General features: G+C 43.2%; 5 protein-coding genes, 1 long non-coding RNA gene and 1 pseudogene across 10 annotated transcripts in view; 3 read left to right on the top strand and 4 right to left on the bottom strand.

The window, feature by feature from the left end:
* LOC112260842 (spindlin-W) overlaps positions 1 to 5,450 on the top strand; it is a 5,516-nt gene extending 66 nt beyond the window's left edge. Inside the window, exons 1-5 of the mRNA XM_024436206.2 lie at positions 1 to 80; positions 1,624 to 1,665; positions 1,773 to 2,038; positions 2,931 to 3,164; positions 3,920 to 5,450. The exon at positions 1 to 80 is cut by the window's left edge and continues 66 nt beyond it. Coding sequence (XP_024291974.1) covers positions 1,646 to 1,665; positions 1,773 to 2,038; positions 2,931 to 3,164; positions 3,920 to 4,125 — 726 coding nt within the window. The 5' untranslated portion in view covers positions 1 to 80; positions 1,624 to 1,645 and the 3' untranslated portion in view covers positions 4,126 to 5,450. The remainder of the gene's footprint in view (positions 81 to 1,623; positions 1,666 to 1,772; positions 2,039 to 2,930; positions 3,165 to 3,919) is intronic.
* Positions 5,451 to 13,161: 7,711 nt separating this feature from the next.
* On the top strand, positions 13,162 to 17,387 carry LOC121847652 (annotated as a pseudogene).
* A 25,028-nt stretch (positions 17,388 to 42,415) lies between these two features.
* LOC112260833 (fizzy-related protein homolog) lies at positions 42,416 to 50,676 on the bottom strand. Its single transcript, XM_042328985.1, has 13 exons — positions 50,513 to 50,676; positions 49,084 to 49,154; positions 48,062 to 48,190; positions 47,624 to 47,687; positions 47,380 to 47,510; positions 47,145 to 47,227; positions 46,816 to 46,999; positions 46,612 to 46,677; positions 46,328 to 46,430; positions 45,928 to 46,112; positions 44,613 to 44,846; positions 44,257 to 44,454; positions 42,416 to 44,073 (listed from the first exon to the last, which is right to left on the bottom strand). The coding sequence occupies exons 2-13, from the start codon at positions 49,150 to 49,152 to the stop codon at positions 44,032 to 44,034; spliced, it is 1,488 nt and encodes a 495-aa protein (XP_042184919.1). The 5' UTR covers positions 49,153 to 49,154; positions 50,513 to 50,676; the 3' UTR covers positions 42,416 to 44,031.
* On the bottom strand, positions 45,043 to 45,882 carry LOC112260846. Of its 2 annotated transcripts, none has more exons than XR_006084367.1 (2): positions 45,498 to 45,882; positions 45,043 to 45,333 (listed from the first exon to the last, which is right to left on the bottom strand). It is a non-coding gene; the product is annotated as an uncharacterized LOC112260846 (long non-coding RNA). The 2 variants fall into 2 exon arrangements; XR_006084368.1 differs by lacking the exon at positions 45,498 to 45,882 and adding an exon at positions 45,387 to 45,400.
* A 14,895-nt stretch (positions 50,677 to 65,571) lies between the features above and the next one.
* Positions 65,572 to 68,071, bottom strand: plekhj1 (pleckstrin homology domain containing, family J member 1). The gene is made up of 6 exons (XM_024436208.2): positions 67,936 to 68,071; positions 67,672 to 67,739; positions 67,508 to 67,574; positions 67,203 to 67,293; positions 67,003 to 67,066; positions 65,572 to 66,902 (listed from the first exon to the last, which is right to left on the bottom strand). The coding sequence occupies exons 1-6, from the start codon at positions 68,027 to 68,029 to the stop codon at positions 66,819 to 66,821; spliced, it is 468 nt and encodes a 155-aa protein (XP_024291976.1). The 5' UTR covers positions 68,030 to 68,071; the 3' UTR covers positions 65,572 to 66,818.
* sf3a2 (splicing factor 3a, subunit 2) lies at positions 67,979 to 76,627 on the top strand. Of its 2 annotated transcripts, none has more exons than XM_024436201.2 (8): positions 67,979 to 68,085; positions 69,359 to 69,642; positions 74,101 to 74,147; positions 74,241 to 74,350; positions 74,669 to 74,718; positions 75,441 to 75,581; positions 75,686 to 75,754; positions 75,873 to 76,627. In XM_024436201.2, the coding sequence occupies exons 2-8, from the start codon at positions 69,445 to 69,447 to the stop codon at positions 76,182 to 76,184; spliced, it is 927 nt and encodes a 308-aa protein (XP_024291969.1). In that variant the 5' UTR covers positions 67,979 to 68,085; positions 69,359 to 69,444; the 3' UTR covers positions 76,185 to 76,627. The 2 variants fall into 2 exon arrangements, with proteins under 2 accessions (XP_024291969.1, XP_024291968.1); XM_024436200.2 differs by lacking the exon at positions 67,979 to 68,085 and adding an exon at positions 68,474 to 68,737.
* Positions 76,628 to 77,068: 441 nt separating this feature from the next.
* On the bottom strand, positions 77,069 to 81,362 carry LOC112260839. Of its 3 annotated transcripts, none has more exons than XM_024436203.2 (6): positions 81,220 to 81,362; positions 79,677 to 79,749; positions 78,677 to 78,802; positions 78,413 to 78,547; positions 78,072 to 78,235; positions 77,069 to 77,507 (listed from the first exon to the last, which is right to left on the bottom strand). In XM_024436203.2, the coding sequence occupies exons 1-6, from the start codon at positions 81,250 to 81,252 to the stop codon at positions 77,151 to 77,153; spliced, it is 888 nt and encodes a 295-aa protein (XP_024291971.1). In that variant the 5' UTR covers positions 81,253 to 81,362; the 3' UTR covers positions 77,069 to 77,150. The 3 variants fall into 3 exon arrangements, with proteins under 3 accessions (XP_024291971.1, XP_024291970.1, XP_024291972.1); XM_024436202.2 differs by having other exon boundaries at positions 79,671 to 79,749; positions 81,220 to 81,361; XM_024436204.2 differs by having other exon boundaries at positions 78,138 to 78,235; positions 79,671 to 79,749; positions 81,220 to 81,359.
* Between the last annotated feature and the right edge of the window lie 36,138 nt (positions 81,363 to 117,500).

Raw genomic sequence — 117,500 nt, 5'->3', positions numbered from 1 at the left:
GTAGTCAGACTGTTTCCTTGTAGCCTTCATGAGGCGGATTCTGCTCAGCAGAGGGAAGTAGAAATGAAAATAGGGGCCAGGTAACTCTCTTTGTCTAAATATGCTTTCTACTTTGATAATCGTGTTACTGCACTACATTATAATGCATTTCAAGCCCTCCAGTGTGTCAATTTTGTCTACGCTATTTATGGTAATGCAAATGCCAACACAGTTGGTCGTTTTACTGTATACCAGTGGTCAGTGTTACCGCACAAAATTACCGCACATGATTACATGACGTTTGAATGTTCTATTATTGGTTTCGCTTTGAGCAAATAGGCACGCGCGTCTTTGAAAAGCAATTGCCAACATCTGAACGTAATCGTGCATGTGAAAGGCTAGGCCTACATCAATGCTTACAGGCATGCTTACACCTTGATGTTGTAGTCAGGAATATCTCTGGCTTGTCCAAAAATATCAAATTGCTGCAATCTTACGAAACGTGGTCCGCAGCGAAATTACATTAGAAACATGACATGATTTCACAGACAATTGCACATTCAGCAGTTGAAGGAGAGGGCGATGTTGTTTGTTGACATCCGGTAGGGCTACTTAATCTGCGTTTACACAGGCAGCCCAATTATGATATTTTTTTTGCCACTAATTGGTCTTTTGGCCAATCACATCAGATGCTTTTAGAGCTGATTTAATTGGTCATAACACCAATTAGTTCGAAAAATATCCGAATTTGTCTGCCCGTGTAAATGCAACCATCGTAGCAACCATTGTAACAACGCCTGTGGTATACTCGCGGGAAACTAGGGCTACCTGGGTAAAATAACCCATCCTCACCGGTACTTGTACACTGGTGGGTCTAGGTTTATTGCTTTGCGTAGCCATAATTCATTATATGATAACACTGTAACAGGTTATCTTGTTATGATTTGCAGATTGCATGTCTCCAGATCAATGTGCCATCTAACATTTGTCATTTGATTATAGGTATTTCTACCCCGTGACACAGTCCATGTGTTATCAATATAGCCTAGTGAAATGCTAATTCATAATTAGCCTACACTCAATACAATTGTATTAAATGAATCTCAATCTGGAGAAACTATGGTAGAGATCCTTGGTATTGGACTTGTAACCAGAAGGTTGCAAGTTCAAACCCCTGAGCTGACAAGGTACAGATCTGTCGTTCTGCCCCTGAACAGGCAGTTAACCCACTGTTCCTAGGCCGTCATTGAAAATAAGAATTTGTTCTTAACTGACTTGCCTGGTTAAATAAAGGTAAAAATACAAAATAAATATGAGCCGCATTACTATTTCCACTAAGTGGGTGAACTCTATTGGCACGATTCGCAGGGTGTATGCCTTTCACGCCAGTGACCCGGGCTCGCTTCCCTGCCCTGCTGTTCGCTACACTGGTGTCAGAAGTGGGATGGTGTTTGTGAACTTACGACCCAGAAGTGTGAGGGGCTGAGTTGTCGAGGGCGTAGGGACGTGCCTTTCCGTTCTGATGGTGCAACATAGCGATCCTCACTTTGTGAGCCAGCGACCTGGGTTCGCTTCCCTGCCATTTGCTACATTATTTAAGGTATTGCATTGAAATAATACACTCTCTTTGCTCTCTGCCCACAGGATTGTGTGAATTTCTGGAAATATGTCCAAGAAAAGGGGCAGGTAGGTTGAAACACCTGTTCTTCTTCACTGATATTTGAGTACTGTTTTGGGTATTTCCTGTTATGCTTTAACCTACACCTATATCTACACCTATATTCTTCTCTCAGAAAGCGTAGCAGCGGCGAGCTGAGTGAGAGTTCGGGTTTGTCTCTGTCGTCGACCCTAGACCCTAACAACCTGCTGGGCCTGCGGATTGAGCACAATTGGAGGGAGAAGGGCAACCTCACCAAGTGGAAAGGCACAGTGCTGGAGCGCCTCACCGTCAACACCTCCCTGTACATGGTCAAATACGACGGCTTCGACTGCGTCTATGGCATCGAGCTGTTCAAAGACGAGCGGGTGTCCAACCTGCAGGTTTTAACAGAGAAAGTCGGTGGGTTCACCTACTATTTGAGTATGTTAAAGCTTTGATTTAAGCATGTTGGTAATGAGAGAAGAAATTCTCGACCTGGAATGACCACCAAGCGAATATGTACAAAACACAAAAGAACAGTGTGTGCTGGTCTTTGTTCCAGGTCAGTATGTACACAACAGATTAATCTTAGAAAGGCCTAATTGTAAATAAAAGCCTGCATACCATTATCCCCATTGCTCTCCTTATCCGTAGGTTAATGACCTACCGTTTCGTTATCATGTGACCTTTCTGCGCATTGCTAATTGTAATCTCCTGTACAGCAAACCACAAGATAAAGGTGTTGTCAACTCGATGCAAGATCATTTTGTTCAATCCCATCACCCCAGCACCTAGCTTGTACTGTATATGTGTCAATGTAGAAGAATTGAATAGGATTGGACCTATCCATTACATTCAGATCGAAAGGGCCTAGGGCTGTTTTTTTTTAATGGAGTATTTGTTTCCCCATGTTACCTCTCGCCCTCAAAGTACACAAAAAGAGCAATTCTCTCAGTCTAAGTTATTTAACTATTTTAGTAGCCTGGTGGAACCAGCACACGTTCTATTTTGGGGCTCTCGAGTGGCGCAGCGGTCTAAGGCACTGCATCTCAGTGCAAGAGACGTCACTACAGTCCCTGGTTCGAATCCAGTCTGTATTACATCTGGCTGTGATTGGGAGTCCCATAGGGTGGTGCACAATTGACCCTGTGTTGGCCGGGGTTGGCCCTCATTGTAAATAAGAATTTGTTCTTAACTGACTTGCCTAGTTAAATGAAATAATCTGAAACCAAAAGGGAGTGTTCCGTATTCTTGACCAGGCTGCTATTTTAGTGTTTTTCAAAACTATAAATCCTTCTCTTTACCTCCATAGTAAACAACAAGATCAAGGTGCCCCACGATGCGCCAGAGTTGGTGGGCAAGGCTGTGGAGCACCTGTTTGAGAAGGAGGACGGTGAGAAGAATGAGTGGAGGGGCATGGTGCTATCTCGCGCCCCCATCATGACCAACTGGTACTACATCACCTATGAGAAGGACCCTGTGCTCTACATGTACCAGCTCTGGGACGACTATAAGGACGGAGACCTCCGCATCCTCCCTGAAGCTGGTGCGAAACACTTTTATTTACTCCATATAATTATCTTAACCTTTAGAAGAAGACTTTTATTTACTCCATATGTTTATCTTAACCTTTAGAAGAGGACTTTTATTTACTCCATATGTTTATCTTAACCTTTAGAAGATGACGTGACAGAGGGTCTGATACAAATCACAGGTCTGTTGCAATGGTTAGTGCTGACACAAGGGAAACCTTAACATTAGTAAAGGAGTTTGTAAACCTAGTTTAACATTAATTAAGGTCTTTGTAAAGACTTTAACCCACACATATCTTATCTCCCTAAGAAGAAATAGAAATGGTCTTCACTGCATAGGGCAGTTGAAATAGGGACATACAGCACAGTATGTGGATGGCCTGGGAGGGAGCCATGTCCACAGTACTATCAGAACCTGAGGATGAAGGAATTGTTGTAAAGCTGAATGAAAGGCAGGTTTGACATGTAAAAGCTAAGGAAAAGATATATAGAAGAGATATACACACACGTCTGATTATGCTGGGCAGATGCTGCTGGGGATCAAAGTATACATCCAGAAAGACAACTCAAAATCAGGTCATGACTGGCTTATGAGGCTACTGGGTGAAATGGTTGTAGTCTGTTGAGAGCATGAGAACTGGTCTTACGTGGCTAGCTGCTGAGTAGAGGACCTGAAAGAGGAGGAAGTATTTGTTCTGGTATGTGAAGTAAAACGGCAGACACCATATGCATATCTCTTTTTTTCCTCTATTTTTCCCTCGTTTCCCAGAGAACAAACACCTGCTGCCTGCGGACAGGAAGCCAGGCGAGGAGACAGAGAGCCTTGTGGGTAAGCAGGTGGAGTACGTCACTGATAAGGGCGTGAAGAGGACTGGGCTGGTTATCTACCAGGTTCCCGCCAAACCCTCCGTCTACTACATCAAATACGACGACGACTTCCACATCCACGTTTATGACCTGGTCAAAACCACCTAGAATACAACTTGACCTGGTCAAAAACACCTAGAATACAACTAGACCTTGTCAAAACCACCTAGAATACAACTTGACCTTGTCAAAACCACCTAGAATACAACTTGACCTTGTCAAAACCACCTAGAATACAACTTGACCTTGTCAAAACCACCTAGAATACAACTTGACCTTGTCAAAACCACCTAGAATACAACTAGACCTTGTCAAAACCACCTAGAATACAACTAGACCTTGTCGAAACCAGCTAGAATACAACTTGACCTTGTCAAAACCACTTAGAATACAACTCGACCTTGTCAAAACCACTTAGAATACAACTCGACCTGGTCAAAACCACTTAGAATACAACTCGACCTGGTCAAAACCACTTAGAATACAACTAGACCTTGTCAAAACCACCTAGAATACAACTAGACCTTGTCAAAACCACCTAGAATACAACTAGACCTTGTCAAAACCACCTAAAATACAAATTAGACCCGGTCAAAACCACCTAGAATACAAATTAGACCCGGTCAAAACCACCTAGAATACAAATTAGACCCGGTCAAAACCACCTAGAATACAAATTAGACCCGGTCAAAACCACCTAGAATACAAATTAGACCCGGTCAAAACCACCTAGAATACAAATTAGACCCGGTCAAAACCACCTAGAATACAAATTAGACCCGGTCAAAACCACCTAGAATACAAATTAGACCCGGTCAAAACCACCTAGAATACAAATTAGACCCGGTCAAAACCACCTAGAATACAAATTAGACCCGGTCAAAACCACCTAGAATACAAATTAGACCCGGTCAAAACCACCTAGAATACAAATTAGACCCGGTCAAAACCACCTAGAATACAAATTAGACCCGGTCAAAACCACCTAGAATACAAATTAGACCCGGTCAAAACCACCTAGAATACAAATTAGACCCGGTCAAAACCACCTAGAATACAAATTAGACCCGGTCAAAACCACCTAGAATACAAATTAGACCCGGTCAAAACCACCTAGAATACAAATTAGACCCGGTCAAAACCACCTAGAATACAAATTAGACCCGGTCAAAACCACCTAGAATACAAATTAGACCCGGTCAAAACCACCTAGAATACAAATTAGACCCGGTCAAAACCACCTAGAATACAAATTAGACCCGGTCAAAACCACCTAGAATACAAATTAGACCCGGTCAAAACCACCTAGAATACAAATTAGACCCGGTCAAAACCACCTAGAATACAAATTAGACCCGGTCAAAACCACCTAGAATACAAATTAGACCCGGTCAAAACCACCTAGAATACAAATTAGACCCGGTCAAAACCACCTAGAATACAAATTAGACCCGGTCAAAACCACCTAGAATACAAATTAGACCCGGTCAAAACCACCTAGAATACAAATTCGACCCGGTCAAAACCACCTAGAATACAAATTCGACCTGGTCAAAACCACCTAGAATACAATCCGACCTGGTCAAACCTACCTAGAATACAATCCGACCTGGTCAAACCTACCTAGGAAGGACTTTCTAGTCCCCCCGCCTCAGACCCTCACACCTGTACACCCACCTTGAGGTCGACTCCCATTTGAACTCAGTCAATTCAGGAAGTGAGTTCAAAATTCAGTATTTACCAAATCGAAATATTGAGAGGCTTAATTCATCAATGGAATTTGAATACCTCCCCTGAGTTGACTGGATTGAAATGAATCTCTGCAAACCTGACACTTACTGTCATTATTGTGGACATGTTCCCTGCCTTGTCTCATCTAATGGGAGAAGGACTACCAAGGTCAGAAGTTTGCTAAAAGTGTGAAATCTGTGACTTAGATCGACTAGGCTTTTGTAAACAGCTCAAAGCTTACATCTATTTATTTTTCATTTAAAGTAACTGTCAAACTTTTCCAGATTTCTATGAAATATGACAATTAATTACTTACAATATGAGAAAAATAGTTTTCCTCCCCCAAAAAAGTAATTAAGTATGTTAAAAGCAGCTTTTCTGTATTTGAATGGTGTGTATGTACCCCAACAACATAATGGTGTGGGCGTATACTGGTCTTCACAAATTTGAATGCGAGTTGGCCGCTGATTGGCCAGCTCATCCTCCTCAGGAGTATGACATCATACTCTATTTAAACTGTCTGTTTTAGATACAAGTTTGAGGTGGGGTTTTTGAGGTGTTTATTTTTCTCCAATTTATGCTTTGGCCACATGAGTATAGGACGAGTCAACATTATTTGGCTTAACAGAATATTAACTTTCTTTAAAGTTACATTTTCACTCGACAGTTACTTTAAGAAACAAGAGATGAAGCAGCAATGTTTTATTTTTCTTATCTCTATGTGCAACTTATTTTAAAACATATTTAGCTATAATTTTTATTTATATATTCTGAAATAAAACATGGATACGAAGTTTATACCAGGGCAAAAGCTTTGATACAATGTATACCCAACTGATGGTTGATGACTTGGTTACTATGGACAATAGAATTAGTGTTTTGTTTGGCTAAGGAAGTAGATATTATCAGTGAAAATGACCTATGTTAATGTTCAAATGTGTTGCTTGAATAGTGCAAGAAAATAATGTTATTTAATAGAAATTATAAACAATTGCCAAGATTTGCCTGCTCATGTTTCAGAAACACCCACACCAGCTAAGCTCACATTTTAATTTGAGAGGAATTGTTTGACTTAGCTACTAGTTTCATAAGTTCAGAGAGTCATGTTTAAGACATTTTGGATTACAATCAATCCGTAGTCATGGTTGAATAATGTAATATTTCTGTCATGTTGTTAGACCGTCATGCCCGTAACTGTACTTACCTTTTGTAAATACCTGTAATGTGTGTCGCATTTTAAAAAATACTGCAAAGATGCTTTGGTATTATTTGCTCTTCCTGTTTGATGTTGAATAATGCTTTATTTTGCGATTGCAGCCATTGTTGGTTCATTAGTTTTCCCCACTAGTAGTCAGGTTTACTTAGCATTTAAACCTTTTTTTAAGTAAGGAATTAAACATAAAAGGTCATAAAACCATTTCATGTTTCTAGCTTAGTTTTTGTTCTTTGTTCACCTCAGAAATTAAGGTGTAAAAATGTCCCTTATGTGAATGCTTTTGTAAAGCTGCACATATATTTTAATGGGGCTATTTATCCACACTAAAAAGGTTGATGTTGAAATTGACTTTTGAAACTAGCAATTGTTGAGAGAAGTTGAACAAAGATAAAGACCTTTTATCTATAACTGTGTGACCGGTGACGATTCCTTTCCAGTAGTGGCATTTTGCCAGAGAGATGACATTTTACCATGCCTAGAAGGCCCGAAATAATTCAATTTAGTTTAAAAGTAATGTTACCTCAAAATGCCACTTAATTTAGATCTTAAATTCTACATACATTTGGAAACTTGTTGTCCTCCTCTCTTGTGTTCTGCTCTGTCATTCTCACAGTGTTTGCTAGCTATTAAAACCATTAATTATTTCATCATGCCCATCAGACAGTCAGTGGTATTCAAAAGCTCTGTTTGGGAAAATATCTGAATTTTCTGTCCTCCGTTGTTACGGTGCTTTATTGTGTAGTTTGCAAGTTTACAGGACTGTCGAGAGATTCAGAGGAAATATATTTACCATGTTATTTTGCTGCTTTCTACAAAAGTTGATTATTTAGTAAGCTTACAAGTGTTCAATTTTCCGTTTTGTCTGTTTGTGTAACAACACTATCATGGATAATAAAAGAGATATTTTTTGCACAAGGTGTGTGTTCCCAGCTCCTGGTACATAGCATATCTCCCATATTTCTGTGCATGAGAATATGGCGAGAGGGAGAAGTAGAATGAGTATAAGGAAGCAGGCATACAATTACATTGTGTAGTTGCCTATCTGACATTAAAAAATAATTATACATGCAGTACCAGTCAGAAGTTTGGACACACCTACTCATTCAAGTTTTTAAAATATTTTTAAAACTATTTTCTACATTGTAGAATAATAGTGGAGACCTCAAACTGAAATAACACGTATGGAACTATGTAGTAAACAAAGTTAAACAAATCAAAATATATTTTATATTCTTCAAAGTAGGCACCCTTTGCCTTGATGACAACTTTGCACACTCTTGGCATTCTCTCAACCAGCTTCACCTGGAATGCTTTTCCAACAGTCTTGAAGGAGTTCCAACATATGCTGAGGACTTGTTGGATGCTTTTCCTTCACTCTGCGGTCCAACTCATCCTAAACCACCTCAATTGGGTTGAGGTCGGGTGACTGTGGAGGCCAGGTCATCTGATGCAGCATTCCATCACTCTCCTTCTTGGTGAAATAGCCCTTACACAGCCTAGAGGTGTGTTGGGTCATTGTCCTTTTGAAAAACAAATGATAGTCCCCCAAAGCGCAAACCAAATGGGATGGTGTATCGCTACAGAATGCTATGGTAGCCATGCTGGTTAAGTGTGCCTTGAATTCTAAATAAATCACAGACAGTGTCTGTCACACCTCCTCTTCTATGCTTCACAATGGGAATGGAGATCATCCGTTCACCTACTCTGCGTCTCACAAAGACACTGGTTGGATTCAAAAATCTAAAATTTGTACTTATCAGACCAAAGGACAGATTTCCACCAGTCTAAAGTTCATTGCTTATGTTTCTTGGCCCAAGTAAGTCTCTTATTATTATTGGTGTCCTTTAGTAGTGCTTTCTTTGTAGCAATTTGACCATGAAGGCCTGATTCACGCAGTCTCCTCTGAGCAGTTGATGTTGAAATGAGTCTGTTACTTGAACTCTGTGAAGCATTTATTTGGACTACAATTTCTGAGGCTGGTAACTCTAATGAACATATCCTCTGCAGCAGAGGTAACTCTGGGTCTTCCTTTCCTGTAACGGTCCTCATGAGAGCCAGTTTCATCATAGAGCTTGATAGTTTTTGTGACTGCACTTGAAGAAAGTTTGAAAGTTCTTGAAAGTTTTCTGAAATGACTGACATTCGTGTCTTAAAATAATGGTGGACTGCCATTTCTATTTGCTTATTTGAGCTGTTCTTGCCATAATATGGATTTGGTCTTTTACCAAATAGGGTTATCTTCTGTATACCACCCCTACCTTGTCACAACACAAATGATTGACTCAAACGCATTAAGAGGGAAAGAAATTCCACAAGGCACACCTGTTAATTGAAATGCATTCCATGTGACTACCTCGTGAAGCTGGTTGAGAGAATGCCAAGAGTGTGCAAAGTTGTCATCAAGGCATATATTGTGATTTGTTTAACACGTTTTTGGTTACTACATGATTCCATATGTGTTATTTCATAGTGCTGATTTCTTCACTATTATTCTACAATGTAGAAAATAGTAAAAATAAAGAAAAACTCTTCAATGAGTAGGTGTGTCCAAAGTTTTGACTGGTACTGTATACAGTTGAATTCGGAAGTTTACATACACTTAGGTTGGAGTGATTAAAACTTGTTTTTCAACCACTCCACAAATTTCTTGTTAACAAACTATAGTTTTGGCAAGTCGGTTAGGACATCTTTTTCCAACAATTGTTTTACAGACAGATTATTTCACTTATAATTCACAGTATCACAATTCAAGTGGGTCAGAAGTTTACATACACTAAGTTGACTGTGCCTTTAAACAGCTTGGAAAGTTCCAGAAAATGATGTCATGGCTTTAGAAGCTTCTGATAGGCTAATTGACATAATTTGAGTCAATTGGAGGTGTACCTGTGGATGTATTTCAAGGCCTACCTTCAAACTCAGTGCCTCTTTCCTTAACATCATGGGAAAATCAAAAGAAATCAGCCAAGACCTCAGAAAAAAAATTGTAGACCTCCACAAGTCTGGTTCATCCTTGGGAGCAATTTCCAAACGCCTGAAGGTACCACGTTCATCTGTACAAACAACAGTACGCAAGTATGAACACCATGGGACCACGCAGCCGTCATACCGCTCAGGAAGGAGATGTGTTCTGTCTCCTAGAGATAAATGTACTTTGGTGCAAAAAGTGCAAATCAATCCCAGAACAACAGCAAAGGACCTTGTGAAGATGCTGGAGGAAACCGGTACAAAAGTATCTATATCCACAGTAAAACGAGTCCTATATCGACATAACCTGAAATGCCACTCACCATAAACACGCCAGACTACGGTTTGCAACTGCACATGGGGACAAAGATCGTACTTTTTCTAAACCAGAGGAATAAGGGGGACGCTTGCAAGCCGAAGAATTCCATCCCAATCGTGAAGCACGGGGGTGGCAGCATCCTGTTGTGGGAGTGCTCTGCTGCAGGAGGGACTGGGGCACTTCACAAAATAGATGGCATCACGAGGGAGGGAAATTATGTGGATATATTGAAGCAGCATCTCAAGTCAAAATTGGAAATTGATTAACAGAATTATAGAACATTATGTAATTATGCAGTTAAATTGAATCGAAAGAAAATAAGTTATTTTCCAACAATGCGTTTATTGATTGTAAAAATGATTCTAAAAAAGGTATGGAACATAGTTAAGGGCTTACTTGGTACATCTATCTCATCATGCCCATCTAGTGTGGAGGTTGACAGGAGAATAATAACAAAACCAGTTGATATTGCCAATCATTTTGCAGATTTTTTTTACAAAGAAAATGTCATTACTGAGCAACAATGTAGACATACATTCTTCCAAACAAGCTGTTGCCCAATGGAATGATGATCATATTATGAGCAACAAGATCTGCTATTTTAGTCTAAAAATGGTGTAGGTGGAGGTGTTAAACCTATTGAAGTCATTACCTGATGGTAAATCAGGTTATGGTCTTATGGACAATTTTTTTGCTTCACTGTGCTGCTCCCCAGATTGCAGTTCCACTGAGACACATATTTAATTGGTCACTTGAAAAGGGGATGTTTGCATGCGAAACTTTGTCCTATTCCGAAAGACTGCAAAGAACCCATTACTCCTGCCAATAGTCGACCAATTAGTCTACTCCCTACACTCAATAAGATATTGGAGGGTATTGTGAGTAGAGAAATGTGGGAGTACATGGAAAAGAATGATCTGACTACAGCCAATCAGCATGCTTATTACAAAAACCATTCCACTACCACTGCATTGGTTGACATGACTGACCAGTGGCTCAATGCTATGGATAATGGCAAGTTTGTGGGTGTACTATTTTTAGATTTCAGTGCAGCATTTGATTTAGTGGATCATGAAATCATTTTGACAAAATCAATGCATTATGGTTTTAAGGAGGTAGCATTGAATTGGGTACAGTCATATCTAACTGACAGGAAACAGTCCACCTATATCAATGGTTAATTTTCTTCCCTTCGTGTGTTAAACTGTGGAATACCGCAGGGCAGCTGCCTTGGGCCACTTCTTTATTTAATATATACCAACGATCTTCCCTATGCCTTAGCTGAAACTCAAGCTACTATATTTGCAGATGATACTACAATTTATGCAGCAAGACAATCGGTTCAACAGGTACAGCAAGCTTTACAAGGAGATTTGGAGAATATCAGAGAGTGGGTTTGCCAAAACAAACTTGTTTTAAACACCAAGAAAACCAAAGTTCTGTTGGTCTGTTCAACTAGGAAAAGGACAAAACAGCATGGGATACAATTAAGAGGAGGAGTACAAATTGAAGAAGTGGCAGAAACAAACGTATTGGGAGTGCAGCTAGACAACTGCTTATCATGGTCGTCTCAAATAACTAATCTATGTAAAAAATAAATAAAAAATAATATATATATATATATATATATAACAGCATGCATAATCAGAAGGATAGCTAAATATTTACCAGAAAAAATTATTCAGCAGATAACACAAGCATTAATTGAGTCAGGTGAACTACTGTTCTGTGGTCTGGGGAAATGCATCATCAAGTGAAGTTAGGAGGCTGCAGAATGAACAGAACAAAGCAGCAAGGATTGTTTTAAGGTGGAGATATGGTTCTTCTGTTGCAGTCATACGCAGTGTTTTTGGTTGGTCATCAATCTATAAGATTGAAAGGACCATGCTTATTTTATTTCATAATATACATAATTTAAAATGGCCAAGTTCTATTCACAACGGTATTCAGTTGGTAAGAGACAGACATTCCGTAAATACTAGGAATACATTGTCCACCATCTATGCGTTATCCAGACAGAAAAGAGAAATGGGCAAAATAACATTTAGATTTAGAACAATAAAGAAATGGAATAAATTAACTGAGCACACTAGAAACCTTTCAATATATAAATGTAAACGTTATTTTAAAACTATTTAAATATAATACATAGAAATGTTGTGGGACTATAGTAGATGAAGAATCAATATTTTTTAGATTGAGTATTTATTGAGTCATTATGCTCGTATATTATTTATGTTTGTAAGAGTGAAAATGTGTTTGTATTATAAATTGTATTTGAATGTTTAAGGACTCTTGGAAGATTAGTCCAAATGGGGACTAAAAAGAGATCCAAATCAAATCAAGACATCAGTCAGGAAGTTAAAGCTTGGTCGGAAATGGGTCTTCCAAATGGACAATGAGCATACTTCCAAAGTTGTGGCAAAATGGCTTAAGGACAACAAAGTCAAGGTATTGGAGTGGCCATCACAAAGCCCTGACCTCAATCTTATAGAAAATTTGTGGGCAGAACTGAAAAAGTGTGTGCGAGCAAGGAGGCCAACAAACGTGACTTAGTTACACCAGCTCTGTTTGGAGGAATGGGCTAAAATTCACCCAACTTATTGTGGAAGGCTACCCGAAATGTTTGACCCAAGTTAAACAATTTAAAGGCAATGCTACCAAATACTAATTTAGTGTATGTCAACTTCTGACCCACTGGGTATGTGATGAAAGAAATAAAAGCTGAAATAAATAATTATCTCTACTATTATTCTGACATTTCACATTCTTAAAATAAAGTGGTGATCCTAACTGACCTAAGACAGGGAATTTTTACTTGGATTAAATGTCAGGAATTGTGAAAAACTGAGTTGAAATGTATTTGGCTAAGGTGTATGTAAACTTCTGACTTCAACTGTATGTGCCAACTTACATGGCTGGTGTCCAGGTGTCGCTGCCCCTTCAAGGCAAGACAAGCGGTAGGCTAGGGCTACAATATATATGAGGTGGAAGGCAAGAACCACTTTGTCCGTACCTTGCAGCAGTGTGATCAAGCATGCTTTACAGAACTTGATGGAGTTTTTAGAATAACCTTACGGTACTGTTTTGTTTTTACAGTTCGATGAAGTAGGATATTGGCACAGGCATGAAATTGTTTTACCAATTAAAGTCACGTGTCTTACATGAGCATCACCTGCACTGAATAGAAGTCAACATTGTTATGCAGGTCTCGCTGAAGACAATGTTTTTAATGTTTGTCGCAGTCCTCTGGAGAGACAAGTTTGATCCAGGTGAGTCCTCAAACAGTGTTCCATAGGACAGGCAGACAACAGTGCTCCATAGGACAGGCAGACAACAGTGCTCCATAGGACAGGCAGACAACAGTGCTCCATAGGACAGACAGACAACAGTGCTCCATAGGACAGACAGACAACAGTGCTCCATAGGACAAACAGACAACAGTGCTCCATAGGACAGGCAGACAACAGTGCTCCATAGGACAGGCAGACAACAGTGATAGGACAGGCAGACAACAGTGCTCCATAGGACAGGCAGACAACAGTGCTCCATAGGACAGGCAGACACACAGTGCTCCATAGGACAGGCAGACAACAGTGCTCCATAGGACAGGCAGACAACAGTGTTCCATAGGACAGACAGACAACAGTGCTCCATAGGACAAACAGACAACAGTGCTCCATAGGACAAACAGACAACAGTGCTCCATAGGACAAACAGACAACAGTGCTCTATAGGACAAACAGACAACAGTGCTCCATAGGACAAACGGACAACAGTGCTCTATAGGACAGACAGACAACAGTGCTCTATAGGACAGACAGACAACAGTGCTCTATAGGACAGACAGACAACACACCTTTTTAGCTCATTTAAGGTTCTTGTTCATTTAGATTCCCCCCATCCAGGAAATTGCTGTAGTTTTCATTTCCCAGTGTACTATTAGCTTTTTCCATTACAAGTTTTTAAACTAAATTAAGATTTAATGCACTAGATTTAACTATTGTCATCATTTACAATATAATCAGAAAACAACTTTGATGACATCAAATGGGACACCACTCACTTTGTCAATTCAATTTAACCTGAGTTCTTGAACAGTTTCAATCCACAATGGACATTAGTCACTTAATGACTGCAGACACCCATTATAATATCTAGACTGGATTGGACTGTGGAGACTTGGTAGATTTGAAGGGTTTGCAGATGTGGCCATCGGGCAGATCTGTCTATTTTAGGGCAGACATAACTGAGTGTGAAATAAGGTCAGGATCTACAACTTATGGATCATATTTAAACTTAATGTGTTACAGTATAACACTTAATTTCTTATCTTAATTTGTCATTGAGAATTTGGGACTAGAAAGTTCTAATTGCAATTGAGTTATTGACATAGCCTTGTTCTGTACTATATTCTCTACCTATATACAACTCTAAATACCCCAATTCATGTTAAGTTAAAAAGAATACAATATAACATTCCTGACACCATTTAAACCAATGAGGGTTTGGAACTTTAAAGCCAATGAACTCCTAATCATCTTTTTGTAGATAACCTTTATAGTCCCAACTTCTTGATATGACAAATCTTATCTTAATTGTTCATATCTTACCCTGATATCAACATAAGTTACTTTGACCGTCCCCGGTGCAGCTATGTATTTATTGCCTTTTATGTAATCAGTCCATACATAGTCTCTCCAGACGGCTTGCCTCCCACAATGTTACCAGCATACACAGTGTGCTGTGCTATGATAGTAGTGCAACCTAGACTCAGGGGTAGACGTAACATAGTAAATAAATATCCGGGACACTCAAATTAGTATGATATGCTACCTTATTCCTGCCCTCACCATAACTCCACCGCCACCATGGGGCACTGTGTTCACAATGTTGACATCAACAAACCACTCGCCCACACAACACCATACACGTGGTCTGCGGTTGTGAGGCTGGTTGGACGTACTTCCAAACTCTCTAAAACATTGTTTGAGGCGGCTTGTGGTAGAGAAATTAACATTCAATTCTCTGGCAACAGCTTTGGTGGACATTCCTGTAGTCAGCATGCCAATTGCACTCACCCTCAAAACTTGAGACATCTGTGGCATTGTGTTGTGTGACAAAACTGCACATTTTAGAGTGGCCTTTTATTGTCCCCAGCACAAGTTACACCTGTGTAATGATCATGCTGTTTAATACGCTTCTTGATATTCCACACCTATCAGGTGGATAGATTATCGTGGCAAAGGAAAAATGCTTACTATTAGGGATGTAAACAAATTTGTCCACAACATTTGATTTAAATAAGCTTTTTGTGTGTATGAAACATTTCTGGGATCTTTTATTTCAGCTCATGAAACATGGGACCAACAATATACATGTATTTCATCTCATGAAACAGGGGACCAACAATATACATGTATTTCATCTCATGAAACAGGGGACCAACAATATACATGTATTTCATCTCATGAAACAGGGGACCAACAATATACATGTATTTCATCTCATGAAACAGGGGACCAACAATATACATGTATTTCATCTCATGAAACAGGGGACCAACAATATACATGTATTTCATCTCATGAAACAGGGGACCAACAATATACATGTATTTCATCTCATGAAACATGGGAACAACACTTTACATGTATTTCAGCTCATGAAACATAGGACCAACACTTTACATGTATTTCAGCTCATGAAACAGGACCAACGCTTTACATGTTGCATTTATATTTTTATTCAGTATTTAATAGTATGTGATCATCATGATGACAATTAAGTATTTTACGCAAATTTGTGTTTAACCTTAAAACACCTCTATTTTATTTTAGTCTCAGTGATCATGTGATCTTCCTTCTCCGTCAGTAGTCTTTCTCACCCCACACAGCCTGACTGCCTGACTGCCTGTCTGTCCGTCTGTCCGTCTGTCCGTCTGTCCGTCTGTCCTTCCCCTCAGAGTCTGTTCGTTGTGCCAGGGTGCTGGTGACTGGGGCCAGCACAGGCATCGGAGAACAGGTGGCATACCACTATGCCAAGATGGGCGCCCAGGTCGTCATCACGGCCAGGAGGGAGTACGCCTTACAGAAGGTTTGAGGTTCTGTCTGTGTCGGTCTTTCTGTCTGTCTGTGTCAGTTTCTGTCTGTCTGTGTCAGTTTCTGTCTGTCTGTCTGTCTGTCTGTCTGTCTGTCTGTCTGTCTGTCTGTCTGTCTGTCTGTGTCTGTCTGTGTCAGTTTCTGTGTCTGTCTGTCTGTCTGTGTGTTTCTGTGTCTGTCTGTCTGTCGGTGTCTGTCTGTCTGTGTCAGTTTCTGTGTCTGTCTGTCTGTCTGTCTGTCTGTCTGTCTGTCTGTCTGTCTGTCTGTCTGTCTGTCTGTCTGTCTGTCTGTCTGTCTGTCTGTGTGTGTCAGTTTCTGTGTCTGTCTGTCTGTCTGTCTGTCTGTCTGTCTGTGTCAGTTTCTGTGTCTGTTTGTCTCTGTCTGTCTGTCTGTCTGTCTGTCTGTCTGTCTGTCTGTCTCTGTCTGTCTGTCTGTCTGTCTGTCTGTCTGTCTGTCTGTCTGTCTGTCTGTCTGTCTGTCTGTCTGTCTGTCTGTCTGCCTGTCTGACTATGAACTTCTATCCTTTCTACTGTCTCATGATGACCAGATAGATATTGACAGCCTCTGTACCAGTGTGTCATTGCTCCCTCTGTCCTGTAGGTGGCAGCGAACTGCACAAGCCTGGGGGCTCAGAAGGCTCTTTATGTGACAGGGGAAATGTCCCAGTCCTCAGACCCAGAGAGAGTGGTGAGGATGTTCTAAATCACATTGGATCCACCCCATTCGCCATGTGGAAAGGAGATGGGGATCACATCAGGGAACTGATGCAGGTACACTTTTGTTTTCTTCTTCTTCATATTAGGCTATACTTCAAGTCTTGTGTCTGGCCATGCGAGACAAGGTCATTCTTTGAGTGTAGTTTTGAATGTGTTGTCTTCCAAAGTTGAATTTCCTCAGCTATGTGAACATGGCTTCAGCAGCTTTACCAGTACTGGAGCAGAGTGCAGGGTCTATGATCGTAGTGTCATCTCTGTTGGGTGAGTACACATCACACAGCCTTATACAATACACATTTACACAGATAGTATTATACCAATAGTCATATAGATAGTCGTATATAGATTGTCTTATACAGATATAGTCTTATACAGATACAGTATTATACATATAGTCTTATACAGATATAGTATTATACAGATACAGTCTTATACAGATACAGTCTTATACAGATATAGTATTATACATATAGTCTTATACAGATACAGTCTTATACAGATATAGTATTATACATATAGTCTTATACAGACAGTCTTATACAGATACAGTCTTATACAGATATAGTATTATACTTATAGTCTTATACAGATACAGTCTTATACAGATACAGTCTTATACAGATATAGTATTATACAGATACAGTCTTATACAGATACAGTCTTATACAGATATAGTATTATACATATAGTCTTATACAGATATAGTCTTATACATATAGTCTTATACAGATATAGTCTTATACAGATACAGTCTTATACAGATATAGTATTATACATATAGTCTTATACAGTCTTATACAGATATAGTATTATACAAATACAGTATTATACAGATACAGTCTTATACAGATAATATTATACAAATACAGTCTTATACAGTTGCAGTCGTATACATATAGTCTTATACAGATACAGTCTTCTACAGATAGTCTTACACATATAGTCTTATACAGATGCAACTGCACTAGTAATCCTAGAGAATAAGAGAATAAAATGTAAAATCCTGTTCTTCTCAGTCTGAAGTACTCAGACAAGCACTGTGGATACTGTGTGAACTCACCACCTTTCTCTCACCTCTCTCCTCTACAGGTAAGATAGGAGATTTGTATTCTACAACTCTCCTCTCTTCTGAATAGATTCATGACATCAAGACTGGTTGTGCTTGTGATGTTGAATGACTGGTCACTTAAGAGAAACAACATGAATGAGTTGTATTGAGTGATTATGTAATGGTATATATTTCAGTAACTGCTGCATTTATAGTAGGTCTTAGTTAGTGTGTAATGGGGTGTTAATGTGTAATGGGGTGTTAAGGTAAAACATTACAGTAGGTATCATGTAGGTCTTAGTTAAAGTGTAATGGGGAGTTAAGGTAAAACATTACAGTAGGTATCATGTAGGTCTTAGTTAATGTGTAATGGGGAGTTAAGGTAAAACATTACAGTAGGTATCATGTAGGTCTTAGTTAAAGTGTAATGGGGAGTTAAGGTAAAACATTACAGTAGGTATCATGTAGGTCTTAGTTTGCAATGGGGAGTTGCAATAGGTATCATGGGAGTTGTTTAAGGTAAAACATTACAGTAGGTATCATGTAGGTCTTAGTTAATGTGTAATGGGGAGTTAAGGTAAAACATTACAGTAGGTATCATGTAGATCTTAGTTAAAGTGTAATGGGGAGTTAAGGTAAAACATTACAGTAGGTATCATGTAGGTCTTAGTTAAAGTGCAATGGGGAGTTAAGGTAAAACATTACAGTAGGTATCATGTAGGTCTTAGTTGTTTAAGGTAAAACATTACAGTAGGTATCATGTAGATCTTAGTTAATGTGTAATGGGGAGTTAAGGTAAAACATTACAGTAGGTATCATGTAGGTCTTAGTTAATGTGTAATGGGGAGTTAAGGTAAAACATTACAGTAGGTATCATGTAGGTCTTAGTTGTTTAAAGTAGGTATCATGGGGTCTTAGTTGTTTAAAACATTACAGTAGGTATCATGTAGGTCTTAGTTGTTTAAGGTAAAACATTACAGTAGGTATCATGTAGATCTTAGTTAAAGTGTAATGGGGAGTTAAGGTAAAACATTACAGTAGGTATCATGTAGGTCTTAGTTGTTTAAGGTAAAACATTACAGTAGGTATCATGTAGGTCTTAGTTGTTTAAGGTAAAACATTACAGTAGGTATCATGTAGGTCTTAGTTAAAGTGTAATGGGGAGTTAAGGTAAAACATTACAGTAGGTATCATGTAGGTCTTAGTTAAAGTGTAATGGGGGGGAGTTAGGTCTTAGGTAAAACATTACAGTAGGTATCATGTAGGTCTTAGTTGTTTAAGGTAAAACATTACAGTAGGTATCATGTAGGTCTTAGTTAAAGTGTAATGGGGAGTTAAGGTAAAACATTACAGTAGGTATCATGTAGATCTTAGTTAAAGTGTAATGGGGAGTTAAGGTAAAACATTACAGTAGGTATCATGTACAGTGCCTTGCAAAAGTATTCGGCCCCCTTGAACTTTGCGACCTTTTGCCACATTTCAGGCTTCAAACATAAAGATATAAAACTGTATTTTTTGTGAAGAATCAACAACAAGTGGGACACAATCATGAAGTGGAACGACATTTATTGGATATTTCAAACTTTTTTAACAAATCAAAAACTGAAAAATTGGGCGTGCAAAATTATTCAGCCCCTTTACTTTCAGTGCAGCAAACTCTCTCCAGAAGTTCAGTGAGGATCTCCGAATGATCCAATGTTGACCTAAATGACTAATGATGATAAATACAATCCACCTGTGTGTAATCAAGTCTCCATATAAATGCACCTGCACTGTGATAGTCTCAGAGGTCCGTTAAAAGCGCAGAGAGCATCATGAAGAACAAGGAACACACCAGGCATGTCCGAGATACTGTTGTGAAGAAGTTTAAAGCCGGATTTGGATACAAAAAGATTTCCCAAGCTTTAAACATCCCAAGGAGCACTGTGCAAGCGATAATATTGAAATGGAAGGAGTATCAGACCACTGCAAATCTACCAAGACCTGGCCGTCCCTCTAAACTTTCAGCTCATACAAGGAGAAGACTGATCAGAGATGCAGCCAAGAGGCCCATGATCACTCTGGATGAACTGCAGAGATCTACAGCTGAGGTGGGAGACTCTGTCCATAGGACAACAATGAGTCGTATATTGCACAAATATGGCCTTTATGGAAGAGTGGCAAGAAGAAAGCCATTTCTTAAAGATATCCATAAAAAGTGTCGTTTAAAGTTTGCCACAAGCCACCTGGGAGACACACCAAACATGTGGAAGGAGGTGCTCTGGTCAGATCAAACCAAAATTGAACTTTTTGGCAACAATGCAAAACGTTATGTTTGGCGTAAAAGCAACACAGCTCATCACCCTGAACACACCATCCCCACTGTCAAACATGGTGGTGGCAGCATCATGGTTTGGGCCTGCTTTTCTTCAGCAGGGACAGGGAAGATGGTTAAAATTGATGGGAAGATGGATGGAGCCAAATACAGGACCATTCTGGAAGAAAACCTGATGGAGTCTGCAAAAGACCTGAGACTGGGACGGAGATTTGTCTTCCAACAAGACAATGATCCAAAACATAAAGCAAAATCTACAATGGAATGGTTCAAAAATAAACATATCTAGGTGTTAGAATGGCCAATTCAAAGTCCAGACCTGAATCCAATCGAGAATCTGTGGAAAGAACTGAAAACTGCTGTTCACAAATGCTCTCCATCCAACCTCACTGAGCTCGAGCTGTTTTGCAAGGAGGAATGGGAAAAAATGTCAGTCTCTCGATGTGCAAAACTGATAGAGACATACCCCAAGCGACTTACAGCTGTAATCGCAGCAAAAGGTGGCGCTACAAAGTATTAACTTAAGGGGGCTGAATAATTTTGCACGCCCAATTTTTCAGTTTTTGATTTGTTAAAAAAGTTTGAAATATCCAATAAATGTCGTTCCACTTCATGATTGTGTCCCACTTGTTGTTGATTCTTCACAAAAAAATACCGTTTTATATCTTTATGTTTGAAGCCTGAAATGTGGCAAAAGGTCGCAAAGTTCAAGGGGGCCGAATACTTTCGCAAGGCACTGTAGGTCTTAGTTAATGTGTAATGGGGAGTTAAGGTAAAACATTACAGTAGGTATCATGTAGGTCTTAGTTAAAGTATAATGGGGAGTTAAGGTAAAACATTACAGTAGGTATCATGTAGGTCTTAGTTAATGTGTAATGGGGAGTTAAGGTAAAACATTACAGTAGGTATCATGTAGGTCTTAGTTAAAGTGTAATGGGGAGTTAAGGTAAAACATTACAGTAGGTATCATGTAGGTCTTAGTTGTTTAAGGTAAAACATTACAGTAGGTATCATGTAGATCTTAGTTAAAGTGTAATGGGGAGTTAAGGTAAAGGTGAGGACCAAGGTGCAGCGTGGTATGTGTCCCTATTTATTAAAATTAACACGGAAATAACAAAAATACCAAAGAGAAACGACCGAAAACAGTACTGGCTGGTGCAGACACACAACAGAAAACAGAAAATAATCACCCACAAAACACAATAGAAAACAGGCTCCCTAAATATGGTTCTCAATCAGGGACAACAATTGACAGCTGCCTCTGATTGAGAACCATACCAGGCCAAACACAGAAATAGAAAATCATAGAAAAACTAACATAGACAACCCCCCCAACTCACGCCCTGACCATACTAAAACAAAAACATAACAAAAGAACTAAGGTCAGAATGTGACAAACAACAAAAAAATCCAGAAAAACGCATGTGAAAAATGTTATAAATTGATTTGCATTTTAATAAGGGAAATAAGTATTTGACCCCTCTGCAAAACATGACTTAGTGCTTGGTGGCAAAATCATTGTTGGCAATCACAGAGGTCTTTACATTGTTCTATGCCAGCTCCAGAGGATATACCAACATGGCCTACCCAGCCAACGATGCTGCCCTCCACATCATCAAGGCCGGGGCCACACACCAGAAGGAGTCATTTTACCCTGGATACATCTACTTCGCCTGCTTGTGCAGAGACTGGTTCCCCTTCTTCAGAGACATCATCACCCAGAACTCCTACACATACTGAAGGAGCCACCATACCCCTAGTTAAGGAAGCACCTAAGCCTACAGGAACATGTGTGTCCTCAGGCCAAGAATAGCAAAGCACCCTTTACTGGCTCAGCTGCCTTACCAACCTTTGAGTAAACAAATGAACAACAGATTTTCAACACGGTTATAGGGAAGGGCATTCAACATGTACGGACGGCACTTACACAAATTACTGATGATTGGATGAGATATATTTAAAATAAAAAGATTGTGGGAGCTGTTTTGTTAGACTTCAGTGCAGCTTTTGACATTATTGATCATAATCTACTGCTTTACATCACCTGCTATATTGTGGATGGAAAGTTACCCGTCTAACAGAACACAGAGGGTGTTCTTCAATGGAAGCCTCTCCAACATAATCAAGGTAGAGTCAGGCATTTCCCAGGGCAGCTGTCTAGACCCCTTTACTGTTTTCAATCTTTACTAATGACCTGCCACTGGCTCTGAGTAAAGCCAGGGTGTCTATGTTTGCTGATGACTCCACACATCAGCTTCCACAGCAAGTGAAATCACTGCAACACTTAACTAAGCTGCAGTCAGGTTCAGAATGGGTGTCAAGAAAGAAGTTAGTCCCAAATATTAAAAGCATTGTATTTGGGACAAATCATTCACTAAACCTTAATCCTCAACTAAATATTGTAATGAATAATGTGAAAATTGAGGAAGTTGAGGACATAACCCTGGATTGTAAACGGTCCTGGTCAAAACATACTGATGCAACAGTAGCTACGATGGGGAGAGGTGTGTCCATATTAAAGTGCTGCTCTTCCTTCTTAACAATGCTATCAACATTTGATTTGATTTGATTTGAACAAGGCAGGTCCTACAGGCCCTAGTTTTGTGGCACCTAGACTACTCTCCAGTCGTGTGGTCAGGTACCACAAAGAACGACTTAGGAAAATTACAATTGGCTCAGAACAGGGCAGCATGGCTGGCCCTTAAATGTACACGGGGAGCTATGTGGTATATGTGGTAGTATAGTAGTGGCCTGAGGGCACACACTTCATGTATTGTGAAATGTCATGTTTTTTCAATTGTATATAACTGCCTTCATTTTGCTGGACTCCAGCAAGAGTAGCTGCTGCAGTATCTAATGGGGATCCATAATAAATACAAATATATAGTACACAGAGTAGGCGGGGTTAGGTTAGGGAACAGTTGTTCAGGATAAGATAGTAGGGTGTTACCCCTACTATCTGTTCACTGTATAGTAGGGTGTTCACCCACTCCGGCACAGATTGGGTGAACACGCGCTTGGTGTTGATGACATTTCACTTCCTTATTGTATAAAATACATTTTACCAAGACAAATGTTATTCTGTTCTGTGTCTCTAAAAAATGCTAATTTAACCATTCTCCTATTTGTTTAAAATGTAGTGGTATATTTGATATACAGTGGTAAATATGAAAATAAAAGCTTCCAAATTAAACGAACACCCCTACAAGTCATTGTTTAAACGATTATTATATATGTGGCAGTGCTGTCCACTCAGTAGCCCTGAATTTCCAAATGGAAACACATTTTTTTGTTGTATTTTGTTTTATGCTTTCCACAAACCAAAGCTCTAACCGTAACCCTTTGCGTTGTTTCTGTTCAAACCCTGTAACTACACAGACTGAACCCTGTAACTACACGGACTGAACCCTGTAACTACACGGACTGAACCCTGTAACAATGCGTAATTAATGGGTCAAAATTTGACGTTCATCCACATTACGTCAAATCCTGACTTGAAACTATGAGATCAAGTTGCGGCTTTGGCCTCAGTTGATCTCCTTGCGTAGATTTTCCTTTGCCATTTGTTCAAGTATGAGTAGCTGCAGCTCAATATGGCAACCAAAGGATGCGCAAGGAGTTGTGTTGAAAGGAAAGTAGTGGGAGTGTGGAAAGGAGTGGGTGTGTCGAAATGAAAATATTGAGAGTGTGGAAAGGAGTGGGTGTGTCGAAAGGAAAATATTGAGAGTGTGGAAAGGAGTGGGAGTGTGGAAAGGAGTGGGTGTGTTGATAGCGCTCCGCTATAGACCCCTTTCTGTGTTTGCAAACATTGCTGCACGAGGGCTATGGGCTCAAGTTTGTAAGCAGAACAGAACACAAAAAAAGCTTATATTTACACTTTTCTTATGAGTGCATTTCACTCTACTTTTAGATAATAATTGGATTTTAAGGCTCATACGAATGTTCTCCTTAATATAATGTTTGTGTCATTATTGCAAATCAACTGCAGTGTACTTGTTGCATTGTACCAGTAAAATGGCTCTTCGGCTAGCTTTTGCTACAGCCTATGCTAATGAGCGTTAGCATTTTAGCTAACAACTGCTGCATCCAAAATAGTTATTTTGCAAAGATCACAACCAAATATAATGTTAACGACTGTTCAAGCAAGAATCAAAACATCATTGTAAGAACCCCAAAAATCATGTATAAGAACCCCAAAAAGTGATTTTGTTTAGATGTAATAAAAATGTACATCTAGGCTCCATTGAATGGGCGAAGATGGCGATGGCTTTCTTACTGCAGCCAAGAGAAGTGACATCTGTATGTTACGTCAGTGTGTTGTGTACTAGAAAGGGGTCTATAGGTTAGACCGTTTTTGATTTAGCTGTTTATCTTTCTTTGTTTCTTCAGTTTTTATATTCTATCAGGATAAGTCATATTTCTATCAGGATAAGGTAAGACCCAGATGCAGACCGTATCGAAGTAACAATATTTATTACAGCAACAGGGGCAAAGGTACAGGACGGCAGGTAGCCTAAGGGTCAGGTCATGGAAAAGGTTGGTAATCCAGAGACAGGGCAAAGGTACTGGACGGCAAGCAGGCTCAGGGTCAGGGGCAGGCAGAGTGGTCAGGCAGGCGGGCTTAGGGTCAGGACAGGCAAAGTGGTCAGGCGGGCGGGCTCAGGGTCAGGACAAGCAAGGGTCAAAACCAGGAGGACGAATAAAGAGAGACTGGGGAAAAGCAGGAGCTGATACAAAAAACTGCTTGACTTGACAAACAGGAGACAAAGGGCTGTGAGACATGGGTTTAACAAGGGACACATGAAAGGTGGGGTGTATACGAAGGGCATGGGGCAACAGAAGACGAACAGCAGAGGGACCGGGGGGAGAGTTGGCGGGATTCCACCCGGAGGGGCAGATCCCGGGTGGATAGCCCGGGGAGCCGGGGTCTGATGGTGATCCACTTGTTGTCGATACCTGGAGGTGGTCTTGAGGAGGGCCGATCAGGCTCTCCTCCAGGTACGACGACAGTGGTGGACAAACATCTGGGCAGAAGGTACGCCGACCTCTTCCTCCTGCTCAGGGAAGAGAGGGGGCTGATAACCCAGGGAACATTCAAATGGCGATAGGCCCATGGCAGAGCAAGGAAGGGAGTTGTGTGTGAATTCCACCCACACAAGCTGCTGGCTCCAGGTGGTGGGGTTGGTGGAGACCAGGCAGCACAGATTTGTCTCAAGGTCCTGGTTGGCTTGCTCCGAATGGCCATTGGACTGGGGGTGGAACCCAGAGGACAGGCTGGCCGACGACCCAATGAGGGTGCAGAACGCCTTCCAAAACTGGAACGAGAACTGAGGACCCCGGTCGGAGACCATGTCCATGCGCAGTCCATGATCCGGAAGACGTGCTGATGAGCTGGGCCATCACCATGGGCGAGGCTAGTTTGGGGAGAGGAATGAAGTGGGCAGCCTTGGAAAACCGGTCGACCACAGTCAGGATGGCAGTGTTGCCCTCAGACTGGGGGAGACCCGTGATGAAATCCAGGGATGTGTGGGACCAGGGACAGTGAGGGACAGGCAGAGTTTGCAGAAGGCCAGCCGGAGCTTTGTCCGAGGAGTCTTGTTCTGAGCATACTCTGTGCAAGCGGCGATGAATGCGTAGACGTCAGGGACCATAGTGGGCCACCAAAAGTGTCATCACACAAATGCCAGGGTCCGGCGGGACCCCGGGTGGCAGGCTAGTCTGGAGGAGTGGGCCCACTCCAGGACCGCGTCAAGCACAAACATCCGGTTATTGGGACCCTACCCTGGGAATGCTGTGCCTCCCGGACCTGTTTCCCTATACCCCAGCTGAGTGCCGTTGCCAGGGACGAGGTGGGAAGGATGGTTTTGGGCTCCAGGGTAATAGCCGTGGGGCTATAATGGCTTGACATTCTTGGATCCTGGCCGATATGAGAGGGAGAAGTTGAACTGTGTGAACAGCAGGGCTCATCTAGCTTGCCTGGAGTTGAGGCGATTGGCAGTGCGGAGATACTCCAGATGTTAGTGGTCGGTCCATACGATGAACGGATGTTCTGCCCCTTCCAGCCAGTGCCTCCATTCCTCCAACGCCATCTTCACTGCGAGAAGCTCACGAATTCCCACATCGTAGTTTTTCTCCGTGGCGTTCCACCACGAACTGACGGGAAGGGTCAGGATGAACTAGGATGGGAGTAGTGGTGAAGCGATGTATAAGAAGTATGCTTGGGGTCATTGACCATTTGCGACCAAGCTTTAAGACTGATGTCTTGAGATGTTGCTTCAATATATCCACATAGGCCATCTATTTTGTGAAGTGCCCCAGTCCCTTCTGCAGCAAAGCACCCCCACAACATGATGCTGCCACCCCTGTGCTTCACGGTTGGAATGGTGTGCTTCTGCACTACCAAGTTTCAAACTGCCTCTGGAAGCAATGTCAGCACAAGAACTGTTAGTCGGGAGCTTCATGAAATGGGTTTCCAAGGCTGAGCAAGCATTGGCTGGAGTGGTGTAAAGCTCGCCGCTGTTTGACTCTGAAGCAGTGGAATGATGAATCATGCTTCACCATCTGGCAGTCCAACGGACGAATCTTGGTTTGGTGGATGCCAGAACGTTACTTGCCACTATGCATAGTGCCAACTGTAAATTTTGTGGGAGAAGGAATAATGATCTGGGGCTGTTTTTCATAGTTCGGGCTAGGCCCTTTAATTCCAGTGAAGGAAAATCTTAACTCTACAGTATACAATGACACTCTAGACTATTCTGTGCTTCACTACACTCACAATAACATCTGCTAACCATGTGTATGTGACCAATAATTGGTACGCCGACTGAGAGCCAGGCCTAATCACTCAACATCAGTCCCTGATCTCACTAATGCTCTTGTGGCTGAATGGAAGCAAGTCCCCGCAGCAATGTTCCAACATCTAGTGGAAAGCCTTCCCAGAAGAGTGGAGGCTCTTATAGCAGCAAATGGGGGACCAACTCCATATTAATAATTCCAATGATTTTGGAATGAAATGTTCGACAAGCAGGCGTCCACATACTATTTGTCATGTAGTTTATCATGGATGGTCAGTCCTTGCATCCATAGCTCTATCTATGTATTTGAGAGTGATTACATTTCTCCAGCCCCATCCATCAGCTTGTTACCGAAACAGTGGTGGGGACAACACTTTGTTTATATTTCAACTGCGGATTGGCCCTTTAAGTGAACCCCCGTAGGTCTATGGCATTAACCACTTACCACTGTTCCCACACAGGAAGCCGAACTCCACCTATGGTTGGATGTTGTATCTTTGTGGTGCTTATCCTGTGATCAAAATGCTTTCCATTGTAATGGTGGTGAGGATGGTGAATGCTTTCCATTGTAATGGCGGTGGGGATGGTTAATGCTTTCCATTGTAATGAGGTGGGGATGGTTAATGCTTTCCATTTTAATGGCGGTGGGGATGGTTAATGCTTTCCATTGTAATGGCGGTGGGGATGGTTAATGCTTTCCATTGTAATGAGGTGGGGATGGTTAATGCTTTCCATTGTAATGGCGGTGGGGATGGTTAATGCTTTCCATTGTAATGAGGTGGGGATGGTTAATGCTTTCCATTGTAATGGCGGTGGGGATGGTTAATGCTTTCCATTGTAATGAGGTGGGGATGGTTAATGCTTTCCATTGTAATGGAGTGGGAGTGGTGAATGCTTTCCATTGTAATGAGGTGGGGATGGTTAATGCTTTCCATTGTAATGAGGTGGGGATGGTTAATGCTTTCCATTGTAATGAGGTGGGGATGGTTAATGCTTTCCATTGTAATGGCGGTGGGGATGGTTAATGCTTTCCATTGTACTGAGGTGGGGATGGTTAATGCTTTCCATTGTAATGAGGTGGGGATGGTTAATGCTTTCCATTGTGGTGGCGGTGGGGATGGTGAATGCTTTCCATTGTAATGAGGTGGGGATGGTTAATGCTTTCCATTGTAATGAGGTGGGGATGGTGAATGCTTTCCATTGTAATGAGGTGGGGATGGTGAATGCTTTCCATTGTAATGAGGTGGGGATGGTTAATGCTTTCCATTGTGGTGGCGGTGGGGATGGTGAATGCTTTCCATTGTAATGAGGTGGGGATGGTTAATGCTTTCCATTGTAGTGAGGTGGGGATGGTTAATGCTTTCCATTGTAATGAGGTTGGGATGGTTAATGCTTTCCATTGTCGTGGCGGTGGGGATGGTGAATGCTTTCCATTGTAATGAGGTGGGGATGGTTAATGCTTTCCATTGTAATGAGGTGGGGATGGTTAATGCTTTCCATTGTAATGGAGTGGGAGGGGTTGAATGCTCCTTATCCACTAGCAATGTGCAGCACCCATTTTGACTAATCAGACTTACCTGGTCAGAGGATGTGGGTGGTTATATGGGAAGCATTCGTTCTCAGGCTGTATTGATTGACAATATTGGCTATATCTCATTATGGGTGGTCACAAGTGTGCAATTGATGGCTGCTTTAATGGTACATTTTGAGAAAATGGGCATTGATTTCAGATTGGCCCACCTTAATTTAAGCCCCCTCCAGGTTGTATGCGCAGGGGCATGAAAGGCTTTGTGTTCTAGCCACGGGTTCTTCTAACCCACCGGTCCTTTTGATACTCAAACACATATTTGAACCCAGGCCTGGTGTTACGACATGCTGGAAAGCATGTCATTTGAATTATTCCAGTTCAGCAATGGACCATTTTCAAAATGTCCTCTTTTACGTCCACATTTGACATCCTTTGATGTCAGATAAAGCAATTCTAGAAGTGTTTTTATCTGAGGTGTAGTCATAGAGCCATACACTGTGGGCTTTCTGTACTTTGAACTGTAAGTTTGCCCTAGTTCAAATATATCAGGTTAAAACGCTAATCTCAAAAGATTACCAGGGGGAAATGGCTGCCTCTCCCTTTGAGCAGCATGCCTGGACAACTGATCAAAGCATGTGTATTCACGAGATTCCACATGTCTGATGTATTTCCTGATTGTTTGGATGTGACCATTTCTACCCGTTTTGTATTTTTATCAATGTTCCAGTGTTTAATTAACTTCCATTACACCACAAAGCCACACACTCACACAGTGTTTGTATACTCACCTACACACACCTACACATAGGCTCAAACACACACACACACACACACACCTTCCCACTCACACGACTGATGTTACTGGACTCTATTATCGTTGCACAATCTATTGCACAATTCCCGCCACATATTGTAAATATCAGTCTTAATTTAATTTGCATTATATTTTATAACATATTCTTTCTAAATTACTACTCTATTTTATCCCATTGAGTTTTCATTTCGTTGTTTTATTACCTGTTTCTTTTGTTGTTGCACTGTCAAGAGGTGAACCTACAAGTCAGCATTTCATTTCACTGAGTACTCTGTGTATATCATGTGCATATGACCAATAAAAAAAACTGGGACTTGAACTTGTAGTATGCGGCAGACTGTAGGCCAGTGCCCTGTGCTGAGGGGCAGACTGGGACTTGTTGTTATTCTCATTGCTCAGCATCACAACAAAATCACTAGTCTTCCACACAGCACTAGGATCAGTTGTCTCTCTCTCTCTCCATCCATCCGTCTGGTGTTCTGGATCCCTTGCTTCAGCTGAAATAAAATATTAAGAAAGACATGATAGCACAGAGCTATCCCATTCCACTTGACATTTCACATATGCACCCACCTAACATTTTTATTCCCGCTCTGCACATCTATACAGTATGCACTCAACATGTAAATACCACACTCTACTACTCATACTTATTGGGAGCTGTAGTTGGAACTCTAGTGGAAGATATGAAAAGTGACACAGGGTGTAGAGGTGAGAGGTTTATTTGGCACTGTCCTTTTCTCATCCCTGGGGGTCTCTCTCTCTCAAGCCTGTTGACATTCCGTTCTGCCTTTGTTCTAATGCCAACCTTTCAGCCCTTCTCAAAGAGGCAGACGAGATGATAGGAGGAGAGGGGGAAGAGGAGGAGGACAGCAGTATGAGGGGAGATGGGGGAGGGGAACATAGCACTCATAGTAAACCCTAGTTGCTAAAGCACTGCTACTGCATGGAGTGCCTTCTTTTCTCGTCAAATTCCAATATTAAAGAAATAGAGCTGGACTTAATAATGGGGTTTGCCTGAGCTACATACTGTAGATAGTTGTGAAAACGGTTCTACATTGTCATAGTGTTCATATTGTAAACAGTAAATGTTGGCAACCATGGTTTGTAGAGTGGCTGGCTGATCACAGGCAGAGAAAGCTCGCTCTCAGGGAAACAGATCATTTAGAGGAAATGTGTCATTATATGTGGAAAAGTCAATTCCTCTTTTGAGTAGGCCTTTCTTTCCAAGTCATGCCTTTCCTTCATTTTCTGTTGACAGTAACATTTTTTTTTTTAAATGACACTCAAATGTAAAATTATATATGAACATCTCAATGGCTCTTTTTGACATGGATTTCATGAAGCTTTCCCCTTGAAAGTAACTGGGGATTTCAATGAAGAAAACCAGGCCAGATGAATGAAAGGTGTTGTGGAGGAACTAGCAGTCTACTAATGACGTCATTACATGGTCTGATCTTGTTGCTAACAGGACCAACAAACAAATTGAAAATCTAGTAGCGAATATTTTTATTTTTATAAACGATATTTGTTGTTGATTGTCGAATAGACACTGTGGACGTGGGAGCTGTCCAGTGGCTCAGTGCTGAATGACGCCCTATCCCCAGCATCAGACTCGCCTTCCCTTACACCGGCCCCGGAAACCACATGTTACACGAAAGTTTTCCATCTAATGCTGATTAAAAAACCCTAGATATTCGACGTAAATGAAGACAAACTACGTAAATAGGCTACTGAAAGTTAACCGATACACAACATTTTGATATTTGTTCGACAAAAAAAAACAGCAACGGGATGGGAATATTTTTCTCGGGGCTCAAGCTATATGCTGGCAGACGAGCGAGAGAATGACATTGCATTTCAGAATAATTGCTGTAAATATGGAGTCCACTCTTAATTTGTCAATGATACGAACAAATATACTTCTCACACTGACCGTTTTCTTCTTTCGGGCACGTCCTGGATCCCTTCAACCATAATTGTGTGAACAACACAATATATTGTCTGTACAATTCTCTCTACAATGGCAACGTCTTTTCAACAAGTTAACATATACATTTTTTTACCTGTCTAACGTGTGAAAGTGAAATAGAGGACGTCTGACTTACCATCATAAAGCCTACGGATCAACAGGTGACTCCTTGGTACCGTTTCTATTGGGCTGTGTGCTCGTCTTGTCGCCCCGCTTTCTCTCTTTCCGGCTGCCGTTGAACACACGTCAATCTCAGCTGTAAACCCTCCCCATCTGCGTTTCACGTAATGGTTATTAGGATGTTACTAGGTAGCTCAGCGAGAGATGAAATTATGTCCGTTTATACATTGTCCAAACACCAGAAAGGGGGCTGGATCGATGTAGATCACGTCTACAGGAAAAAAACAATTGAGATTCGATGTTTTTTTTATATATATATATATATATATTTGAAAATCAGGGGTGCGGCCCCAACAAATTATGACCTGAAATTACAAATAAAAACCAATGGAGTGAAATATAAATAATCTAAAAGGCAAATAGGCTTACACACACATTATATCATGTATAACATTTATTATAGATGAAAAAGGGCTTTATGAAATAGATTTGATTGATTGATTGATTGATTGATTGATCATATAAGGCTGTTCTTGTAAGCATTAAATCCTCTATCTTGAGAAAAAGTGAAATTCATGAGCCAATGTTCTGCAAATTGCCCCAGAAAATGGCCACAGTGTATGGTCACTTTACAGACAGTTAAGAGGCAGTACACCAACAGGATGAATGATCATATGAATGTGTGCATACTGTACTTTTCTACCTGGAATTACCTGAACAAATAAAGAAAATAGGAAATAATATGCAAATAGATCGCAAGGGTGCACTCTTCAAATAGATTGGCAAACGTTCAATAACCACCGAAGGTTATGTGTGACTCATTATTGTGGATGCTGCTCATCTCACTCATCTCTCAGATAAACATATTTGGAAAACCCAAGTGCTTCTATTTTCCATTTCAATGCTCATTTTAACCCCCCCCCACCCCTTATACCACACAAATAACTAATTACTAAAAAGGTTGAAGCCATCTCATAGCCAGTGTGTTGTAGACTAAAATCTAAAATGTGAGTATGTTCCCATCTGAGGACCTCGAAGGATGTTTTTGGTGCACCACTGCCCTTCCTATGAATAAACTCCATTACGCAGGAGCATTGTGTGTAAAGGTCGCTGTTAATTGTGAAGAGTCCCGCTCGCGCCTCAATAGCCATGCAAACTCAAAAACATGTACAAATACAAATGTGAGGTACAAAATGGGTGCAGTTTAAAATCACATATCTCTGACTGTATCACTTGAACACCCTGTTTCTCAATATAGCATATTGGGCGTGAGTCTGTAAGGACTAAGGATGCTATGTAGTGTCAAATCAAATCAAACTTTATTTGTCACATGCGCCGAATACAACAGGTGTAGACCTTACCGTGAAATGCTTATTCAAGCCCTTAACCAACAGTGCAGTTCAAGAAAGAGTTAAGAAAATATTTACAGAGTCAATGCGCGGGGGTACAGGTTAGTAGAGGTAATTTGTACATGTAGGTTGGGGTGAAGTGACTATGCATAGATAATAAATAGTGAGTAGCAGCAGTGTAAAAAACAAATGGAGGGGGGGATCAATGTAAATAGTCCGGTGACCATTTGATTAATTGTTCAGAAGTCTTATGGCTTGGGGGTAGCAGCTGTTAAGGAGCCTTTTGGTCCTAGACTTGGCGCTCCGGTACTGCTTGCCGTGCGGTAGCATAGAGAACAGTCTATTTCTTGGGTGACTGGAGTCTGACATTTTTTGTGGCTTTCCTCTGACACCACCTATTATATAGGTCCTGGATGGCAGGAAGCTTGTCCCCAGTGATGTACTGGGCCATACGCACTACCCTCTGTAGCGCCTTATGGTCAGATGCCGAGCAGTTGCCGTACCAGGCGGTGATGCAACCGGTCAGGATGCTCTCGATTGTGCAGCTGTAGAACTTTTTGAGGATCTGAGGACCCATGCGAAATCTTTTCAGTCTCCTGAGGGGGAAAAGGCATTGTCGTGCCCTCTTCACGACTGTCTTGGCGTGTTTGGGCCATGATAGTTAGTTGGTGATGTGGTCACCAAGGAACTTGAAACTCTCGATCCGCTACAGCCCTGTCGATGTTAATGGGAGCCTGTTCGGTCTACCTTTTCCTGTAGTCCATGATCAAATCAAATCAAATCAAATCAAATTTTATTTGTCACATACACATGGTTAGCAGATGTTAATGCGAGTGTAGCGAAATGCTTGTGCTTCTAGTTCCGACAATGCAGTAATAACGAACAAGTAATCTAACTAACAATTCAAAAAAAAAAACTACTGTCTTATACACAGTGTAAGGGGATAAAGAATATGTACATAAGGATATATGAATGAGTGATGGTACAGAGCAGCATAGGCAAGATACGGTAGATGATATCGAGTACAGTATATACATATGAGATGAGTATGTAAACCAAGTGGCATAGTTAAAGTGGCTAGTGATACATGTATTACATAAGGATGCAGTCGATGATATAGAGTACAGTATCTACGTATGCATATGAGATGAATAATGTAGGGTAAGTAACATTATATAAGGTAGCATTGTTTAAAGTGGCTAGTGATATATTTACATCATTTCCCATCAATTCCCATTATTAAAGTGGCTGGAGTAGAGTCAGTGTCATTGACAGTGTGTTGGCAGTAGCCACTCAATGTTAGTGGTGGCTGTTTAACAGTCTGATGGCCTTGAGATAGAAGCTGTTTTTCAGTCTCTCGGTCCCAGCTTTGATGCACCTGTACTGACCTCGCCTTCTGGATGACAGCGGGGTGAACAGGCAGTGGCTCGGGTGGTTGATGTCCTTGATGATCTTTATGGCCTTCCTGTAGCATCGGGTGGTGTAGGTGTCCTGGAGGGCAGGTAGTTTGCCCCCGGTGATGCGTTGTGCAGACCTCACTACCCTCTGGAGAGCCTTACGGTTGAGGGCGGTGCAGTTGCCATACCAGGCGGTGATACAGCCCGCCAGGATGCTCTCGATCAGCTGGTTAGAGAGGCATACAATCCTATAAGGACACAGCCTATTGAATGACCAAACTAATGTTTAACAGCAAATAGGGTATGCAAAGTATTATGGCCTAGAAATAGGATAAAGCATCAAGTCACGTATCCTTACAATGTTTTATTGAAAACCAACACAAGATATAGCCTATGTCTTTCTGGGTAGCCAACACAAAGCCACACTCCTTTAGCCATGTTTATACCTGGTTCTAAAATGTAGCCTTTGTCCTGATCTTGTCCAAATTCTGATTGTGCCCGCATGTTTAGATAATTGTAGATGATTAAAAGACGCATTGTGATCTGATTGTGATCAGATCTGTTAATTGTAAACAGACAAGATCGAGACAAGATCAGGAAGAAGGACGCATGTGAACAGCAGGTATAACAGAGTCTTTGATAGCCCAGCAGTATGGTGGTGATTAGCACTACAGCTGGGTTCAATATGGATCCTAAAGACCTCTCTCTCTCTGGGCTGTCTCCTGATAGACTCATCGGGAGGAAGGATTATGCATATGAAGACATCTCCCTTTATTCTCCAGCCTGCTCTCATTGCTTAATTTAATGGTAAAGCAACTAAGCTGCAGTGGGTGCAGTAACGCTTTGCATACCCTGTTGTATGCCTACATCACAATACATCTGTGTAATTTGCATTGGATTATGATTGGGTTCTACAGTAGGCAGCAGACACAATCCATTATCTGTCTGACAAACACACCGCTTTGATCCTTCATTGTTTTTCTGTTTGTGTCTGTGGTCCAAGAGTCTCCAGTAGCTTCCAATTGTCTATCTGGTCCAAAAAACAACAACCTGTCTGCTAATCTCTCTGTGTTTGCAGATCTGAATGGACTGGATAGGTGTAAGCAATGGTGGACCAGTCACTGTATTGCTTAAACCAGTTGTGTTCCTTCAGATTAGTAAGCAAGCAACCAGGTTAGATAAAGGGATAGAGCTTGGTAAAGGTTGTTTTCAGAATGAGCCTCCATCCCCTCTACCTCACCATGAACAGTGAAGGGTAAAGAGGCACCTTATTGGCCTCACCTTTCAGTTCAATGGTCATGAAGAAAAGGAGACAAGTAAAGGAAGCAATTCAATACTATTAGGATGCAGCTGTCCTATGGGCCCAAATGGAACATTACCCGTTCCTGACCCTATGTTGTGTTGGCAGGTCTCTAAGGACAATATTGTGGGACATTTTTGTAGCCATTTGTGGTACTAAATGAAGCAGAAGCACCATATTTCTCCCACTTCCCCAGTCGTTTCACACCTGTGAACACTGAAGGGGTGGGAGCTAGCGAACTAGCTCTGAAGGGCTCTGGACAGCCACAGTGTTTGCAGGCTTTTGTCATTGCACACTTACCCAATCAGAATATTCCACAACCTGGACTCCGGCGTAGACGTAACATAGTAAAAGTACATCCCAGACACTCCAAGTAGTATCATATGTTTTGTTTTGTTAGGTATGTATTTATTTCTGGATGTTCATCATCCATTTTGTATGATATGTTGCAAATCACAATTCCTACAATATTTTACGAATTGGATTTCATAATATATGTTCCCGAATTTGCAAAACATGATATGTTACATATTACAATTTGTTGTGGCTAACATTAGCTAGGTGGCTAACGTTAGCTAAGCTTTGATTTTATTTTGTTAAGTTCTCCAGTAGCCAGCGCCAATGGTAACAGCTAGTCTTACTGGGGTCCGACACATAACGAAAAGACATTAGAGACAAAAGACTTTACAATTGACATACATTTTAAAACGTGTGTGTGTGTGTGTGTGTGTGTGCCAATACATAGACACAAAAGGTAGGTCACATGGGGAGAGGCATTGTGCCTGGAGGTGTTGCTTTCTTTTTAGTTTTTTTTATCCAGGTTTGCTGTTCACTTGCCTTATATGAGATGGAAGGGAATTCCATGCGATCATGGCCCTCTACAGTGCTTTACGTCTCCTTGAATTTGTTCTGGACCTGAGGACTGTGAAAAAACCACCAGTAGCATGCCTGGCGGGGTAAGTGTGTGTCAGTGTTGTGTGTAAGTTGGCTATGCAAACAATTTGGAGTTTCCAACACATTCATGTTTCTTATAAAAAGAAGTGATGCAGTCAGTATTTCCTCAACTCTTAGCCAAGAGACACTGGCATGCATAGTACTGATATTTGTCCTCTGATTACAATGAAAAGCAAAATATGCTGCTCTGTTCTGGGCCAGCTGCACCTTAAACAGGTCCTTCTTTGCAGCACTTGACCATATGACTGGACAATAATCAAGATAAGATAAAAACTAGAGCCTGCAGGATGTGGAGTGGAGTGTGGTGTCAAAAAAGCAGAGCATCTCTTTATAATAGACAAACCTCTCCCCATCTTTAGTACCATTGAATCAATATGTTTTGACTATGACAGTTTACAATCTAAGGTAACATCAAGTAATTTAGCCTCCTCAACTTGCTCAACAGCCACACCATTCATTACCAGATTCAGCTGAGGTCTAGAACTTGGGGAATGATTTGTACAAAATATAATTTTAGTTTTAGAGATGTTCAAGACCAGTATATTAATGGCCACCCATTCTAGAACTGACTGCAACTATTTGTTTAGGGTTGTAGTTATTTCACTATATGTGGTTGCTGACTTCCTGGTAAAAATAGAAGAGTAGAGGGCCAAGACAGCTGCCCTGCGGTACACCACACTTGACATGTTAACATTATAGAAGCTTCCATTAAAGAAAACCAACCCTCTGTGTTCTATTAGATAGATAGCTCTGAATTCACAATATATCAGAGGTTGAAAATACCACAACACAGGTTATGGTCAATAAAATCCAAGGCTGCACTGAAATCTAACTGTACAGCTCCCACAATCTTCCTATGGTGAATAAAATATCAAGCATAGACTGTATAATACGGAATATGCATTTTACATTATGAAAAAATTAGATGTGAAAACGTGTCACTGTCTCTTTAACAACCTGTCGTTTGTGTCAGTGCTGAAAGTCTGTTGTTAATTTTTTTTGCTAGGAAATAGCATTGTATTTGGTCAAACACCATTTTGTCCTACAGTTTGCTAAGAGCTGGCAGCAAGGTGATAGGTTGGCTGTTAGAATCAGTAAAGGTCGCTTTACCATTCTTTGGTAGCTGAATGACTTTGGCCTCCCTCCAGGCCTGAGGACAAATACCTTCCTCGAGGCTCAGATTAAATATATTACAGATAGGACTGGCTATAGAGTCAGCTACCATCCTCAGTAACTTTCCACCTAAGTTGTCAGTGCCAGAAGGTTTGTCATTATTGTTCGATAACAATCATTTTCCACCTCTCCCACACTGACTTTACAAAATTAAAACTTACATTGCTTTTCTTTCATTATTTGTTTTTGTATGCATGAATAGGACTGCTCACTGTTCATTGTTGGCATTTCCTGCCTAAATTTTCCCACTTTGCCAATTAAGTAATTATGAAAATAATTGGCAACATCAAATGGTTTTGTAATGAATAAGACATCTGATTTGCTGAAAGATGGAGTTGTCTTTCTGCCTATAATTTTATTTAAAATATTCCAATGTGTTTTTATATCATTGATCTTGGCTTCATAATATAGTTTTTTGTTCTTTCTGTTTCAACCATACAGTTGTTCAATTCCTTGTCAATTCATGGAGCCTTAACAGTTCTAACAGTCAGTTTCTTAACAGGTCAATGTTTATAATTTTAAGAAGAAATTTCATAAATTTATCAAGTGTAGATTCTGGATGATCCTCATTAATCACACCAGACCAAAAAATATTTTAAACATCCACATAAATCACAGCAAAATCTTTTGTATAATCTCACTATTTTAGGCCCAGCTTTTGGAACCTTGGCTTTGCTGGATATAGCAGCGCATCACTGCATCCAACGGATACAGCTTTAGAACAAAGTTCGACAGTATTAGTAAAAATGTTATCAATACAGATGGACGATATAGTTCCTGTAGTGTTTGTAAACACCATGGCTGTTGATTGTGGCCTGTGGAATATTGTCCCACTCCTTTTCAATGGCTGTGCGAAGTTGCTGGACACGCTGTCGTACACGTCAATCCAGAGAATCCCAAAGATGCTTAATGGGTAACATGTCTGGTGAGTATGCATGCCATGGAAGAACAGAGATTTTCAGATTCCATTAATTGTGTACCGATCCTTGTGCATTATAATGCTGAAACTTGAGGTAATGGCGGCAGTTGAATGGCACAACAATGGGCCTCAGGATTTCATCACAGTATTTCTGTGCATTCAAATTGCCATCGATTAAATGAAATTGTGTTGTTGTTTGTAACTTATGCCTCCCCATACCATAACCCCACCGCCACCATGGGGCATTCTGTTCACAACGTTGACATCAGCAAGCCACTCGCCAACGCAATGCCATACACGTGGCCTGTGGTGTTGAGGCCGGTTGGACGTACTGCCAAATTCTCTAAAATGAGGTTGGAGGCGGCTCATGGTAGAGAAATTAACATTACATTCTCTGGCAACAGCTCTGGTGGACATTCCTGCAGTCATTATGCAAATTGCATGCTCCCTTAAACTTGAGACATCTGTGGCATTGTGTTGCGACAAAACTGCACATTTTAGAGTGGCCTTTTATTGTCCCCAGAACAAGGTGCACATGTGTAATGATCATGCTGTTTAATCAGCTTCTTGATATGCCACACCTGTCAGGTGGATGGATTATTTTGGCAATGGAAGAATGCTTACTAACAGGGATGTAAACAAATTTGTGCAAAAATTTGAGAGATTTGGAACATTTCTGGGATGTTTTATTTCAGCTCATGAAACATGGGACCAATACTTTACATGTTGCGTTTATATTTTTGTTCAGTGTAGATACTGACTGTTAGCACTTGGTGGCCTATAGCAACACCCTAAAATAATAGGCTTTTGATGATGCAGGTGAACCTGCAACCACAACACTTCAGCTAGCGGTTAGGGTTAAGAGTCAGGGTAGCCTAGTGGTTAGAGTGTTGGACTAGTAACTGGAAGGTTGCAAGTTCAAATCCCCGAGCTGACAAGGTACAAATCTGTCATTCTGCCCCTGAACAGGCAGTTAACCCACTGTTCCTAGGCTGTCATTGAAAATAAGAAATTGTTCTTAACTGACTTGCCTAGTTAAATAAATAAAAGGTTAAAGCTTGAAGGTTAGCTATCATGCTAAGTAGTTGCACATTTTCTAATTAGCTAAAATTGTCCATGATGAGATTCAAACCCACAACCTTTGGGTTGCTAGACATTCGCATTATACGACCACCCTACTTTCATTTTTGACCTAAGTGACCTTCTGTCTTACGTAACATAGGCCTACTACTGTCCTAGATTTACTAGTCTATAAGACCAGGCTGTACATTCAAATGATTATTTTGAATCAAATAGCAGCAAAAACCTGCACGAACTACAGCCTGATCTTGGTGCGGAAATGGAACAGGGGTGTGGATGAGGCTGCTGCTGTAGGAGACAACGTCCTCTGGTCATTCCTTTGCACTGGGACAGCTACAAGAGCCATCTAACAGAGGGCTTCAGTTCATAGTACGATATTCTTCATCACACACAGCAATCAAAACTCTTTAGCAATAGTGATGTATGTCTTGAGGGATTATTCCACACGTTCTGCCGATTACACATGCTCCACATTCCCATTCATAGACAGTTGATCATACAAACGATTACACATGCTCCACATTCCCATTCATAGACAGTTGATCATACAAACGATTACACATGCTCCACATTCCATTCAGACAGTTGATACAAACGATTACACATGCTCCACATTCCCATTCAGACACAGTTGATGATACAAACGATTACACATGCTCCACATTCCCATTCAGACACAGTTGATCACACAAACGATTACACATGCTCCACATTCCCATTCATAGACAGTTGATCATACAAACGATTACACATGCTCCACATTCCATTCAGACAGTTGATACAAACGATTACACATGCTCCACATTCCCATTCAGACAGTTGATGATACAAACGATTACACATGCTCCACATTCCCATTCAGACAGTTGATGATACAAACAATTACACATGCTCCACATTCCCATTCAGACACAGTTGATACAAACGATTACACATGCTCCACATTCCCATTCAGACGCAGTTGATACAAACAATTACACATGCTCCAATTCAGACGCAGTTGATGACACAAACGATTACACATGCTCCACATTCAGACGCAGTTGATGATACAAATGATTACACATGCTCCACATTCCCATTCAGACAGTTGATGATACAAACGATTACACATGCTCCACATTCCCATTCAGACAGTTGATGATACAAACAATTACACATGCTCCACATTCCCATTCAGACAGTTGATGATACAAACGATTACACATGCTCCACATTCCCATTCATAGACAGTTGATGATACAAATGATTACACATGCTCCACATTCCCATTCAGACAGTTGATGATACAAATGATTACACATGCTCCACATTCCCATTCATAGACAGTTGATGATACAAACAATTACAAATGCTCCACATTCCCATTCAGACGCAGTTGATGATACAAATGATTACACATGCTCCACATTCCCATTCAGACAGTTGATGATACAAACAATTACACATGCTCCACATTCCCATTCATAGACAGTTGATGATACAAATGATTACACATGCTCCACATTCCCATTCAGACAGTTGATGATGATTACAACATTCAGATTACAGTTGATGATACAAATGATTACACATGCTCCACATTCCCATTCAGACAGTTGATGATACAAATGATTACACATGCTCCACATTCCCATTCAGACAGTTGATGATACAAATGATTACACATGCTCCACATTCCCATTCATAGACAGTTGATGATACAAACAATTACAAATGCTCCACATTCCCATTCAGACGCAGTTGATGATACAAATGATTACACATGCTCCACATTCCCATTCAGACAGTTGATGATACAAACGATTACACATGCTCCATTCCCATTCCCAAATGATTTCATTCCCTTTCAGACAGTTGATGATACAAATGATTACACATGCTCCACATTCCCATTCAGACAGTTGATGATACAAATGATTACACATGCTCCACATTCCCATTCAGACAGTTGATGATACAAACGATTACACATGCTCCACATTCAGACGCAGTTGATGATACAAATGATTACACATGCTCCACATTCCCATTCATAGACAGTTGATGATACAAATGATTACACATGCTCCACATTCCCATTCATAGACAGTTGATGATACAAATGATTACACATGCTCCACATTCCCATTCATAGACAGTTGATGATACAAATGATTACACATGCTCCACATTCCCATTCAGACAGTTGATGATACAAATGATTACACATGCTCCACATTCCCATTCAGACAGTTGATGATACAAATGATTACACATGCTCCACATTCCCATTCATAGACAGTTGATGATACAAACAATTACACATGCTCCACATTCCCATTCAGACAGTTGATGATACAAACGATTACACATGCTCCACATTCCCATTCATAGACAGTTGATGATAGAAACGATTACACATGCTCCACATTCCCACTGAGACAGTTGATGATAGAAACGATTACACATGCTCCACATTCCCATTCAGACAGTTGATGATAAAAACGTACTCGAAAACCTTATATACAATCACTTTTTTCTCTCTTAAAAAAAATAAAAACATTCAGTTTCTCTCAGTACAGAAATCTTCATAACATTCTTTAGGCATTTCAAGTTGGCAGCATTCTTTGTTTTTATTTGTTTCTAAGTGGCATAAATGGAGTACAAATGCTTATTTAGGACTGGAGCTAGTATATACACCGAACAGATCAGCGTTCCACCTTTCTCAGATAATATTCAACTCTCAGAACAAGCTATAGGTGTACTACTGGACACTTTTACACAGCTCAAATAAATACCACTCATTCAAAGATGGCACACCAGGTCACTCCAACACCACATCCAAACTGAGAAAATGAAAAATAATCACTAGAAAAATCGGCCTAAACAGTTCTTTTAAATGAATTAAAACAAAATGAGATATTTTCACATCTGCTTAGAGTCAAGAGCAAAACATAAGCTGAGGAAAAAGATAAGTGCCATGGACTAAATATATATATTTTCCCATTTTTTTTTTTTTACCAGACACACACAGCACAATGCACTAGTAATGCCTTTAAGAGGCCATCAACAGCTTTCCTTTTTTCTTTACAGTGACTTTCAGTTCCTGCTACACCCAGGAAAAAAAGTTACCCTGATTAAGATTAAAAATGGTACTTTTGATATCAGTTTTTTCTTTCTTGTATAAGTCTCAATGCAAAGGTTATGCCTCGTTATTTACATCTGTTTTGAATGCTACTAGCCCATTATCAGACTGAGTGAAATTCTAACTCAAGACAGCAATAATGTGAAATGTGTCTAGGTAAATGTAGGTTAAGATAGAAACGGGTTAAAAATGAAAAAAGACAACTGCCAAAACTATACGATTTACAGATAACTGTAAGTGAGTATATGTAGTTTGTTTGCGGCCACTGCTCAAATTACAATTGCAGATTTTTTTCTAATTAAAAAAACATAAGATTTCCACCATTATTATTATCACGCATCATCACACTTCAAATGAACTTAAAAAGGTGTTTTTACAGGGTGAATAAATTACAATGGTCTACAACATGCAAAAAACCTGTGAGCTCCCACCTCTCAAGCCCTAGGGTTAACCATCACTAGTTTACAAGCAGGTACAGGACAGCTCACCCTGAAGTCAAAGCATGTCATACATTTCCATACCTTCAATGGTGAAAACACGAGTTTGATTTTAGACGTGAACTATCCCTTTAAGGCAGGCACAAACACAAAAGCATCAGGCTCTTCATAAAGTCTGACACAGAAAACATTAACACACAGAAAACAAAAACCAAACATAGGCTGCAGAAGCAGACGACACGTGATAACGATGTTTAAAAAAAAAAGAAAAACAATAAATAAACATTCAATAAAAGGACAAACGTCGTATTTGGCAGGTATGCACACAGTGTCTGTCAAAAAACAGAATCACTTGGGGGAAAGTTCCAGAGTCCTCTTCTTCCTCTTCCGGGGAAAGCACCAATATGGGTATGGGGGTGTGACCTTGTGATGTCACACTGGTTATGATGGGCGGTGAGGCAGTGGAAGAAGACTTCTCTATCGGCTTGACGACCTGGCCTTGGGTATGTGAAAGGACCCTAGCCTACCAGAGGCCTAGGAAGAGAAAAGGGGTCGGACTTGTTGTGTGCAGTACATTATTCCCTATGGGCTTGTTCCCCCACCCCGCTTGTTCCCCCTGCCGGACAGCTGCGCCCCTCTGGCTACCGGATCCTGGTGAACAGGTTCAGAACAGATACAGACTCCTGCAGAGGAAGAGAGCAGGGGTCAGATCTCTAAAAAACTACAATCCTCTATATCAGCTGAGACAGTGGTTTTGCTTATTGGGTTGTTATTTATAACAAAATCATTTGAAAGGTAGACTTCATATAGGGCACAACGCAGCACAAAGATCTATGTTCGCCAATCAATATGAGGTGTCTGGCTACCTTGGTGGACCTCATCTTGCTGAAGACGTTCCAGAAGCGCAGTGTCTCGTCTCCGGCTCCTGTGACGATGGCCTCTCCGTCTGGGGACATGGCCAGGTAAAGCACTCTGTAGGAGTGGCCTGTGAGTTTGGCCACCTGCGTGAGGGAGGGGTACTTCCACACTAAGATCTGGTTCTGGGAGTAGCCGTGTGTGCTTACCTGGAGGTAAAAAGGACTTTAGTCACAAATGTTTAGGAGTCAAAATGATTTCCTTTAAAAGGGCCTGTCTTTGTGTCAAATATATGGAAAATATCAAATTTCATACAAATTTTTGTTTCCCACAGAATGACCCTAAAAAGCCGCCCCTACCTACGTACCAGTTCGTTGGTGTGCTTGGACCAGGCCAGGTTGCAGACCTGGGAGCCCGTGTCGGTGCACTGCAGGGGCTGGCCTGTCAGGGTGTTCCAGAAGCGGATGCAGCGGTCGGCCGTGCCCCCTCCAGACGCCAGCAGGCCATGCTGATGGGGGGACCAGGCGATGGCCTTCACTGCTGCCAGGTGCTCCGTGTACTGCTGCACCGGGAGAACGCTGGAGTGGTTCCATACCAGCAGCTAGAGGAGGGATTGTTATTTTTCTGGGAAGTTAATGCCATAGGATAAGGACAAAAGCAGGAGTGTACAATAGTTATTCAAGAGGTTTGTGTTTGTCCTGTAATCCCCCTAGGCCAGTAGTTGGTGGTCTGTGCTGTGTGTACCTTGATGTCATTTCTCCATGAAGCCAGTGGTCGGTGCTGTGTGTACCTTGTCATTTCCCCTAGGCCAGTAGCTGGTGGTCTGTGCTGTGTGTACCTTGTCATTTCCCCCTGAGGCCAGTAGCTGGTGGTCTGTGCTGTGTGTACCTTGTCATTTCCCCCTGAGGCCAGTAGCTGGTGGTCTGTGCTGTGTGTACCTTGTCATTTCCCCCTGAGGCCAGTAGCTGGTGGTCTGTGCTGTGTGTACCTTGTCATTTCCCCCCGAGGCCAGTAGCTGGTGGTCTGTGCTGTGTGTACCTTGTCATTTCCCCCTGAGGCCAGTAGCTGGTGGTCTGTGCTGTGTGTACCTTGTTGTCATTTCCCCCTGAGGCCAGTAGCTGGTGGTCTATGCTGTGTGTACCTTGCCATTTCCCCTGAGGCCAGTAGCTGGTGGTCTATGCTGTGTGTACCATGTTGTCATGGTCTGTGCTGTCCCCTGAGGCCAGTAGCTGGTGGTCTATGCTGTGTGTACCATGTTGTCATTTCCCCCTGAGGCCAGTAGCTGGTGGTCTATGCTGTGTGTACCATGTTGTCATTTCCCCCTGAGGCCAGTAGCTGGTGGTCTATGCTGTGTGTACCATGTTGTCATTTCCCCCTGAGGCCAGTAGCTGGTGGTCTATGCTGTGTGTACCATGTTGTCATTTCCCCCTGAGGCCAGTAGCTGGTGGTCTATGCTGTGTGTACCATGTTGTCATTTCCCCTGAGGCCAGTAGCTGGTGGTCTATGCTGTGTGTACCATGTTGTCATTTCCCCCTGAGGCCAGTAGCTGGTGGTCTATGCTGTGTGTACCATGTTGTCATTTCCCCCTGAGGCCAGTAGCTGGTGGTCTATGCTGTGTGTACCATGTTGTCATTTCCCGAGGCCCCCTGAGGCCAGTAGCTGGTGGTCGGTGCTGTGTGTACCTTGTTGTCATTTCCCCCTGAGGCCAGTAGCTGGTGGTCGGTGCTCCACTTGAGGCCGCAAACTTCCTGTCGGTGTCCCTGGAGACGACGTTCTGACTGGAGGGGTGGGGCTCGGATGTCCCTCTGCAGGATAACCCTGTCACGACTGCCAGATGACAACTGGTCGGCATTCCACGCCAACGCACCTAGAGAGAAAGATTTAGCAAAAAATATAAAAACAGCTGAAATGCACTCAGTTTTCATAGTTTTCTTTTGACTTAAGGATGAATAATTCATGATGAAGCCATAGCAATAGAATTACTAGATATTATATTCCATTGTTGCAGCACTACCGTTCCTCGGAGTCAGAGGAGTAGCTCTCCTATTCTCTCTGTAGGACAGCCAGCCTCCTCCTACTCACCCACTCTGGCTGTGTGTCCCTCCAGGACTGACAGTTTCTTCCCTGCTGCTGCGTCCCAGATCTGTACATAGCCCTTATGAGTCCCCACCGCTACTAAGTTCCCCTTGAGAAACCACACACACACACAAAAGAGTACAATAACCAGACACACATGGTATCAGGGCAAATCCATCACACCCCCTGAAGCATATAGAGCCAGGACTACAGAGCCCTGGAGGTATAGGGTAAACTGTAAATAAGGGGTGTACATGACAACACATAGGAGTTAAAGCAGACAGACTCACCCTCTCTGACCAACCCACTGACGTGACAGAGTCCCCTTCCACTGACAAGTCACACAGACGCGTCACCTGAAGACCAAAAGACACAATCCATAGATTGTCAATTTCCAACTCACATCATATGAAAGAGTTTACGAGAGAGAGGCATTTGCGATAAGTGGAGACAGTGTCACTGATTTCAGTGTGATAACACACAAACACACACACCTGGCTAGTGCAGGCGCTCCAGAGGTAGACGCAGGTTCCCAGGCCGACACTGAGGACGTTGAGGGAGGACCAGTCCACCAGGTTGAGATAGAAGTCATCCTGCAGCTCTGGAGCATCAAGCACCTTGAAGGGGATCTTAGAGATCTTACGCGTGGGTTTCCTAGGCGACCGTAACAGCTTCTGACTACAAGGAGGGAGACAAGACGGATGACTCATTCAATGTGACACAGAAAATACTCATTATAATGAAATGAGAGGGAGAGGAGAACTAGAATACCACTGTTAGCCATATAATATAAAACCAATGCATAGGTGAAAGTGGTGAATACCTGTTGCTGCTAACAGGAGACAAGGAGTATGGAGACACTGTGTTGCCATCCTCGGGTAGAGATCGCTTGGCACTGACAGAATACTGTAAACACAAACAACTGGCATATTTAGTATCAAAGGTAAACATGTTGTACGACTAACAAATGAAAACTGCAGCACACACAATACACTAGCCCTGGTAGCTTTGAAAAAGACGCTATTCCAACAGAATGTGTAAGGGCCTATGTTAAGTACACTGAAGAGGCTCCTCTTGGCGGGGGTGGAGGGCTGGAGGCGACGGTCCTCTGACTGGGGATCCTGGACCTTCTCTATGCCTGCCCCCAGCAGCTCGTTCTTCAGTAGGGCAGAGTACGCCAGGCCGTCCGCTAGGAGGGGGGGGTATGTTAATCTCCATTTTAATGGGAATGAATGAATGAGTAAAACAGAATCAATGCACACTACAGAAACACAATAAATTCAACAGAGTCAAGAGGCTCACCTTTGCTAGTGTCTGTAGTGCCATCCTTTGTCTTCCTGTTCTGATTGTGAGACTTCTCATTCTCCTACACAACAACATTAACAGTGACTAATATGTAGAGACAGGAGAGGAGTGCTTCATTGGTTTATAGTTAATCCATGAGGTGCTCTTTGATCATGGGGTGAAATACTGTAGATGATTTGATGCTGGATAGTAAACAATGCCGGAAAAGCCTTTGCAACCAAACTTCCGGAAGTAATCAAGGCACTCATGTAGTGGAACAATTTTAAAAGCCTTTTTAATGCATAGCAAAAAAATGTTAAATCCACCGACATGTTGCGGCTACAACACCCTTCATTAGGGTGACAGAAAACAGAAACCCAGCAAGTGACACGATCAACACAGATATAAAACTTGGGGCACAAAAAAAATCCCGAAGTTCATTGCGGGGGGACTCACGTTGATGCGGTGGAAGTTGACGCTCCAGTTGGCGCCGGCGCGGGAGGGGATGAAGCGGTCGCCATGTTTGCTTGGTGACGACAGGGGGGAGTTGGTGGGTGTCAGGGCTCGTACTGTATCTATGGCCTTCTTCATGGGGAGAGAGAAGGGGATACATGGTCAGAGAGGGACTCGTTCACAGAGAGGACAATTGAACCACGAAAGATGAGAAAACGACAACCATTGCACATTAATAGCTCATGAGATCTGCAGAGCCCAGGCGAGATAAACAATTAACCAAGGGGGTTTCGTGATTCGTGGATGAGGTGTTCAATAGAGATACAATTAAAAGGAATGCTCTAAGATGTAGCCTATGCCTATTTTCTAATGGGTTTCCACAGGGAGAGAGGAGGGGTGAAACTCGACCTAAAGTAAACAGGAGGGGTCAATCAGAGAGGTGGTTTTAATGCAGACAAAACATCAGGGGATCTGACAGAGCAACTAATTGAATAAAACCGCAGCTCTTAGACTTCACACACTGTTGGACAGCAAAGCTCTCGTGTCACACAGACATCCTCTTTAGTCTTCACAAAGCAGTTTTGTTATTAAACATGTAAGGGAGGAGCCAGTATCAGACTATTGTCAAGCTAATCTGAAAAAATCTATAGTCTTTGTTCAGTAGCTGTCAACTTCAAACACTGACAGTGTGTTCTGCTTAGGCTAAATGTATGACCGATATAGTTTAGCAAGAAAATAATACACAAACTGGTTCTCTAGTACAGCCTACTGGTACACCTGACCTAATTTCAGGGGATTTGTATCTTTGGATAGATGACCATATGCTACGTCCCATCAACTGAACTAGAACTTACTCTTGAAATCCCTGAACATTATGCTGTCAGCCGAGTGTGCCAACCAATTCAGACAAATACATCTAGATGTTGGCATCTGTAACATCATATGCCACCTCAATACAGAATGATATTGTGCAACACAAGTCAATCCAGAATAATACACAACTTTTATTGAGTCTATACACTTACTAAAGGGCTGGCATTCTCGTTCTGGATGTTGATCTGCCTGAGCAGCCGACACTCATAGTCCTGGTCCATGTCTGTAAAGGAGCACATTTACATTGTCATTTAGCGAACACTCTTATCCAGAGCAACTACGGTTAAGTACCTTGCTCAAGGGCACAACAGATTTTTCACCTAGTCGGCTCGCAGATTTGAACCAGCAACCTTCTGGTTACCGGCACAATGCTCTTAACTGCTAGGCTACCTGCCACCCTACAACAGGGACGTAGCAGACCAACTCATTATTTGGACACTGTAGCAAAAGCAACAAAAATTTGAGCTTCAATTGGACAAATGCAGGTAGGTCCCTCCTCGTTTTGTTCCATTTCGCTCTACAAATTCACCCCAGAAAAGATACAGCATGGATATAACTTTAAACATTGTCATCTGCACAGATCCCCAAAAAAGTATATATTTTTATTTAACTAGGCAAGTCAGTTAAGAACAAATTCTTATTTACAATGACAGCCTTGTTAACTGCCTTGTTCAGGGGCAGAACGACAAATATTTACCATGCCAACTCAGGGATTCGATCCAGCAACCTTTCGGTTACTGGCCCAACGCTCTAACCACTAGGCTACCTGCTGCCTCTATGACAGTGGTTCCCAACCAGGGGTACTTGGCCTACTGGTAAAATTGACATGACTTCGGCAATACTCCTGGCAGAGAAAAATTTACTTGGTGGTACAGTAACCCCAAAAGGTTGGGAATCACTACTATATTATACTGTGAGGTGTATATAAACAACACCTCAGATTCATGGCACTGCTTTTACTTCTGGAAATTGTACCTAACTATTGGGGTCGTTTTGTGTGGAGACTTGACCAGCTGGTTCACTAATCTCGATTTATCTTCTGTCGTGCTTGTTGTATAGTATCATCAGAAACCTGTTGGCATTGCTTATTGATGTCGTGACCTGTAAACTTAGCCCATTGACAGAAGGCCTCAGAACGGGTGAACATCACTTCCATCCCATAACTAACATTACGCTTGTCACTTTCATGCATCTCGATGAAGGAGTGGAAATATGCGGATTTCTTGGAATTTCGTATTAAAGTTCTACCGGTCTGCTCAACAAATACTAATCGATGCTGTAGACAGCTAACGTTAGCTAATTAGTCGACAAACCTGAGTGCTCGTTGCACTAGCTAGCTACAAAGCTAACGATATCTAGTTAGGCATTAATAGCTAGCTAACGTAGTTCAAGACAAGATAGCCAACATGGGCGCCACTTTTAAACACCATTAGATAAGGCCACTGATAGTAGCTAGACTACCATTAGCACGCTGAATAGGCTAAAAGTTAGCACTATCTAGCTACCGTTAGCTATTGTGATTGTTTATCTCCAAACGTTCGAACTTGTTTCTCACACAATTCTTTTTTCCGATTGACCTACCGTGCAGCGTCAAAGACTCTCAGTTATGCACCAAGTTTGAGACGGTTTGTTTGGCTAGATTTCTTGTAAAATAAATCAATTTTATTTATTCTCCAGCCCAGACAGAGACAAATGTTTAGACCAACAAATCGAACAAACGCTCGACTGGGATTCGCAAAGCAACATGGGAATGGCGCGGTGACGTCACTGTTTTTGAATCACACATTTTACGTCGTCAAGGGAACAGAGGGTTTCCACTAGTTAGCACAGCCACAAAGTCAACGCTAAGCTTTTCGGTCATAATTTAAGGTTAAGGTTAGGGTTAAGCATAAGGTTAGCAGTATGGTTAAGGTTGGGGTTAGGTGTACAATCAGATTTTATGAAGATTTTTTTACATTGTGTTTATGGTAACGAAGGACTACCAGGCAGAGGGGGCCGGCAGGGAGGTAAAACCAGTGACCATAGTTTCTAAACCATCTTTGATGAAACATCTTTAAGAGGACATTACTGTGCTAAAGATATTTACCATTGATAACCCAATCATAAAAAATGCAATTACTTTGAAGTGAAACTAAGAAGAAAGAAGAAGCACCAAAATGGGATAGTCTCTTTGTTACAGTTGAGACATTCCATTGAAAGCTAATAATGGGCTCGTTTGACTAGTAAGGCTAAAGCAACCGACTGTAGCCGAAAGTCGAGGAGTGAAGTCGACGGGAGGTGATCTGCAACATAAAACGTTTTCTTTATAATGTCGAAATAAACATGTCCCCAACCCCCATATCACACACTCATGAACTGAAATCATATGTGTGTTCAATATACAATCAATTGAGAGAGAGCCTCAAATATCACACCAATTTGTATATATCCCAGGTAAATTAGATTCTGTTAGTGATAGGTCGTTTGCGAACGAGTTGGCTCACATATCAGAAGAGCCAAATATATTTATTTAAAAAATTAAGATATAAATAATCAAAATATTTAAATGAATAGAATTAACTAATTCAAAGAACGAAAAAAATAAAATAATATAGGCCTAAATGCTCAAGCGCACACACATTCGTTCTGACCGTCTGCTCAGACTAATTAATAGCCTCACCTGCTGTTCCTGTCAATCAGACACGCTGTGTCAACCAATGAACCAAAGATGCGCGAGGGAGGGCCGAGCCAACTCGCTCACAGTCACACACGTTGCAGACGAAGAGAGAGAGGTAGGACATCTGTGAAAACAACAGCTGGAAAATGAGACTAAAGCACAGTAGCATTTGGATGCATTTTAATAAACAAGACAATGTTAGAGCACAGTGTAGAATTTGCCAAAACAAAATCTCATATAAAGCCGTTTCTACGCACAAGCTACACCGGTTTATGCGGACTGTGCACCCATCTGTGAAGCTAGCTGTAGCGGAGCTTCGAGAAACTAGCGGGCCTGCTAGTGATAGTGGTGGAGCCAGTATCCACTCAGTCAAGTAGGCCTACTCCGCGACCCTATGGACCAGTTTATACCAAAGTCTATGTCTGTAGCAAAACAAGGCCAAATTGATATTGCATTGGCTAAAATGATTGCCACCGATTTCCAGCCATTTTCGATCGTGGAGGACAGAGGTTTTAGAAATTATAGCAATAGTCTAAATCCAATGTACACAATTCCAAGCAGGAAAACCCTTTCAAAATCACTTATTCCACAACTGTATGGGAGCACACAGGCTTCAGTGCTGGAAAGAGTCCAAAAAGCTACTGCAGTTTTAACACTGTAACATAAGCAAAGCCATGAAAATCTTAAAATGGACCCATCATCCATGTCTTGCCCACACAATCAACCTGATTGTAAGAGATGCTCTGAAGGAGCACAGTAGGTGCTGAAAAACTAAAGTCTACACAACGCCAGATGGGGATGCCTGAGCTGAGGCCTAAACAAGACTGCACTACAAGGTGGAATTCAACATTTTATATGTTGAAGCGGTTTCTTGAGTCAAAGGATGCCATCATCTCTACCCTGGACATTGTCAAATGCAGCTGTTGATGCTCTGACCCAAGAGGAATGGGAGGTGGTGGTGGAGGAGGTGTGCAGAGTCCTGGAACCCTTTGAGCAGGTCACTGTGGAGATCAGTGGAGAGAGGTACAGCAAGCAGTTATTACTACACCATTATTTAATCCAGTATTATATATATTTATGAGCAGTAGATGAGAATGTATAATCAGTAGACAAAACATGAACCTGAACTAATAAGTTACTGTTCTCTCTATTCAGCTATGTGACATCCTCAAAAATGATACTCCTGTGTAAGGGTCTGCAGCGAATCACCGCCAGCTGCCAGAGAGAAGCAAATGTAACCACAGGACATGCGACAGAGTTGATGGACACCCTATGTTCATCAATGGACAGAAAGTTCCACAGAATGGAATATAATCACGTGCTATCAGAAACCGCTGCACTTGACCCCATGTTTAAGAAGTTAGCCTTCAGTGATGCCAGAGTGATTGATGAGGCTCTTCAAAGAATAACCTCAGCAGCAGGGAGGGACAGCCCCAGCAGTCAGCTGGCTCATGCACCAGGGCAACAGGATGAAGAGGGAGCAGAAGCACCAGCAGTAGTGCCACAAACATCTGCTGTTTGGATACAGTTTGACGAGAGAGCAACTGGGGATGCAGCACGAAGAAATCCTTCAGCAGATGCCATAATGGAGGTAATTTGTTTACATTTTTGGCATGTTGCAGTTTTGCAAATTGTTATTTATTTTTCTTTGATATGGTGCAATATTCTATTATGCTGCTTATATTGTATTCGTTTTGAATGGTTAGATTTATATGCACTTTTAATATACATTAAAAAGTTATACTTTAAATGCAAATGTTTAATAGCATTCCTTTTCATAACAAACCATTGCATTTTTAAATACTTTGTGGTTAAGGTAGAGAATGATTTCATTTAATAATTTAATTAGAATTGTTTTAACACCAATCATAGTGAAACTATCGCAAACTGTTTGATTTGAAAAAATACAAAACATACATTTTTTTAAAGAGCTGTTTGGGAGTCAAAAGAGCCGTCTCTTTTTGGTGAGCTGAGCCAAACGAGCCGGCTCACAGAGCTGGAATGCCCATCACTAGTTTCTGTTTCAGTCATGTCTTTGGTCATGTTTGAGTGGGTCAAACAAAAACACCCTAATGTTTGGTTGACTGCTCCTACAGTTTTGCTTTGGTACTACAATTTAACTTTTGCCCGGCCCATAAAGACAATTTCCATACACGGCCAAAAAGAGATGTCAGTTACCTCAGAAGTTAGTTCATAGCTAGCTAGCTAAGTTAGCCACACAATGCTACCGTAGCTAGTTAGCTTGTTGTACCTGTTGTTGGCACTTGTTGACTCGTGGTGTCGTGCCAGTCCCCGCTTCACTGCCATACCAGCCTGTTGATCCAGCATTACTATTCCCTAACAGTATAACTTTCGACCGTCCCCTCGCCCATACCCGGGCGCGAACCAGGGACCCTCTGCACACATCAACAACAGTCACCCACGAAGCATCGTTACCCATCGCTCCACAAAAGCCGCGGCCCTTGCAGAGCAAGGGGAACTACTACTTCAAGGTCTCAGAGCAAGTGACGTCACCGATTGAAACGCTATTTAGCGCGCACCACTGCTAACTAAGCTAGCTGTTTCACATCCGTTACACTTGGAGTGATCAGAGAGCTCAGCGGTCCTGTAGGCTACCGGTCCTCACTTAACCGAGTCCACCAACACCGAGACAGACAGTCCACACTTGACAATGCCAGTAAGATACAGAGGCAATTGAAGCATACACAGAAACACGCCAAAACAAAAAGCATTTAAAAAATTTTTTTTTCTTGGAACACACTTCTTTTATGTGAAAATCCATTCTTTGCACATGTCACGACTTCCACCGAGGTCGGTCCCTCTCCTTGTACGGGCGGCGTTCGGTGGTCGACATCACCGGTCTTCTAGCCATTGCTGATCCATCTTTCATTTTCCATTGGTTTTGTCTTTATTTTCTACACACCTGGTTTTCATTATCCAATTACTTGTTCATGTATTTAACCCTCTGTTTCCCCCATGTTTGTTGTGCGTGATTATTTGTATGTTAAGTTCGGTTTATGATGGCTGTTTTTTTCAACGGGTACTGTGTTCACCCATGCCTTATATTTACTGTTGGTATTTTGGTCAGGTGTATTTGTTTACCTTGTGCCTTTTATTTTTGAGTAAAGTACATTGCTCACTCATTTTGCTCTCCTGCGCCTGACTTCATGCACCAGCTACACTCACCTTCTGTCAGAATCACGCACCCAAACCATATGGAGTCAGCAGGAGCAGACGACCCCTAATCCGGGGTTGTCTGCTCCTGCTGACTCCATATGGTTTGGGTGCGTGATTCTGACAGAAGGTGAGTGTAGCGCGTCCAGCAGCATGCAGCCCTATCACAACATCTCGGCATCGCCATGGATGGCGTCCTGCAGAATCTGGACCGCTGGGAGAGAAGAGGAGTTCCTCCAGTGCCTTCACCATCACCACCAAGGACACCACTACTCACCCCTCCTTCACCTGGTCCCAGTGGGATTCAGCTCGATCTTCCGAAGGAGTATGATGGGACGGCTGTGGGATGTCAAGGGTTCCTACTCCAGCTGGAGCTCTACCTAGCAACCGTCCACCCGGCTCCTTCGGGTCGTGAGAGCATGTCTGCCCTCGTCTCCTGTCTCTCAGGCAAAGCCCTGGAGTGGGCCAACGCCGTATGGGAGGAAGGAGAAACGGTGTTGGACCAATTTGAAGATTTCCCCCGTTTTAGACCACCCGCCTGAGGGGCGGGTGAACGGCTCGTCCAACTTAGGCAGGGGACGAGGAGCGCACAGGAGTTCTCTCTGGACTTTCGGACCCTGGCCTCCAGCGCGGGATGGAACGACAGGGCCCTGATCGATCACTACCATTGTAGTTTGAGCGAGGACGTCTGTCGGGAGTTGGGCTGCAGGGACACCACTCTCACCTTTGACCAGCTGGTGGACCTGTCCATCCGGTTGGATAACCTGCTGGCTATCTGCGGATGTCCAAATCAGGGTCTGTTGATTCCATCCCCCAGCACCACAGCTCCTACACCCATGGAGCTGGGAGGTGCTGCACTTAGGGTGATCGGAGGAGGGGCCTGTCCATGCACCATCTGTGGCTGCAGAGGGCACACTGCCGGTCAGTGCTGGAGAGGTTCCTCTGGGAGTCGAGGCAGCAGGCAGGGCACTTTTGTGTCACCCCAGTTGAGTCAGCACCAGGCTCACCCAGAGCCCTCTGTTGCACATATGTTTGTGTATATTAATTTTCCTGCGTTTTCCCCGCATTCCCAGCATAAGGCGCTCATAGATTCAGGCGCAGCTGGGAACTTAATTGACAGATCACTTGCCCATAGTTTAGGGATCCCTATTGTTCCAGTGGATATGCCCTTCCCAGTTCACGCCCTAGATAGTTGACCATTGGGGTCAGGGCTAATTAGGGAGGCCACCGCTCCACTGGGCATGGTTACGCGGGAGGATCACAAGGATAATTTTTTTATCTTCCCTTATTGATTCTCCTGCATTTCCCGTGGTGCTGTGTATACCCTCGTTGGCCTGTCATGACCCCACTATTTTGTGGCAACAGAGGGCTCTCACGGGATAGTCACGAGAGTGCTCGGGGAGGTGTTTAGGGGTTTCCGTCAGTGCGACTACGATGGAAAGTCCAGACCAGGTCTCCACCGTGCGCATCCCCTCTGAATATGCCGATTTGGCTCTCGTCTTCTGTAAGAAGAAGGCGACTCAAATACCACCCCATCGACGGGGGGGATTGTGCGATAAATCTTCTGGTAGACGCAGCACTTCCCAGGAGTCACTTGTATCCCCTGTCACAAGAGGAGACGGCGGCTCTGGAAACATATGTCTCCGAATCCCTGGGGCAGGGGTAAATTCGGCCCTCCACTTCACCTGCCTCCCCGAGTTTCTTTTTTGTGAAGAAGGATGAAGGTCTGCGCCCGTGTATTGACTATTGAGGCATCAACCAGATCTAGGTGTGGTACAGTTAGGTGTGGTACGAGATCTAGGTGTGGTACGAGTGGAGGACGGCATTTAGTACCACCTCAGGGCACTATGAGTACCTCGTCACACAGAGCGGCCCATGGATCCCACTCCCATACTCCCGGCCTCTTGTCTGGTGGCACCGGTAGTGTGGGAGCTGGACACGGACATCGAGCGGGCGTTATGTACAGAACCCACTCCTACCCAATGTCCAGCTGGGCGTCTGTATGGTCCGTCTGTTGTCCGCGACCGTTTGATCTATTGGGCCCATACGTCACCCTCCTCTGGGCATCCGGGCATCGGTCGGACAATGCGCTATCTTAGTGAGAAGTACTGGTGGTCGACGTTAGCTAAGGACGTGAGGGTTTATGTTTCGGTGTGCGCCCAGTGCAAGGCCCCTAGGCACTTGCCCAGAGGGAAGTTACAACCCTTACCCGTTCCACGGGACTGCGGAGGCCCTGTTTACACACGTCTTCCAGCACGACGGGGTGCCTGAGGAAATAGTATCTGATCGAGGTCCCCAGTTCACATCAAGGGTCTGGAGGGCGTTCATGGAACGTCTGGGAGTCTCGGTCAGCCTTACCTCATGTTTTCACCCTGAGAGTAACAGGCAGGTGGAGAGAGTGAACTAGGATGTGGGTAGGTGTCTGCGGTCCTATTGCCAGGACCGGCCGGGGGAGTGGAAAACGTTTGTGCCCTGGGCAGAGATGACCCAGAACTCGCTCCGCCACTCCTCTACTAACCTCTCCCACTTCCAGTGCGTACTGGGGTACCAGCCGGTCCTGGCGCCTTGGCATCAGAGCCAGATCGAGGCTCCTGCAGTGGATGACTGGTTTAGATGCGCTGAGGAGACCTGGGACGCCACTCATGTGCACCTTCGGGCCGTGAGGTGCCAGAAAACCTGCGTAGATCATCACCACAGTGAGGCCCCGGTGTTTGCACCGGGGGACCGCGTCTCGCTCTTTACCCGAAACCTGCCCTGCCGGAAGCTGGGCCCGCAGTTTGTGGGGCCATTCAAAGTCCTGAGGAGACTGAACAAGGTATGTTTGAAATGCTTCTTACGAAGCCACTCCTTCGTTGCCCGGGCGGTGTGTTTGGGATCATTGTCATGCTGAAAGACCCAGCCACGTTTCATCTTCAATGCCCTTGCTGATGGAAGGAGGTTTTCACTCAAAATCTCACGACACATGGCCCCATTCATTCTTTCCTTTACACGGATCAGTCGTCCTGGTCCCTTTGCAGAAAAACAGCCCCAAAGCATGATGTTTCCACCCCCATGCTTCACAGTAGGTATGGTGTTCTTTGGATGCAACTCAGCATTCTTTGTCCTCCAAACACGACGAGTTGAGTTTTTACCAAAAAGTTTTAGTTTTAGTTCACTCCAGTCTTCCCAGCCTGGTGCAGGTCTACAATTTTGTTTCGGGTGTCCTTTGACAGCTCTTTGGTCTTGGCCATAGTGAAGTTTGGAGTGTGACTGTTTGAGGTTGTGGACAGGTGTCTTTTATACTGATAACAAGTTCAAACAGGTGCCATTAATACAGGTAACGAGTGGAGGACAGAGGAGCCTCTTAAAGAAGAAGTTACAGGTCTGTGAGAGCCAGAAATCTTGCTTGTTTGTAGGTGACCAAATACTTATTTTCCACCATAATTTGCAAATAAATTCATTAAAAATCCTACAATGTGATTTTCTGGATTTTTTTTTCTCATTTTGTCTGTCATAGTTGAAGTGTACCTATGAAAATTACAGGCCTCTCATCTTTTTAAGTGGGAGAACTTGCACAATTGGTGGCTGACTAAATACGTTTTTGCCCCACTGTATGTGTGTGTTAACTATTTAACTGTACTAGAATGCTTAAAAGGCTGCAAAAAATGTTAAATATCGGTTAGCGGTATTGTTTTTGGGGGAAAGGAAAATATCAGATATCGGTATCGGCCAAAAATGTCATATTGCTGCATCCCTTAATATAAATAATTTCACTGCACCAGGTAGAAAGTGAGTTACTGCTTTGGGCAAGCAGACACCTTACATCCCTCAGAGCAATACACCCACCTGGGTTGGAAAATCAGGCAGCAGACCTTCTCTCCAGAGGAGGCCCTCTTCCTTCAGACTGGAGGACACATCCCACAGTAATGGAGATGATCTAGGCTCGATTCGGAAGGGCCATCGCCGTCTGCTCGCATCGCAAGACTCAACCCATTGTCCTATGTGGTTTTCAATAAAGAGTCCAGCAGGCCCACTCAGTGTCGATGCCCTATTACACAGAAGGCTGCTGTATGCACTTCCACCAATTCCCTTGCTCCCTCAAGTATTGTTAGTGAGCATTTTTCATTTTCCCAAGATAATCCATCAACCTGACAGGTGTGGCATATCAAGAAGCTGATTAAACAGCATGATCAACACACAGGTGCATCTTGTGCTGGGGACAATAAAAGGCCACTCTACAATGTGTAGTTTTGTCACACAACACAATGCCACAGATGTCTCAAGTTTTGAGGGAGCGTGCAATTGGCATGCTGACTCCAGGAATGTCCACCAAAGCTGTTGCCAGATAATTTAATGTTAATTTCTCTACCACGAGCCACCTCCAAAGTCATTTTAGAGAATTTGGCAGTACGTCCAACCGGCCTCACAACAGCAGACCACGTGTAACCACACCAGCCCAGGAACTCCACATCTGGCATCTTTACCTGCAGGATCATCTGAGACCAGCCACCTGGACAGATGATGAAACTGAGTATTTCTGTCTGTAATAAATCCCTTTTGTGGGGAAAAACTAATTCTTATTGGGTGGGCCTGGCTCCCCAATGGGTGTGCCTATGCCCACCCATGGCAGCGCCCCTGCTCAGTCATGTGAAATACATAGATTAGGACCCAATTTATTTATTTCAATTGACTGATTTCCTTATATGAACTGTAACTCAGTAAAATCATTGAAATATATTTTTGTTCAGTATATACAAAGGAAAGCAAGGTTTGAAACAATTCTGTTTTAGTCACATATCTGTTTGGGATTCTTGCGGTCAATTTGCAGTCTACACATGATTTGTAATTATGTTTCCGCCCCTTGACCATCCACTCATGAAAGAAACGGCCAGCGGCTAAATCTAGATGATGCCTGCTGTCTGCGATCCCTGTATTCCTGCAAGTGAAATGTGTTCAGGAAGTGTTGTGACGACCATGCAGAAATGTCACCTTCCTGTCCAATTTGTCATTTTCACTTTCCTCCAGGAGCTCATGGCTACAGGAAAGGCCCCATCTACATTGAATGTGTATATGGCAGCCATCTCTATGGGTCATAACCAGATTGCAGGTGCAACATCAGGGCACACCCTCTAGTATCGTAGTTAGTTAAAAGGTGCACCCCAAGGCTCCTTCAGTACCCCTCATGGGAGTTCATTACAATCACTTATGAGCCCTGTCTTCACCTGAGCTACAGTGCCTTCACAAAGTATTCATACCCCTTGTCTTATTCCACATTTTGTTGTTTAAAAGCCTGAATTCAAAATGGATCAAATTTGAGTGTTCTTTCTCACACATCCACACACAATACCCCATAATGACAAAGGGAAAACATGTTTGTATACATTTTAGGATAATTTAGTGAAAAGGAAATACAGAAATCTCTCATTTACATACAATGCATTCGAAAAGTATTCCCCTTGACATTTTCCACATTTTGTTAAGCTACAGCCTTATTCTAAAATTGTTTTCTAATGAAAAAAAGCAAAAACAGGTTTAGATATTCTTGCAAATGTTTGAAAAATAAAAAACTGAAATACCACATTTACATAAGTATTCAGACCCTTTACTCAGTACTGTGTTGAAGTACCTTTGGCAGCGATTACAGCCTCGAGTCTCCTTCGGTATGATGCTACAAGCTTGGCACACCTGTATTTGGGGAGTTTCTCCCATTGTTCTGTGCAGATCCTCTCAAGCTGTCAGGTTGGATGGGGAACGTCGCTGCACAGCTATTTTCAGGCCCCTCCAGAGATGTTTTATCGTGTTCAAGTCCGGGCTCTGGCTGGGCCACTCAAGGACATTCAGAGACTTGTCCCGAAGCCACTCCTGCATAGACCCTAAGCACACAGCCAAGACATTGTCCTGTTGGAAGGTGAACCTTGACCCAGTCTGAGGTCCTGAGCGCTCTCTGGAGCAGGTTTTCATCAAGGATCTCTACTTTGCTCCGTTCATCTTTCCCTCGATCCTGACTAGTCTCCCAATCCCTGCCGCTGAAAAACATCCCCAAAGCATGATGCTGCCACCACCGTGCTTCACCATAGGGATGGTGCCAGGTTTTCTCCAGATGTGACTCTTGGCATTCAGGCCAACGAGTTCAATCTTGGTTTCATCAGACCAGAGAATCTTGTTTCTCATGGTCTGAGAGCCTTTTGGCAAACTCCAAGCGAGCCGTAATGTGCCTTTTACTGAGCAGCGGTTTCCGTCTGGCCACAGATCTGTGCCCAACACAATCCTGTCTCGGAGCTCTACGGACAATTCCTTCAACCTTATAGCTTGGTTTTTGCTCTGACATGCACTGTCAACTGTGACCTTATATAGACAGGTGTGTGTGCCTTTCCAAATCATGTCCAATCAATTGAATTTACCACAGGTGGGTCTCATAGCAAAGAGTCTGAATACAAAAATTTATACAAACCTGCTTTTGCTTTGTCATTATAGGGTATTGTGTGTAGATTGATAAAATAAAATATTTCATCAAATTTAGAATAAGGCTGTAACGTAACAAAATGTGGAAAAGGGGATTTTTTGTAGTACGTTAGCACAAACCCTCCATCAGTGCTCAGACTGTCCGAAATAGGCTGAGAGAGGCTGGACTGAGGGCTTGTAGGCCTGTTGTAAGGCAGGTCCTCACCAGACATCACCGGCAACAACGTCGCCTATGGGCACAAACCCACCATCGCTGGACCAGACAGAACTGGCAAAAAGTGCTTTTCACTGACGAGTCACGGTTTTGTCTCACCAGGGGTGATGGTCGGATTCGCGTTTATCGTCGACTAATGAGCGTTACACTGAGGCCTGTACTCTGGAGAGGGATCGATTTGGAGGTGGAGGTTCCGTCATGGTCTGAGGCGGTGTGTCGCAGCATCAATCTCAACGCTGTGCGTTACAGGGAAGACATCCTCCTCCCTCATGTGGTACCCTTCCTGCAGGCTCATCCTGACATGACCCTCCAGCATGACAATGCCATCAGCCATACTGCTTGTTCTGTGCGTGATTTCCTGCAAGACAGGAATGTCAGTGTTCTGCCATGGCCAGTGAAGAGCCCGGATCTCAATCCCATTGAGCACGTCTGGGACATGTTGGATCAGAGGGTGAGGGCTAGGGCCATTCCCCCCAGAAATGTCCGGGAACTTGCAGGTGCCTTACATCTGACAGTAACAACTGCCAAATCTGGTGCAGTCCATGAGGAGGAGATGCACTGCAGTACTTAATGCAGCTGGTGGCCACACCAAATACTGACTGTTACTTTTGATTTTGACCCCCTTTGTTCAGGGACACATTATTCCATTTCTGTTAGTCACATGTCTGTGGAACTTGTTCAGTTTATGTCTCAGTTGTTGAATCTTATGTTCATACAAATATTTACACATGTTAAGTTTGCTGAAAATAAATGCAGTTGCCAGTGAGAGGACGTTTCTTGTTTTGATGAGTTTAGTTAGCTGTTAGCCAATTGGTGTTCTCAACTAGTTCAAACCTAGTGAATGCTCCCAAGTCGTTCTTCCAATAACTCCCATAGAATATAAAATGTGGAATAACAACATGTCTTATTTCAGTCTGTGCTGGCCATGATGACGTTGAATCAAAGTGCAAGAAGTGATTGGATTTTCAAAAAGTCATCAATGTAAAGGAATTTCAGGAATATTTTTTATTATTTTCACCAAATTGTTTACCTAAATCCAATGACGTGGTTAATATTTCCATTGATTTCACCTTGAAATCACGTTAGTTGACAACTAAATCGAACGTAAATCAAAACTAGACGTTGAACTGACATCTGTGCCCATTGGGATACCTTCAAAGAAGGAATTCAACAACTGTCCTCTGGGAAAGTCCCTTCCTGAATGGTAACAAGACAGAGAGACCAACCACAGAGTCTAAACCTCAACTGTAGGGCACAGTGTCTTAACAGGGTTATTTCTGGTCGCACCCTGGCCTACGATTCAATGCCCTGGCTGACGCTGTTGTTATCATGAGGTGTCTCATCTTCTAGGACCAGCCTGCGAACTTTGAACATCAACTGTTTGCCAATTGTGTGGGCAGTAGCCTAGCTGGTACTGTCTCTGTTTGTATTCATACTACATGTACCGCCCTGTCAAATTCTCTCTATTTCACACAAAGATAGACACACAGACAACTGCAAGTCTGCAACAACAACAAAAAACACAGTGGCACACATCAGGACAGGGAAAAAACGACATGTTCTCTCTCTGTCAATATCCCTCTCTCTGGTGCTCTGATGAGTCCACTCTATTAAACCTAATGAGATTGCTTGTGTCAATAATTGAGTAGGGTGTGGGTTACAGAGCACGGTGGAGGAACAGCAGAAAGAAGCAGTTACTCTGTCCACAATGTGTCACTGGAACCTGTTTGTTTGGTGGGAAAATACCTCTGATAGAAGACACATACAAAAGGCACAATTATTTTTCGGGCAAGATTTAACTGGCAGTAGGCTAAATGGAAAGAGAGTCTCTTTCAGTTTCACATTCTGCAATGTTGCCAGCCCTGATGTCACAAAGTGAGAGAAAAAGACAAATTCACATTTTTCATTATATCCATTACATGTTGTACAGGGAAAATGGAGTCCGAATTTGTGAACAGGTGAGTGAATTCACCAAAAAACGGGCTTTGTCGCTAGTGAAAGCTTTGTCGCTAGTGGTCATTCTGGTAGCTGCTTTATTGTAATACAGTAACGAATGAGCCCTGTCTCATAGTGCTGAAATGTAGGACCCAATGATACAGTGCCTTCAGAAAGTATTCATACCCCTTTACTTTTTTCACATTTTGTTGAGTTACTGCCGGAATTTCTAATGTATTGAATGTAGATTTTGTGTCACTGGCCTGCACACAATACCCCATAATGTCAAAGTGAAATTGTTTTTTATCACTGAATACAAATTAATTAAAATTGAAAAGCTGAAATGTCTGGAGTCAATGTGTTGTATTGGATTTGCCCCAAACATCACACTTTGTATTCAGAACAAAAATGGAATTGCTTTGCCACACTTTTTGCATTATTACTTTAGTGCCTTGTTGCTAACAGGATGCATGTTTTTGAATATTTTTATTCTGTACAGGCTTCCTTCTTTTCACTCTGTCAATTAGGTTAGTATTATGGAGTAACTACAATGTTGGTGATCCATCTTCAGTGTTCTCCTATCAGAGCCATTCAACTATGTGACTGTTTTAAAGACACCATTGGCCTCATTGTGAAATCCCTGAGCAGTTTCTTTCCTCTCCAGCAACTGCGTTTATTGATACACCATCTGAAGGTGAATTCATAACTTAACCATGCTGAAAGGGATATTCAAAGCCTGCTTTTGGTGGTTGAATCTGTGTTTGAAATTCACTGCTCGACTGAGGGACTTTACAGATAATTGTGGGTGTGGGGTACAGAGGGGAGGTAGTCATTCAAAAAACACGTTAAACATTATTATTGACACAAAGTGAGTCTATGCAACTTATGCTAATTTTTACTCCTGAACTTTAGGCTTGGGGTTGAATACTTATTGACTCAAGACATTTCAGCTTTTCATTTTTAAATATTTAGTCAAAACTCCAAAAAACATAATTCCACTTTGACATTATTGGTTATTGTGTGTAGGCCAGTGACAAAAAAAATCTAAATTTAAACCATTTAAAATTCAGGCTGTGAGAATATTTTTTGGGGAAGAAAGGGTGTGAATACTTTCATTTGGTTGCTTTACAGCCTTATTCTAAAATGGATTGAATTGTTTTCTCCCTCATCTACACACAATACCCCATAATGACAAAGCAAAAACAGGTTTGTAGAAATGTTTGCAAATGTATTAAAACAAATACCCCGAAGGATCACATTTAGAGAAGTGTTCAGACACTTTACTCAGTACTTTGTTGAAGCACCTCTGGCAGCATTTACAGCCTAGAGTCTTCTTGGGTGATGCTACAAGATTGACACACCTGTATTTGCTGAGTTTCTCCCATTCTTCTCTGCAGATCCTCTCAAGCTCTGTCAGGTTGGATGGGGAGCATAGCTGCACAGCTATTTTCAGGTCTCTCCAGATATGTTCAATCTGGTTCAAGTCCGGGCTCTGGATGGGAACCTCAAGGACGTTCAGAGACTTGTCCTGAAGCCACTCCTGTGTTGACTTGGCTTTGTGCGGTTGTCCTGTTGGAAGGTGAACCTCTGCCCCAGTCTGAGGTCCTGAGCAAGTTGTCATCAAGGATCTCTGTACTTTGCACATCTTTCCCTCGATCCTGACTAGTCTCCCAGTCACTGGAAAACATCCCTGTGGGATGGTGCCAGGTTTCCTCCAGACATGACACTTGGCATTCAGGCCAAAGAGTTCAAGCTTGGTTTCAGCAGACCAGAGAATCTTGTTTCTCATGGTCAGAGTCCTTTAGCAAACTCCAAGCGGGCCATCGGTGGCCTTTTACTGAGGAGTGGCGTCCTTCTGGCCACTCTACCATAATGGCCTGAATGGTGGAGTGCTGCATTCCATTTATCCCTTTCCAGCCAGTCCTCCAATTAAAGTGTCACCAGCAATATAGCATTTGATTGAAATATCAGCCTAAATCTTTGCTTTTTTATTTGAAGAATAAATCAGGAACATTTGAGACAGCTCTAGTCAGGGACAGGACACAAGACTCAGGGACTGTCGTTGGAAATCAGGGGCATCCGGTCTCTATGCACTAGACAGAAGTTGTTTGACACAGCGTGAGCAATAGAGCAACTGGTGACAGGGAGACCATTTTTACACTACATTTGGACTTATACATTGATTAAGCTTGGAATAAAACAAGTTCACTCACAAAAAGGTGAGGTCTTTAAAAGCTGACTTTATTTAAAATTATAGAACTCATACTTGGTGGTATTGAAGTATGACAGTGAAATTTAAATTGGATTACTTGAAGTAAATGCATAAACAGGCTTTAGGTTTAACCACACGGCACACACTCAACGTGCCAAAGTAACACAACAGAAACATTCAACATACAAAGCATTGTCATTATTGGAAGGACATTCTGCAAATCCATTGATAGTGTCCCAGAACAGTGCTGCAGTGTTGAGGAAATTGTAGTCTGGAGAAAAGTAACATGCATTGTCACCATTGTAGGATCACTGCTGCTCTATTCCAAGTCAGACTTTGATTGTTTGAGGACGACATTGTCAGTTTCACATTTAAATAACAGTAGTCCTCAATTTGAATTAAAGTGTTAGACAAACAGATTAACTGATGTAAAATAGCTTTAAAAGTAGGCAGGTAAGAAGGTAGAGGAGTGCAATTCTTAAACTAGTCATGACAAGTATGTTACAGAGAGAGACTGTACACAAGTCAAATCCATTCTCTAGACAAACATGTGCAAAAGTATCATGAAAACTAAAAACATTGGTCTAAAGTACAAATAAGATTAGTAATCATAACGAACACCAATAAGATCAACTGTCGTGGAATATTGGTCAAGCTCAAAAGGTATTGCCAATCTGGCGAAACACATGACAGACAAGGACATGAAGTGAAAAAATAAGTGGGTTGGATAAAAGTGCAGCCTGTACATAATTTCAGTCTCAGTCACTGGGGGGGTTCAAGAAGTCAAAAACCTCTGCACATTCAATGGCTGACAGCTTTACAGTCATCACATTGTACTAAGAATACAACTTCTTACACTAGAAAACCATAGTAAAAAAACATATTTACACATATAGGAAATGAGAATCACACAGTCAGCCAACTCAATGAGTGAAATTACTAAATGTACAGCAGGTGACAGAAGGGTTAAAGTTAATATTGTAAAAAAAAAAAAGTCCCCAGAAATTCTGCCGGGAATAAAATTGAGTAAAAACTTTGAATATCACTGCAGTAGCCCGTGAAACAGTTGTACAGTACGTGGATATAGGAGGCCATATCATTACAACCAACAATTAATCTAAAATATAAGAGGCTTCCCCCTTTTACCTAGGTTGGACTCTTGAGCAAGAAAATACCACTATAATATTGAGATGCTAAGGGATGTGGTTGGTGTGATGAGAAGTCCATCATAGGTAGGTGGGGGCTACAGTACATCTTAAATGTCTTTAGGCATGAGCTGTAGGCCACTAGTGACCTGGAAGCGCGTCTCATCTTCAATACCATACTGCTCCAGAGGGTCCTAGGAGAAGGTAATCAGTGTGTATTCAGGTTGTGTAGATTTACTTTGTTAAGTCTATAATTAGAAGAGACCATCCAGATAACAGGTCCGTCTGTCTTACCTTGCCGGTCAGCCGGTGGATCTCTGTGCGATAGAAGATCAAGTTCTTCCTCATGAACTCATAACTGTAGGACAGATGAGGAACAGAGTGGCAACTAGGATGAGTCATGCAAAAATAGGCACCCACCCTGGTCCTGAAGAGCTTCTGTAGCTGTACCCTCTGCACTAATAGACAAGTGAAATGGGGCAGTCCTATATTACCTGGCCTTGATGATGGAGTCAATCCACTCCTGACACTGCTCCTGGGAGTCACACTCAAACAGGTACTTCCTCTCTGCCTCATCTAGGAAAGCTGAGAGAAGATTGGTTCCTTAGGACAGCAGTTCCCACTGTTTTTGTACAGTGACTAAGGCTTAAAAAGGACTTTGTTTTTTCCTTTTCTTGTTGGGCACTCTAGCAATGTTTATTCTGGATAAGAGCATCTGCTAAATTACAAAAAAAGTCAAACAAAAGTGGGTCACAGCCAACCAAACAATGAATGCAGAGGAGATCAGTTTTGGACTCACTAATAGAGAAGGCAAGGCTGTCCTCTCTTTCTACCCGACACTGCTCTAGCAACAAGGCACCCTGAGGCTGTCAAGGAGAGAAAAAAAAAACACACCCACTGTCACTTGCCCAGTCCCCATACAGTCAGAGACAGACATACGATGGTGGTGGTGACTCTTCCTACCTCCTCCTCATCAGTTCGGAAGTAGAACAGGAAATTAACCACCAGCTTCACCAACCTCCTCTTCACAACTGGCATAACAGACGAGAACAAATGAATGAGCAAACGTCTTCCTGATCATGCCATCAATTTGACATTACAGTAGCCTTCCAATGAATGAGTAACAATTGCTAACCGGCAAGTTAGAGTAGCTAAGATCTAGACTAACGTTTGGAGTTATGGACATCAGTGATAATGATATAGTGATCCCACTCGGATTAGTCATACCATCTCCTTTCTTCGGTCCTCGCATGCCAAGTTCCGCCGCCCTCTCAGATGGTTGGCGACTCAACGAAATTAGTTCCTTCTCATTGAAACGCATCCTGAGGCGGTTCACAAATGCAGCACAGGGTTGACCGTTAATTATACAAATCTTTGGTAAGCAACACTCTCAGCTAAAAAGAGCCATGTCCTTATGGCTGAGGGCAACCTAGCCTAGCTTGCTATTCTGTCAAAATGTCAGTGTTGGTAATATACATCGTTACACGCCTCACTGCGGTAGTTTCATGCGGGTAAACTCGTTTCAGCTAGTTCCTCAAGCCGCCTCCTGCTACTGCTGTCAGAAGTGCACTTACTTTCAACTACTCGCTGCCTAACTAACAAAGCGTCATGAAATGTGTTGATTTGTGGTTGGTTAAACACACTGCGGTCGAAGTGTCCGATACTAGCCTAGCTACGTCCCTTGAAAAAAAAAAACTTGGGACACTCCTTTATATGTGACACTTGCTTTCGTAGTATGGTGACTGTGTGAGGACATTTTGTGGTTGGACTGATACGCATTTGAACATTATAGGCTATAAATTATGGCCAAAGGGATGTCTCAAATTTTAGGCAGGGAAGTAATTAAGATATTGATGTTTTTGTTAATCTAGTTCGTACAGTAAAGCTAAAGAAAGACCGCATTTGACATCGTCAAATTGTGTTTTCTGTACGTTTGTCAATAAAGATATACAAACGTACAAAACTGATGTTCACGCGTGCGCATGAATGTTTAACTTGTGAACAGCGTGATCGAAACGTAAATTAATTGGTGAGTTTTAAAACTAGTAATTATCTGGTAAATCTGATATTAGCTAGGGTATTGTATTTATTTTACGGAATATACGGCAACCAGATATGAAAAGGTGCCCCGTTTTGTTCGTTTAAAGTTCAAGTCGTCATTATGTTGAGCTACCTTGCCGGTTAGCTCAACAAAGCTACTTTAGCTAACATGCGCTCCAAAACACAGTAACGTAGATTAGATGTAACTAATTTGATTTAGTTAATACATGCAGTGCTTTTGATGTAGTAACGTTAAATTAGCCAATGATGTAGTTATGTTTGCAAATGGATAATGTAACTAGTTAGTATTGGTTAAATAGCTAGCTAGTTAATTAGTCGCACGCTAATCTATTGGCTAGGTAACGTTACGTTGTTTCAGTTGTTCTGCAAATGCATCATATGAATAGATTTTACGTGTTCTCCAATGGTGGAGGTTCGATTGGCAATTGCCAATCACAGCCACAGGGATGGCTAGCTATTTAAGTACTTTCCACCTTCTATGCCACAGTGCAGATTAGTTGTGGAATTGATCTAATCAATCTTATTTATTTTGCTAGCGTTTGTTACAAACATAACATTGACAATATTCTTCCTGTATGTTTCTCCACAGTCTGAAGACTTATTTTCAGAGTATTTGACCAGCTGCCTAGCAGCAGGGGGAGGTTTGAAGGTGAGTGAATCCATCGCCCCGCAAAGATGGATTTCCAACACAGAGCTGGGGGCAAGACGGGGAGCGGTGGCGTGGCGTCGTCCTCGGAGAGCAACCGGGATAGGCGAGAGCGGCTCCGCCAGCTGGCCCTGGAGACCATCGACATCAACAAGGACCCCTATTTCATGAAGAACCATCTGGGCTCTTATGAGTGTAAGCTGTGTTTGACACTACACAACAATGAGGTAAGAAAGTGCTAATTTTAACACACCATAACTCCTCTTTATATGATGATACATTTAGGGCGCCCCCCCCCCCAAAAAAATAAAATAATAATCCTTGGTTAACCTAGAGTCGTCTGTTCAATCGATTGGTCAACATTAAAACATGTATTTTTTCCTACACCCTACAGTGAGGGAAAAAGGTATTTGATCCCCTGCTGATTTTGTACGTTTGCCCACTGACAAAAATGATCAGTCCATAATTTTAATGGTAGGTTTATTTGAACAGTGAGACAGAATAACAACAAAACAATCCAGATAAATGCATGTCAAAAATGTTATGAATTGATTTGCATTTTAATGAAGGAAATAAGTATGACCCCTCTGCAAAACATGACTTAGTACTTGGTGGCAAAACCCTTGTTGGCAATCAGAGGTCAGACGTTTCTTGTAGTTGGCCACCAGGTTTGCACACATCTCAGGAGGGATTTTGTCCCACTCCTCTTTGCAGATCTTCTCCAAGTCATTAAGGTTTCGAGGCTGACGTTTGTTAACTCAAACCTTCAGCTCCCTCCACAGTGGTTATCGAAAGAAAGCAGGAATGATTTTAAAAAATAGGCTACTTTGAGGAACTAAACTCAGCAAAAAAATAAACGTCCCCTTTTCAGGACCCTGTCTTTCAAAGATAATTTGTAAAAGTCCAAATAACATCACAGATCTTCATTGTAAAGGGTTTACACACTGGTTCCCTTGCTTGTTCAATGAGCCATAAACAATTAATGAAGATGCACCTGTGGAATTGTCGTTAAGACACTAACAGCTTACAGATGGTAGGCAATTAAGGTCACAGTTATGAAAACATAGGACACTAAAGAGGCCTTTCTCCTGACTCTGATCTGAAAAACACCAATAGAAAGTTGCCCAGGGTTCCCTGCTCATCTGTGTGAATGTGCCTTAGGCATGCTGCAAGGAGGCATGAGGACTGCAGATGTGGCCAGGGCAATAAATTGCATTGTCCTTACTGTGAGACGCCTAAGACAGCGCTACAGGACGGACAGCTGACCGTCCTCGCAGTGGCAGACCACGTGTAACAACACCTGCACAGGATCGGTACATCCGAACATCACACCTGTGGGACAGGTACAGGATGGCAACAACAACTGCCCGAGTTACAACAGGAACGCACAATCCCTCCATCAGTGCTGAGAGAGGCTGGACTGAGGGTTTGTAGGTCTGTTGTAAGTCAGATCCTCAGCAGGCATCACCGGCAACAACGCCGCCTATGGGCACAAACCCACCATCGCTGGATCAGACAGGACTGGCAAAAAGTGCTCTTCACTGACAAGTCGTGGTTTTGTCTCACCAGGGATGATGGTTGGATTCCCGTTTATCGTCGAAGGAATGAGCGTTACACCGAGGCCTATACTCTGGAGCAGGATCGATTTTAAGGTGGAGAGTCGGTCATGGTCTGGGGCGGTGTGTCACAGCATCATCGGACTGAGCTTGTTGTCATTGCAGGCAATCTCAACGCTGTGAGTTACAGGGAAGACATCATCCTCCCTCGTGTTACATTTCCTGCAGGCTCCTCCTGACATGACCCTCCAGCATGACAATGTCACCAGCCATACTGCTTGTTCTTTGTGTAATTTCCTGCAAGACAGGAATGTCAATGTTCTGCCATGGCCAGCGAAGATCCCAGATCTCAATCCTATTGAGCACCTCTGGGACCTGTTGGACCAGAGGGTGAGGACTAGGGCCATTCCCCCCAGAAATGTCCGGGAACTTGCAGGTGCCTTGGTGGAAGAGGGGGGTAACATCTCACAGCAAGAACTGACAAATCTGGTGCAGTCCATGAGGAGGAGATGCACTGCAGTATATAATGCTGCTGGTGTCCACACCAGATACTGACTGTTACATTTAATTATGACCCCCCCCCTGTTGAGGGACATATTATTCCATTTCTGTTAGTCACATGTCTGTGGAACTTGTTCAGTTTGTCTCAGTTGTTGAATCTTGTTATGTTCTAACAATATTTACACATGTTAAGTTTGCTGAAAATAAACGCAGTTGACAGCGATAGGACGTTTTTTTGTTGTTGCTGAGTTAAATGTCAATGGATGTAAAAACATACTTTGTTTACCTTGCTGTTTGAGGTGAAGAAAAAATGACTTTGAGAAGTTTCAGTGGTGGTGAGTTAAGAAAATCAGAAATACTGTCAGATCCCCAAATGGGCACATTTATAGGCCTACATTTGCATGCAGGCCAGGTAGCCTAGGCCTAATTCTTTGCATAATCAGATTTGTGTCCTTACTCAACATTGACAGGAGCCAAAACTTGTTTCAGACAAGTGTAGCCTAGGTTGTGCAGTCTACAAACAATGTGTCCACTCCGACCATGAGAACGCTAAAAGACTGTAATAATATATTGAGTGCATTAACATAAATTAACTTATCCAAACAAACATTGTGGACTAAAAATGATGGTAATTACCGATACATTTACTACTGGTAATACTGTTGTGCCATCCCCGTGTCCTCCCCAATGGATTAGTCCACTGAGACAGTCATGGATGACAGGTCAAAAGTTTGGACACATCTACTCATTCAAGGGTTTTTCTTTATTTTTACTATTTTCTACATTGTAGAATAACAGTGAAGACATCAAAACGATGAAATAACACATGTAATCATATAGTAACCAAAAAGTGTTAAACAAATCAAAATATATTTTAGATTCATCAATGTAGCTACTCTTTGCATTGAGGACAGCTTTACACACTCTTGGCATTCTCTCAACCAGCTTCACCTGGAATGCTTTTACAATAGTCTTAAAGGAGTTAATACATATGCTGAGCACTTGATGGCTTATTTTCCTTCACTCTGCGGTCCAACTGATCCCAAACCATCTCAATTGGGTTGAGGTCGGGTGATTGTGGAGGCCAGGTCATCTGATGCAGCACTCCATCACTCTCCTTCCTGGTTAAATATACCTTACACAGCCTGGAGGTGTGTTGGGTCATTGTCCTGTTGAAAAACAAATGATAGTCCCACTAAGCGCAAACCAGATGTGATGGCGTATCACTACAGAATGCTGTGGTAGCCATGCTGGTTAAGTGTGCCTTGAATTCTAAATAAATCACAGACAGTGTCACCAGCAAAACACCATCACACCACCACCTCTATGCTTCACGGTGGGAACCACACGTGGAGATCATCCGTTCACCTACTGTTACGTAGGCCTCTTGGAGGAGGGAACGCAACACCCTGCTACATCTCAACTCCCCGTGGAGTGAAAAAGTATGTGATTGTTGGTGCGGGGAAGGACAGAGGCAGAGAGGAATACAGTTTACAGGTAATTTATTATTCCTAAACACGGTATGGTGGGGAAAAGGGGCTGGATGGAACCAAAGAAAGTAAAAGTTAGTCCCCTTACCTGCCTTCCCACAGCTCACCAACTGGTGCGCTAACCAAAATACAGGTGGTGGTCCAGCCAGGTCTTACCTAGTGTGCATAGACAGCGTAAATAGTACAGGTTATGTATGTTATGTAACTCCCTAGAAAGGCCGAAACCTAGAGAGGAACCAGCCAGGTGGAGATTATAACAGAACATGGCCAAGATGTTCAAATAATAATAATCACAAGCAGAACAGTTGAAACTGGAGCAGCAGCACGGCCAGGTGGACTGGGGACAGCAAGGAGTCATCATGTCAGGTAGTCCTGAGGCATGGTCCTAGGGCTCAGGTCCTGAGAGAGAGAGATGGTCATTCAAGGGTCTGTGTCTCTGTCTGTCCTGGTCTGGTCTGTGGCCCCATCCGATGACACCCACGGACAGGGCCAAACAGGAAGGATATAAATGTCAAAGTTCTTAATTTTCCTAAATGTCTTAAAGTAATGGTGGACTGTCGTTTCTCTTTGCTTATTTGAGCTGTTCTTGCCATAATATGGACTTGGTCTATCTTCTGTATACCATGCCTACCTTGTCACAACACAACTGATTGGCTCAAATGCATTAAGAAGGAAAGAAATTCCACAAATTAACTTTTAACAAGGCACACCTGTTAGTTGAAATGCATTCCAGTTGACTACCTCAATAAGCTGGTTGAGAGAATGCCAAGAGTGAGCAAAGCTGTCATCAAGGCAAAGGGGGTGGCTACTTTGAAGAATCTCAAATATAAAATATATTGAGATTTGTTTAACACTTTTTTTTTGGTCACTACATGATTCCGTATGTGTTTTCATAGTTGTGATGTCTTTACTATTATTTTACAATGTAGAAAAGGGTAAAAATAAAGAAAAACCCTTAAATAGGTGTGTTCAAACTTTTGACTGGTACTGCATATATATATTTGCAACTGCTCGACTATAAAAATCTTGGTCGACCTACAGACTTTCGACCAAACAACTGACCAGTCAACAAAATGTGGTCAGCCCTAGTTCAAAAGGTTCATTTGAATTCATGATCTTAACCGTTTTCTCATTACAGGGCAGCTATCTGGCCCATACACAGGGAAAGAAGCATCAGACCAATTTGTAAGTACATATCGATTACCACTTAAACTATTTATTTAATTGAAGAACTTTGTATATTTGGTGTTGCTTACTTCCCTGTTTTGTTGAATGCAGAGCGAGAAGAGCAGCCAAAGAAGCAAAAGAAGCCCCTGCCCAGCCAGCCCCCGAAAAGGTGAAGGTCGAGGTCAAGAAATTTGTGAAGATTGGTCGACCAGGGTACAAAGGTAGGTTATGTGTTTTGATGTTAGTAAGTCATCAACGATTCAATGACTCCAGAACAATCTGTTATGTACTGTCAGGGTTCTCCCCAGGATTTTCTAACAAGGTGGTGCTGCTGAGTGTGGGTGGGTGTGCAGTGGCCCCAATTTTTGCATTTTTGAATAGTTATAAATGCCATTTTCTGCAATCTAGAGCAAAAATAGTCCTTAAATGATAAAGTAAAAAAAGAATAGTTGGGCAGTCCACAAGGTGGTGCAGTGTCCCTCTTACATTCTTTGGGGAGAATCGTGGAGCTGAACTGATATTATTTCCCTTGTCAACAGTAACCAAGCAGAGAGATCCAGAGAGTGGGCAACAGTCTTTACTTTTCCAGGTGAGTCTGAATGAGACATGGACATAATTAACATGGGTCAAATGTTATTGGTCACATACACGTGTTTAGCAGATGTTATTGGTCACATACACGTGTTTAGCAGATGTTATTGGTCACATACACATGTTTAGCAGATGTTATTGGTCACATACACATGTTTAGCAGATGTTATTGGTCACATACACGTGATTAGCAGATGTTATTGGTCACAGATGTTATTGGTCACATACACGTGTTTAGCAGATGTTATTGGTCACATACACGTGTTTAGCAGATGTTATTGGTCACATACACGTGTTAAGCAGATGTTATTGGTCACATATACGTGTTTAGCAGATGTTATTGGTCACATACACGTGTTAAGCAGATGTTATTGGTCACATATACGTGTTTAGCAGATGTTATTGGTCACATATACATGTTAAGCAGATGTTATTGGTCACATACACGTGTTTAGCAGATGTTATTGGTCACATACACGTGTTTAGCAGATGTTATTGGTCACATACACGTGTTTAGCAGATGTTATTGGTCACATACACGTGTTTAGCAGATGTTATTGGTCACATACACGTGTTTAGCAGATGTTATTGCTGGTGTAGCGAAGTGCTTGTAGCGAGATAAGACAAGGTCAGATCAATGGAGGGAAAGCCATTTCTACTGTTCTGAGTCTTGGGACACACTGGTTACCTTGAGTAACTGTCCTTCTCCTCCCTTATCAGATAGATTACCCAGAGATATCGGAGGGCATAGGGCCCAGGCATCGCTTCATGTCTGCATACGAGCAGCGCATTGAGCCCCCAGATCGTCGTTGGCAGTACCTTCTACTGGCTGCAGAACCATATGAGACCATCGCCTTCAAGGTGTGTGTCTTCATTTGGACCAAAGGGAATCCCCAATCACTCCAATTTGTCTTTGCCTCGTACTGACAAATCATACCTGTTTTGTATGTTCTGTATTTCTGCAGGTGCCAAGCAGAGAGATTGATAAAGCTGAGAGTCGGTTCTGGACCCACTGGAACAAAGATACAAAGCAGGTTTGGTACTGGTGCTGACAGTCCCATAGATGGTTGTATCTTTCGAAGGATATTTGAGTATTAATAGAATCCTGAACTGAATGTACACGTCATTTAATCCCCCCCAATATCTTTCCAGTTTTTCCTCCAATTCCACTTCAAGATGGAGAAATCTCTCGCTCCACCCAGCGGACCCGTACCCCCGATGGGTGTAAAGCGCCCCCCTCCGCTGATGAGTGGGATAGGTCCTCGGCCCCCCAATGAGGCCATGCCCCCTCCACCCCCAGGGGGGATGCATATGCCACCCTTGCCCCCTGGTGCCCCTGGCCCTCCTCAGATGCACCACCATCATCAGATGCAACACGGTGGCCCCGGGATGGGCATGCCACCCCTGATGAGACCCCCGCTCCCTTCTGACAGTCATGGAGGAATGCCCCATCAAAACAACTGATTGTGTTTGCCTATCGTTTGGTTGCTATACACTACAGTGCCCCTTCGTTGGACTGTGTCAAGTGTACTGTTTCAATGTACACTTTCTAAACTGGATGACACGTTGTTTATCCACATGCTTTTTTACCGACAGACCATATTCATTAGGTTTTGTACACAGTCGCCAAGGGAATTTTGTCATACTGAAATATTGTCTCTGGCAGCATCTACACTCGGGGTACTACTCCGAATTAATCAGTGTACATGTCATGGTCATGCATTCTAAGTATTCTGCTAGTGTGGATATTGTAAGGTGGTCATTGTTTTGTGAGTTCTGTAATAGCACCAGTATGAATAGATTCCTCTGTATTGTAGATGTTGAGCCCTCTGAATTAAACATCTTTGACAATCCACAATTCATCTTTAAATATACTTTTTTTTATAATAAAGAATGTGGAAAAGTGAGTTGTCTTATGATATTACTCTGCTTGGCTGGAAAGAAAATGTGTTTAGCTACAAAGACTATATGCTTGTGGAATAATACAATACTTATTTGTTTCTCAGAGTACACAGGGAAAGCTTTATTGATGTGTCCAATGCTTTGTGATGGAGTTAAGGTAGCAGAAATTAGATGTTGCAAAAGTTTTTTTTTTTTCAAGTACAGTATTTACAGTGTTATCAAAAAAATTACATCAATTGCCCAGGCAGTCTGAAACATCCAGCATTGCTATAAAGAGGCCCCAGTTGAGCAGTTATTTTACAATAGCACCCTTACAATTAATCAATTAAGTCTCATCTTTACAATACAAACCACATCATTCAATACTTTAAGCAAGAAGTACATGGCAGACTAAGAACTGGTTTGCTCTTCTGACTGGCACTTGTAATGGCTGCCAATGAGCCAATTATACAATTACAAATGGAGAACTAGATCTATCATACTCCTTTACTAAATATTTCATCAGACAGCATGGTGTTTGCCTTAAGATTAGCTGGCTTTTAATTTCATAACCTTTTGTAGCTTCTTGGGTTTTACCTCATCTTCGCCTTCATTTATTTCCTCATCCATTTTTTCCACATCTCCCAGCTTGGCCTGTTTTCCCTTTTTCTTTCCCTTAGTTTCTTCATCCCTCTCTCTCTTGGCCCTCTTATCTTTTGTCTTCCCCTCTCTGCCTTTTACAAGTTTTCTCTCTGGTGTTCCATTGCCTCTCAGGCCCTTCAGCGACCTCTCTCGAACCCTTTTCTTCACTCGACCTTGTTTGGTTTCCCCTTCATCAGCTTCTTCATTATCGTCATCAATGTCAGGTAACCACCAGAAGAGCACCTCATACAGAGATGTCTTTGGCTGCAGAAACAGGAAATGGTCATAAGCAAACATAAGTGCAGAACCTCTTTGGAAAAAGGTACTGCATGCTAACTTTAACACTGCAAGAGTATGTACTTTATACTCATAAAACAACATACTATTTGAAAATGCTGTGGTGTTTGTGTTAATATCTCGCTAGTTATCAAACTTAAGAATCTGATTTGGGAAAATTGTCCAGGTAAAGCAGTCAATCAAATCAGAGACATGCGTAGGGCACTATCTGTCTGGTGTCCCATTCTGCCAGCTATGCATTCTGAGGTAGAAATGGATGGAATTGTTGTGGTCCCATACACAATTTCAGTGAATGTTGTATGACGTGAATGTGTATTTCAAGCACGATTCAACTTAAGCCTGTTGTATGGAAGTGTGAGATTCCATACACACACATGCAGCTAAAATCTATATCCTTATCCATATTTTAATGGATTGTCCAGCTAACCGTCAGTGACGGTAGTAGCTGATCTGCAAAGTGCAGATGAAAACCAGCACACACTGCAGGCTTTTATGAGTGCTGCTTGGCATCAAATCTCCAGTAATCCATACCATGTCGGGAATGAGGTTTCTGAGCCCAGAGAGACGGGAGAGTATTTTGTATGTCTGTACCACTACCTCCTGTGGTGGGACTTTGTGTCTCAGCGCGGAGCGCCTCACAGTCAGTGCAATGTCATACTCCTCTTCCTCCACACCCCGTCCACCTTTTATGGTTTCTATAGGATGACAGGACAATCACATCCGTCATGGAAATCACTTTAATCATTAATGACAAAGTACTTTTTTTATTCCCAGCACCTCAGAGGTGTGCCAGTTATCCTAAGGAAAAGAGATGATTTACTGTATACAGTATACTGTATGTAGTGGGGTGTGGGTTACACTTGTCTACTTGCCGTGTAGTTTCTGAAAGACAGTGCTGAACAGCAGGATGGTGATGGCTATGAACAGACAGCGGTTGAGGGTGACCCCTTCCCAGGGTGTCTCTATCTGGCTCAAGTTCTGGAGAGACATAGCTTTTCGCAGAGACACTGAGATACACAGAGAGAAGAGAAACAAAGACAGGGGTTATAATAGCATAAATCAGGTGTCTTTGACTGACAAGCCTTTGAGAGATAAAGAGAGAGAGTTTGGAGAGAGAGAAAGAGAGGTGGGCTCACTGCTTCTGGCAGGGAAACTGGGTTCTCTGGGCATCATCTTGGGGACTTGCTGCCTAACTGGAGGTTCCTGTTGAGAAGGCATTGTCCTCTCCTGGAGGGTCCGCCTTCTTTCCTGAGTGTACATTTCTGCAGAGAAACAGATCAGAGTTAGCCAGGGGGATACTCATTAGGTTGACCACCATCATAATATAGTACATCCATTGGGAGCAGGCAAGGACATTGTGTTGGTGGTGTATACTCTAACGACTAGTGGTGCAGAACGGGTGAGTAGAGTGTGAGAGAAATGAGATGGGGGAGAGAGAAAATATATACTCGGTTGTAACTAGAGGATAGGGGCTTTGCTAGTTAAAGCTCCCCAGTAAGGCTGTGTGAGGTGAATTCACGCCGTGGTGCTCTTAGGACCAGATATCATGTTACAATGACGTGGTAACTATGTAGAGGAATGCTGCTACCACCAGCCTGCACCACTCACATGTTATTAGACCGCAGTGTTCTGAAATAGGGACCCTAAAGGTTTTAGTATACTTGGTGTAAAGACTTCTTGACCCCAACGATAACCTTAAAAGATAAGATAATGGTATATACACTCAGTTTATTAGATACACTCATTTAGAACCAGCATATTCTAACGTTCAATAGAACAGTAACTGAATGCCTTGATGCCCGTCTGCCTGCTTTATATAGCAAGCCACGTGACTCACTGTCTGTAGCACCAAACCATTTACGTGAATGGGGGGGTACCTAATAAACTGAGTTTAGGTCACACAGCTGGTAAAGGAGACAAGGCTTGGTTGTGTTTCATGGTCCAGTGGTACTTGGAATAAGGTCTATATTTACTTCAATCTGTGATTGATTGTCTGCCACAGAGACTGAAACAGTGTCTGACTCACGCTCTTTGTTGTGGTCAGTGAGCTTCAGTTGAGTCAGTGGTGTGTCACTGTGTGTGTGTGTGTGTGTGCGTGCGTGCGTGTGTGTGTGTGTGTGTGTTCCTTACCTTTACCTGGTCTGTGGACAGGCTTCTGTGGTGGAGGTTCTGGTCTGGCTAACTCCTCAAACTCTTCTCCATCCCTGCCCTGAGAGAGAAAGAGGAAACAGAGGGGGAGAATTTAGGGAAAGGGTAAGAGGCGAGAAGAGATTTATAGGATTGTCACAGTTAATTATGTTACAATTATTTTTCCTGAGACACCTACAGTATATAGGGGGTAGAAACAAGACAGACTTCATATTGTCAATGCATTTGGTCAAAGCATACCTATGGATTAGTTGCTATTTTTAGATGGGAGTTTTTTGCTTGCTGTCGATATAGACGTGTAAATGAAATGAATGATGACTGGATAATTATACATTGAGTATGCCAAACATTAAGAACACCTTCCTAATATTGAGTTGCAAACTCCCCCCCCTCCCCCTCCCTCCCTTTTCCCCTCAGAACAGCTTAAATTCGTCAGGGCATGAACTCGACAAGGTGTCAAAAGTGTTCCACAGGGATGCTGACCCATGTTGATTCCAATGCTTCCCACAGTTGTGTCAAGTTGGCTCGATTTCCTTTGGGTGGTGGACCATTCTTGATACACACAGGAAACTGTTGAGTGTGAAAAACCTAGCAGCGTTGCAGTTCTTGACACAAATCGGTGCACCTGGCACCTACTAGCATACCCTGTTCAAAGGCAGTTCAATCTTTTGTCTTGACCATTCACCCTTTGAATCCCACATATACACAATCCATGTATCAATTGTTTCAAGGCTAAAAAATCCTTCTTTAACCTGTCTCCTCCCTTTCATCTACACTGATTGAAGTGGATTTAACAAGTGACATCACTAAGGGAACATAGCTTTCACCTGGATTCACCTGGTCAGTCTATGTCATGGAACTAACAGGTCTTAAAGTTTTTTATAAACTGGGTGGTTCGAGCCCTGAATGCTGATTGGCTGACAGCCGTGGTATATCAGACCGTATACCACGGGTATGACAAACATGTCTTTTTACTGCCCTAATTACATTAGTAACCAGTTTATAATAGTAATAAGGAACGGCTAAGGGCTGTGTCCAGACACTCCGCAACACGTCGTGCCTAAGAACAACCCTTAGCCGTGGTATGTTGGCCATATACCACACCACCTCTTGCCTTATTGCTTAAGTATCCTCAGTGTATAATCAGTCATTACAATAGAATATACTGTGTAATTATAACCAACACATATGTAACAGACCTTAGTAAAGCAACAACAAACAACAAAGGCGTTAGGCGTCAAGGCAACCTCTCCAGCACTTGAGTAACTTCATGCCCAGTCTACTAACCTAATGTATTACATTCTAATCCACTGAAGGCATAGTTGAGGATATTACATTTCTGATTGAACCTTGAACTGATCTTATAACAGTCCTAAAAATAGTGATGAGTCGACACTATAGAGAAACAGACACACAAACAGGCATGGATAGTTGCAGAGGATGCTATGATGTTCCAGCTGGGATAGCAGCTTGTCTCCCCAACCGTATGGCCTGACCCCTAACCCTTGACCTCAGACGGAGTGCGTCTTACCTTGTTCGACATGAGGGGTGCCTCAGAAAACATCAAGGACCTTTGTCAATGAGCAGTTGTCCTGGAGCGGGGCCGGGGTGGTGGCAGAGACACCCTCTGTGTGGAGGGTGACAGCCAAGCACAGCTGCAGCATTGAGAATGAAAAAACAAAAAGCATTGAGTGTCAGCCAGAGGGGTTGAACGATGCTGGGTGGACTACATGCCAGCTGCCAGATCCAGAGATAGAGGTATGGGGAGGGAGAATGAGGGATGGGGGGAGAGCAAGGGTTATGCTAAATCAGGAATGGCCACTTCTGATGCTGCAGGGCTGCTTTGTAGAAAGGCTTGTTCTAGACCAGCATGAACCCATGTTCAATTATTGTCAATTATTCAATTATTTGTCAATGAAATTACCCATGGCTGCTTAGAATATGACATTGATATTGTGGGTCAATATGAAACGCAGACATGTATTGTTTTTTCCATTATGCTTTATGGGCGACAACTGTACTGTTCATTGTTTCTGTACCATATGAGGATGTACTTTACAGAATTGACCACCAGGGTGCAGTACAAGGCAAGAGGTAGAGGCCAAACCAAGTCATGGCTGGGGCTGGGACATGTGGTTGAAGTATTCTGTGTGTCTCATTAATCAGTGTTACCTAAGAGAGATAATAGGGTCCTTTCAACAGACATTTCAATATGATTAGATATACTATTGTGTGTCCTTTGTGATAGCAGATAGTCTACTAACTTAAGAGAAATGGGAAAATGCAGAAGAATGGGTTAGGGTTGGAGACAGAGTTTTGGAGGGGCTGGGTGTGCAGGGAGCAAATAGCTGGGAAGCAGGATTAGCTAGTGGGGAGGAAAGATGAGTCATCATGTCATTGTTAGTGCCAGGGTTAGCCTTCCTGGTACTGCACGCGATCCGGACGGTGCCCGTCAGTGGTCACCCGCTATCGACCTCGCCCATGGGTACAGGATCTGTGGCACAAATGACACCATATTCCCCAGAAAGGGTACTACTTTTACATTGACCATTAAAATCCTATTCCTCATACAGTGCACTACTACTGTTGACTATTGATCAGAGTCTGCATAGTAGTGCAGTGCAATGGGAGTCACTGTCAGAGCTGGCTATTTGCCCCCTGGGAAGGACATTTTACAGTAAGACTGGTTAAATGACCCTGCGATTCTACACCAGGCGCTATCCGTATATGTATAGCATACATTACCTACCATATATGTATAATATACATTATCTACCACATACAGTTGAAGTCTGAAGTTTACATACACCAAATACATTTCAACTCAGTTTTTCACAATTCCTGACATTTAATCCAAGTAAAAATTCCCTGTCTTAGGTCAGTTAGGATCACCACTTTATTTTAAGAATGTGAAATGTCAGAATAATAGTAGAGACTGATTTATTTCAGTTTGTATTTCTTTCATCACATTCTCAGTGGGTCAGAAGTTTACATACACTCAATTAGTATTTGGTAGCATTGCCTTTAAATTGTTTAACTTGGGTCAAACGTTTCGGGTATCCTTCCACAAGCTTCCCACAATAAGTTGGGTGAATTTTAGCCCATTCCTCCTGACAGAGCTGGTGTAACGGAGTCAGGTTTGTAGGCCTCATTGCTTGCACACACTTTTTCAGTTCTGCCCACAAATTTTCAATCGGATGCAGGTCAGGGCTTTGTGATGGATTTGTTGTCCTTAAGCTATTTTGCCACAACTTTGGAAGTATGCTTGGGGTCATTGTCCATTTGGAAGACCCATTTGCGACCAAGCTTTAACTTCCTGACTGATGTCTTGAGATGTTGCTTCAATATACAGTGCCTTGCGAAAGTATTCGGCCCCCTTGAACTTTGCGACCTTTTGCCACATTTCAGGCTTCAAACATAAAGATATAAAACTGTATTTTTTGTGAAGAATCAACAACAAGTGGGACACAATCATGAAGTGGAACGACATTTATTGGATATTTCAAACTTTTTTAACAAATCAAAAACTGAAAAATTGGGTGTGCAAAATTATTCAGCCCCCTTAAGTTAATACTTTGTAGCGCCACCTTTTGCTGCGATTACAGCTGTAAGTCGCTTGGAGTATGTCTCTATCAGTTTTGCACATCGAGAGACTGACATTTTTTCCCATTCCTCCTTGCAAAACAGCTCGAGCTCAGTGAGGTTGGATGGAGAGCATTTGTGAACAGCAGTTTTCAGTTCTTTCCACAGATTCTCAATTGGATTCAGGTCTGGAATTTGACTTGGCCATTCTAACACATGGATATGTTTATTTTTGAACCATTCCATTGTAGATTTTGCTTTATGTTTTGGATCATTGTCTTGTTGGAAGACAAATCTCCGTCCCAGTCTCAGGTCTTTTGCAGACTCCATCAGGTTTTCTTCCAGAATGGTCCTGTATTTGGCTCCATCCATCTTCCCATCAATTTTAACCATCTTCCCTGTCCCTGCTGAAGAAAAGCAGGCCTAAACCATGATGCTGCCACCACCATGTTTGACAGTGGGGATGGTGTGTTCAGGGTGATGAGCTGTGTTGCTTTTACGCCAAACATAACGTTTTGCATTGTTGCCAAAAAGTTCAATTTTGGTTTCATCTGACCAGAGCACCTTCTTCCACATGTTTGGTGTGTCTCCCAGGTGGCCTTTGGCAAACTTTAAACAACACTTTTTATGGATATCTTTAAGAAATGGCTTTCTTCTTGCCACTCTTCCATAAAGGCCAGATTTGTGCAATATACGACTGATTGTTGTCCTATGGACAGAGTCTCCCACCTCAGCTGTAGATCTCTGCAGTTCATCCAGAGTGATCATGGGCCTCTTGGCTGCATCTCTGATCAGTCTTCTCCTTGTATGAGCTGAAAGTTTAGAGGGACGGCCAGGTCTTGGTAGATTTGCAGTGGTCTGATACTCCTTCCATTTCAATATTATCGCTTGCACAGTGCTCCTTGGGATGTTTAAAGCTTGGGAAATCTTTTTGTATCCAAATCCGGCTTTAAACTTCTTCACAACAGTATCTCAGAGCTGCCTGGTGTGTTCCTTGTTCTTCATGATGCTCTCTGCGCTTTTAACGGACCTCTGAGACTATCACAGTGCAGGTGCATTTATACGGAGACTTGATTACACACAGGTGGATTGTATTTATCATCATTAGTCATTTAGGTCAACATTGGATCATTCAGAGATCCTCACTGAACTTCTGGAGAGAGTTTGCTGCACTGAAAGTAAAGGGGCTGAATAATTTTGCACGCCCAATTTTTCAGTTTTTGATTTGTTAAAAAAGTTTGAAATATCCAATAAATGTTGTTCCACTTCATGATTGTGTCCCACTTGTTGTTGATTCTTCACAAAAAAATACAGTTTTATATCTTTATGTTTGAAGCCTGAAATGTGGCAAAAGGTCGCAAAGTTCAAGGGGGCCGAATACTTTCGCAAGGCACTGTATCTACATAATTTTCCAGCCTCATGATGCCATCTATTTTGTGAAGTGCACCAGTCCCTCCTGCAGCAAAGCACTCCCACAACATGATGGTGCCACCTCAGTGCTTCATGGTTGGAATGGTGTTCTTTGGCTTGCAAGCCTCCAACATTCTCCTCCAAACATAACGATGGTCATTATTGTCAAACAGTTCTATTTTTGTTTCATCAGACCGGAGGACATTTCTCCAAAAAGTACGATCTGTGTCCCCATGTGCAGTTGCAAACCGTAGTCTGGCTTTTTTATGGTGGTTTTGGAGCAGTGGCTTCTTCCTTGCTGAGCGTCCTTTCAGGTTATGTCGATATAGGTCTCGTTTTACTGTAGATATAAATACTTTTATACCTGTTTCCTCCAGCATCTTCACAAGGTCCTTTGCTGTTGTTCTGGGATTTGCACTTTTCGCACCAAAGTACGTTCATCTCTTGGAGACAGAACGCATCTCCTTCCTGAGCAGTATGATGGCTGTGTGGTCCCATTGTGTTTATACTTGCATACTTTTGTTTGTACAGATGAACGTGGTACTTTCATGCGTTTGGAAATTGCTCACAATGACAAACCAGTATTGTGGAGGTCTCCAATTTATATTCTGACGTCTTGGCTAATTTCTTTTGATTTCCCCATGATGTCAAGCAAAGAGAATATGAGATTGGCCTTGAAAATACAGAAAAACTAAATAGAGAAAAGAGCTTTCAGAATACAGAAAAACGAGTTTTAATGACTCCAACCTAAGTGTATGTACACTTCCGACTTCAACTGTACATACAATTGTTGGAAAAGAGTTTTAATTAATGACTCCAACCTAAGTGTATGTAAACTTCCGACTTCAACTTTACATACAAAACTTGTTAAAACTCGTTTTTCAACCACTCCACAGATTTCTTGTTAACAAACTACAGTTTTGGCAAGTCGGTTACTTTGTGCATGACACAAATCATTTTTCCAACAGTTGATTATAGATTATTTCACTTATAATTCATTGTATCACAATTCTACTGGTTCAGAAGGTTACATACACAGGGCGGCAGGGACTGGGAGACTAGTCAGGATCAAGGGAATGATGAACAGAGAAAGTACAGAGAGATCCTTGATGAAAACCTGCTCCAGAGCACTCAGGACCTCAGACTGGGGCGAAGGTTCACCTTCCAACAGGACAATGACCCTAAGCACACAGCCAATACAACACAGGAGTGACTTCAAGACAACTCTCTGAATGTCCTTGAGTGGCCCAGCTAGAGCCCGGACTTGAACCCGATTGAACATCTCTGGAGAGACCTGAAAATAGCTGTGCAGCAACGCTCATCATCCAACCTGATAGAGCTTGAAATGATCCGCAGAAAAGAATGGGAGAAACTCCGCAAATACAGGTGTGCCAAGCTTGTAGGCTGTAATCGCTGCCAAAGGTGCTTCAAGAAAGTACTCAGTAAAGGTTCTGAATACTTATGTAAATGTGATATTTAAGTTTTGTATTTTTTATAAATGTGCACAACATTTTTAAAATCTGTTTTTGCTTAGTCATTATGGGGTATTTTGTGTAGATTGATGAGGAATTCTGATTGTTTTATTCATTTTAGAATAAGGCTGTAACGTAACAAAATGTGGGAAAAGTCAACGGGTCTGAATACTTTCCGAATGCACTGTATGTATAGTATACATTATCTACTGTATATGCTGCAGGACATGTCAGTCACATTTCTGGATGTTTGCATTGTAAGTTATTGTTGCTCATAAATGGGAAGTATTAAGTCTTAACTGACTTAATTAACCAAGTGAACATTGGTTTGTCATCGTTGATTAGTGATCAGGACATGACCTCGTAAGAATTGGAGAGTGGAAGGCGTTATCTGTTTGATCATCAAGACTGTGCCTTTTCTGCCCCATTTCCAAACAGAATGATCTCACGCCTCATCTGAGTAAAATAACCAGAGGAATCAGTGACTTTCTCTCGTCATCTTGTCATTGCTGTTGGTACAATAGGGAGAAGTCAAACTCGGCCAAGTTTGTCCCAAAGTTTTGGGGACTGTTTCAAGGTCTACGGAAGCCCCACATACAGTGCGGGGTAAAGTGGGCTAACAAAGCCTCCGGACTCCCTATGCCCCACATTATCTCACAAGGGAGGCCTATGGCTGGCTGTGGCGCTTTTGAATCTGCCCCTTTTGTCCTTATGTAATGAGGAAATAATTCAGAGGGCAGAGAGACTGTGTGTCTGTCCACCACCGTGTGGGATACTCTCTATGCCCTGCCTCACAACGGGACATTATGAAGCGTAAAATCATATTAGCTCTTATTTCCTGGCTGCCAGTTAGAGGGTATGATGACCTCACAGAGTAAGTAAGCGTGAATGTTAACTCTATTGTTGAATAGTCAGTGACAGTCTGCCGATGATGAACGTGGCCCCAGATTGTAATGATAATGTCTGCTACAACAATTTGCAGTGCGGCAGTGCATTAACCACAGGGCCAGATGTGCTCCATTTACAATTTTTACCAGTGCTGTATAAAGTTTGTACCTGTGAGTTTCAAGAGGGAATAAAACAGAAAAGAGTGAGAAAAATGAAGCCTTCTCCCAAAAAAGAAGTATGAATAAAATGTTTATTTTGGTATTTTATTCTCATGCAGTCTCAGTCTCAGTAACAGGCAAGGATTTCAGACCCGAGGAGGACTTACAGTTGAAGTCGGGAAGTTTACATACACTTAGGTTGGAGTCATTAAAACTAGTTTTTCAACCACTCCACAAATGTCTTGTTAACAAACTATAGTTTTGGCAAGTCGGTTAGGACATCTACTTTGTGCATGACACGAGTAATTTTTCCATCAATTGTTTACAGACAGATTATTTAACTTATAATTAGCTGTATCACAAGTCCAGTGGGTCAGAGATTTACATACACTAAATTGACTGTGCCTTTAAACAGCTTGGAAAATTCCAGAAAATGATGTCATGGCTTTAGAAGCTTCTGATAGGCTAATTGACATAATTTGAGTCAATTGAGGTGTACCTGTGGATGTATTTCAAGGCCTACCTTCAAACTCAGTGCCTATTTGCTTGACATCATGGGAAAATCAAATGAAATCAGCCAAGACCTCAGAAAAAACATTGTAGACCTCCACAAGTCTGGTTCATCCATGGGAGCAATTTCCAAACGCCTGAAGGTACCACTCTCATCTGTACAAACGATAGTACGCAAGTATAAACACCATGGGACCACGCAGCCGTCATACCGCTCAGGAAGGGGACGCATTCTGTCTCCTAGAGATGAACGTACTTTGGTGGAAAAGTGCAAATCAATCCCAGTACAACAGCAAAAGGACCCTGTGAAGATGCTGGAGGAAACAGGTACAAAAGTATCTATATCCACAGTAAAGGAATACACCACATGAGTCACAGGCTTTATCAATAAGTGCTTTGAGGACGTCATCCCCACAGTGACTGTACGTACATACCACAACCAGAAGCCATGGATTATAGCAACATCCGCACTGATCTAAAGGGTAGAGCTGCCGCTTTCAGGGTGCGGGACACTAACCCGGAAGCTTACAAGAAATCCTGTGACGAACCATCAAACAGGCAAAGAGTCAATACAGGGCTAAGATTGAATCATAGGACATGTTATGAAATATGTATGTAATTGCATATTATGAAGGACCTGAAACTGGGTGATTATAGTATTGATGTATTGCACTTGACTACATACATTCCTGTTGGTTGACTTGGTAATGTGATAGCTTTTTTTCAACATCGGCTCTGACGCTCATCGGATATGGCAGGGCTTGCAAACTATTACAGACTACAAAGGGAAGCACAGCAGCGAGCTTCCCAGTGACAAGAGCCTACCAGACGAGTTAAATCACATCTATGCTCGCTTCGAGGCAAGCAACACTGAGGCATGCATGAGACCATCAGCTGTTCCGGACGACTGTGTGGTCACGCTCTCCGTAGCCGACTTGAGTAAGACGTTTAAACAGGTCAACATACACCAGGCTGCGAGGCCAGACGGATTACCAGGACGTGTGCTCCGGGCATGTGCTGACCAACTGGCAGGTGTCTTCACTGACATTTTCAACATATTTCTGATTGAGTCTGTAATACCAACATGCTTCATTTAGACCACCATAGTCCCTGTGCCCAAGAACACAAAGGCAACCTGCCTAAATGACTTCAGACCCGTAGCACTCACGTCTGTAGCCATGAAGTGCTTTGAAAGGCTGGTAATGGCTCACATCAACACCATTATCCCAGAAATCCTAGACCCCACTCCAATTTGCATACCGCCCAAACAGATCCACAGATGATGCAATCTCTATTGCACTCCACATGGCCCTTTCCCACCTGGACAAAAGGAACACCTATGTGAGAATGCTATTCATTGACTACAGCTCAGCGTTCAACACCATAGTGCCCTCAAAGCTCATCACTAAGCTAAGGAACCTGGGACTAAAAACACCTCCCTCTGCAACTGGATCCTGGACTTCCTGACGGGTCACCCCCAGATGGTGAGGGTAGGTAGAAACACATCTGCCACACTGATCCTCAACACTGGAGCTCCCCAGAGGTGCGTGCTCAGTCCCCTACTGTACTCCCTGTTCACCCACGAGTGCCAAGTCTAGGACAAAAAGGCTTCTCAACAGATTTTACCTCCAAGCCATAAGACTTCTGAACAGGTAAGCAATGATTACCCTGACTATTTGCATTGTGTGCCCCCCCCCAACCCCTCTTTTACTTTGCTGCTACTCTCTGTTTATCTTATATGCATAGTCACTTTAACCATACATCCATGTACATACTACCTCAATTGGGCCGACCAACCAGTGCTCCCGTACATTGGCTAACCGGGCTATCTGCATTGTGTCCTCCGGTCTGATGAAACAAAAATAGAACAGTTTGGCCATAATGACCATCGTTATGTTTGGAAGAAAAGGGAGAGGCTTGCGAATGGACGTACACCATCCCAACCGTGAAGCACGGAGTGGCAGCATCGTGTTGTGGGGGTGCTTGCTGCAGGAGGGACTGGTGCACTTCACAAAATAGATGGCATCATGAGGCTGGAAAATTATGTAGATATATTGAAGCAACATCTCAAGACATCAGTCAGGAAGTTAAAGCTTGGTCGCAAATGGGTCTTCCAAATGGACAATGATCCCAAGCATACTTCCAAAGTTGTGGCAAAATGGCTTAAGGACAACAAAGTCAAGGAATGGAGTGGCCATCACAAAGCCCTGACCTCAATCCTATAGAAAATGTGTGGGCAGAACTGAAAAAGTGTGTGCGAGCAAGGAGGCCTACAAACCTGACTCCGTTACACCAGCTCTGTCAGGAGGAATGGGCCAAATGGGCTTGTGGAAGGCTACCTGAAACATTTGACCCAAGTTAAACAATTTAAAGGCAATTCTACCAAATACGAATTGAGTGTATGTAAACTTCTGACCCACTGAGAATGTGATGAAAGAATAAAAGCTGAAATAAATCAGTCTCTACTATTATTCTGACATTTCACATTCTTAAAATAAAGTGGTGATTCTAACTGACCTAAGACAGGGAATTTTTACTAGGATATAAATGTGAGGGAATTGTGAAACTGAGTTGAAATGTATTTGGCTAAGGTGTATGTAAACTTCTGACTTCAACTGTACATACTTCTAAAACTTTTTAGGAAAAGGAGGAAGTCGGAAGCAGCATTAACTGGAACTGCGTTATTGGCAAACGAAGGGACAATGATGATGAAGGGAGGAAAAAATAGAGGAGAGGTACAGCCGTCATGAAACCTGATGAGCAGACAGGCAAATCCATTAACAAAAGAGGAGAATGAATCATTGCTTCCGGATACTGAATTTGCCAGTAGTGTTTTTGTGAGAGTGAGGGTAAAGCCATTCCATGCAAATCTCTATAGAATGATGTGTGTTTCTGTGGTGAAAAATCAGGATTCTGCCTGATAAACTGTTCTAATGTAGAACAGGCAGGCGTTGAGGATTCCACATACAGAGTAACAGAACTCTCAGAGTGGGGTAGTGTTCCGGAATTAGAACGTTCAAATGTTAGAATATTGAGGAGAATGGGACTAGAATGTTCAGACCTAGGGGAGAGGAGTGAAAGGAAGTTCAGTAGTTTTTGTGGGACTTGTCAGAATTGGTTGATCGAACAAAACAAAAGTGAAGAAGTAATGTGTATACAAACAACTTACCACCTTGGCTCTGAAATTAAACTACTACAGACCTGTAAGGATGGCTATAGATAAGCATTATCCTGAATAATACATCTTGAGACTTGACTATCATCAGATTGATATTATTCAGCAGTAGTGCCCAGCTAGGGCTACAACAGTGTGCTCCTTATCCCAGCAGTAGTGGCACTGGTCCATTTGATCACAGTTACTTTGACAGACTGCTCCTCTCCAGGCCTGGCAATGAGTCTGGCATCTGCCGTCTGACTCTCACTTCCTCGTTTGCAATTCAGATGAGTTGACATTAAAATACTTCATAGACTAAAGTGAGTTGAGAGGCTGACTGAGCGATGCTGGAGTGGAAGAGGCAGACTGTTGATGTTGGTTAAGATCTATTACAAAGGGAACCCCAGAACACCTTGGGGTAGATAGAATGTACAGCAACTCTAACTTCAGGCCTCCTCGAGATAGGTGGGAACCACAGCATTACTGTTCCCTTTGATCAAGGTTTCTTTCCATGACAGGTGAATCCAGGTGAAAGCTATGATCCCTTATTGATGTCACTTGTTAAATTCACTTCAATCAGTGTAGATGAAGGGGCAAAGACAGGTTAAGGAGGATTTTTAATCCTTGGGACAGTTGAGACATGGGTTGTGTATGTTTGCCATTCAGGGGTTGAATGGACAATAACAAATATTTAAGTGTCTTTGAACAGGGTATGGTAGTAGGTGCCAGGTCCACCGGTTTGTGTCAAGAACTGCAACACTGCTGGGTTTTTCATGCTCAACAGTTTCCCGTGTGAATCAAGAATGGTCCACCACCCAAAGGACATCCAGCCAACTTGACACAACTGTGGGAAGCATTGGAGTCAACATGGGCCAGCATCCCTGTGGAAAGCTTTCCACACCTTGTAGAGACCAGGCCCGACGAATTGAGGCAGTTCTGAGGGCAAAAGGGGGGGGGGGGTTGAACTAAATTTTAGGAAGGTATTCTTAATGTTTGGTATACTCAGTGTGTATGTTTAAATTGCCAAATCAAGTGAAATAGATCATTTCTGATGTTTTTTTTCACTGTTGTCTAGTAACTTATTCTTGATTCCAAGATGGCGTAGCAGTCGGATGTCTGTTTGTCTTGTCCCGTCCCATATATATATAATTTTCTTCATATATATTTTGTTTATATTTTTAATATTTTTAATTTCAATTTCCATCTACAGACTGAACATACTCTCCTGCAACCCGCCTCACCCAATGTGGTACCGATCTGATATTTTTTACACTTTTGAACCGGAACCCCCATCAGAAGCTAGCCAGCTAACTAGCTACTAGCTAGTAGTCAGTTAGCCACTGCTAGCGGTCATCACCGTTAACTCGGACATCAGCCAGCCTCAGCCCGGTCAATTCCTGCCAGTCTGCACAGCGTGATATCAACCCAGAGCATATCGGACTGCTTTTTCTCTACCACATCTCCGGATTCCTACCGCAAGCTCTGAACCTTTACACCGGATATTCGCAGCTAGCTTGCTGCTATCCGAGTGGCTACTCTTGGCAAATGTCTCTGCCCTGAAGCAGGCACCAGTTAGCCTGGAGCTAGCCTGGAGCTAGGCCCATCTCCCGGCTAGCCTAAGAGGTCCATCAGCCAATTCTTGGGCTACAATACTTATTTTGCCAATTGGCCTGGACCATTTTACTGCCGACACGGAGTCCCGCCGATCCATCACGACTGGTCTGCCGACGTAACCGTCCGAGAGGGTTTCAACAGGCTCTTCCGCTGCGACGTCCCCCGGAGGCCCATCTGCTAGCCGGCTAGCCCCGGCCTGCTAGCTGTCTGAATCGTTGTCTCCTGCTCGCCTAGCTACTCACTGGACCCTATGATCACTCGGCTACACATGCATCTCTCTAATATCAATATGCCTGTTTATTGCTGTTTTTGTTAGTGATTATTGTATAATTTCCCTGTAGAGCCTCCAGCCCTGCTCAATATGTCGTAGCTAGCTCTTTTGTTCCCCCCTCCCACACATGCGGTGACCTCACCTGGATTAAATGGTGACTCTAGAGACAAAACCTCTCTAATCGTCGCTCAATGCGTAGGTTTACCTCCACTGTATTCACAACCTACCACACCCTTGTCTGTACACTATGCCTTGAATCTATTCTTCCGCGCCCAGAAATCTGCTCCTTTTACTCTTTGTTCCGAACGCACTAGACGACCAGTTCCTTATAGCCTTTAGCCGTACCATTATCCTACTCCTTCTCTGTTCCTCTGGTGATGTAGAGGTTAACCCAGGCCCTGTAGCCCCTAGCTCCACTCCCATTCCTCAGGTGCTCTCATTTGTTGACTTCTGTAACCGTAAAAGCCTTGGTTTCATGCATGATAACATTAGAAGCCTCCTCCCTAAGTTTGTTTTATTCACTGCTTTAGCACACTCCACCAAACCTGGATTTCCTAGCCGTGTCTGAAACCTGGCTTCGGAAGGTCACCAAAACCACTGAAATTTCCACCCCTAACTATAACATTTTCTGACAAGTAAGAACTGCCAAAGGGGGCGGAAGTGAAATCTACTGCAGAAATAGCCTGCAGAGTTCTGTCATACTATCCAGGTCTGTGCCCAAACAATTTGAGCTTCTACTTTTAAAAATCCACCTTTCCAGAAACTACTTCTCAGATAGAGTTCAGTGTGTCAAATCGCAGGGCCTGTTGTCCGGACCTCTGGCAGTCTCTATGGGGGTGCCACAGGGTTCAATTCTCAGGCCGACTCTTTCCTCTGTATATATCAATGATCTCTGTATATATCAATGACCTCTACGCAGATGACACCATTCTGTATAAATCTGGCCCTTCTTTGGACACTGTGCTAACAATCCTCCAAACGAGCTTCAATGCCATACAGCACTCCTTCTGTGGCCTCCAACTGCTTTTAAATGCTAGGAAAACTAAGTGCATGCTCTTCAACCGATTTCTGCCCCCACCCTCCCGCCCGACTAGCATCACTACTCTGAACGGTTCTGACTTGTTCAGACAGAATTTGTGGACAACTACAAATACTTACAGTGGGGAGAACAAGTATTTGATACACTGCCGATTTTGCAGGGTTTCCTACTTACAAAGCATGTAGAGGTCTATAATTTTTTATCATAGGTACACTTCAACTGTGAGAGACGGAATCTAAAACAAAAATCCAGAAAATCACATTGTATGATTTTTAAGTAATTAATTTGCATTTTATGTCAAATACTTGTTCTCCCCACTGTAGGTGTCTGGTTAGACTGTAAACTCTCCTTCCAGACTCACATTAAACATCTCCAATCCAAAATTAAATCTAGAATTGGCTTCCCATTTCGCAACAAAGCCTCCTTCACTCATGCTGCCAAACATACCCGTCTTCTTACCAGAAAGATGTTTGTTTCTGTCGGCGTGCAGCCAGCGGGTTTCTCCACGCATCGCGCCGACAGAAACAAACATCTTTCTGGTAAGAAGACGGGCGGGGGCGTATGTCTTATGGCCAACGTGACATGGTGTGATGAAAGAAACATACAGGAACTCAAATCCTTCTGTTCACCTGATTTAGAATTCCTCACAATCAAATGTAGACCGCATTATCTACCAAGAGAATTCTCTTCGATTATAATCACAGCCGTATATATCCCCCCAAGCAGACACATCGATGGCTCTGAACGAACTTTATTTAACTCTCTGCAAACTGGAAACGATTTATCCGGAGGCTGCATTCATTGTAGCTGGGGATTTTAACAAGGCTAATCTGAAAACAAGACTCCCTAAATTTTATCAGCATATCGATTGCGCAACCAGGGGTGGAAAGACCCTGGATCATTGTTACTCTAACTTCCACGACGCATATGACTCCATTTTGTTGATCCCTGCCTACAGACAGAAACTAAAACAAGAAGCTCCCACGCTGAGGTCTGTCCAACGCTGGTCCGACCAAGCTGACTCCACACTCCAAGACTGCTTCCATCACGTGGACTGGGAGATGTTTCGTATTGCGTCAGACAACAACATTGACGAATACGCTGATTCGGTGTGCGAGTTCATTAGAATGTGCGTTGAAGATGTCGTTCCCATAGCAACGATTAAAACATTCCCTAACCAGAAACCGTGGATTGATGGCAGCATTCGTGTGAAACTGAAGGCACGAACCACTGCTTTTAATCAGGGCAAGGTGTCTGGTAACATGACTGAATACAAACAGTGCAGCTATTCCCTCCGCAAGGCTATCAAACAAGCTAAGCGCCAGTACAGAGACAAAGTAGAATCTCAATTCAACGGCTCAGACACAAGAGGTATGTGGCAGGGTCTACAGTCAATCACGGACTACAGGAAGAAACCCAGCCCAGTCACGGACCAGGATGTCTTGCTCCCAGGCAGACTAAATAACTTTTTTGCCCGCTTTGAGGACAATACAGTGCCACTGACACGGCCTGCAACGGAAACATGCGGTCTCTCCTTCACTGCAGCCGAAGTGAGTAAGACATTTAAACGTGTTAACCCTCGCAAGGCTGCAGGCCCAGACGGCATCCCCAGCCGCGCCCTCAGAGCATGCGCAGACCAGCTGGCCGGTGTGTTTACGGACATATTCAATCAATCCCTATACCAGTCTGCTGTTCCCACATGCTTCAAGAGGGCCACCATTGTTCCTGTTCCCAAGAAAGCTAAGGTAACTGAGCTAAACGACTACCGCCCCGTAGCACTCACATCCGTCATCATGAAGTGCTTTGAGAGACTAGTCAAGGACCATATCACCTCCACCCTACCTGACACCCTTGACCCACTCCAATTTGCTTACCGCCCAAATAGGTCCACAGACGATGCAATCTCAACCACACTGCACACTGCCCTAACCCATCTGGACAAGAGGAATACCTATGTGAGAATGCTGTTCATCGACTACAGCTCGGCATTCAACACCATAGTACCCTCCAAGCTCGTCATCAAGCTCGAGACCCTGGGTCTCGACCCCGCCCTGTGCAACTGGGTACTGGACTTCCTGACGGGCCGCCCCAGGTGGTGAGGGTAGGCAACAACATCTCCTCCCCGCTGATCCTCAACACTGGGGCCCCACAAGGGTGCGTTCTGAGCCCTCTCCTGTACTCCCTGTTCACCCACGACTGCGTGGCCATGCACGCCTCCAACTCAATCATCAAGTTTGCGGACGACACAACAGTGGTAGGCTTGATTACCAACAACGACGAGACGGCCTACAGGGAGGAGGTGAGGGCCCTCGGAGTGTGGTGTCAGGAAAATAACCTCACACTCAACGTCAACAAAACTAAGGAGATGATTGTGGACTTCAGGAAACAGCAGAGGGAACACCCCCCCATCCACATCGATGGAACAGTAGTGGAGAGGGTAGCAAGTTTTAAGTTCCTCGGCATACACATCACAGACAAACTGAATTGGTCCACTCACACAGACAGCATCGTGAGGAAGGCGCAGCAGCGCCTCTTCAACCTCAGGAGGCTGAAGAAATTCGGCTTGTCACCAAAAGCACTCACAAACTTCTACAGATGCACAATCGAGAGCATCCTGGCGGGCTGTATCACCGCCTGGTATGGCAACTGCACCGCCCTCAACCGTAAGGCTCTCCAGAGGGTAGTGAGGTCTGCACAACGCATCACCGGGGGCAAACTACCTGCCCTCCAGGACACCTACACCACCCGATGCTACAGGAAGGCCATAAAGATCATCAAGGACATCAACCACCCGAGCCACTGCCTGTTCACCCCGCTGCCATCCAGAAGGCGAGGTCAGTACAGGTGCATCAAAGCTGGGACCGAGAGACTGAAAAACAGCTTCTATCTCAAGGCCATCAGACTGTTAAACAGCCACCACTAATATTGAGTGGCTACTGCCAACACACTGTCAATGACACTGACTCTACTCCAGCCACTTTAATCATGGGAATTGATGGGAAATGATGTAAATATATCACTAGCCACTTTAAACAATGCTACCTTATATAATGTTACTTACCCTACATTGTTCATCTCATATGCATACGTTGATACTGTACTCTATATCATCGACTGCATCCTTATGTAATACATGTATCACTAGCCACTTTAACTATGCCACTTGGTTTACATACTTATCTCATATGTATATACTGTACTCGATATCATCTACTGTATCTTGCCTATGCTGCTCTGTACCATCACTCATTCATATATCCTTATGTACATATTCTTTATCCCCTTACACTGTGTATGACAGTAGTTTTTTTTGGAATTGTTAGTTAGATTACTTGCTCGTTATTACTGCATTGTCGGAACTAGAAGCACAAGCATTTCGCTACACTCGCATTAACATCTGCTAACCATGTGTATGTGACAAATAAAATTTGATTTGATTTGATACCCTCGTAAAACTGACTATCCTACCGATCCTTGACTTTGGCTATGTCATTTCCAAAATAGCCTCCAACACTCTACTAAACAAACTGGATGTAGTCTATCACAGTGCCATCCGTTTTGTCACTAAAGCCCCATATACTACCCACAACTGCGACCTGTATTCTCTCGTTGGCTGGCCCTCACTACATATTCGTCGCCAAACCCACTGGCTCCAGGTGTCACACCCTGACCTTAGTATTCTTTGTTTTCCTTGTTATTTTGGTTAGGTTAGGGTGTGACATGGGTGACGTATGTGTTTTGTCTTGTCTAGGGGTTTTTGTATGTTTATGGGGCTGTCTCCTTTCTAGGTATAGTGTATGTCTATGGTTGCCTAGATTGGTTCTCAATTAGAGGCAGCTGTCTATTGTTGTCTCTGATTGTGAACCAAATTTAGGCAGCCATATTCTGTGGGTACTTTGTGGGTGATTGTTTCCTGTCTTTGTGTTCTCTGCACCAGATAGGACTGTTTCGGTTTTGCCACGTTTGTTGTTTTTGTATTTGTGTAGTGTTCACGTTATTCGTCTTTCATTAAAACATGTTGAGCACGAACTACGCTGCATTTTGGTCTGATCCCTGCCACACCTCCTCGTCAGACGAAGAGGAGGAAATCAGCCATGACACCAGATCATCAATAAGTCTATGTTCGGTAAAGCCCCGCCTTATGTCAGCTCACTGGTCACTATAGCAACACCCACCCATAGCACGCGCTCCAGCAGGTATATTTCACTGGTCATTCCTGGTGTCTGCTGCCAATAACTGGAACAAATTGCAAAAATCACTGGAGCTGGAGTCTTACATCTCCCTCTAACTTTAAGCATCAGCTGTCAGAGCAGCTTACCGATCACTGTACCTGTACAGAGCCAATCTGTAAATAGAACACCCAACTACCTCATCCCCATATTGTTACTTGTCCTCTTGCTCTTTTGCACCCAAGTATCTCTACTTGCACATCATCATCTGCACATCTATCAATCCAGTGTTAATGCTAAATTGTAAATATTTCACCTCTATGGCCTATTTATTTCCTTACCTCCCTACTCTTTATGTTTATGTGTAACTCTGTGTTGTTTTTGTCACACTACTTTGCTTTATCTTGGCCAGGTCGCAGTTGTGAAATGAAGGTGAAATAATGAATTAAATAAATAAATAAAAACTGTAAAATGTACACTGTATTTAAATGTTTCCCATCTTTTTCTCCCACAGACCACCTTCATGTACCATACTGTATGTCGCTCCCTCCCTAGTTATGGGGGAAAAGGCTACAATTCCCACTTTGACGAGTGTTCAGATGTCTCATCCCGTGGCGATCTGTCCATCATTCTGCCACCGGAGGTGAGGAAAGCAGAGGAGGGACATTTGAGAATAAAGGGCAGAACAGAGAGTTCTGCGCTTGGCATGCAGTGGCCTGTAATGAGCTACTGTCCCAGAGGTGGGCATGAGCCACTGTCCTAGAGGTGGGCTGAGACATCCACAGTCATACTATGTTACCATACTGTTCTCTGGTTACATTAGCCTAAAACTACATTGTTTCCCATCCAGTTCAGGCCCTGCATTGCTTCTCACAGATTTTATTATTACAGCCTCTGGAGCTCCTGTTTCCTCATTTAGAATCTTCAAGGGTCTGCTGGGTTGTTATCTGTGTTCTGGTAGAAGGTATAGTTCCTGGTGGGAGGAGTCAGCAGAGGATGAAGGTGATTATTGGAGTACATGTGAGGTTGAATAGAGTAGGCAGGTAGGGGTGTGTGTGTGTGTAGCGTGTGTGTGTGCAGTGTATGCATGTTTCTCTCTCTGGTGATGATGAGGTGGGGGTCACTGGTGAGGCAAATGATGTCTCTCAGTAATCACAGTCCCAGTCATGAGAACTGGCATACTTGATACTGGAGTAGCAGGCACAGGTGTTAGTAGGGTGGCTGATAACCACATAATATTCCCCATGCTAAATGGACATCTGCAGTGACAGGAGAGGAGAAGAGAGGAAGAACAAGAGAAAGAGAGAAGAGAGGAGGAACAAGAGAAGGAGAGAAGAGATGAGCAAAGTAGTAGGTCCTGCTGTAGACCCTTGCCGAAGACCCTGGTGCTGTAGAGTGGTGCTGAAGACCCTGGTGCTGAAGACCCTGGTGCTGTAAAGTCTGGTGCTGAAGAGTCTGGTGCTGTAGAGTCTGGTGCTGAAGCCCCTGGTGCTGTAGAGTTTAGTGCTGTAAAGTCTAGTACTGTAGAGTCTGATTCTGAGGAGTCTGATTCTGAGGAGTCTGATTCTGAGGAGTCTGATTCTGAGGAGTCTGATTCTGAGGAGTCTGATTCTGAGGAGTCTGATTCTGAGGAGTCTGATTCTGAGGAGTCTGGTGCTGCAGAGTCTGGTGCTGCAGAGTCTGGTGCTGCAGAGTCTGGTGCTGCAGAGTCTGGTGCTGCAGAGTCTGGTGCTGCAGAGTCTGGTGCTGCAGAGTCTGGTGCTGCAGAGTCTGGTGCTGCAGAGTCTGGTGCTGCAGAGTCTGGTGCTGCAGAGTCTGGTGCTGCAGAGCCTGGTGCTGCAGAGCCTGAAGAGGACCTGAAGAGGACCTGCAGAGGAGCTAAAGAGGACCTGCAGAGGAGCTAAAGAGGACCTGCAGAGGAGCTAAAGAGGACCTGCAGAGGAGCTAAAGAGGACCTGCAGAGGAGCTAAAGAGGACCTGCAGAGGAGCTAAAGAGGACCTGCAGAGGAGCTAAAGAGGACCTGCAGAGGAGCTAAAGAGGACCTGCAGAGGAGCTAAAGAGGACCTGCAGAGGAGCTAAAGAGGACCTGCAGAGGAGCTAAAGAGGACCTGCAGAGGAGCTAAAGAGGACCTGCAGAGGAGCTAAAGAGGACCTGCAGAGGAGCTAAAGAGGACCTGCAGAGGACCTGCAGAGGACCTGCAGAGGAGCTAAAGAGGAGCTAAAGAGGAGCTGAAGAGGAGCACTCACATTAGAGAAGAGTACTAGATCTGGAGAGGAGCATCAGAGAAGAGGACGGAGGGCAGCAGGCAGGGCCAATCAAATCAGCCTGGCTGGTTTTCTCTTGATTGATTATGATCACTGATTCCCAGGTGTCCCAGGTGTCAATCCCCCAGTGTCCCAGGTGTCAATCAGTCCTTGATTATAGAGGGGAAATGAGAGGGGGAAACAGTGTTGTGGAATAAGAGGCCCAGATTTGAGAAAGAGGGATGCAATGTAGTTATGAAACCAATAACTAACCTGCTGATTTTGCTGCAATCATTATATCTAGGTGTCCTAGGCCTAGCTACATGGTCTGTACCCTGTCTCATTATGTCTAGGGGTCTTAGTTCTAGCTACATGGTCTGTACCCTGTCTCATTATGTCTAGTGGTCTTAGTTCTAGCTACATGGTCTGTACCCTGTCTCATCATGACTAGTGGTCTTAGTTCTAGCTACATGGTCTGTACCCTGTCTCATTATGACTAGGGGTCTTAGTTCTAGGGACATGGTCTGTACCTTGTCTCATTATAGTCCTTGCTACATGTTCTGTAACCTGATTTAATGTGACTCCCATGGTTGGCCAGTCCAAGCAGAATTGAGTCTGCATTGAGTTTGCATAGGCAGTGTGCATGGAAAAACAACAAGCTTTGCCAGCGGTTTACTTTGCTTGTGGTTTCATCTGTCCATGTGGTTTTGAGGAGGCATTGTGCACAAGTGGCAGTTTTTTTGGGGGGGAGGGGATTGGTGGAACTATCCAGGCTCTCTTCAGGAATACCTTACTTTACATTTTCTTATTCAACTGCCATATGAAAGAGAGAGACAGAGAGGGATCAGGCGGGGGGGGGTGTGACACAGAGACAGTATAGAGAAGGTCGAGGTTCCACAGCCAGAAGAAAGCTGTTGTTGTTCATAGTGAGAAGCTATTGATGACGTTAGGATTTCTCTCAGAGTGTGTGGTTAGGATTTCTCTCAGAGATTGTGCAGTTAGGATTTCTCTCAGAGATTGTGCAGTTAGGATTTCTCTCAGAGGGTGTGTGGTTAGGATTTCTCTCAGAGATTGTGTAGTTAGGATTTCTCTGAGTGTGTGGTTAGGATTTTCTCTCATAAAGTGTTTGGTTAGGATTTATCTCAGAGACTGTGATGTGAATGTTAAGCTCAGTCTCTGATCAGCTGATCTTTGTCCCAGAGAGCAGGGTTCAGCTTCAGAGCCCTTATCATATAAAGCCTATTAGCATTAGGCTGTTGGTACTTGTTTGACACACACAGGCACACACAGGCTCACACACAGGCACACACAGGCTCACACACAGGCACACAGGCACACACACACACACAAAACACACACATAGGTACCCACACCCAACACACACACACACACACACAACACATACACAGGAACACACACCGAGGCCTTTGGTTTGGCGGAGGCCAAGCACTTATCCCAAGTCTATTACAGGCATTAGAGGCTGTCACAGACACTCTGAAGCATTGGCAGAGCTTCAGTGCTGTGGGGTGGGGAAGCTGAGAGACTGAACAGCCATAGATGAATAGATGGTCATTAATACACACTGCACCCCAGAGTACAATCTCAGGACAAATGACTCCATCAATGAACAATTGGGGAGGGAGAGGTGTGTGTGTGTGTTTGTGCTTGCCTGGTGTGTGTTTGTGCTTGCCTGGTGTGTGTGTGTGTGTGGGTGTGTGTGTGTGTGTGTCTGCGCATTGCCCGGGGTGTGATCAGAGTTGAATGTGATTCAGAAGTACTTATAACCGTGATTACACAGGCGCCACACACAAAACCATACATCTTCGCTACTGAGACAGATAGAACACACACACACACACACACACACACACACACACACACACACGGTGTGTCTGACTAACTGAAGCACTCAGAGCCTAATCCCACTTAATCAAAGACAAGTGTAGCACTGTCTAAGAGGCTATTTAGACTATGGACAAAGCCTTGAAATCAGCCTTGACAGGAATTGCTTTCATACCTTCCCAAGCTGCATTTGTCATCACATAAGCCTTGGAAATGGCTTTAAGGTAATACATTTCTCCCCTACTTTTACTCTGGTTATAACACATAGCCAGAAGAAATCACATACTGACTGATAGATTGATTATGTAAAGTCTTAAAATACATTACAGTCAATGTGAACGTTTGAGTTGCCACCGTCATTTTACACTATCACTGCAGAAGGATTGCCAAGGACTGATCCAGTGCCTTCAGAAAGTATTCACACCCCTTGACTTATTCCACATTCTGTTGTGTTACAGCCTGAATTCTAAATGGATTAAGTACATTTTCTGCTCACCCATCTACACACAATACCCCATGACAAACTGAAAACTTGTTTTTAGAAATGTTTGCAAATGTATTAAAAATGAAATACAGAAATATCTCATTTACATAAGTATTCACACCCCTTAGTCAATACATGTTAGAATCACCTTTGGCAGTAATTACAGCTGTGAGTCTTTCTGGGTAAGTCTCTAAGAGCTTCACACACCTGGATTGTACAATATTTTCACATTGTTCCTTTTAAAATTCTTCAAGCTCTGTCAAGTTGGTTGTTGATCATTCCTGTGCTTAGCTCCATTCCATGTATTTTTTATCCTGAAAAACTCCCAAGTCCTTAATGATTACAAACATACCCATAACATGATGCAATCAACACCATACTTGAAAATATGGAGAGTGGTACTCAGTGATGTGTTGTATTGGATTTGCCACAAACATAACACTTTGAATTCAAGACAAAAAGTTCATTGCTTTTGCCAAATTGTTTTTGAGTATTATTTTAGTGCCGTGTTGCAAACAGGATGCATGTTTTGTAATATTTGTATTCTGTACAGGCTTCCTTCTTTTCATTCTGTCAATTAGGTTAGTGTTGTGGAGTAACTACAATGCTGTTGATCCATCCTCTGTGTTTTCCTATCACAGCCATTAAACCCTGTAACTGTTTTAAAGTCACCATTGGCCTCATGGTGAAATCCCTGAGCGGTTTCCTTCCTTTCCAGCAACCGAGTTAGAAAAGACACCTGTGTCTTTGTGGTGACTGGGTGTATTGATACACCATCCAAAGTGTAATTAACAACGTCACCATGCTCAATGGGATATTCAATGTCTGCTTTTTAAAATTTTGACCCACTTCTTTGTGATGTTGGTATCATTGGAAAGAAAACACCTGGGAGATAAGGAAATGGTTAGAACATAGACAGGGGTGGCACAGTTCAGATCACACAAGATCAAGCACACACAATTTGTATTTTAAATGTTTTTATTTTGAAAGTCATCTTTCATGGACAAGTTATAAGTCAATTAGATGGCTTCCACAAGAAGTCAAAAACATCTGGAAAAAATGTGATCAATAGACACAACAGCTAGAACATTTTAGTACAGATGTTTTAGTCAGGGACGTCTCCAAGTATCCCCTCAACCTCTCCAAAGTCTCCTAAGTATGGAAATGGAGTAATTCCACTGCTATTACAAATTGAATAAGCCTAAAGTGTTTTGGTTCCAAATTAATAAGAACTATTTGTAAGAAAAGACTATCATACCCTTCTTCTGGTCATTCTCCTCTCCTTCTCTTTTGTGGGTCACTCGTGAAGAGTTACGGTTGATTGCCAATAACTGGTTTCACACATGATGGAGGCAAGGAACTTGAATCGGTAGAGCGAGGACTTGTTCCACTTGTCAACTATTCTCCTTCACCAGTCCTATGTATATCACCAGGGAAATGTAGGAGAGCATGTGGCCCATGGTGACATGTTTCCAGTGCATGGTCTCCCGCTCCCTTCTGCCTCTTGTCCCCATACTTCTTGCTATTGGAAACTAGTGTCCCCAGCACAGAGGTGGTGAAGTAGAGATGAAACAACTGGAAGGGAGTATATGTTTGAGTACTGTCCAACTGTGGTCCTACAGGTCATTTGGGTCTGTACCTGGGCGGTACTGGCTCCACATAATGCCGCCTGTCCTCAGGTTCATCTCCCTCTATTGTGCTGGTTCCATTCCAGTGCCCCTACCTCTACTCCTCCCTCTACTCTGTTGAGGCCTAGGTGTCCAACTCTAGATGAACTGGGAGAGAGGGGAGTGGAGCCAGGGCCTGCAGTGGGGAAGTGGAAGAAGAGTGGGGCCTTTGTGGAGTGGTTGAGGTGGAACCAACAGTAGAGACAGCAGTAGAGATCAGTGGCGGTCAGTGACGTGTAAGATGAGGAAGAACAATTTGTTTTTCATGAGCATGGCCTTGTTTCTATTACAGCATATTGGATAACTGTCATTCATATTCCATTCACCCAGTTCAATGTAACAGCAATTGGTTTAGGCTACTACATGATACTCAAATTTTCCCTATACCCATCATGAGGTTGCTACAACCTTGCCTATGAATGACAGTTTACAACGTAGGTGCACACAGGTCGAGAGACAAATTTGAGGAGACAGATGGACAGTGACACATGGACGGACAGTGACACATGGACAGACAGTGACATTCAATACCACCTTGCACACTCTTGCCTGCATCTAGCTGTGATAGGGAGTAATCATTCATCCAACAGTTGCAAACGAGATTCTATTGGACAAATTCAGGTACAACAAATTCAGGTATTCAGATATCCCCGTTTTGTTTCGTTTGCTTCAGTTTAAGAAACGTTTTTCAACAGAATCGGCAGAATGAATACACCCCTGATCACAAGTATACACAGTTCACTTTCATAGCAGCCACATTGTAGTCCATCTTGCATCTATTGGCTCTCACTTTTTCCCTTCGCTTGTGGACTTCAATGCACAAGATATCAGCTGTATATAATTAGGCAAAAAAAACATTCCAAGCCAAACTGCTACACACAGCCTACATCGTTGTCATCATATTAGCTAAAGTAACGTCATAGTCAGCATTACTAAAATAACTTATGCGTTAGTAAACCCGCTACAATCATGCAGTAATGTTACAGTGTAAAGTCAGCAAACAGTGACACCGGTGGGCCCTGGTGGCAATACATTTGTAAAACCAAAAGATTACCTTGACTTGGAAGAGTTACAGTGTTGTGTTGGAAAGTCATAGCCAGCAAGCTAACATAGCATCCCTCTGCTTGAGCAGGGTGTTTCAGTAGGCTAAACTAGCTAGCTGCATTAGCTAGCTAAATAAGTGAAACTGAAAGTGGAAAAAAATGAAGAAATCTCTCTCTCTCTCTATTTCTCTCTTGCTTCTCCTTCATTTTGGAAGAAATGTATTTATTCAAAACTTCAGCTACTGTCTTTCTCTCTTTTTGAGTCAACTACTCACTACATTTTATGCACTGCAGTGCTAGCTAACTGTAGCTTATGCTTTCAGTACTGCATTAATGATCTAATCCTTTGATTGTGTGGACAACAGTTCATGCTGCAAGAGTTCTGGTAAGTTTGAGGACATCCTCTGGAAGTTGTCATAATTATTGTGTAAGCTATACAAAAAAAACTGACCACAACTACAACAAAACTACAATACTGTAATGTAAAAGCAATATACTAGCCTATGCAATTCAAACAGTGGGACACAGGTAGCCTACCTTTAGAGACAAAGTAACAATGGCCATGAGAATTTGGTGGCCTCTCCACAGTTACACAGAATATATCCAAGTTTTACCAGCAAACTTATGTGAAATATATACAATATGTAACTACTGTGGAATGATACACAGGGTATAGGCTACATAGGACAACACTATACTGGCAGTACCGAACAAAAAGAGGCAGACCACAACTATATCAATAAAAAAAAATACATATAGTAAACTATAGAAAGCTATAAAAAAAACTATGTATTTACAGATCTAAAATGGAATCCAATCCTTCTAGAAAACATTTCTCAGCCCAAGTCATCTTGGTCCAGGTTGCTCCCAGCATCTGTGTCAGACTCACTAAGAATTTCCTCCAAAGCCTCTTTCTCGGTACACCTGGATCTTGTCATCTTTCACCCTCCCATTGGGTAGTTTGCTTTGTTTTTCACACAAAGATGTAGTCACTGGGTGGACATTTGATGTTCAAATTCAGCCACACATTATCGGAGAACGTTGACAATTGGAGAACGTTGACAACTACTCCCATGCAGTTCTAGCTCAAACACAGACCAAATGGAAGCATACTTTGTAATATGTTTGTTGTTTAGTGAAAACAAAGTATAAAATGAACTTCAAGACTCTCTGGGATGTGAATTGATAACGGTTTGAGTTTGAGTTTGAATTTATTTTTGTTTTTACAGGGACAGTGCACATTAATCAACGTTTCAGTAAAAGTGCCGGTTTTAGCCAGCCGGCTAATTTTCAACCACAGTCCCTGGGCAGGTTATTAACAATTAAAAACAATTACAATAGCAATACAGACAAACAATGAGCAGTGAGCACATGCAGAGCAACATAGCCAAGCAACACGTAGCATGTAGACAGAGAAACATGGGCCAAGCAACACGTAGCATGCAGACCGAGAAACATATTCCAGGCAACACGTAGCATGCAGACAGAGAAACATAGGCCAAGCAACACATAGCATGCAGACAGAGAAACATAGGCCAATCAACACGTAGCATGTAGACAGAGAAACATAGGCCAAGCAACACGTAGCATGCAGACAGCGAAACATAGGCCAAGCAACACGTAGCATGCAGACAGAGAAACATAGGCCAAGCAACACGTAGCATGTAGACAGAGAAACATATGCCAAGCAACACGTAGCATGTAGACAGAGAAACATAGGCCAATCAACACGTAGCATGCAGACAGAGAAACATAGGCCAATCAACACGTAGCATGCAGACAGAGAAACATATGCCAAGCAACACGTAGCATGTAGACAGAGAAACATATGCCAAGCAACACGTAGCATGCAGACAGAGAACATAGGCCAAGCAACACGTAGCATGCAGACAGAGAAACATGGGACAAGCAACACATAGCATGCAGACAGAGAAACATGTGCCAAGCAACACATAGCATGCAGACAGAGAAACATGTGCCAAGTAACACATAGCATGTAGACAGAGAAACATAGGCCAATCAACACGTAGCATGCAGACAGAGGAACATTATCCAAGCAACACGTAGCATGCAGACGGAGAAACATAGGCCAAGCAACACATAGCATGCAGACAGAGAACATTACCCAAGCAACACGTAGCATGTAGACAGAGAAACATAGGCCAAGCAACACATAGCATGCAGCAACACGTAGCATGCAGACAGAGAACATAGGCCAGGCAACACGTAGCATGCAGACAGAGAAAAACATATGCCAAGAAACACATAGCATGCAGACATAGAAACATATGCCAAGCAACACATAGCATGCAGACAGAGAAACATAGGCCAAGCAACACGTAGCATGTAGACGTAGCATGTAGACAGAGAAACATAGGCCAAGCAACACGTAGCATGTAGACAGAGAAACATAGGCCAAGCAACACGTGGCATGCAGACAGAGAAGTAGCACAAAAAGCAACAAATCAAAATATATAAAAACAACAGTGTTTCCACACCTCACAAGCTACAGACAACAGAATTGATAACGGTTTGAGTTTGAGTTTGAATTTATTTTTGTTTTTACAGGGACAGTGCACATTAATCAACGTTTCAGTAAAAGTGCCGGTTTTAGCCAGCCGGCTAATTTTCAACCACAGTCCCTGGGCAGGTTATTAACAATTAAAAACAATTACAATAGCAATACAGACAAACAATGAGCAGTGAGCACATGCAGAGCAACATAGCCAAGCAACACGTAGCATGTAGACAGAGAAACATGGGCCAAGCAACACGTAGCATGCAGACCGAGAAACATATTCCAGGCAACACGTAGCATGCAGACAGAGAAACATAGGCCAAGCAACACATAGCATGCAGACAGAGAAACATAGGCCAATCAACACGTAGCATGTAGACAGAGAAACATAGGCCAAGCAACACGTAGCATGCAGACAGAGAAACATAGGCCAAGCAACACGTAGCATGCAGACAGAGAAACATAGGCCAAGCAACACGTAGCATGCAGACAGAGAAACATAGGCCAAGCAACACGTAGCATGTAGACAGAGAAACATAGGCCAATCAACACGTAGCATGCAGACAGCGAAACATATGCCAAGCAACACGTAGCATGCAGACAGAGAAACATATGCCAAGCAACATGTAGCATGTAGACAGAGAAACATATGCCAAGCAACACGTAGCATGCAGACAGAGAAACATAGGCCAGGCAACACGTAGCATGCACGTAGCATGCAGAGAGAAACATAGGCCAATCAACACGTAGCATGCAGACAGAGAAACATAGGCCAATCAACACGTAGCATGCAGACAGAGAAACATGGGACAAGCAACACATAGCATGCAGACAGAGAAACATGTGCCAAGCAACACATAGCATGCAGACAGAGAAACATGTGCCAAGTAACACATAGCATGTAGACAGAGAAACATAGGCCAATCAACACGTAGCATGCAGACAGAGGAACATTATCCAAGCAACACGTAGCATGCAGACGGAGAAACATAGGCCAAGCAACACATAGCATGCAGACAGAGAACATTACCCAAGCAACACGTAGCATGTAGACAGAGAAACATAGGCCAAGCAACACATAGCATGCAGCAACACGTAGCATGCAGACAGAGAACATAGGCCAGGCAACACGTAGCATGCAGACAGAGAAAAACATATGCCAAGAAACACATAGCATGCAGACATAGAAACATATGCCAAGCAACACATAGCATGCAGACAGAGAAACATAGGCCAAGCAACACGTAGCATGTAGACGTAGCATGTAGACAGAGAAACATAGGCCAAGCAACACGTAGCATGTAGACAGAGAAACATAGGCCAAGCAACACGTGGCATGCAGACAGAGAAGTAGCACAAAAAGCAACAAATCAAAATATATAAAAACAACAGTGTTTCCACACCTCACAAGCTACAGACAACAGAATTGATAACGGTTTGAGTTTGAGTTTGAATTTATTTTTGTTTTTACAGGGACAGTGCACATTAATCAACGTTTCAGTAAAAGTGCCGGTTTTAGCCAGCCGGCTAATTTTCAACCACAGTCCCTGGGCAGGTTATTAACAATTAAAAACAATTACAATAGCAATACAGACAAACAATGAGCAGTGAGCACATGCAGAGCAACATAGCCAAGCAACACGTAGCATGTAGACAGAGAAACATGGGCCAAGCAACACGTAGCATGCAGACCGAGAAACATATTCCAGGCAACACGTAGCATGCAGACAGAGAAACATAGGCCAAGCAACACATAGCATGCAGACAGAGAAACATAGGCCAATCAACACGTAGCATGTAGACAGAGAAACATAGGCCAAGCAACACGTAGCATGCAGACAGAGAAACATAGGCCAAGCAACACGTAGCATGTAGACAGAGAAACATAGGCCAATCAACACGTAGCATGCAGACAGCGAAACATAGGCCAAGCAACACGTAGCATGCAGACAGAGAAACATATGCCAAGCAACACGTAGCATGTAGACAGAGAAACATATGCCAAGCAACACGTAGCATGCAGACAGAGAACATAGGCCAAGCAACACGTAGCATGCAGACAGAGAAACATGGGACAAGCAACACATAGCATGCAGACAGAGAAACATGTGCCAAGCAACACATAGCATGCAGACAGAGAAACATGTGCCAAGTAAACATAGCATGTAGACAGAGAAACATAGGCCAATCAACACGTAGCATGCAGACAGAGGAACATTATCCTAGCAACACGTAGCATGCAGACGGAGAAACATAGGCCAAGCAACACATAGCATGCAGACAGAGAAACATGTGCCAAGCAACACATAGCATGCAGACAGAGAAACATGTGCCAAGTAACACATAGCATGTAGACAGAGAAACATAGGCCAATCAACACGTAGCATGCAGACAGAGGAAACAATATCCAAGCAACACGTAGCATGCAGACGGAGAAACATAGGCCAAGCAACACATAGCATGCAGACAGAGAACATTACCCAAGCAACACGTAGCATGTAGACAGAGAAACATAGGCCAAGCAACACATAGCATGCAGCAACACGTAGCATGCAGACAGAGAACATAGGCCAGGCAACACGTAGCATGCAGACAGAGAAAAACATATGCCAAGAAACACATAGCATGCAGACATAGAAACATATGCCAAGCAACACATAGCATGCAGACAGAGAAACATAGGCCAAGCAACACGTAGCATGTAGACGTAGCATGTAGACAGAGAAACATAGGCCAAGCAACACGTAGCATGTAGACAGAGAAACATAGGCCAAGCAACACGTGGCATGCAGACAGAGAGGTGGCACAAAAAGCAACAAATCAAAATATATAAAAACAACAGTGTTTCCACACCTCACAAGCTACAGACAACAGATAACATGGAAAGCTGCAATACACAGCTAGTGATTATGTTCACGTCTGATTGGCCTCTAGCCATGTCTTTATGTTTTTAGTAAAGGTCTGATAGGTGGTGCAGTTATGTGTCTAATGGCACTGTGCTTCAGACATGGGAAGCTCTCACAGAGAAAGCAGATTGACTAAAGGTGCTTTCCCTTCAGGGAACTATACAGTTACCTTTCATGGCAGACCTTGTGGGTCTGCTGCCATGGGTTTGGGTTTTCTGTTTAACAAAAGTACTGAGTGGAAGGGGAGCCAGGCCATTTAGGATCTTGAATACAAGACATGCGTCGGTGTATTGCACATTATTTTCCCAACTCAGGAGCTCATGCTTTCTGAGGATGTAACAGTGAAGATGGCTATTGGGCTTTCTATCAAGCACATTGAAAGCCTGTTTGTAGACAGACTGAATGGGTAGACAGACTGAATGGGGGGGGGGGGTATATCATAGATTTGAAGTACAGCTTTGCTACATCTGTAGTCAAACAATTTTGTATGAATCAAAAAATAGCTAGATTGAATTTGGTTATTTTAGTCACCCTTTTCACCTGCTTTTAAAAGAGAGGTTGGAATCAAGTATGATGCCAAGGTAATTAAAATCAATACCACATGAAGCTTCTCCCCTGGCTCATAGACATCTGTCTCAGTAGCATCAGATACCACATGAAGCTTCTCCCCTGGCTCATAGACATCTGGCTCAGTAGCATCAGATACCACATGAAGCTTCTCCCCTGGCTCATAGACATCTGGCTCAGTAGCATCAGATACCACATGAAGCTTCTCCCCTGACACATAGACATCTGTCTCGGTAGCATCAGATACCACATGAAGCTTCTCCCCTGGCTCATAGACATCTGTCTCAGTAGCATCAGTTGCCCTCTTTGTGAAGAACATGCAGGCTGTTTTTTCCACATTAAGATTCAAACATGAGTCACTGAGCCACTTTGTAACCTGGACCATTACAGTAGTGAGTTATTTTGCAGCTTGTTGTTTGCTCTTTGCATACATATATATCACTGTATCATCTGCATACATTTGAACTTCAGGGGCCCCACTATTGACCCTTGGGGCACGACCACATCATAGCTGAGAGTGGGCGACAGCTCATTGCTCACTCTGACACACTGGGTTCTGCATTCAAAGGTATGATTTCATCCAAGGCATTGGGGGAAAAGTTGAACTTGGACAGTTTTGTAATGAGAACCTCGTGGTTAAAAGCTTTCTTTAGGTCTAGAAATACAGCCCCAACAACGTACCCTATCATTATCATTTTATACGACATTGAATTACAAATGTATTGAAGGTCCCCTATTTAGGCGACCCTACAATGCCACTTTGGCATGATGGAATATGTGTGTAGGCCAGTGACACAAAATCTCAATTAAATCCATTTTAAATTCAAGCTGTAACACAACAAAATGTGGAAAAACTCAAGGTTTGTCAATACTTTCTGAAGGCACTGAACTGAAGCATTCAGACACCAGCCCCACTTCATAAGGGCTAGCTCATAAAAAGATGACTGCAGCTCTGCTCTATCTAATCTGCCATTGTCAGCGTGGAGTAAGTGCTTCTCAGTGTGCAGTCCCAGTTCCTTGGCAGGGGTCATAGTATCCCCCTGTGTGTGTGTGTGTGTGTGTGTGTGTGTGTGTGTGTGTGTGTGTGTGTGTGTGTGTGTGTGTGTGTGTGTGTGTGTGTGTGTGTGTGCGTGTGTGTATCCCCACAGCTTTCGTGATCAATAGCTTATTCCAGTCTATCAGACCACCTGGGTGTCGATGAAATTAACTATGTAATCTATTGAGGGGCCTGTCCATCAGTGTGTGTGTGTGTGTGCTCGAAAATGACCAAATTAGCAGTATGTTAGTGGCAAAGCAAAGAACTAGAAAAACTGCAGTTGTCTAACCCAAGGCTACTATACTGAGGATTCTATACTTCAGAATCATAGGCCTTCAAGAGAGAACAACATTTGTCTGTGTCTGTGTGTGTTCGTGTGATGTCTGATTGATCAAATCAAATCAAATGTATTTATATAGCCCTTCTTAGATCAGCTGATATCTCAAACTGCTGATTGATGTTCATTCAACTCTCTGGTTATCCATCTGATCCATCTGTCTTCAAACATTTGATGTTTTAGATTTGATATACTGTGTATAGATATGAACACTGAAAGTATTTGAGCTACGCTCCTTCGGCTGCTAATTGGGGGGTACGGGGGTGGACCTCATTCTGCTAATTGGGGGATAAGGGGGTGGACCTCATGCTGCTGGTTGGGGGTAAGGGGTGGACCTCATGCTGCTGGTTTGGGGGTAAGAGGGTGGACCTCATGCTGCTAATTGGGGGTAAGGGGATGGACCTCATGCTGTCGGTTGGGGGTAGGGGTGGACTAGACATGAGCTGGTTGGGGGAAGGGGTGGACTATACATGAGCTGGTTGGGGGTAGGGGGTGGACTAGACATGAGCTGGTTGGGGGTAGGGGGTGGACTAGACATGAGCTGGTTGGGGGTAGGGGGTGGACTATACATGAGCTGGTTGGGGGTAGGGGGTGGACTAGACATGAGCTGGTTGGGGGTAGGGGGTGGACTATACATGAGCTGGTTGGGGGTAGGGGGTGGACTAGACATGAGCTGGTTGGGGGAAGGGGGTGGACTATACATGAGCTGGTTGGGGGTAGGGGGTGGACTAGACATGAGCTGGTTGGGGGTAGGGGGTGGACTATACATGAGCTGGTTGGGGGTTAATGGGGTGGACTAGACATGAGCTGGTGGGGGGTAGGGGGTAGACTAAACATGAGCTGGTTGGGGGTTAATGGGGTGGACTAGACATGAGCTGGTTGGGGGCTAGGGGGTGGACTAGACATGAGCTGGTTGGGGGTTAATGGGGTGGACTAGACATGAGCTGGTGGGGGGTAGGGGGTGGACTAGCCATGAGCTGGTTGGGGGTTAATGGGGTGGACTAGACATGAGCTGGTGGGGGGTAGGGGGTGGACTAGACGTGAGCTGGTTGGGGGTAGGGGGTGGACTAGAAATGAGCTGGTTGGGGGGTAGGGGGTGGACTAGATATGAGTTGGTTGGGGGTAGGGGGTGGACTAGACATGAGCTGGTTGGGGGAAGGGGGTGGACTATACATGAGCTGGTTGGGGGGTAGGGGGTGGACTAGACATGAGCTGGTTGGGGGTAGGGGGTGGACTATACATGAGCTGGTTGGGGGTAGGGGGGTGGACTAGACATGAGCTGGTTGGGGGGTAGGGGTGGACTATACATGAGCTGGTTGGGGGTAGGGGGTGGACTAGACATGAGCTGGTTGGGGGTAGGGGGTGGACTATACATGAGCTGGTTGGGGGTAGGGGGTGGACTAGACATGAGCTGGTTGGGGGTAGGGGTGGACTATACATGAGCTGGTTGGGGGTAGGGGGTGGACTAGACATGAGCTGGTTGGGGGAAGGGGGTGGACTATACATGAGCTGGTTGGGGGGTAGGGGGTGGACTAGACATGAGCTGGTTGGGGGTAGGGGGTGGACTATACATGAGCTGGTTGGGGGTTAATGGGGTGGACTAGACATGAGCTGGTGGGGGTAGGGGGTAGACTAAACATGAGCTGGTTGGGGGTTAATGGGGTGGACTAGACATGAGCTGGTTGGGGGCTAGGGGGTGGACTAGACATGAGCTGGTTGGGGGTTAATGGGGTGGACTAGACATGAGCTGGTGGGGGTAGGGGGTGGACTAGCCATGAGCTGGTAGGGGGTTAATGGGGTGGACTAGACATGAGCTGGTGGGGGTAGGGGGTGGACTAGACGTGAGCTGGTTGGGGGTAGGGGGTGGACCTCATGCTGTCGTTTGGGGGTAGGGGGTGGACTAGACATGAGCTGGTTGGGGGTAGGGGGTGGACTAGAAATGAGCTGGTTGGGGGGTAGGGGGTGGACTAGATATGAGTTGGTTGGGGGTAGGGGGTGGACTAGATATGAGTTGGTTGGGGGTAGGGGGTGGACTAGACATGAGCTGGTTGGGGGAAGGGGTGGACTATACATGAGCTGGTTGGGGGTTAATGGGGTGGACTAGACACCAGCTGGTGGGGGGTAGGGGGTGGACTAGCCATGAGCTGGTTGGGGGTTAATGGGGTGGACTAGACATGAGCTGGTGGGGGTAGGGGGTGGACTAGACGTGAGCTGGTTGGGGGGTAGGGGGTGGACTAGACATGAGGCGGTGGGGGGTAGGGGTTGGACTAGACATGAGCTGGTTCGGGGGTAGGAGGGGTTGACCTCATGCTGTCGGTTGGGGGTGTCCTATTCCTCCCTAACTTAGAAACAGACAGTGAGTACTGCTAAACTAACAGTGTGTTAACCCTCCACCATTGAAAAAAAAGTGCTATTATACACACTCACAAACACATACAGTATGCACTGTCTCTCTCTCTCTCTCTCCTAATTTCACAGCTTAAATTTCTCTCTCTCTCTCTCATCGATTTTTTTGGCGACTGGCCCATTGGCAACTGTTTCAGAGAGAAAGTGAGTTAAAGGTGTGTTGAATGTGTGTTTTCAGTCTCAGGTACAGCTGACTCCTGTAGAGTTGCTCTGACAGTTTCGTTACAGTCGTATCCACCTTGTATAACCCCACAGCACCCCACAGCATAAGGCCTGAAACTTAATGGCACAGGAGGTACTGCACTTGAATTGTATCTGCAAGATCACTGGTTCAAGGCCCACTCTGGCTATTCCACCTCATCACTATCTGTCAAATAATGATTGCTCTCACCCATTAATCCTTTCTCTAATTCTCCTTTCCCCATTTTGTCCACTTTCCTCAAAACAACCTCAAAGGGCCACTCACGTATTCTGACTCTCCCCCTCTCTGTTTTGAGATAGCAGTCTGGGTGTTTAGAGTGGGTGGGTGAAATTGCCAACTTCTGCAGATAACAGCTTTTTGGGTAGAGTTGTGAGTTGTGGGCTTTTTGGAAGTAGATATGAGCTTTTGAAGGGAGATATGAGCGTTTTAGATATACTGTATGAGCCAGTCTGGTGATCACATGTTAGCCTGTTTCAGTGTTCAGCTCGTTGGCGGCCTAATTTGTGATCTCATTAGAATGGAGATATTTCACAGGGTTGCTGTCTCTGACTCTGATACTCTCTTTCTCTCTCTATCTCTCTCTCTCTCTATCTCTGTCTCACTCTCTCATACTCCCTGTCTTGTTCTAGCAGCTCTCCCTCCAACTTCTTCTACTCTTTCTCATTTCACTTTTAAAGCTCTATGATTTATTTTCTCCTTGACTTTCCCCCTCTATTTCTGTCTCTGTCTGTCTGTCTGTCTGTCTGTCTGTCTGTCTGTCTGTCTGTCTGTCTGTCTGTCTGTCTGTCTGTCTGTCTGTCTGTCTGTCTGTCTGTCTGTCTGTCTGTCTGTCTGTCTGTCTGTCTGTCTGTCTGTCTGTTCTGTTCTGTCTGTCTGTTCGTCTGTTCTGTTCTGTCTGTCTGTCTGTCTGTCTGTCTGTCTGTCTGTCTGTCTGTCTGTCTGTCTGTCTGTCTGTCTGTCTGTCTGTCTGTCTGTCTGTCTGTCTGTCTGTCTGTCTGTCTGTCTGTCTGTCTGTCTGTCTGTCTGTCTGTCTGTCTGTCTGTCTGTCTGTCTGTCTGTCTGTCTGTCTGTCTGTCTGTCTGTCTGTCTGTCTGTCTGTCTGTCTGTCTGTCTGTCTGTCTGTCTGTCTGTCTGTCTGTCTGTCTGTCTGTCTGTCTGTCTGTCTGTCTGTCTGTCTGTCTGTCTGTCTGTCTGTCTGTCTGTCTGTCTGTCTGTCTGTCTGTCTGTCTGTCTCTGTCTGTCTGTCTGTCTGTCTGTCTGTCTGTCTGTCTGTCTGTCTGTCTGTCTGTCTGTCTGTCTGTCTGTCTGTCTGTCTGTCTGTCTGTCTGTCTGTCTGTCTGTCTGTCTGTCTGTCTGTCTGTCTGTCTGTCTGTCTGTCTGTCTGTCTGTCTGTCTGTCTGTCTGTCTGTCTGTCTGTCTGTCTGTCTGTCTGTCTGTCTGTCTGTCTGTCTGTCTGTCTGTCTGTCTGTCTGTCTGTCTGTCTGTCTGTCTGTCTGTCTGTCTGTCTGTCTGTTCTGTCTGTCTGTCTGTCTGTCTGTCTGTCTGTCTGTCTGTCTGTCTGTCTGTCTGTTCGTCTGTCTGTTCTGTCTGTCTGTCTGTCTGTCTGTCTGTCTGTCTGTCTGTCTGTCTGTCTGTCTGTCTGTCTGTCTGTCTGTCTGTCTGTCTGTCTGTCTGTCTGTCTGTCTGTCTGTCTGTCTGTCTGTCTGTCTGTCTGTCTGTCTGTCTGTCTGTCTGTCTGTCTGTCTGTCTGTCTGTCTGTCTGTCTGTCTGTCTGTCTGTCTGTCTGTCTGTCTGTCTGTCTGTCTGTCTGTCTCTGTCTGTCTGTCTGTCTGTCTGTCTCTGTCTGTCTGTCTGTCTGTCTGTCTGTCTGTCTGTCTGTCTGTCTGTCTGTCTGTCTGTCTGTCTGTCTGTCTGTCTGTCTGTCTGTCTGTCTGTCTGTCTGTCTGTCTGTCTGTCTGTCTGTCTGTCTGTCTGTTCTGTCTGTCTGTCTGTCTGTCTGTCTGTCTGTCTGTCTGTCTGTCTGTCTGTCTGTCTGTCTGTCTGTCTGTCTGTCTGTCTGTCTGTCTGTCTGTCTGTCTGTCTGTCTGTCTGTCTGTCTGTCTGTCTGTCTGTCTGTCTGTCTGTCTGTCTGTCTGTCTGTCTGTCTGTCTGTCTGTCTGTCTCTGTCTGTCTGTCTGTCTGTCTGTCTGTCTGTCTGTCTGTCTGTCTGTCTGTCTGTCTGTCTGTCTGTCTGTCTGTCTGTCTGTCTGTCTGTCTGTCTGTCTGTCTGTCTGTCTGTCTGTCTGTCTGTCT

Source organism: Oncorhynchus tshawytscha, linkage group LG10 (assembly GCF_018296145.1).
Source record: "Oncorhynchus tshawytscha isolate Ot180627B linkage group LG10, Otsh_v2.0, whole genome shotgun sequence".
Taxonomy (NCBI): domain Eukaryota; kingdom Metazoa; phylum Chordata; class Actinopteri; order Salmoniformes; family Salmonidae; genus Oncorhynchus; species Oncorhynchus tshawytscha.
Note: the sequence above shows the minus strand (reverse complement) of the source record. Positions and strands in the feature narration are given on the sequence as shown.

What these genes read in the sequence shown, in the direction of transcription:
- LOC112260833 (XM_042328985.1), bottom strand. Translation starts at nt 49,152, where the DNA reads ATGGACCAGGACTATGAGTGTCGGCTGCTCAGGCAGATCAACATCCAG. An exon ending in TCTCCTGTTAGCAGCAACAG is followed by an intron (nt 47,000 to 47,144) that starts GTATTCACCACT and finishes CCCTCCTTGTAG; the next exon opens with TCAGAAGCTGTTACGGTCGC. An exon ending in CAGTGGGTTGGTCAGAGAGG is followed by an intron (nt 46,431 to 46,611) that starts GTGAGTCTGTCT and finishes TGGTTTCTCAAG; the next exon opens with GGGAACTTAGTAGCGGTGGG.
- plekhj1 (XM_024436208.2), bottom strand. Translation starts at nt 68,029, where the DNA reads ATGCGTTTCAATGAGAAGGAACTAATTTCGTTGAGTCGCCAACCATCT. An exon ending in AGGACCGAAGAAAGGAGATG is followed by an intron (nt 67,740 to 67,935) that starts GTATGACTAATC and finishes CTGTTATGCCAG; the next exon opens with TTGTGAAGAGGAGGTTGGTG. An exon ending in TCCGAACTGATGAGGAGGAG is followed by an intron (nt 67,575 to 67,671) that starts GTAGGAAGAGTC and finishes TCTCCTTGACAG; the next exon opens with CCTCAGGGTGCCTTGTTGCT.
- sf3a2 (XM_024436201.2), top strand. Translation starts at nt 69,445, where the DNA reads ATGGATTTCCAACACAGAGCTGGGGGCAAGACGGGGAGCGGTGGCGTG. An exon ending in AAGAAGCATCAGACCAATTT is followed by an intron (nt 74,148 to 74,240) that starts GTAAGTACATAT and finishes TGTTGAATGCAG; the next exon opens with AGCGAGAAGAGCAGCCAAAG. An exon ending in AACAGTCTTTACTTTTCCAG is followed by an intron (nt 74,719 to 75,440) that starts GTGAGTCTGAAT and finishes CTCCCTTATCAG; the next exon opens with ATAGATTACCCAGAGATATC.
- LOC112260839 (XM_024436202.2), bottom strand. Translation starts at nt 81,252, where the DNA reads ATGTTTTCTGAGGCACCCCTCATGTCGAACAAG. An exon ending in CAGTTTCCCTGCCAGAAGCA is followed by an intron (nt 78,548 to 78,676) that starts GTGAGCCCACCT and finishes TGTGTATCTCAG; the next exon opens with TGTCTCTGCGAAAAGCTATG. An exon ending in GAAACCTCATTCCCGACATG is followed by an intron (nt 77,508 to 78,071) that starts GTATGGATTACT and finishes CTGTTTCTGCAG; the next exon opens with CCAAAGACATCTCTGTATGA.